This window comes from Trichosurus vulpecula, chromosome 1, assembly GCF_011100635.1.
Source record: "Trichosurus vulpecula isolate mTriVul1 chromosome 1, mTriVul1.pri, whole genome shotgun sequence".
Taxonomy (NCBI): domain Eukaryota; kingdom Metazoa; phylum Chordata; class Mammalia; order Diprotodontia; family Phalangeridae; genus Trichosurus; species Trichosurus vulpecula.
In genome coordinates this window covers 57,541,374-57,668,411 of record NC_050573.1, presented here as the reverse complement: position 1 = coordinate 57,668,411, position 127,038 = coordinate 57,541,374, and the positions used below count along the sequence as shown (strand labels likewise).

The 127,038-nt window shown below is 43.5% G+C and overlaps 1 protein-coding gene across 5 annotated transcripts; it reads left to right on the top strand.

The window, feature by feature from the left end:
* The first annotated feature begins 20,177 nt into the window (after positions 1 to 20,177).
* Positions 20,178 to 117,741, top strand: REXO1 (RNA exonuclease 1 homolog). 5 transcript variants are annotated; one of them, XR_005010265.1, is made up of 17 exons: positions 20,178 to 20,569; positions 59,469 to 61,309; positions 71,969 to 72,070; positions 74,203 to 74,425; positions 85,283 to 85,443; positions 88,535 to 88,672; positions 90,295 to 90,418; positions 94,710 to 94,823; positions 95,875 to 96,012; positions 99,693 to 99,806; positions 101,287 to 101,360; positions 107,397 to 107,507; positions 108,639 to 108,754; positions 109,848 to 109,986; positions 112,751 to 112,871; positions 113,410 to 113,922; positions 114,079 to 117,741. XR_005010265.1 is itself a non-coding variant. In XM_036757862.1 (16 exons), the coding sequence occupies exons 1-16, from the start codon at positions 20,362 to 20,364 to the stop codon at positions 113,496 to 113,498; spliced, it is 3,813 nt and encodes a 1,270-aa protein (XP_036613757.1). In that variant the 5' UTR covers positions 20,178 to 20,361; the 3' UTR covers positions 113,499 to 117,741. The 5 variants fall into 5 exon arrangements, 2 of the variants coding, with proteins under 2 accessions (XP_036613757.1, XP_036613746.1); XR_005010264.1 differs by having other exon boundaries at positions 74,200 to 74,425; XR_005010266.1 differs by lacking the exon at positions 109,848 to 109,986 and having other exon boundaries at positions 74,200 to 74,425.
* Positions 117,742 to 127,038: the final 9,297 nt, after the last annotated feature.

The following is a 127,038-nucleotide window of genomic DNA, read 5'->3' as shown; positions in this document are numbered from 1 at the left end:
GGGTGCCAGAGAGGCCATTGCTGCTTGTGAAGCCATCCACATACCCCGACTCCTTGTTCTTGGAGGAGAGCCCTTGCCAGCCTCTGACTTTTATCCTGCTGGTATGGATCATAGGATTCAGTGCTGGAAAGGGGTCTTAATACCCTCCTTTGACATCTGGGGAACTAAGGCTTGGGGAGGCAGGGGAGTGACTTGCCCAAGGTCAAACAACTCCCTTGAATGGCCTGGGACGGTTCCCCCTGCCCGCATTCCCCAAAGCTAGCTTGGTGCAGGCCCCTTGATGCGAGCTAGCTCATTGATGGTGCCAAGAACAGCCATCAGGCCTGTAGGTGATAAAGCTGGTAAAATGACTTGGGGGGGTGGGGGCTGGGCCTCTAGGCAGCATCTGTTGCCAGATTCTTCCTCCACCTCGTTACACTGGGGTTGGCTGGGGTAGGTCAAATCCCCAAGGGAAGCCATTGGAGATGTTCAGGGAAATGGGGGTTTGGGAGCGGGGGGAGGGCAGCCCCCCCACCCCTAGGCAATCTCAGGTGTCTGTAGGTTTTGTTTATGTGCAGCAGCTCTTGCCTCCTCCCCCACAAGGGGGCTGATGGCTTTATTTCTGAAGCTGTCTGCATCTCTTGGGGGGGGGGGGCGGGTATAAAGTGGATGTGGACTCGGGGTAAGACTTTGGCTTCTTCCAAAGAACTAACAATTCAAAGTCAGGCCTGGGTCTGAGGACTCTAATTAAATGGGAACCCATGCCCTTTGCCAAAGGCACTTCCCCAGGGTTGGCCAAGGGAGAGACAACTGGGTTTTTTCTTCCTTTTTCTACCTGTCTCAGGCAGTGTACTGGTAGGGCATGAGCCTAAGGCTGCCCCCTTGTCTTCAGAGTCTTTCCAGGCTCCTCCCAGTTCTTGGTGTGCATGGGGGTAGGGGTTAACCATGATGGGGGGTGGGGATCATGCCCTGACTTCCTCCCTGCCCCTTCCTGAAGGTTACTTTAGCCCTCCTTCCTACTCATGGTCTTGCGACAGCCAATCATGTCTGGAAGCTGCACCTTTGCTTCAAAGCCAGTTTCTCTCTCTCTCTCTCTCTCTCTCTCTCTCTCTCTCTCTCTCCTCCCTCCCCCTCCCCCTCCCCTCTCCCTCCCCCCTCTCCCCCTCTCCCCCTGTCTCCTCCTCCACTCCCTCCCCCTGTCCCCTTCCTTCTCCCTCTCTTCCTCTCTCTCCCCACCTTCCTCTCTCTTCCTCCTCCCTCTTTCTTCTGCCCTCTCTCCTCCCTCCCTCTCTCCCCTGCCCTCTCTCCCCCCCTCCCTCTTTCCCTCTTCCTCTCTCCCCCTCCCTCCCTCTCTCTTTCTTCCCCTTCCCCCCTCCTTCTCCCCTCTCCTTCCCGTAGCTTGCCCAGGTCACTCCTTTCCCTTCCCTAGATGATAAATTCCGCTCCCACCAATTTGGGGGAGGCTGGGATCTCCTTGTTAGCTATATTAAAGTTTTAAGGTATAGTCCAATAAAAATCCCCACAGTGATGGGGAAAGATGGCTGGGTCAAGGAGCATCATACTGCATCCCTAGGATCAGATCCAGACCTGAAAGTCACCAATTTCATCTGGGCCTCTGAGAATCTTGAGACTTCAGAGCTAGAAAGGGACCTTGGGAAGAAGTATCGAGCCCATCCTCTCTTCTTGCAGAGGAAAAAGGCCCAGAGAGGTTAGGTGACTTGTCTGAGGTCACAGAGGTGGATTTGAGTCTGAGCCTCTGAACTCCAAATCCAGTGTTCTTTCCACTAGGTAGGACTGTCTACAATTAAAGAATGCCCCCAATACAAGTGGACCCTAGAGACTACTGAGCCCCAGTGCCTTCATTTTGTAGATTGGGGGGGACTGAGGTCCTGAGAGGTGAAGGGACTTGGCTTGGCCATGGTCACATGGTCAGTCTCCTGACTCCAAGGCAGGTCTTCTCCCCCCAACCCCACCCCACCCACCCCCTGTCCTTCTTAGCTGCTCTAGGACACCCCCACATAATCCCCTGCCTTTCCTCTTCTCTTCCACCCAGTTCCCCACCGTCTGCTTCCAAGCTGCTCGGCTTTGTGGCTTTCTTTCAGACAGTGTGGCTGCTGGGCTTGGCGAAAAGGCCTTTATCTCATAGAGTTTAGTTGCCAGAGTTTGAGGCAGGACAACACTGACTTTTTCAATATTCCATAAGAGCCTGGGGGTTTTGGACAGAATAGATTATTTTGTAAAAGTGGACTCTCTCTTTTTTTTGACCCCCCCCCAATCCCCTCTCTCCCCAAGTCCTTGGGCCAGCTGGTGCCCTGGTGTCTATTGGGGGAGAGTAAGTGTTGGGGAAGGTGTGTGTGTCTGTGTGTGTGTGTGCTTTATAACTGTGGTTCTGTCGGGTAACTTATTGTTTTCTGTCCCCCTACCCACCCACTTTCTCTTGGAATTTGACATAAACTTTGGGAAGAGTGGACTGTGCCAGGCCCTAAGATCCCAAGATTTGTGAGCATCCCAGGGCAGAGCGCAATGGCACGGCATGGCACGGCAGGGCAGGGCAGCAGTGTTTGAAGGCAAGGGCAGAACCTTGCTTAGTAGTGGGAAAGGGCTTATTTAGCCTTCCCGGGTGACCCATCTTAAGGGCGTGATACTGGAGTTGTCAAAAGACAGGATATTCCACACTTCCTTCCCCACTCTGGCCCCCCATCTTTTCTCTCTGCCTTCCCTAGTGAATCTCTGTCTTCCACAAAGTGGGGGTTGGAGAGAGTGAGTGAGTGAATGTGTGTGTCTGTGTGTGTATGTATGTGTATGTGTGTAGGAGGGGGAACTGAAGCCTTCCTTCCACCCCCCAACTTAAGCCATGGCCAGGGATGAGTCGGAGTGTCTAGCACCCTTTAATATTGTAACTCCCCCCACCCCCTATGATAGGGTAAGGTCTTTGCTGTTCACCGCCCCCCTGCAACTCCCAGTTGAGCATTTCAAACCCTGCCTCCCCAAATGATAACAGATAATTGAGAGTCCCTTGTATTCGAAGAGGTCAGGAGACATACCCGGCTTCCCACACGGAGAGTTAGCAGCAGAAGCTGGATTCTAAGCCAGATCTTCCAACTTCCAGTTTTAATGTCTTTTCTACTATATACCATGCTGCCTGCCCACTTCAGGGCAAAGAGAGGGCAACAGTGAATGCTCTCTCCATGTCCTGCCCGCCCCCCCCCCCCCCCCATCAGTCAGTCCCCATACGGCTTAGCTCAGCCAGAATTCTTTACTGTCCCTCATGGGGATTGAGGTGGGGTCAGGAGTGGCCCCTTTGGGTTTATGAATTGAATTCTCTTTCAGTCACTGGGAATTTACTAGTTTCTGAGAGGCCCATAGATTGAGAATTGGTAGTGTTCTTAGAAGTCACTGTCTAACCTCATTTTTTGGAAACTGAGGTCAAATGACTTACCCGTGGTTGCAACTAGTAAATGTCTGAGGCAGGATTCGAACCCTGGTATTCCCGAGTACAAGTCTAGCCATTGTCTACACCACTACTAATCAAGTCTTTATAGTGAGATAAGTGAGGGATGATGGGGGGTCATTTTTTAGTGTCCCTGAATTTCTGCTTGCTTGGAATCAACTTCGCTTTGGGGCTATAAAGCCAGGGGTGGGCTATCGGCTCTTTCCTCCACCCCACCCAGCTGCAGCTAGTCCTAAAGCCCCCTGTCCTCCAGTGCTTTTAGAATAGCCTTAGGGGGTGAATTGCAAGACTCAGGGTAAGATTCCAGAGAAGGGCCTTCTCTAGGACCAGGCTAGTAGGTGGGGGTGGGGAGGATTGAGGGGAACAGGGGAGAAGCCTGGTTTGAGGCTGTGGTCTGGAAAGAGGAACTGGAAAGAAACTTGGAGGGAGGCCACAGGCGCCTGAGCAGTGGCTGGTTGGGGTGAGGTGGGGATGCTACCCAGCGCTGCAACCAGATTGGGCCTTAAGAATGAGAGCATGTCACTGGGAATGGACCTTCTAGATTCCTCCCCGCCCCGCCCCCCCATTTTATGGAGGAGGAAGCTAAGGCTCAGGGGTAAGGGGCCTGCCCAAGACTGGGACCCAGTACTGAATGAGTCTTGGCTCCCTCAGTCCAGTTGCAGAGGGCCCAGTCTGGTCACAGGGATCCCTAGGGAGTGGGGCTGAAGCCTTGCCCCAGCAAACAGGCCTCCTTTTTTAGCAAGAGTCACCCGGGAACAGAATTTTCTTTTTCCTTTGCAACAGTGGGTGGGTGTGCTTGTGTGGGTGTCTTTGAGTGTGTGTAAATCGCTCATCCTTCAGGGCCGCCCTGTTGGAAGAGAGGGGTGGGGTGGGTGGGAGGGACAGACTGAAGGGGGGGTGGGAGGGGAGCATGGTATCATTGATGTATTTAAATAAACGTTTTTTTAAATCCCATATCTGACTGGTCTGGAGTTTGTGAGTGCCTGCCTGCCTTATCTGCGCTCGCTGTTACCCACACATCAAAATGTCAGCTCGAAGGGACCTTACTTAACCTTTGGTTTCCTTTGAAATACAATGTATTTTATGCATTTGAAAACATACTGAGAAGAGGATCATGACATAAAAAAGATGAGAAGCCCCCGATTTTGTCCAGTCCTCTTGTTTCGCAGACTGATGAAAAGGTTTGGCTGGGGTCCCACAGCTCATGGTGGCAGGGAATCCAGAATCTCCTGGCCTGGAAAGCCCCGGCTTAAAGGGAGGCCACTAAGGCCTGAGGTTTCATACCTTCGTTGCTTCCTGTGCTTAGTGGGGTGGGAAGAGATGGATAAGGCTCCTGCTCTCGGGGGAGCCAGCCCCCCACTCTGGTTATGAGGGGATATGAGCTGCTTGCTTCTCCCTGCTGCTACCTCCTGGTGAACGAGCGGGAAGAACGCCAACCGAGGGCGTTTGGTGGCCAGGGGAAGTAGAGAGCCCTCTTGTTTGTGAGATGAGGCCGTTAGGCAAGCTAGCTGCCAGGTCCCTTGCCAGCTCAAAATCTTGGGAAGGGGTAAGTTTTTTTCCCAAAGAGGTAGCCATGAAGTTGGCCATTTAAAAATAAGGAGGATTAAGATGAGCAGTCAATTGGTGGGGGCTGGGGGAGCCTCATTGTGAGTAGATGGCACCTTGATACATTTCCTCAGTTGGTCCCCATTACTCTAGGGGGCAGGTAGGGTGGTCAATGGACCCTTCATCTAGTTAAACTTCCTTCCTTCTTTTAGCAATGGGGAGATGGAGTCCCAAAGGGCAGAAGGGACTTGGCCAAGGTTGAAGTAAAGCAGCAGGGTGGGGCCTCCAGCCCGGCCCCTTTGCCCCCTGGTCCTTTGTTATCTGCCCTGCTGCGTCCTGGCCGGGCAGTGCCAGGGGCTGTGTGAGGAGGCCCAGCTGTGGCCAGGAAGGGGGAGGGGGGCTGCCTGGAGGAAGCTGTTCTCAGCTGGCTTCCTCTAAGTGTCACCCACGCCTCTAGTCAGAGCCTTTCCCCAGCTCCCCCCCTTCCCCTCCCATCGGGGGCTTCCCTCCACGTTGCCTGGCAACGTCTGGGGCTGCTGACTCCCGCCCAGCTTGCTCCTCTCCAGCTGTTTCTCCCAGAAGGGAGGGGGCAGGGCCATGGCTCTTGGTCAGAATCCTAGACCCACAACCTGGCCTCTCCCATCTGCGGAATGGGCCGAGCTGGGCTATCACTCACTTCTAACCACAGCCCAAAGGGTTCCCCCTCCCTGAAGTGGGTGCCCTGGTCTTGGCCCCTGGAATTAAGCCCACACCGTTTGTAGGCAGGAGAAGCTGGGTAGTGTTATAAACAGAAAACCCTGGATTGGGAAGTAAGAGGACCTCGGACAAGGCACCCCATCTCTTCTCCCCCAAGTCTCACTTTCTCCATCAGTAAAGTGATTGGGTTGAACTAAGAGTTCTATCATAAGGCACCTTCCACTATACAGTCAATCTCTGCAGCCCCTGCTAGAAGGAGCCCCAGGCCATCTAGATCAACCCATATCTAAAGGATCCCGTCCAAGGCATAACAAACAAGTTGCCTGTACCAACTATGTGCCAACCACTGGGCTAAGCCTGAGCAAGTTTACTCCCAGGGCAGAAATCCGCCCCCCCACTCAACAGATACTCTTAACGTGTCTCTTGGGGACCCAGGGTAACCCCAAAGTGCTGATGGAGGAAGAAAGAAGGAAGAATTCAAGAAAGTCATGGCAGGCCAAGAGAAAGGGCCCAGTTGATAGTGGCCAGTAGGTTGTCTGCTTTGGCTGGAACAGTGCCCCTCTTCAGATCGCCTTGTATTTTATTCGACCATGTACATGTCCTATCTCCTCAAGTAAGCTCCCTGAGGGCAAGGACCCTTTGGTTTTGGGTTGGTTTTTTATCCAGGGCTTAAGAAATGTTTGTTGAATTAAATTTAATAAGACTTGAAATGATCTCAAATGGAATGATATATGCAAGGTGCATATCTGAAAGTATCACATAAATGTTAGCTATTACTTGAGTGGGCCAAAGAAAGATCAGACAAAATGTTCTAGGAACATATGAGGAAAAAGAACACTTGGGGGTGGCGGGGGGGGGGGGGCAGGTGGAGGGCAGGGGGAAACCCGGGGAAGGCTATTCAGAGCAGGTGTCACCTGGAAGGAGGAAGAGGAATCCCAAAGACAGGGATGAGGAGAGAGGACACTCCAGGCAGAGGGGAACCATATTTTAAGGAAATTATTTTTATTATCAGCTCAATAATAGATCTCAATGAACAGCAGCCATCAAGCAAACAGAATGAAGAATGCAATCCCAACTAAAGTAAATAAATTCCAAACTATAAATTGTTCCCCCTCCCCCAAATAACAAGCATTTATTTTATCTCCCTTCTACTTTCCCATCCCAACGGAAAGGAAAAAAAACAAAAAAGCCACAACCCTTGCAACAGTCAAGCAAAACAAATTCTCACATTGGCCACGTACAAATGTACATCTCACTCTGTACCTTGAATCCATCACCTCTCTGTCTCAGGAGGTGAACACCATGTTTCATGTTCAGTCCTCTGGAATGGTGGTTGGTCATTGCATTAATGAGACATCTTGAGGCTTTCAGAGTTTTATTGGTTGTTTGGTTTGTTTTTTTTTTTTTTTAACAATGGTGTTACAACTACAGAATTGTTCTCTAGGTTCTGCTCACTTTTACTCTGTATCAGTTCAGACAAAACTTCTTGAGTTTCTCTGAAACCATCCCTTTCATCATTTCCTGTGGCACATTGTATTCTATCACATTTGTCAAACTAGAGACATTTTGACTTGAAGCAAATAATCCTGCCTCAGATACTAGTTGTGTGACCCTTGGTAAGTCATTTAATTGGTCTATGCCTCAGTTTCCTCATCTGCAAAAATGGGATGTGGATTGGATGTTCTCTAAAGTCCCTTTTAGTTCCAGATTTATGAACCAGTGATCTCACCTCCATCTCTCAGAATCCCTAGTTTTCTTTTAAAAATTTATTGACATTACTGAAAGCTAGGTCAGCTTCTGACCAACACTATCCAGCAGGAAAGGCTTGGAACAACATATTATGTGTCTGTTATCCAGTGACTGACCAAGCTAAGGATAGAGAAGGGGGTTACTTAACAAGGGGATGGATTTTGGGGGGAGACAATAGCTACCCAGGGCTAAGGGGTACTTCTTTTTAAATACTTTATGCTGTTCAGTTGTTTGAGTCACGTCCAACGCTCTGTGACCCCATTTGGGGTTTTCTTGGCAAAGATACTGGAGTGGTTTGCCATTTCCTTCCTCTTTTGACAGATGAGGAAACTGAGGCAAACTGGTTGAAGTGACTTGTTCAGGGTCACTTGGCTAGGAAGTGTCTGAGGCCACATTCAAACTCAGGAAGATGAGTCTTCCTAACTCCAGGCCCAGTGCTCTATCCACTGCACCACCTGGCTGCCCTTAAATCCCTTAATTTTCTTTTTATTTTCATAATTTTATTTGTAGTGCTTAGCACGTGCCTAATGAATGCTTGCTGTTTGATGGGTTGCTGAGCTGTATCAGTGAAGGAAATTCTTTAATACCAAATAAGAAGAAGGTGTCAACCAAACTAAACCAAAACAAACCAACAAAAAACCCAACCAAATGGTAACAGTAACTATTTGGTCTGGATCCCTTATAGTCTCCTTTTGTTCTTGTTTCAAAGTTTTGTTGCTGTCATTTTATATCATTGTTGACAAAGCACGTGCCACATTTACCAATTTGCATCATTTTATTTGACTTTTCATGTCTTCCTTCAGACTGTGGCTAGAAGAGACCTCAGAAATCCTGTGGTTCAGCTCCTTCATGTTACAGAGGGGGAACCTGATGCCCAGAGAGGTTGGGGGAATTGCCCAAGGTCACACAGTGAGCAGTAAGGCCAGGGTGCCAAGGCTGTGATGCCAAGGTTGGGGTGGTAAGGTCAGGGTGCCAGAGTTGGGGTACCAAAGCTGGAGTGCCAAGGTTGGGGTGTCAAAGGTGGAGTGCCAAGGCTGGGGCACCAAGGCAGGGCTGTGTGAAAGCATCTAAAGGAGTGGAATGGAAAGGGGGACAGGCTGAAGAGAAGGATCTAGATTTGTTCTTTCTGTCCTGGAGAGGGAAACTAGCACTTATTGGTAGGAGTTGAAAAAAAGGACAAATTTAGTGTTGATGGCAGGAAAAACTTCCTAACAATTAGAGCCATCAAGAGATGGGATGGGCTGTGTTGGAACCTACCCCTATTCTGCCTGTGCAGGTTTTCAAGGAGGCTGGATGACCACTGTCCTGGCTCGATGTAATGGAACAGTGGAGAGAGGGGAATAGGGGTCGAAGTGAATAGAGCATTGGACCTAGAATCAGGAAGAATGGAGTTCAACTACAGCCATACACAATTACTAGCTTTGTGACCCTGGGCAAGTCATTTAACCTCTGGCTGCCTCAAGTTTCCTCAACTGTAAAATGGGGATAATTATGAGCATCTATTTCCCAGCGTTGTTGTCAGGATCAAATAAGATAATATTTGGCAAGTGCTTTGTAAACCTCAAAGCACTATATAAATACTAGTTATTATTTGTGGGGATTTTTGTTTAAGTTCTTTTGGATTCTTAAATTCTGTGATTCTAGTGTATTCAGATAAAGTGCTGGACTTGAAGCTAGATTCAAATCCCACTTTAGACTTTTGCTAACTATGTAACCCCAGGCAAGTCAGTTTCCTCCTCTGTAAAATGGGGGTGATACAGGGTATCTCAAAAGTCTTAGTGGTTTTAATAGCTTAAAAGCACACTAAGACTTTGGGGACACCCTATAATAACTCCTCACCGGGTGTTTATAAGGATCAAATAGGATAAGGTGAGTCTTAAAACAATCAATCAACCAGCATTTACGTGCACACAGTGGTTTAAAGTAAACCTTAAGACGCTATATAAATGTCAACTTTTATTAATTGTTTCAGGGTTTGGTTTTGTTTCATTTTACAGCTCACTGGTGTTCCATTTCTCTGTTGAAACACTGCTCCCATGCCTCGCCCTAGTGTCCTAAGTTTAGAGCTGGAAGGGACATTATCTGACCCCAAACCTTTTTGTGGAAGAGAAAACTGAAGTCCAGAGGATGATTTGCCCAAAGTGACACAGGTGATAAGTAGCAGAGGAAGGGTTGTGGTTGTGGTTGTTTTTATACCCAGGTCCTCGAACTCCAAACCCACAGCTCCATCTACCACACCACACTGCCTTCCACCAATTCATGGCAGTGGCTAACAGTGGGCCACTGAAGGGCTTCTGACAAGCCCAACCAGACAGGAAAGGCTTGGAACGACAGATTGTGTGTCTGTCATCCCAAGGACTAGCCAAGCTAAGGTGGCGGGGGTGGGTGGGGGGGGTGGGGTCATCAGCAACCAGGTTGCCTAACAGGGGATGGATTTGGGCGGGGGGCGGGGAGCGATAAGGGTAGGGATTGGGTCCTTAAGGCTTTTTAACTATTGTCTAAATTTTATATTTACTTGTCTGTCTACACATTGCTTCCCCCCAAATAGAATTATTCATCTTCATTCTTGAAGAATGCCAGTGACATCAGTGAGAGTGACGTCTTGAGTTGCCAAGTCAGCTGGATTTAAATGAGGCAAAGCTGCACAAAGTTGTTAACCTCACTCTCTCCCTCAGAGTCAACAGAGTCCGGTGGTAGGACAAATGTCAGTATGACTGGCGATGGTCTGGGATACAGTGGATGACCTTGGCCTTTCTCATAAGGTCTTTCCCAGGTCTCAATTTGTCTACAGCAACACCCATTCAGTGATTAAGGGCTGAGAGCTCCTTGAAGGTAGGAACAAAGGTTGCAGCTAGGTGGCACAGTATATAGAGTGCCAGGCCTGGAGTTCAAATGTGACCTCAGATACTTCTTAGCTGTGTGACCCTGGGCAAGTCACTTAACCCTGTTTGCCTCAGTTTCCTCATCTGTAAAATGAGTTGGAGAAGGAATTGGCAAACCACTCCAGTATCTTTGCCAAGAAGACCCCAAATATGGTCGCAAAGCATTGGACACAACAGAAAATGATTAAACAACAATCCTTAGCACCCTTGCATGGCGTATTCTCTCTTTGTCTGCTCTCCCACAATCTCAGAGCTGGAGGAGTCGATCTCAGAGGGCTTCTCTCCAGGCAGCCCTTATGTGACCAATTATTCCCTCTACAATGTATCCGACAAATTCCCCTTTAACCCAACAATTTCACTACTAGGCCCATATCCTCAAAAGATCAAAGAAAGTGGAAAAAGACCCACATGTACAAAAATATAGCTGCTTTTTTGTGATGGGAGAGAACTAGAAACTAAGGGGGAGTAGCTGAACAAATTTTAGCATATAAATATAATGGGATATCATTATGTAGTAAGAGATAATGAAGGGGACAATTTCAGAGAAACCTTGGAAGATTTGTATGAACTGATACAGAGTGAAGTAAAAAGGATGGGAACAGTATCGTCAACATTGTGGAGACAAACAACTTGGAAAGGCTTAAGAACTCTGAGGAAAATGATAACTAGCCACACTTTTGGAGAACCAGTGATGAAGCATGATGCCCACCTCCTGAGAGAGAGGTGATGGGCTTACAGTGCAAAATGAGAACTTTTTGGACATCTCTTTTAGAATTTTGCCTGGAGCCAAAGTCAAACTCACTGACCTAAGTTCCTTTGTTATCTCTTTCTGGTCTCCAAGATCTTTCTAATATCACCAACAGAGTGGCTTGGCTACCATATCTAACATTTCTTTAGGCATCTTGGAATGGAGTTAATCTGGGCCTCTAGGTAAAGGAAAGGGAGAGAGAGGCTTCTAATCAATTGCTTCCATTTAGATTTGTGGTGAGGTTGCTGTCATCACAGAGTACTGCTGTGTGATAACTTGGCCACTTGCACCTCTCATTCTAGACCAGATGGCACTTGTTTGTGAGCCGTTTCTATTTCTTCTCCATTTTCCCTTCCCCCACTCCAAGTATGACCATGTCACTCCCTTGCTCAAGATTCTTCTGTGATTCCCCATTGCCCTCAGGATGAAAGGTAATCTCCTTTGCTTTTTTATACTTTTTTTGTATCCCAGGTATTTAGCAAAGTGCCTGGCACATTTCGTTATTGTTTAGTGGTGTCTCTCCTTAGACCCTGTGGGTGGACCATGCTATCTACGGCGTTTTCTTGGAAAAGATACTGGAGTGGTTTGCCAATTCCTTCTCCAGTTCATTTTACAGATGAGGAAACTGAGGCAAACAGGGTTAAGTGACTTGCCCAGGGTCACATAGCTAGTAAGTATCTGAGGCTGGATTTGAGCTTAGTTCTTGAACTTTTGAATTCTATCCACTGAGCCCCCTAGCTGTCTCCTCAGTAGACAGTGCCTGGCACATAGCAGGCATTTTAATAATAAATGCTTATTGGCTTGACTTGACAATCTGGTCCCAGTTTATCTTCCCTCGATGATTACACATTATCCTCCCTCACATCTGTAGAGCTCACCTACTTGTTGTCCCACTACACAACATCCAGTGGCAGGTAGGTGGCGCTATAGTGCATAGAGTGCCCAGCCTGGAGTCAGATAGACTGACTCATCTTCCTGAGTTCAAATCTAACCTCATATACTTCCTTGCTGTGTGACCCCGGGTAAGTCACTTCACTCTGCCTCACTTTCCTTATCTGTAAAATGAACTGGAAAAGAAAAAAAAAAAGGCAAACCACTCTAGTATCTTTGCCAAGAAAACCCCAAATGAGGTCGCAAAGACAACAACAACTCAAGGAGCTTACCATCAGGGAAACATCTTACACACCTAAATATGTACAAATTAAGTTAAGGGTATGCTGGGAGATGTGACACACTTTAAAATGTCATCTGCATTATCGACATAGTCTCCACCACTTTCTTAAGTCTGAACAATCAACGTAACAAGAAATCAAACCCTGATTTGTGGTTTGCCGACTTTCAAGATATAAATGTTCGTGCTGAAAATTTAACAATCAGCACCCCCTTGAATTAGGTACAAGTTAGGAGGGGGCAACAACAATGCTTGGAAGCCCTGAAACCCCCTTCAAGGCTCTGCTCAAGTACCATCTCCTTCCAGAGGTCTCTCCCAGTCCTCCATTTTTTATGATGCCCTTTCCACCATTGCTGTGTATTTATTTGCTAATCTGTGAAGACTGGATTATAGATCAGCAGCTGGAAGGGGACTGGGAGCCCATGTAGTCTAACCTCTCATTTTACAGATGACAAAACTAAGGACCGGGGGTGTTGTTTTTTGTCCTTGGTTTTTGAAGAGGACCAATGATGTCATGGGCTGAGGGTTTGACTTGCATGAGAATTGGGTTTGAGACAAAAGCTTAGAAAAGTCATTTGCCTCGCTCTCTCTCTTCCAGAGTCCTGTGGCAAGACAAAAGTCAGGACAACTGGCGATGGCCTGGGATCCATTGGATCACCTTGGTGTCTTCGATGTCTGACCAAGCTCTAAGTGCTCCAGCCCCTGCTTCAACAGTTAACGCCCAGTATATAACGTCTATCTATGTGCGCATGCAAAATGATACCATGTTTAAATAAGGGGTTTATTTAATTACATACACATCTTGCATGGCATTCAATTATATGAGGTTTTTTTCCCTTGAGAACGAAGGACAAACAGCAACCTGGGAGTAGTAGTAGCTGCCCTCCTGGAGACCCAACTGGCAAGTTCCAGTTGGGCAGTGCTGCTATCTCCTCCCTCCTCCTCCTTCTCTTCCCTTTCCTCTTTCTCCTCCTCCTTCATCCTTCTCTTCCTTCTCTGTCAAAGCAGGAATTGTATCCTTACATGTGGTTTTGATCACTTATACTTTGCAAGATATCTTGGGATTTGGGGGGCTAGATCTTTTTTTCTTCTGTATTTATTCTATCTTATATAGCTCTGCTAAAACAGGCTTTGATAAATCCATTGGGCCCTAATTGGCTCAAAGTGAATGTAAGTAGCAATTGTTTCTCTTTTGGGCAGAAACCCTGAAGATCTTCCCCTCCCAGAATGATTTTTTTTCTTTTTTGGACTTTTTTTTTTTCTTTTTTGGACTAGGTAATAGAGGCCATTCTCTGCCTCATTTCTTACCTAGCCTTAATCACTGAATGGGTGTTGTAGGTAAACTGAGACCTGGGAAAGATCTTAGCTTAAAAAGGCCAAGGTCTCCCACTGCATCCAGGGTCATCTCCAGTTGCCTTGATCTATATCTTACCACTGGACCCAGATGGCTCTGGAGGAGAAAATGAGGCGGGTGACTTTGCACAGCCCTCCCTCACTTAAATCCAATTAACTTGTATGTCATGGCACCACCTCCCTGATATCTTGGTCCTCTTTGAGAATGAAGGACAAATAAAAACAAAGCCCATTGGGATTCAAATGGAGTTACTTGACTATGCCTTTAAACCCAAATCACTCTGACTCTCACTGATTGGCCAATAACAGGCGCCAGTCCAAGCCTCACTCGCTCATCGTTTGGGTTTTGATGTCTCAGAGTGAGTGTAAATAGTAATTGTTTCTGTTCTGGCCAGAAACTCTGAGGGTCTTCCTTGGCCTGACTGATTCTTTTGGGAGGTCAAACTAAGCCAATCTTTTGCCACAGTTCTTACATAGCCTTTAATCATCGAATGGGTGTTGCCTCAGACAAATTGAGAACTGGGAAAGACCTTAGCTTAAAAAGGCCAGGGTCTTCCACTGCATCCAGGGCCATCTCTGTGATGTTGCACAGCCCTGCCTCGCCTATATCCAATTCACTGGCAAGTCAGGACATCACCCTCCTGATGTCATTGGTCCTCTGAGAATGATGGACAGCAACAAATCATATGAGATTAAATGAGATGACGTGTGAAATGCTTTGCAAACCTTGTAGTTCTACATAAATGCTAGTCATTGTTATAGTTTATAATTACTAATAATCTGTCTTTATAGCCATCCATGAAGTATAGGAGTCTAAAAAGATAAACATTCATGAATTGTCAGTTCTGAAGAAAATATCACAGGATCAGGGGGTACCGAAGTGGCAAGTGCCCAAGTGTGCATAGTGGAATTTGAACCCAGATCCTCTAACTCTAGGTAGAGCCAGTGCTCTTTCCACATGTTTCTCCTTACTAGAATGTAAATTCTTTGAAGTCAGGCACCATCTCACTTTTGCATTTGTGTCCAGGCCATCTAGCACAAGACCTGGCACGTTGCTGGCTTTCTAACTGAGCACAGCTCAGAACACTGGGCTCTGTGCACAATAGGCCCTCTGAGACCCACCCAGTGCCTTCATTTTTTCCTTTCTTTCCTAAGGCCCAGCCACAGAAAAGGCAGCATTGGCGACACCTTGTGGCCCTCCCTGGTATATACGCCCATGTTCTCTGTGTCTCTGGTCTTGGGGGACTGGCTACTAGGGAGGGAGGATCCCAGAGTCCTGGATTTAGAGCTGGGGGTAGTGGCGGCACCTTGTGGTCCTCCCGGGCATATGCCCACGTTCTCTGTGCCTCTGGTTTGAGGGGAGGATCATAGAAGCTTGGATTTAGAGATGGGGGTAGTGGCGACACCTTGTGGCCCTCCCTGGTATATATGTCCACGTTTTCTGTGCCTCCGGTCTAGGAGGAGGATCACAGAATGCTGGATTATTTAGAATGGGTGGTAGTGGTGACACCTTGTGGCTCTCCCTGGAATGTGACTGTCTAACCACAGGGTCATGGATTTAGAAATGAAAGGGGACCTTGGAGGTCTTCCAGTCCAATTTCTTAATTTTACAAATGAGAAAACAAAGGCCCAGTGAGATTAAGTGACTTCCTCAAAGTTGCACAAGAAATAAGAGACAGACTCAGGCATTAAACCCAGGTCCTCTGACTCCAAATGCTGCACTATTTATGCTAAAGCAAGGTACCTCTTAATAGCTCCTGAAACATTAAGGTGAACTAACCATCATCACCTTACCCACATTAAAGATTTTTTTTTAATCTCCACTTGTGGTTTCATCAGTATGGAGAACACCTCGTATGGAAATTCCATCCATTGAACTCATCTATGACTTACACTTTTAAAGAGAGTAGCTCTAGTAACACAGCTATTAAGTAGGAGAGACTTTAAAGCTGGTTCTCTAATCTCTCCTAGGCTTTGCTGACTCTCAAAGTTGATGGAAGATGGAAATAGTCAATGTAGGAGGGCTTACAGAAAGTCAGGCACATTCCTACGCTCTTGGTGGGGCTGTGGGTTTGTCTAAATTTTCTGAAAGGTGAAAGTCAGTAAACTTCATACCCTTTGTCCTCGAGATCCCATTAGGTTCATGGGAGAGAGAGAGAGTGGGGGGGGGAGGGAGTGAGAGAGAGAGAGAGACAGAGAGACAGAGAGATAGAGAGAGATTTATTAAGCACTTATGTGCTAGACCCTACACTAAGTGTTGGGTATAGAAATACAAGCAAAAGATAGTTCCTGTCCTCAGGAGCTTACATTCTAATGGGAGACAACATTAAAGAGCTGAAAACAGGGGAAGAGGGGAAAGGTGGAAAAGTCTGAAGCATCAGGTGTAGAGCTGGGGAAAAGTGAGAATGACAGATCCAGGTTCTACCTTAAATAGTGGTTCTGTTTCACCAATACATGGGTCTTTCTAGGGTGAGAAGGTTGATGGGGTGGAGGTAGAAAAGGATTAGAGCTGGAAGAGATTTTAGAAGTTACTGTGTCAGGTGTCAGGGTAGCCAGGTGTGGAAGCGGATAGAGCACTGGGCCTGGAGTCAGAAGGACCTGAGTTCAAATTTGGCCTCAGACACTTACTAGCCGTGTGACCCTGGGCAAGTCACTTAACCCTGACTGCCTCAAAAAAAAATTATTTTGTCCACAGCCCTCCTCCTCAGAGAGATGAAATGACTTACTTAAGATTGCACAGCTAGTAAGTACCAGAAGTAGGATTCGCACCCCAGGAATTCCTGATTCGTAACTTGATTTATCATCTAAGGAGGTCGATGCTGAAAAGAAAGGTCCCATATATACCAATATATTCCTAGCAACATTTTCTATGGTAGCAAAAAGCTGGAGACAAATGGGAGCATTGTTGTTTCTGTCCTTATGCATCCAGTGCTTAACACGGCATCTGGAACATAGTAGTTACTTAATAAACAAATGTTTGTTAAATTAAATTGAAAGTAGGCACCACTGTGGGAATGACTGAATGAACCGTCTCTAGAGGTAATGGGACATTACTGCCCTGTAAAGAGCCATGAGTGAAGAATTCAAAGGTACCTGGGAAGACTTGAGCTCAGCCAGCCCCCCAGCAGGTTGTTGTGATAGTCCAGATGCGAGGGGATGAAGGTCTGAACCAGAGGGTTGGCCGTGTCAGAGGAGGGAAGGGGGTGTATTCAAGAGATGTAACAAAAGGTGAAATTGACAGGCTTTGGCAACAGCTGGAATGTGGTGGGTGAGAGACACTGAGGAGTCCAGAATGACTCCTAGATTGGGAGCCCGAGGGACTGGGAGGTTGGTATTACCCTCAACAGTAATAAGGAAGTTAGGAAAAGGGGAGGGTTTGGTGGGAAAAGATAATAAGTTTATCACCACTACCCCCACTGGGAGCAAGCTTCTAAGATTTTCTTTTAATTATTATATGTAAATTATATCTATATCTAATTATTTGTTACATATAAATATATCTACATGTACATGTATCTCTCTCTTGCATTTACCTATACATTTATATTCTTTTTCCACCTCTTTCCCCCAGTGTAAGGTCCTTAAGGACAGTCAAGATCACATTTTGTATCCCCAGTGCTTAGCACAGGGTCTGGCACCCAGTAGGTGCTTAATAAATGCTTGTCGATTGGTGGATCGAAGGTTGTTGGCAGAGAACAGACTTTTAGGGTTCTAGATTTTGAATATGGGATGATCCCCAGAGAGGGCGAAGTCTAACAGGGGAAGATCAGAGTCAGCCCGAAGAGGACTGTTAAATTTTCAGTATGAGAGTTTTCACTTCAGAAATCGGGACAGACATTACAAATAAGGGCTTGATTTATCATTCTGTTGATAGTCTAGACTTCAGAAAGTGATGCAGAAAATGTTAATAATCCAGATTAAATGGAAATGGGTGTCATGCATACATTTTTCCCCATAGAACTGGTTGTGAAACACTTATGAGCACACCTCTGTAAGATGTTGGTGAATGGCTGAGGTAGAGTGGAGAAGGATGTCGGAAGTAAGGAGTTTGCTGAACTGAGAGATTGGGTTATTCGGGAGATTATCCCTGGTGATATTGAAGTCCCAGAGAGAAAGATAAGGAACTAAAGTCACTGAGAAATTTAAGAGAATGACCAAGCAGTCACAGGATGGCAATTAATCAACAAGCATTTATTAAGTGCTTACTGTCTACCAGGCGCTGGGGGTACAAAGAAAAAGAAAAAAAAAAAGATGATCCCTGCCCTCGAGGAGTTGATAACATATAGAAATTAGAACATGCGGGATGAATACAGAGTAGATGGAAGACAGCCTTAGAAAGAATGGTGCCAGCAACTGGGAGCGCCAGGGAAGAACTCTTAGTGGAGGCATCATTGGACCTGACTCTGAGAGGGAGCCTGAGGTTGGGAGGGAGAACATTCTAGACTTAGGGAGCAGCCAATTCAAAGGCATGGAGTTTAGGGATTGGAATATCATGGAGGGAGAGAAGCAATATTGTGGAGAGGAACAGAATGTAAATTAGAAAGGTAGGAAGAGAGAAGGTTGTGAAGAGACAACTGGAATAGTTGATCTTGGAGGTTCTAGAGTGTATTGAGTATGGGGGGAGAAGATGGGGTGGGAGTGACATAGTCACTGTGGCAGCTGAGTGAAGATGGATTAGATGGGGAGCGGCTTGAGGCCGGGCAACATTAGGAGGCCGTTGTAATAACCCGGGTGAAAGCTGGGCTAGGGCAGTTGCCCAGGGTATGGAGAGAAGGGGGTGTTGGGAGAGATGTTGTAGAGAAGAGCAGAGGATAAAAGCAGAATTTTGAACTTGGGTGACTTTGAAGTAACAAGGATGGGGAGAGGGCTGGATTGTTTGAACCTTGAAAGAGACAAAGTATAGTGATGGGGAAAGGTCTGGAAGGGAAGGAAGCAGGACTTTGCTCACTCTACCTTCTCAATGAAGCCAGCCTTCCCGGATCCACCCCACCCTAGCTGGGAAGGGCACCATGATATAGATGAGAAGGTCATTGAACTTGGATAGAAGGGCCTGGGGAGGATTAACTCTAATCCGAATAAGGACTGGTTGAATGAATGAATAAACAACATTTATTGAGGGCTTGCTCTGTGCAAAGCACACTGGTGATACTAATATAAAAAGAGAGAGAGGACCTCCCCTCAAGAGGCTTACATTCTAATAGGGGATGTCAGCACATATTGGGGAGTGGGGGTTGGGAAAGGGTGTTTAAGTTGGGGGGAGTCACTGGGGTGGTGAGCTGATGTCTAAGGCAGTCTAATGACACACTCCTGTTCCAGAGGTAATGGTACTTCGGAGTTAATTAAGGTCTCCTGAGCAAGAGGTGGACGAGAGGGGGCAGGCAGATAATAAGAAGGCCTGAGTGGATGGCTGGGTAGGAAGAGAAGGTAAAGCATGGTCCATTGTCTGGGGTCAGCTAGTGGATCTGGAGGCAGTGTGGAGGAGTGGATAGTGTTAGACTTGGACACAAGAACACTTGGGTTCAAAGCCTGCCTAAAATGCGTACTAACTACGCAACCCTGGGGAAGTTAGTCACTTAATGTCAATGTACTGTACCTCAGGGCAGGTAGGTGACACGGTGGATAGAGTACCAGGCCTGGAGTCAGGAAGACCTGAGTTTAAATCCAGCCTCAGACACTTATTAGCTCTGTAACCCTGGGCGAGTCACTTTACCCTGTTTGCCTCAGTTTCCACCCCTGTATCTTTGGCAAGAAAACCCCAAATGGAGTCATGGAGAGTCAGCTACGACTGAACAACACTGTACCCCAGTTTATCATCTGTAAAATAAGGGGGTGAGGCTCAGTGGCCTTCACCGTCCATTCTAGTTCTAACCCTATAATCCTATGAAATAGGGGGCCAGTTTGCACTGTCACCAGCCTAATAAATATCCACTGAATTGAACTGAATGGAGCCAGATCTCCAGCACAGAGCCAGTCCCTAGGCTCGGCATTGCAAGAAGACCTGGACCCTCTTCTTGGCTTTGCAAGGGGATTGCTGTGTGACTTCCCTTCTCTGGGCCTTAGTTTCTGTTCAGATAAGGTTATTGGTCTGGATCGCCTCTAAGGTTCCTTCTAGCTCTGAGTTTCTCATGGAAGGGGGAGGGGCAGGACTTTACTGTCCCCATTTTACGGAGAAGGCTACTGAGGACCATCTAGTGCTAGTACACAGGTGTCCTGGCTCCCAGCCCAGATATCTTTCTTCGGAATTTGCACCCTCTAGTGGCCCCTCTTCTACCACGAAGCAGTGTCCCCCTCTAATAGCACCCTGGGGCCTGGCGGTCTTATGTCTGGGGGCGGCGATCGCCACCCCGCCCCCGCAGCCTCTGAATTTCCCGGGCTCCATTACCGCCACGAGCCAGAGGGGGCGCTCGGGGAGACATTCAAATAAATGCTAATTAGGCAATAGTGCGAGAGGGATCCTGGGGAGAGGGCGCGCGGCGGGTTCGGCGGAAGAAACCCGGCCCCGCCCCCAGGAGCGGAGGGCGCCTGATTTTTTGCTCAGGCGCGCCTCAGGGCAGCCCCGCCGCGTCCGGAGTCCTCTAGGGGCCCTTCGCAGAGGGCGGGGACGGGGGGGGCGGGCCTCGCGCGGCAAGATGGCAGCCGCGGCTGAGGAGGCTGAGGCGGCGGCGCGGCCTGCGGGGCCCCGGAGCTCCAAGAGGGACCTGTAAGAGGGGCCTGTGGCTCCGGCAGCTCCGGGCCCCGGCCCGGGCTGCGAGGACGGCGGTGGCGGTTGCGGTGGAGCCCCGGGACAATGCTGCGCTCCACCGGCTTTTTCCGGGCCATCGACTGTCCCTACTGGGCCGGGGCCGGCGCGGGGGCGTCCTGCTGCCGGAGGCCCTACTGCCACTTCCGGCACCGCGGCTCTGAGCGCGGCCCTGCCCGGGGCGAGGCGTCCTCAGCAGCCGCTAACGGCCCCGGCCCCGGCCCCGGCGGCGGGGGTGCGGTCCGGAGTGCGGGAGGTAAGGCCCGGTCCGGTCCGACCCCTTCCCTCTTCTCTCTCCCGGTGTCCCTCTCCTCCCCCCATCTCTGTTACAGGTTCTCACCTCTCCATATTCCATCCCTGTGTCAGGTCCCCTCCCCCTTTGCCCTCCTTCAGTGCCTGTGACAGCCCCCGCCCCTTCCTTATCAGGTGCCCTCCCTCCATCCCTGTGACAGCTCCTCTCATCCCCGTATCAGGTCCTCTCCATGTGATAGCCCCCCTATCCCTGAACCAGGTCCCCTCCTTCCATCCCTGTGACAACCCCCCCCCATCCCCGTACAAGACTCCTCCCTCTGTCCCTGTGACAGCCCCCCCCCCCCATCCCTGTGACAGTCTCCCTTCCCTTCCCCCCAATCAGGCCTCTTCTCTCTATCCCCTCCCCCATTCCTGTGACAGCCCCCCCTTCCCTTCCCCCAATCAGGCCTCTTCTCTTCCCCCCTCCCCCCCATTCCTGTGACAGCTTCCCCCCCCCCCATCCCTGTATCAGGTCCTCTCCCCTTCTTCCCTGTGTCAGGCCCTTCCCCTTCTTCCCTCTCTTCGGTGATCCATATTTCAGGCCTCTTCCATCAATATACAAGATTTCTTTTTTCATTTTCCTGTTATCTCTTCTCCATCTGTTTGCAGGGATTCTTTTCCACTCCTCTGCTTCTCTCTAGTCAGGTGTCTTTTTCTTCACTGCCATCACTAGGAGAAGGCCCAGTGTCCTTAATGTATTTATTGGCAGTTACTTATTGTTGTACCCGACCCATTGCTAGGGGTATATGGGGCTTAGGAAAGGAGACCACATGGTCCTTGCTTTCAGGGAGCTTAGAGTTTGAAGAAGGGCAATTAACATCTGTTAATTAATTTAGCATTTTATTGTGTTCCACTAATGTAAGAAAGACTGCAGAGAAGGGGAGAGCCAGTGTACCTAAAGTAACCAGGGGAAGTTTAATAGAGGGTGTAGGATTTGAAATAGGTCTTGGGGTGGATTTGTTTTGCTGGGGGGAAGGGCTGAGGGGGTTGGAATATCTTGAGGAGGTTATGCGGGACCTCCCAGAATGGGAAAGATCATGACCTAAGTCCCAGATATGGTAGGATGGTAAAATCATAGATTCAGAGCCAGAAGAGACCTTAGAAGTCACTTATACCTAAGAACTTATTTATAGATGGGGAAAACAGACTTGGAGAGGCTAAATAACTTGGTCAGGGTCACACAGCTAAGTAAATAGCAGAGATAAGATTTGAACTTGGGTCCTTCCACTCTAAATCCAGCATGCCTTCCATTGTACCACAAAGGACAAACATTTCTTTTAAGGGACTGTTTCATCATCTCATGAGTGACAAATTCACCCTTGTCTCACCCCTCAGTAACAGCTGCATCCAATCATTCTAGGTCCTCATTTACAAGAGACCAGGTCCAGCCCTTTCACCTTTTCCCATTTTAGCCTCTTATTTATCTTTCCTCTTCATGAGCCCTCACATCTACAGAAAAGAAATATCTTCTGACCTATATTGAAAAGTGCATTCAGCTTCACTTTTATTTTTAAAGAATACATATTTCCCTTTCCTCCCCACCACACATTTCCATGACAGTTCTTAGTTCTCTGGTGAGATAACTCTTACTGCTTTGGTACCAGTTTCTTTTTTAACGCTTGGTCTTCCTCCTCACCATGACAAAGGACTGCCTTGCTTTGTTTCTAGTCCTCCAAAGGAATGAGTTGTTACCTCTCCACCAGAGGGCCTCCTGTCTTGTATGAGTCAAGGCCAACTACTCCCCGCCCAATTACCCTCTTTTCATCAGCTCCCTATTTTCCTATGCTTCTGGGAGTAAATAGTCATCATTCATGATTATGATTTCTTTTACAGCTCTGGAGTGAGTTGGAGATGGAAATGGAAAATGATCCCTCTTTTTATACATGCCTATTCTGTAACTTGTACAGTAGCACTTAAGAGCCAGCTCATTTACCTAAATCTGTTTTGGGAAACGTGGGGTCTTATACAGAGAGAGAATAGAACTTAATCTTTTTAGGTCCAGAGGACAGAACTAGGAGCAATGGATGGAAGTTAATAGGGAGGCAGATTTCAGCTCATCATAAGGAAACAGAACAGTTAGAGCCTTCTAGCAATGAAATGGGTTACCAGGGGTAGTAAATTTCTCCTTCCTGGAAGTCTTTGAGCTGAAGCTGGATGATCACTTATTAAGGATTATGTAGAAAGGATTCATATTTTAGGTAGGGGTTGGGCTAGATACTGTCAAGTCCCTTTCAGTGCTACAAATAAATCCTACAAGCATGTAATTTTAAACTATGCAGAATCTCCTGATAGCGAATACTGTGTTTAGGTGCCACTGTATGGTTTGCTATATGACTGTTTAACCCCCTGGCATGTAGTCAGTTAATCCTGCTGTTGACAAAGATAATTCAGTATCAGAGCAACTGGAAATAGATGTATTTGTACCAGTGAGTTCAATTTGAGCTCAATTTGATAGCAGTCACTTAGGAGGTAACATTCTGAGAAGTGGATTGTAGCTGTTCGTTAATGGCAGTGGTCAGGATAACTGTTGAAAGTGATATTCTTGTGGTTTTTTGCATCTTTTTTCCCCTAGGTGCATGCCATTGCACAGATAGGAGAAAACATGCTGTTTGATCAAACAGAACATGTGCTTAGTAGTCGCATTAGTAACATTTCAGGAATTAGTGTGAAGATTTGGTTGGCCATGCATATGCAACTAAGACTAGCACTGATTGAGATGAAGTAGTACTTTGTTCTTTTAGGTTATAGTTATTTCCCCTTTCTAGGCTCCCTAAGGGCAGACAACAAGTCTTAAATATATGTCCCATCACTGCCTGTTTGCCCCACCCCCCATACTAGGTACTTAATATATGTTCATTTAAATCAGCTGTCATTTTTGAAATTATCTCTGGTGTAGACCTCGTGCTGTGGACATGATTGATCCTGATTTCTGAAAGGCTTTGCCAGTAGAGCGCAACATCTGGCAGCTTTTTACTGAGCTGGAGGCTTAGAATATGGCCCAGTAATGGATGGTGTGTCTGTTGTCTATGTGTAGGGAAGGTCATCACCAAAATGGGACCCAGCCACCTGGGGTGGAGGGGAGGAGAGTTCGTGGTGGACCAAGTGCCTTTGATAGCCTATGCCACATGTCTAGGATGAATGCACGTTCAACTGTGAGGAGTGGTGTGTGACATGCCCAGTGTCGTAAGGATTCACACGCTTTCCTCACCACAGCCCTGTGAAGGCAGGACTACAAATTGTGTTCTCTTCATTTTTTAGAAGGAAAATAAGACTCAGGTAAATTGACCTGTTCAGGGTCACACATCAGATAAGTGTTTAATAAATGTTTGTACAAACCATCTCAAGACCTCACAAGAATCCAGGGGTACTAAATATCATTGCATGGGTTTGTGACATAAAATCTGACAGTAAATGTGGGTTATTTATTAAGAGTTCCAGGCACTGTGTTCAGCTTTGGGATTACTAAGACAAATGTGAAGCAGCCCCTGCTCTTGAGGAGCTTACAATCTAGCCACAGGATACATGTACATATATAGTTATATATACAAAATTTATACAAGGTAATTTTTTGGAGAAAAGTACTGAGTAGAGTCAGGAAGGCTTTCATGTAAAAAGGTAGTGCTTGAGTGAGCTAAGCCTTGAAAGAAGCTAGGGCTTCTCTGGTGAGGAGGGAGTACCTTCAAGGCATGAGGGACGCCTTGGGTAAAGGCATGGAGGTGGAAGACAGAAGATTGTGTATGGAGAAAGGCAAGAAGGCCAGGGTGTGTAAAGGGGAGTAACTTAGAATGTCTCTGGGAAAGGTTTTCAGTGCCAAATAGAGCAGTTTGTATTTGATCGAAGAATCAGTAGAGAGCCTTTGGAGTTTGTGGAGGGAAATGACACAATCATATCTGTGCTTTCAGGAAAATCACTTTGGAAGCTGTGTAGAGGGTGGCTTGGAGTGAGGAAAGGCTTGAGACAGCCTAGTATTATAAAGTCTGAAGCTGTATGTTCATGTTTCTTTGGAAATTAGATGCCTAATTTCAAGGCAGATGTTAGTGACCAAGGATTCTATGACATTTGGCCTGTATTTAAAATTATAAATTCTGAAAAATAGATGTATGTGTGCTGTTGGAAGCAGGCTGTTTATGAATAAACTACTTTTGTTGTAGATTAGAAGGATCTTAGAAGACAGATGTTTTTATTTAAATTTAAAAATTGAGCCTATGAAGAAGGGAATGAATGTCTTAGTCACAGCTATAAATATTTTTGTACTTCATGTAAGGCCCTTTACTCAGTGCTGTGAGGGGTCTGAATAAGTTCCAAATACAACTTGGGTTTGCTCTCAAGAACTTTATTCTCTAGTTGAGGAGATAGCGGGGAAGATTTTAGTTTAACAAGAGGAAGGACTTGGTAACAGCACTGTGCAGCAGTGGATTGAGATGCCTCCATGCAACTAGATGTGTTCAAGGTGTGAGACTCTGTAACTATTTGAGGGCTAATTGTTGAGGGTTGGGCTTCAGGTAAGGATTTGGCTAGACTCCCCTCTGGGTGTCAGGTACTTCCATTTAAAACAGTGGGGATTGGACTAGATGATTTTTAAGGTCTAGGGGTGACATTCTATAGAATTCATTGTCTTCTTTTTGGCATCACTACACTGCAATCCTTTTGTCCAGGAAAGTGAAGGAGGGTGAGTATCCAGTTGGTGGAAAATAGCTCTTTTCTCTTAAGAGACTTTTCTCAATTGCTTTGAGACCAGGGGCATGGGAAACAGAACCTTCAAGGTACTACATTTAGCAGAAAATAGCTGGCTGCCCCTCAGTGATGTGAATAGTTTAAGAACACATTGCTTTACTGAATTTCTGGCATATAGTTAAGGGGTTTTCACTGAGAATAGTATCATTTCTTCTTCAAATTGTATTATGATATTTTCAGAGACCAATAAAAACAGTTTTCTGAGATTTAATGCTTTCTAATTGAAGATGAATTGTGAGTCTTCTCAAAATGAGCAGACTAGTATCATTAAAGGGTAAAAACAAAGCCCAAAGGAAACATGCCAGAGTCTAGAACTTAGGACATTTGAGGATTTTGGAAATGGGTCACTGATCATACCTTGAGTAATGGTTTAAATTGGGAATCTTTATCTGATTTCTGGTGCTTCCTGTATTCTCTTCGCTCTCTTTCCTAATATGCTGGGGTGGGGGTGGGGTCCTGGAAGTCAGGAAGAGGTAAGAGAGAGCTACCTGGGACCAGGGTGTGGTGGCTTCTCGGAGCAGGAAGTGATTGAGGGGACTCTCTAGGAAATAGAGGAGCCTTTGCCATAGCTTGTAAATGCACTTCCCCCAAATCTGCAGAGCTAAGTAAGTCCTTTGTAGAAACTGACATATTATTTGTCCTTCTCTAGCACATGCAGGATGCCCTTGGCTGCTTCAACCATGCCATTCGGAAAGGCTTGGGAATTCTTACACTGAAGATCAGTAAAATAAAAAACAAATCAATTTCCCATGTAATGCTGCTGAGAGATGACCTTCAGGTGAACGGTTCTTCACTCTCTGATGTGTCTTCTGGTCACCACAGATTTGTTTGCTAATAGGAGTTGAAATTCTCAAGAGCCGAATCTCTAAGAGGCCCTGATTCTGCATCAGTAGGTACAACCATCATTCACCTTACAACTCACAGAAACAGTATCTCATTCAGTCAAATTGTCACACGTTTGAATTTTTCCAGGAAGTCTAGAAATACATATATTTTGGTTGAATTGGCTATTAATATGCCCTTCAGTTAGAGGCAGAGAATCCTGGACTACAAATCAGAAAACCTGGCTTCTGGTCCTGGCTTTGCCATATAACAGCTGTATGTCAGGGGACAAGTAGCTTTTCCTCCTCTGGGCTTCAGTTCTTGATCTGTCACATGGGAGTGAGGGCTAAATTATCTTCTAAGATATATTCCAGCTCTAATATTCTATGGTTTCAGATAGCCATTTATCTTGGGTGGTTTTAGTTTAGGCCATTATGGAGATAAGGAGCTGGACTTGAGATTTTTAAAAATAATGAGAGTTCTACAAGTGGAAGGGATAGCCTGGTTAAAAAACAAACAAACAATTTGGAGTCAGATGATCTGCGTTTGAATCACAGTTTTGTACAGGCTACCTGTATAATCTAGAGGAAGTTATTTCTCTTTAGGCTTCAATTTCCTCATCCCCAAAATGAGGGGGTTGGACTAGATGAATTCTAAGGTCCCTTCTAGATATGATGTTATAACTGTAGATGCAGTCTAATCCAGTCATTACTCAGAATAGGAATCATTTCTACAAAGACTCCCTGACAGGTGGCTGTCTTAACTTCGGTGTTAGCACCTCTCGGCCTACTCCACTGTTGGACAGCTCTGAGGGTTAGACATTTCCTAAATTGAACTGAAATCTGGCGTGCTATAATTGTACCCAGTGGTTTTAGTTACTGCCTCTGGAGGCAGGCAAAAGAAGTGCATTTAATCCCTTTTCTATGTGATAATGCTTCAGATTTTTGCATTGACTGTAGCAATCATGTTCCCATTAGCTCTTCTCTAATAGAAATTGTTTATATCTTTATAGTATTTCACATATTTCACAGTGCTTTTCCACATACTGAATTATTTGAAAATCATTAAATATTTGTAACTATAAACTGCTATGGTTAGTATATATTTCATGCAGTAAACATATACTAAGCAATACCTGTGTGCTAGGGAAGATTCTCACCCATAGGATGTCAGAGCTGGAAGGGACCTTAGAGATTATTCTGACCCCCTCATTTTTTTGAAAACTAACGTTCAGTCAGGGGAGTGATCTTGTCCCAGGTCATATGATGACTCGTGGCAGAGCCAGAACTGTGCCTAGGCTTCCAGACTACCACTCAAGCGTCCTTTCCTCTTACACTGCGCTGCCTTCTGACGCCGCCGTTCTAAGGAGAAGAGATTCTGTGAAGTCATATTGAGCTATTGTTTCCACTATTCACTCTTCCTCCTGGCAGGTGACATTTTACTTAGCTTATCAACATATTGAGCCCAAAACCTATTTCCTTAAGAAGCCTAATTTACTTGGTCCCAAGTACGCTCTTTGTTTAAATGTTCCTCTTTCCATAGATAGGCAGCTTTTAAAATCATAGACTCACAGAGCTGGAGGGTCCTTAGAAGTCATCTAGTCCAACCCCTTGCCTGATGGATGAATCCCCTCTACAGCGTCTCTGCTTCGCTTATGGTCATCCAGTTTCTACTTGAACACTTCCACCAGTGAGAGGCTTTTGTCACAGCACCCAGCACACAATGTTAAGTAATAAAAATCAATGATTTCGATCTTGGCTTCTGGGCTTTTTTTTAGGGGAGTGGGGAAGCATTAACAAACCAGAACCATGCATCTGAACATGGTGCTGCCTGTTCTTTTTAAACTATTGTCTCACTAGATTTAAGACAGGACCACCTAAGGTCCTGGGGAGGGGTAGAAAAGGGGGTGCCAAAGTTGAATGCAAAAAGATCTGGCCCTGAACTTGACTGAGTGATCCTGGGCAAGTGCTTCCCTTCTCTAAGGCTCAGTGTCTTATGTAAAAATGAGGATAACCCAGATGACTATGTAGTGCATTGAAAAGGACATTGAACTTGAAGTCAGGAGAGAGCTAGGTTGGAACCTCATACACAGCCCTGAGCAAGCCATTCATATCACCTTTCTGAGCCTCAGTTTCTTAATCTGTAAAATGGGGATGCTGCTGGCATTGTGTAGTAGCTGCCTCAAAGGGTTGTGAAGAAAGCACTTTGCAAACTTTGAAGTGCCTCATATTTAGGTAGAAGGATGTACACCCTGAGTGCAGCACAGAGCACTGGACTTTTCTTGGGTGTTCTGAGTTTCTGTGCCATTTTGGTACTGGGGGGAGGGGAGAGGCAGCTCATTTTATCTTTTGAGCCTTATCCTTTTCAGTAATATGGAGCTAGTAGTATTTGCCATGGGTGCCTCCCAGAGAAGGAAGAAAAGAGTTTTAAAAGGTGCTAGGCCTCCTGATCCAAATCATAGGCTCAGAAGAACTTTGTACACCTGTGAAAAAGACCTTTTTCCTGTGATTTCTCTGGAAAAGCTGCTTCTTCTGGTGTTTTGTAAATGTGAAGTCATAACCATGTAAGCACTGGTCACTAGAGAGAGAAAACAGACGCTTGTTACCAAGACGTTTACAGCATACTTAACTAAGTGGAAAAGTAGGAAAAGAGAATGCGTTTTTTACAGTGCTTTATAGTTTCTAAAGCCTTTTTACCTAGGGTGATTGGATCATATGATTTACAGCTGAAAGAGACCTTAGAAATTTCTAATCCAGTTCCCTGATTTTATACAGGGTTAACCCCAGGCTTTAAGTCTTTTTATCCCCAGAGGTCAAGTCACTTGCCAGTAGTCACATGGCGAATAAGTGGCAGAACAAGCCAAATCTAGTGTTCTTTTCACCTTCCCATAGTGCTTCATGAATTCTCATTTTAGCCTCCCAGCACCCCTGAAAGGGTCAGCCCAAGGCTCTTAATAATAGCAGCTAGTGTTTATAGAGTGCTTCAGATTTACAAAGTGTTTCACCAGTATCTCATTTGATCTTCACAACAACCTTGTGACGTAGGTGCTATTATTATCATCCCCATTTTACAGATGAAGGTCAAGTGACTTACCCAAGGTCATAGCTAGAAAGTGAAGTCCAGTCTTCTGACTCCAGGCACAGAGCTCTGTCTACTGCACAACCTTAGCTGCCTCTATATCACAGGACTTGCTGTTCTCTGTTTAAAGCAAAAACTAAAGTATTTTTCTCTTTTCCATCTTTTATCAGAAAAGATAAGAATAAGAGTTGAGAACTGGGCAGGTGACCCAAAAAACTGATTTTTACATTTGAAACCGCAAAGTTCCATTTACTCCTAAAACCTTGAATTCTCTTGAGCTTTTGAAGCCTTTGAACACTGTTGAACTTGTGTAGTTGTCTCCCTAGCTAGAGTGTAAGCTGGGGTGGGAGTGGGGGGTTGTCTGGGGAGGAGAGTGGTGATGGGTGGGCCCCACGCTTGATGCCCCTTCCTATCTTCCTAAGTAGTCCCAGTAGGGTCTTGCACATAGTGGGTTACTAAGTGTAGGTATTTGTCTATTATCCCTAAAACTTGTTAAATTTATCTCCCTGTGTGCCCCCTCCCCTCCTCCCCTTACAGTGCTGTGTTGATTAGTTGAAATGCCCCTGTGAAACTAGCAGAGCAGGGATGATTATCTCATGGGCCCACTGAGGAAACTGCCTAACTTACATTAACACAGTAAGTGGTGGTGATGATGGTGGTAGACCACAGCTTTTCTCTCTACAGCTTTAGTTATCTTCTCACTAAACCATTTCTTATGGGTGGTATCCTTGACTAGGAGCCTGTGGACATGGGTTCTAGCCCCACTAAATCCATGTGTTTTTGAACACAACCTCTCTGGCCCTCAGTTTCCTCATCTGTAAGATGGGGCTAATAATAGCCATTTCCATTGTAAAGGATGTTAAGGTGATAAAATATGATGGTAATTCTATAAATGGAATTCACTGTCATTTGGCATTGTCTTTGCTCAACAGGGTTAGCCATTTAATAGGTACTTACTAAATATTTGTTAAATCAGTAAATTGGTATTTAAAGATGCTAGAGGGTTGTTGTTGTTTTTTTAACTCTGGGGGTAACAATGTTACCTCTAAATAAAACTACAGAATGTTAGAACCTAGAACATTGACTGTCAGGCTAAAAAAGTCATTTGACAGATGAGGATACTTCCCAGAGAGGGAGAGGAGACCCAAAGTCACTTGGCTATTGGCAGATTTAGGATTAAGTCTTTTAACTCTCACAATACCAGTCACCCTTGTACTATAAACCACACTTCCTACTCTGTGACCAGTTCCTTATTACCAACAACACATTTAATAATACCTGAACACTGGTAAACATTATTAAACATGACACATGCATTTTGCTGCATACAACACAGATGAAGTCCTGAGAATTATTAACATTGGTCCGGTAGCACATCTGAAAATAGGCTTATGGAGCCTAAAAACCAGGTGCCAACCTGCCAACTTCCTCTTGCCTGGTATCTGCCTTGCCCCCTTTTGCTTATAAGTGGTTTTATTATTACCGGTGACTAACTTGTAGAGAACCAACATGTGTTCTGTGACTATTTTGGCATATGAATTATTTTTCTTTGTCACAGATTGCTAAAGTAGGACCATTGGGTAGAAGTTACATGAAACAGATTTCAGCTAGTTATAAGGAAAACTTTGACAATTAACATTAACAATGTAATTAGCTGTCACCAGAGACCTTTAAACAGGGGTCAGATGAACCTTTCTCAGAAATATTGTAGAATGAATTTGTGAGTTGGACAAGATGCCTTCCGAGGTCCCTTTCTAGCTCCAAGTTTCTTCATTTTGTACCAAGAAGGTAGTAAAGTAAGCACCTTCAAAATTGAGACTGATTTTCCTCTTTGTATCCCTCCATTAACAGTGCCTTTACAGACTAATAATGTTTGCTGAGTGGAATTCATACTACATTTTGAATTTAATGGGCTTTTGTGAGCTGACCTGACAACCTAACTGCCATTTACAAAACTTTCTTCTCTGGGAAAATATGTTCCATTATAAGACTGCTTGATGTAAAGCTGCAGTTACTATAGGGACATAGACTGTTGCTAAGCTGAGTAAGCCTGTAATAGTGATGGATTTACAGTGATGGCCAGTTTCCCTGGTGGCTAAAGCCTGGAGTCACAGGGCATTATCTGGGACTGATTTCTGGGAAGCAAAGCAGCTCACTTACCTCTAAGGTGCCATCTTAGTCTTCCTTTTGAGCCAGTTAGCCCAGGTATAAGTACTGTTTGGCACTAATCTATCTGTTAAAGATTGAGAAAGGGAAAAGTTGATTCTTTGTTCATAATCCTAGAGTGTCGGCTGGAAGGGATCTTAGTGATCATCTTTCATTTTACAGCCACTGGGTACTTGACTTCCTTAAGGTCACACAGTGGCAAACCCAGTTCTTCTGATTCCTTAACTTGACTCTTTTCCATTGTGCTGATTTAGAGAAGTATGAGGTACCTGCACAAAATACCATGATATTGGCTCAGGTGACCTCTGTCTGTGAAATTCTGATTCTGTCATAATACAAAATCAAATTATCCAATGATTGGTTTTGACATCTCTTAACAATAGTGAAAAGAGCTCTGGGCTTGAAGAAAGGAGACCTGGCTTTTGGGTTTGACACTTTCTAGTGGTGTGACCGTGGGCAAATTGGTTCATCTCTCTTAGTTGGAATTAACACATTTGTAACTAGGTAATTTTTAGGAAAGCATTTTGTAAACTTTAAAATGTGTTATTATTTGGAAGTGGCTGCTTTGGGTTAACAAACTAAGCAACGACTATGGTTAAGGTACTGGGGGTAACCACAAACAAGACCGTTCTTGTCCTCAGTGATATAAATTAATATTATAGAGCATTTTTATGTTTACAGTGTTTTAAATATCCTATCTGACTTCCTCATGGTCATAAAGCTAGTTAGTGTTGGAGACAGAATTCGAACCTAGGTCTTTCAAGTGTAAGTCTCGCCTTCTATCCACTGTGCCCCATTGCCTCTCCTGAAGGAGCTTTCATTCTGCTGCATATACAAGGTTGGAAGTGAAAGGAGGTGAAGAGCACTAATACATTGGAGGGTCACAGAAGACTCAGCGTCAGAGCTGAGCATTTAAGTACTGGCAAGGGGAAATTCAAGGTCAAGGAATGTATCGAGACAGGTGGGATGGCTCGTGTGCGTATCCAGAGATGTTCAGAGAACACCGAGCAAGTGGTCTGAATTCGCGGAATTGTAAAGCAGTATGAAATAAAGCTGGGAGGACCTTAGGTTTTAAGTTGAGGATTTTGCATTTTGCCATAAAAGTCACGGGAAACTTTATAAAGACGTGACATATATAGTTAGAACTGTGCTTTATAAAGATTATTTTCAGTGTTTTGAAAATTAGCCTGGAGAGGGAAGAAAATGGAAAGATAAACCAGGATGGGCTACATGGTGTTGGAATTCAGGAGAGAATAGGGATGGATATATAGTTTAGGCAGTCATCTGCTTAGAGGTGGTAACTGAACAACAACAAAAAAGCTGTAGGAAATCATTAAAATATGCTGATAGAGTCTACTACAAATTTATTAGTCATTTTCAATTGGGCCTTTCTTGGGCAAGGCAGTCCCTTCTGACACTGTTTCCTCCTTTACCCCTGTCTCACATGAAGAGGTGCCCCTTCTCCTTGCCAAGGCTTACATTTTTACGTGCACAAATGATCCCATTCTATTCTCTTTTCCCCAGCAGATTTCCCTGTCTGGGAAAAGGAGTGGTGCCTTCCACTCAATGATGAACAATCTCACACTTGGTTCTACACATCCCAGTGATTCTGAACCCCTGTAGGTCATTATCCAAACCCAATTTCCCCTACCACTTGATTCCTTATTTTCAACCCTCTCCACCCTCCTTCCCCCATAACCCACAAGTCCCAAGCAAACACCACCCTCTCCTTCCACTGTGCCCTTTGGAATACTTGTTCCATAGGTAACGAACTTCCCTTCATCCTAATTTTTTTCCTGTCCCTCTCCTTTCATCTCCTGGCTTCTACTGAAACCTGGCTCCACCCAATGACACAGGCTCTTTGGCCACCCTTTCTGGTACTGGCTGTACCTTCCCTCATTTCTCTCAGTTCACTAGTTGAGGCCAGAGAATTGGAATACTCCTTCCTCCCTTTTCTTTTTCAGCTTCTCTCTCTACCTCCATCACTCAGTAACCTCTCTTCCTTTGAGGTTCTTGCTGCTCATCTCTGTTACCCAATCAAAATCTTGGTAGCTGTGGTGGACAGACTTCCAGGTCATCCCCCTTCCTTCTTCAATGAGTTAGCTCACATTTTTTTTTTCTTTTCTTGCCAATTCTTGCCCATGTATTAGGGGCCTTCAACACACATTTACCCTCAGAAATTCTAATCATTCATTTCCTCAACCTCCTTTTCTATGACTTACTCTTCCACTCCACTTCAGCAATGCACAAAGATGATTATACCTTTGATCTTGCCATCAGCTACAAATGTACCACCTCTATGTTTAAGAATTCCAAAATCCCCTTATCAAACTATAATTTGTTGACTTTCCACACCAAATCTTGTTCTTTGTCCATACTATGACCTCTAATCCCTTGACATTTCAATTCTCTCCCAGGCCATCTCCCCTATACTTGTCACTCTTTCCTCACCTTGACCTCTTGGTGAACCAGTTCAACTCTACCCTGGCCTTTTCTCTTAAGTCCCTGGGCCCCAGATCATTTTATTGATTGTGCCCTGCTAAGTAAGCCTCAGTCTTGAATCTTGGGTCACTCCTACCATCTGGTTGCCTTTGCTTCTAGACACATACTACTGAACAGAGGGGGAGAAGAGCAACCGTTCTGACTCGTGTACTACAGATTTTTGTTCCACAGCTTCAACTGGGCTGTCATTGCTGCTGGACAATCCTACTGTGCCTCCTTCATCCAATCACTATCTCACTCTCCATAGTAGCTCTTCCAAACTTTTTCATCCCTCTTCAAACCTTTCATGGCTCCCTACCTTCTCATCTGAGAACCTTGCCTCATATTTCACAGAAAAAAAATGGAGGCCATTAGCCATGAATTTCTTTTCCCTTCTTGCTCATCTATCACTCAAATGCTTTGTCTCATATAAGGTGGCCTTACTCCTTTCTAAGGTTAATAACCTTTCTACCTGCTGAAGGGATCCCATTATGTCCTGTCTTCTTTAACAGACTGCCCTCATTACCGTCCTCACTTTATTCCTTTTTCAGTCTCTTCTTGTCTACTGGCTATTTCGCTGCTGTCTACAAACATGTCCATGTCTCTCTCACCCCAACATCTTCAAGAAACCCTCACTGAATCCTTCCATCCCTAATAACTGTCTTTCTTTATCTCTTTGTGGCTAAATTCCTTGAAAAGGCTGTCTACAGTAAGTACCTCCACTTTCTCTCCTCTCATTCTTCTTAACTCCTTATAACAGGGTTTCTGACCTCATGATTTCACCGAGCCCTCTCTTCAAAGGTACTAAGATCTCTTGTCAAATCCAGTGACCTTTTTTCAATTCTCATTCTCCTTGACCTCTCTGTAGCCTTTGATATTGTTGATGACCCTCTCCTCCTTGATATTCTTAGGACACCACTTTCTCCTGGTTCTCCTATCAGAATGCTCCTTCTCAGTCTCTTCTGTGGAATCCTAATCCAGCTCTTGCCACCCCCTAACTATAGGTTCTGTTATGAGCGCTCTTCTTTAAACTACTTGGTGATTTCTTCAGCCCCTGTGGATTTAATGACGAACTCTATGCCGATGATTCTCAAATCCACCTATCCTGCCCTAACCTTTCTGTTTACTGTCCAATCTTAATTCTCCAATTGCCTTTCAGATATCTCAAACTGGATGTTCAGTAGATGTCTTAAAACTCTACCCACTCTAATCATTCAGCCTCCAAAGTGATTTTCCTAAAGTGTAGGTCTGATCATGTCACCTTCCTTACACAGTAAGGATCGAGTACAGAATGGTCACATGTTCAAAGTTCTTCAGAACGTGGCTCCCTCTTACCTCTCCAGTCTTCTTGCACCTTGTGCTCATCCAGGTACTCTTTGATTTTGTGACGCTGGCCTCTATTATTCCATGAATAAAACACTCCATGATTCAGCTCTGGGCATTCTATTCTCTCTGTGTCTCTCATGCCTGGAGCACTTTCCCTTCTCCACTCTTTACTACTCACCTCCCTGGATTTCTTTAAGTCTCAACTAAAATCCCACCTTTTACAGGAAACCTTTCCCAACCCCACTTAATTCTAATGCCTTCCCTCTTATTTCTTTTATATTTATCCTGTATCTAGCTTCTTTGTATATATTTGTTTGCTTGTGTCCCCCACTAAATTGTGAACTCCTTGAGGGCAGCGACTGTCTTTCACCTGTTTTTGTATTGCCAGTGATTAACGCAGTACCTGGCATATAGTAGGAGCTTAATAAACGTTTGTTGGCTGCCTGCTCTCTGTTCAGAGTTCTCTTTTCTCTGTGTACTATTTTTCTTGGTGATCTCATCAGCTTCTGTGGATTCAGTTTTCCCTGTGCTGATGATTCTCAGATTTACTTACCCAGCCCTGATCTCCAGTCTCAAATTTCCGGTTGCCTATTGGAAATCTTGAACTGGATGTACTCTAGACAGCTTAAGCTTAGTGTGTCCAAAATTGAACTCATTATCTCCTTCCCTCACTTCCAAGACCTCCCTGATTCCTAATTTTCCTTTCACTGTCAAGAGTACTGCTTCATCCTGATTTACAAAGTGATTTCCTCATAAAAACCCTGAGAAGTCAGAGCATTATAGATGTAGATCTTCAAGGGACCCCAGAGGCCAGGTGGGAGGAAGTCCAGGGTCCTCATTTTATAGTTGAGGAAATTTGAGTCCCAGACAGACTGTGACTTGTCCACGGTAGTGGATACAATGTAGAAAGAGCTGATTTAGGAATTTCAGGTTTGCCAAGTGCTTTCTGTTCATTATCTCTAATGATCTTCATAATCAGAGGCCTGGATTGATTCTTTACTGACTGAAAGATCTTGGGCAGGTCACTTATTTTCTTGGACCTTAGTTTTAAAATGAGAGAGCTGGATTAGAGTATCTTTAGGACCCTTCTAGATCTTTACCCTGCTCTTTTTACAGATAAAGAAACAGACCCAGAAACTGCTGTTAAGCCTTGCTGCAAATCCAAGGTCCTCTGACTCCAAGAACAGTGTGCTCTTTTTTTTTCTTCACCCTACTCTTGCTCTTCTGTCCAGAGAATTAGTCCAATTAAACTTGTTTTCCTAAAGTGCTACCTGGTGAAAATCCCTAGATGAATCTCTTTACTTACCCCAGTAGCTTGTCCTCCCAACTACAGCAACTCTCAGATCGTTGGGAGAATCTCTTGATTTTTTAATTTTTAAAAGCTTAAAGTCTCCATTCGCTTAAAGCTCCCCAGTGTAGCAGGTGTATATCTGAAGGCCACTCCTTCCTAATTGGAACTGAGCTGTATGCAAAGCATTTCTTTTTCTGAAGAGCCTCCTTTCTTAATTCTGCCCTGCCCTTCCTAGGAGCCTGCAGACTGGCTGATACTTGCTCTCTAGGTACTGAATGTGTTTAAAGAGTTAATGACTGTGGGTGGAGGGGAGCCAGCGACTGACTCTGTACCCTCCTCTTCCTTGTAATTATCTTAACTGCTCTGGTACGGCTGAATGAATACTGGAGACCCATAGGTCAGCTGCTAGTGTGGTGTGTGGTTCTCTGGGGCGAGGCAGAACCCAAGTTACTAATCTGGAAGCCGTCCATGAACAAATACCTTCATCACTTGTTGACCGAAGAAGTGTCAGGTAATTCTTTAAATAAAGATGCAGGTCCCTGCTTTCAAACTGTAGGGTTAGCCCCAGGAACCCCAGCATCCTTGGTGAATTGACAGTTTTGTTTTAATATCCTCTGGCTTTATTCTTTGAGGCTCCAAGTCTCCCCCCTCCCCCCTTTTCCAGAGACCCAGCCCTAGACGCTATCCTAGTTGTGGGGCTGTTCCTTAGAAGCCTTGAGAGCTGCAAGACTGCTAATTACTATCCTCCCTTCACATCAGCTGTGGCTGGAAGTTGAAGTGTTGTGTTTTTTTTTTAATGTAGCTATTGCTTGACTGTACTAAATAAGCTCTATTTCCAGCTCCTTAACTTGTTTATTGCCTTCAATACATCATAGGATTTGAGAATGGAAGGACCTTAGAGATCACCTCTAACAATTCCCTTGCTTTACCATGAGCCGAAGCTACTTGCCCCAGAGGTAGTTCCTGTAGTTGTTACAGAGCTGGATCTCAAATCCAACTCTTCAGATGAAATCTCTCCAGAGATTTCCTTCCTTGGAGGCACCCCAGTGTATTCTACATTACACTGAACTTGGCACTGGAAAATCTGGCTCTGAATGCTGGCTGCAGCTCCTGCTACCTGTGACCAGAGAGGTCACTTAACTTCTCCAAGCTTCATTTTCCTCTTTTAATATGAGGATGAGGATGATAATTTCTGCACTTTACACCTTCTGGCCTAAAAATATTTTTTGAGTTAGAAATGTGAATATTTGCCTCCTCTCTGCAAAACTGCCCAGGATTCCTGGTACTTTAGGCAAACTTCTTTCATTTTAGGCACATTTTCCAATTGCTGTAGTTGGTGTTTAGGTGAGAATGACTCTTGGGTATTTGTGTTTCAAAAGAGTTGCTAGGTACTTCTGTACTTTATTTTTGGCTGGCAGGCTTAAACCCACCTGGCTATTTGCACTTCAAAAGAGATGCACTTGAATTTATTTTAATTTTTCTGTGTTTTTGAGGCCAATTCAGTTGCAGATAATTTCTGTGACTGTATTTTCTGTACTAAGAGTTGGGATAAAGGATCTATCAGTTGTGAAACCTCATTAGAGGACAATTTTTTTTTTGAGATGGGATTGCTCAGGAAAATACTTCATCTTCTTTGGTAAACTTGATTCTAGAGGGTTAAATAATAACTCATGTTTACATAGGCCTCTTGAAGTTTGCAAAATGCTTTCTTTTGAAAAGAAAACTAGTGACTCTTGGAATTTTTCTATTTGCTTAGGACTCCCCTAACCTTAAGAGGCTCTGGTCACACCCTCTCTTTGGGCATTTCCGCATCTGTAAAGTGAAGGGTTTGGGTTGGATGATCTCCTAAGATTTCTCTTGGCTCTTCATGTTCTTTTTTTTAATAATTCAATTTTTATTTTCAATTCAAAATTTTTTCCCTCACTCCACCCCCTCCCCCAACCATTGAGAAGGCAAGACCCATTATATCTATACAGCCATTCAAAACATTGGTTAGCCATTTTCTATGTTCTAAGGTCCCCCAGCTCTGATATCTGTGACTATTCTTTGAGCCAATTCTGAGTTGCTTCTAGGCGAGACCAGATAACTGGGAGGACCACTCTGAAGGAAAAGTGTTATCCACTCTTTTTCAATGATAGGAACTTTAAACTGCACTTCACTCCCTTCCCTTCTAGTGGATGGTTAATAGGCAGGTGCTGGTAGGAAGGGGAGTCTTTGGTTAGTCGGTGCTGAAGAACTGAAACTTTCTTGATGTTATTAAAAGTACTCTGCATCAGAATGAAATAGACTTTCAGGAAACTTGGAGTTGTGGGCTGAGAAAGATCTAGATAAGTTGGTTTCATTCATATGCTTTGTCTTTACTGGCTGCTAATTTCTTTTTAAACAAAATCTGAACTCTTAATACCTGGTTTTAAAAACTTTGGCTTGGTATATACTCAAGTTACCAACTATTTTCTGAGCATCTGCTAAATTTCTTCAGTAGATTGCCTACTCTATCTTTCCCCTCTCACTAATCTCTCTTTGACTAGTGGCAGCTTACTTGCCTGTGGACTTGCTCATGTCTCCCCCAATCCTCAAGGAACCCTCACTTGATCCAGCCTTCCCCATTAGCTGTCTTCCCATATGTTTTCCCTTTTTTGGGCTGCACTCAAGGGGAAGGCTGTCTATAATTGGTGTCTCCACTTCTCTCTTCTTACTCTCTTAACTTTCATCATTTCATTAAAACTGCTCTCTCCAAAGATTGCAGTGACCTAGTAATTGCCTACGGCCTTCTCTCTGTCCTCTTCCTTCTAGGGCCGTCTGTAGCTTTTGATATGTTGATCACTCTCTTCTTGATATTCTTTTCCCTCTTAGTATTTATGGCACTGCTCTTCCCTGGTTCTTATTCTACCAGTTTGACTACTCCTCTGGATCTTCCCCAAGATTCTGCTCTCTTTGGGAGACTCTCTTCTTTTTTCCCTCTGCTATTTTTCTTGGTGATCTCATCAGCTTCTGTGAATTACATTTTCATTATACCGATTCCAGCCCCAGACCTTTTTCCTGACCTCTGGTCTTTAATTTCCACCTGCCTATTGGAGATCTTAAACTCGTTGTTTCCTAGACGTCTTAAACTCAGTGTATCAAAACAGAACTCCTCCTCCCCCAAACCCTCCCCTTTTTCCTTTTACTGTCAAAGGTATGACTTTCTTTCCAATCAACCTGTGTGTCATCCTTTCTCCTCATTTTCACTGTTCCCCCCTCCCCATCCGATCTGTTGCCAAGTCTTGTAGCCCTCATCCCCTCTTACCTGAACTATTGCATTAGTCTTCTGGTTGGTCTTCCTGCTGCAAGTGCCTCTATACTTCAGTCCATTTTCCACTCAGCTGTCAAATTGACCTTCCCAAAGCATGTCTGACCATTTTGCTCTTTCCCCTTTCACCATCCATTCAGTAAATTCCAGTGGCTCCCTACTCCATGACCAAATATAAAACCTTTTGTTTTTAAAACCCTTCATAGTCTGACCCTTCTTACCTTTCCGGTCTTCTTACCCTTTACTTCCCCTCCTTGTAGTGAAGCTAGCCTCCTTGCTCTTCCTCCAATCTTCCAATTCCGGGCATTTTGTCTGCCTGCCCCCCATGCTGGAATTCTCTCTCCCTCCTTATCTCTGAGTCCTGGTTACTCTGGCTTTCTTCTGCAAAAGGCCCTTCCTGATGTTCCATAATTTTTTTTTTTATGTTCCATAATTCTTGTGCCTTTTGTTGGTTATGTCTAATTTGTCTTGTATTAATCTCATGTTATAGTTGTATGTTGTCTTCCCCATTAGACTATGAGTTCCTGGAGAGCAGCAGCAGTTTTTTTGCATTTCTTTGTATTCACAGCCCTTATCACAGTGTGGTACATACTAAGTGCTTATTAAATGATTGTTGACCCACCTGAGTGGGTCAAAAGTTAGTAGGCCTTGAATGTAACCAAGATACCTGGGTTCAAATCCAGGCTACAGGGCCTGCAAGGCCTTTCCCTTGCCTGTTTCTTTATCTGCAAAAATAGCATGACCATTCTTGCTTACCTCCCTGGGCACATTTGAAGAAAGGACTATAGAAACATGAATTGCCAGCTTCCTGGGAAAATAAGGGATGCTAAGTTTTTCTGACCAGAATACCCTTAGGGAGCTTAGAGGTTGCACTCTGATTCAGGTATGAGGTGGCACTAGGTTACTTTTCCCCTCTGGTTCCAGGTCCCTGATTCTTTTTTTTTTTTTTTTTGCAAGTGGAAAGGCAGGGCAGTTGGGGTTAAGTGACTTGCCCAAGGTCACACAGCTAATAAGTGTGTGAAGTGTCTGAGGTCAGATTTGAATTCAGGGCCTCCTGACTCCAGGGCTGGTGCTCTACTCACTGCACCACCTAGCTGCATTCTTTAAGAAACAAAATCCCTGTGGGAAATAGGGAGGGTCTTATGGGGATGGGAAGAGGAAGAGAGGTTTACAAAACAATTAGAAACAAAGGAAGACTATAATGACTGCTAATTTTCTCTCTACTAGATTGTAAGTTTTGGGGGGAAAGATGGTCCAGTCAGAATTTAGAGCTGAAATGAGCTCCTATTTTTATAATATTCTCTGTTAAGATGAGGAAACAGGCTCTGAGAGGTTGGTTTACATGCCCACTCTATTCTTGCTACCTTGTGAGCTTGGACAAATAATTTTGTCTCTTTGGACTTTGGTTTCCTCTTCTGTAAAATGAAGGGGTGAACTAGATGCTCTAAGGCTCTGTCCAGCCTGAAATTTATGGTTTTATGATTCTAAATGTTAGAGCCAGGATTTGAACTTGGACTGGCTTACTCCATCCAAATCTATCACTTTTGCTACTGCACCACACCTTTTCTTGCGACCTTATTTTATAAATGATATTATGCCCAAGAGTTGTTAACTCTCCTCCAGTTTCACCCTCTCCCTCAACCCATTTTTGTTGTTTTCCAGAAGGGATTTACTATAAAACTAGTGAATGGTGGGTTGAAATGTGTGAAATGGTGTGGGACAAATTAATTCATTGAGCTGCAGAATTCTGGGAAGTTTCCCTGAGGACGTACAACTTGGGCTGAACTTTGAAGAACTTGGGCAAAGTAAAACTTTTTGAGAAGGAAAGAGGGATGAGCATTCTGCTCTCCAGGAACGAGATGGACTATGAGGAAGGCTAGGCTGGAATGTTTTTTAAGTATTAGGGAACAGGGACAGATTTGGATATTGTTGGAGAGATAGTAAGATGAGCCAGATTGTGGAGGGCCTTTGAAACCAATATAGCCTGGTCATGTCATGTTTTAGTACTGTAGGATATTTAGAAGTGGGAACAATCTTAAAGATTATTGTGTCCAACCCATTTATGCTACAAATGGAGTAATCCAGATTGAAAGGAGAGAGTAAGTAACTAGCCTCAGACCTTTTAAAAATTTTTATTTATTTTTAGTTTTCAACATTTCACTTCCATAAGATTTTGAGTTCCAAATTTTCTCCCCATCTCTCCCCTCCCCCCTACCCCAAGATGGCATGTAATTTGATATAGGCTCTGTCTATATATTCATATTAAAATTATTTTCAGATTAGTCATGTTGTAAAGAAGAATTAGAACCAATGGGAGAAACAAGAAAGAAGAAACAAATGGACAGAAAACAAAAAAAAGAGCAAATAATATGCTTTCAGACTCATAGTTGTTTTTCTGGATGTGGTTAGCATTTTCCATCATGAGTCTTTTGGAGCTGTCTTAGATCCTTGTATTACTTGTTCAGCCATACCCCAACTGACGGGCATCCCCTTAATTTCCAGTTCTTTGCCACCACAAAAAGAGCTGCTATAAATGTTTTTATTCATGTAGGTCCTTTTCCCATTTGTATGATCTCTTTAGGATACAAACCTAAAAGTGGTATTTTGCTGGATCAAAGAGTATGCACAGTTTGGTTGCACTTTGGGCATAGTTCCAAATTGCTCTCCAAAATGGTTGGATCAGTTCACTATTCCACCAACAATGCATCAGTGTTCCAATTTTCCCACATCTTCTCCAGCATTTATCATTTTTCTGTTTTGTCATGTTAGCCAATGTGCTAGGTGTGATGTGGTACCTTAGAGTTGTTTTGATTTGCATTTCTCTAATCAATAGTGACTATATATATGACTATAGATAGCTTTAATTTCTTTATCTGAAAACTGCCTGTTCATATCCTTTGACTGTTAATCAATTGGGGAATGACTTGTATTCTTATAAATTTAACTCAGTTCTCTATATATTTTATAAATGAGGCCTTTATCAGAGATACTAGTTGTAAAAATTCTTTCCCAGTTTTCTGCTTCTAATCTTGGTTGCATTGGCTTTGTTTGTACAAAACCTTTTCAATTTGATGCAATCAAAATTATCCGTTTTGCATTTCATAATGTTCTCTCTTGTTTGGTCATAAATTCTTCCATTCTCCATAAATCTGACAGTTAAGTTATTCTTTGCTCTCCCAATTTGCTTATAGTTTCAGCCTTTATATCTAAATCGTGTACTCATTTTGACTTTATTTTGGTATACAGCATAAGACGTTGATCTGTGCCTAGTTTCTGCCATACTATTTTCCACTTTTCCCAGGAGTTTTTGTCATATAGTGAGTTCTTATCCCAGAAGTTGGAGTCTTTGGTTTTATCAAACAGTAGATTACTATAGTCATTGGCTACTGTGTCTTGTGTACCTAACCTATTTCACTGATCCACCACTCTATTTCTTAGCCAGTACCAAGTAGTTTTGATGATTGCTGCTTTGTAATACATTTGAAGAGCTGGTATGGCTAACCGCAGATCTTAATTGCTAGTTAGTGGCAAAAGGCAGAGATTCCTTTTCCAGTTGCAGGGTCACTAAATGGGGAATGGAATAAAGTCTTAGTGCTGGACTAGGGGTTATTACCCCTTTTTGTGTCCTGGACCCCTTTGATAGTGAGCAAATCAAATTGATATTGTCTTCTTTTGTAATTGATTCTATTCTGTATCACTACCAATGTTTTGTAGATCGCCTGGGTCACATTTTTCTTGGTCTTTGAGTTAAGTTCAGAAGTTCAGCTTTCTTCTCTGAGTTAATTCAGTTTAGAAGTTCGGTTTTCCTGGTAGTTGTTCTATTGCTGTTCTATTCTTGTGTCAAGGAAATCTACTGTCCTTGAAGGATGCAAAGTGGATGACACTGAATTTGGTCTGTTATCCCAGTAACACTGACAATCCTTCAAGAAAGTCTGGTGTGTTATCCCTGTGGCACTAACCAGCTGTGCAGGTGGATGCCACAATTGAGCTTTCCATAGTTACAAGATGGAAGGAGAGGTTGTTGCTAGCCCACATTCCTGATTTCCAGCCAATTACATTGTCCCCCCACGCCTGTGATGCTTCAGACTTTGTAACCAATAGTATTGTTCTCTCCATCAATGATGCTGCCTTCTAGTTTTTGGATGTTCCTTTTGTCTGTAAAAATGATTTATCTGCCCTCATTTGGGGTTTTTTTTTTTTTGCTTGCTGAGGAGCTGAGAGACTTTCTTTTTATTGGTAATGGTTAGTTTTACCAATAAATTGAACTGCTCAGAACTTTGTACCTCAGGTTCCCCTGATTTGGATTATAACAGTGGTCTAGTGACCCTTTGCAGAATAATGTTTTTAAATTCATAAAATAATGTGTAGGATTACAAAGGAAAGTGATTATATTGAAATAAAGTTACCAAAAAAAATTTTTTTAATTCACAAACTCCAAAAACCCTGGAGCTATACAAGAATATAGGCCTCCTAACCTAATAATAATAACTAACTCATTTAAGGTTTAGGAAACACTTTCTTCTCAGTAATTCTGTAGGTTAGGTGGTGCAAATGCAGTTATTTTCACTTTACAGAAGAGCAAACTGAGGATCATTTGGCAGTAAGTACTGGAACTAGTACTCAAAAAAATTCAATTTTTTTTTCTTTCCATTATTACTAAAGAAAGTCTAGTTAGTTGAAAAGAAAAATGAGAGAGAAAGATTTTGAAAGGGCCTCTGACTCCACTTTTGCTCATTTCTTAATCCCTTGAAATCTCTGGCTTCTGATCCTACCACTTGGCTGCAGTTGCTGTCACCCAGGTGACTGATAAATCACTTAACTTCTAGAATCAATGGCTTTTTCTCAGTTCTCATCTTATTTGACTTCTTGAAAGCTTGTAACATTGCTAATCATCTGCTCCTGCTGAGTACTTCTCTCTTCCTTTAGCTTCTGGGACAGCGGTTCTTAGGTGTAGCCTCTGTCCTCAGGTATTAAAGACCTTGAAGTGAAATATATGAATCATGAATTAACAGGTATTTCTTGATTCTAGTGTTTTGGGGGAGAGGAGGATGAAATTTACAAAGGAATAGTAAAGTTGAATTTTGAATTTGTATTTCAAAGGGTATAGAACTGGAAATCAGGAGACCTGGGTTCTAGGCCTTGTTAGGCCATTGTGTGATCTTAGATAAATTACTGTCCCACTTTGAGCCTTGGTTTTCCCTCTGAAATGTGGGGATGGACTAGATGATCTCCAAAGGTCTTTTGAGGTCTAATATTCCATGGTGCTTTCACAAGGCCATCAGATAAATCTCCTTTTAGTTGCATAATTCCTTTCTCACACAGTCTGTTATATGTCTAGAAGATGGTAAAAAGACTCATCCTGATGGATGAAGAAAGACTGAAAGAATGAGGGAGGTTGATCTTGAAGAAGATGTTTATGGGGGTCATAGTCACTGCCTTCAAACATCTGAAGGACTGTTATCAGGAAAAGGGAGCACATTTGTTCTGTATGGTTCCAGAGACTATATGCAGTGGTATAGTAGAAAGACTGCTGTTCTGAGATTAAGAATGCCGTTGTTCAGTTGTTTAGTCCTGTCTGACTCTGCATGACCTCATATACCATAGCATGTCAGTACTGTCCCTGGGGTTTTCTTGGCAAGGAGCACTGGAGTGGTTTGCTATTTCCTTCTTCAGAGGCAAACAGAGGTTAAGTGACTTGGTCAGGGTCTCAAAGCTTGTAAGTGTCTGGGGCCACATTTAAACTCAGGTCTTCCTGACTCTGGGCCCAATGCTCTAGCTGCCTCAAGGTTAGGAATACTTTTCCACTTCTGACACTTATTAGTGAGGCAACCTTGGGCAATTTCTGTAACCTCTCTGAGCCCCAGTTATGGGAGCAGTTATCCCTGTAGAACTTGCCTGATAGGCTTGTCTTGAGGCTCAAAGAAGATAACTTAGGTATAGCTCTTTCCAAACCTTAAGGCTCACTGTGAACATCATTTATCATTATCGTTGTCATTATTATTGGTATTGTTATCTGCTTCCTTAGAACTTTCCCCTCTTGTTCTTATTTATGATAATTAAGTTCTGAGAATGCAAGCAGGAGTGACCTTCAGTTCAGCATACACTTATTAAGCACTTACTATGTGTATGATTGTATAACACTTAGCACAGTGTGTTTGGGACATATAAATGTTGGGGGGTATTATTAACATTATCACAAGGCACTGTGCTGGGTAGTAGGGATAGGAAGACAACAAAATTGTCTCTCCTACTTAACTTTTGTTGGGAAGCTATAACTTGCGTAGGTAAGTATATACAAAGCAACTTTTAGGAGCATGAGAGAACACTGATAACTGCTGGAGTCAAGAAGAGTTAGAGGTCCTGTAAAGAGGCATCCTGAGAGCCAAGCGCTAAAGATAGCGAAGAATTCCAAGAATGGGCGGTGGAGGTGGAGGGGAAGAGCATCCCAGGCGTGGAGGCAGGGCTTGCATGTAGAACTTGTGAGGCAGCAGGTAGCATTAAGAGTTGATGCATACTCTATAAATGAAGGTATTCAAGCAGATGCTACAATTGAAATTAAGGTGAACCGAGACAACAAAGTTCTGAGCACATTCATTTTACATATTGCATTACAATATTGCATATTACCAATAAAAGGAATCTATAGCTCCTCAGCAAGCCAAAAGACCTCAAGGTGGGGTTTACAAGTCCTTCTTATAGTTCAGGGAAAGTGGATAAAAATAGAACAGCACATAGGCAGGATGTAGGATTTTCATCTGATTTCTGTTGGTGGAAGGGAAGAGATTTTCTTCCTTGTTGCTAGGAAAAGCTGATTGGTTGTGTCCACCTGTATCCTTGTAGGGCCAGCTAGTGGCACAGAGGTAACAGGTCTCCTTGACATAAAGATAGAACAGTGATTTACAGGAAGACTAAACTTCTGAACTTAGAGACAAAGGAACACAACTTAAGCAGTCATACAGAATGTCAGTGATTAGTACAGAATAGAATCAATTACAAAGTGGAATCAGTTTGATTTTGTCAATTCCCCACTTTGATCTATGGGAGACATGTCTCCTTTGGATCACTTATCTTTAAACTAATTCTGTAAGATTTTTAATATAGTAAATGTCAGTAGCATACGTTACTGTAAGCTTTTCTGGGGTTAGTCTAGAACAGGCTTTAACACAGCTATTAAGTCAGAGCCTTAAAAAAAGAAGACAGAGGGCAGTAAGAGCCCATTTACCAAGGATGGCTAACAGGACACTTCCCTGCAGGCAAGTGAACCAAGAAGGATTTCACCACAGGTCATCTGGGGGAGGTAGTTGTGTTTCTGCTGTAATGCATTGGATCTTGTGTAGGCTTGTCACAGTTTCCCTTGACTGGTTAATTTAAGAACAACAAGACTGATTAATCATAACACAAACCTTTCCCTGCGTTGCTGTAAGAATATCTAAAAACCATGTGATTTTGTAAAGCCATTTGGGCTACAGAACCAACTTTAATCTAGAAGGAGGAGGTGGACTCACTTTTGGCCTGAGCCAACTTCTCACTTTCACATGAGAGATTCAAACTGCTTGGAGGACTCACAAAGGACAAATTTGAGAGAGGAGATTTGTATGTCACCAGGGTAACCAAGAAAACTCAGCAAACATAAACACCATGAAATAAAAAGCCAAAGCAATACAACAGTGATCATTGATATTAACTAACATCAAGGCTCCTAATATCCTGGTAACCCATTCCCAACGTCCATTTAGCACATTTCATCTTGGATTCCAGATGTCCTGTGTAGTCATCTGGTTCCTGGAAATTTCTTTTCTTGGACATTCTGCAATATGCCTTGTTCCCAGCGTAGCTCTAAAGGGGGCTTCTTCTGAATAGATATGCTTTTCTTGTTCCAAGTTATTTGCAGAGAACCCTAGGTAATTTTGCTAAACTCTGCTAGTAATAGGACTCAACACAATTTAGTACAACCTCCTAAATTTGCTTTTCCAATAACTAGTTCATGTGGTGAAAACCAGTTCAAGCCTTATGGTTTTCATCTTATTAACAATAGAACTATAAGAAGAACATCAAATTAAGAACCCATAATTCAGAGAATTTCAGTTGTTACATGTCATTTACCATTTCTGTCTTTACTTAAACCCCATACCTGATAAGGAAACTGCTATTGACAAGCTAAAGGAAGAATTTTTAAAAAGAATTTATGAGTTCCTGACTTGTAAGATGGGCCCTTCTGTCCTCTTATTTTTTAAGAAAATTTAATTATCAAACAGATACTTCAAATAGGAAAACAGTTTCACCCTCTTTATAATTGTCAATGCAATTTTGCATGTAGAATCCTTAATTCAATTTTTAAAATGGATTATCCCATCAGAAACATTTGGAAGCCAATTATATACATTTATGTATTCTAGTTCTTAGAGAAAGCAGTCTGATCCTGTTTTCTCAAGTTTACTACTCCATTTAAATAAAAAACTGTTACATCTTTGTCTGATTAGAAAATTTTTGCATCTTTGTCTTAGGAGAATGTTATCCCTATATCGTAACTACTAGCGAGGGGGTAGCAAACCCAAGAACTCATTCACTTAGTTGTTTAGGATCTGAAATTGTTTACCAATTTAGATTGAAAACAGTAAGATCTTTCATACTTGTATCCTACTATGGTAGTGCGGAAGTGCTAGAATATTTCAGCAACAAGATTCGTTATATTTTAAAAAATTACAACTAAGATTTTTCTGAGTCATTATCATCTTAATGCCAAATAGTGAACTTTTTCTCTAAGGGAGACTCCTGGTTCAGGCTGAAGAGTGATGGTTAGAGAGATTTGCTATGAAAGGAAGAAGTAGGGACATGGTTAAACAACATTAAGGTTGGCCTATCAGACAAGCTTTAGGGCACAGAATTTATAATTGTATAAAACATCTTTAGTTCTGTTTGATTTTAGGTACAAGCCATAGTTATTGTTTGGAACAGCCAGTTGTACAGCAAAGTTCTACTTTGTTCACAGGGTTTCATAGCCAGGCTCAGGATTAACCAGGAAACAGTCCTGTTCAAATAGGAAATAACACAATAGGGAAACTGAGCCAAGAGGATCCTACCTTCAGCTATGCCAAGGTCTTTAACTTAACTTTTTCCAGACACAGACATCCACCTATAGCATTTCCTGGATCTCGGTCCCTTTGAGCAGCTTGTATTAGTTCCCTTGAATGGTGGAATTTTGACTTAATGATCATTCAGACATTCGCACCTGAATTCAGAACTCAGAACGTTATCAAATTACAGTCCTAATAGATAATTACCTCAGATAGCAAGTTTCACTAATCACAGGTCCAAACAGAGTTATATTATTTCTGTCATATTTTTGCAATAACAGCAAAAAGTTTATCAGGCCTTTAAAAAAAATCACTCAACATCCCTTTCTTCTTCTTGAAACTCAAGGTAGTGTAAAAATAAATCATTATTAAGAAAATGATTACATTCTAGAATTCTACATAAATGGTGAATATATGATAGGTCATGCAAAAAATCCCCAGAAAAACACTAGCTCATTACTATAAATCTCCAGATTAACAGATATCCCATCTCTTAAGGGATTGTTTATTAACCCCTTTAGGCAAAAACAAATATTTAAGACTGGAGTCTGTTTAGACTTAAGTTGGTTCAAGATGTAACTTCAGTATGTAATGTAGCTCATAATTTTCATAATCACAAATATCACTTCTATACTATAAACAAACTTACAAGTCTCTCCCCTCCTTATACAAATGGTCTTTGCAATGGAAGAGGGGATCCAGTTTTTTCCAGCAAACCAATTCACTATTTTAGAATTTCACAACATTTAGCAAATTCTTTCATAGGACTGATAAGATTTTATGACCTTCCCCAAGCAGATGGTCCCAAGAACCTGGCAAGTTTACAAATCAGGACATTTTACAAGGTCCTCTTCTTTTCCCCTGCCTTTTCCCAAAAAGTAAGTATTATTTTTCTCTTTTAAAATATATAAAATTAAATACTTCATATGTTTTACCATTATAACAATAGCCTCTAATAATTTCACAGCATCCATGTCAGAAGGAGCTAATTTTCCAGTGGTACAATTGCATCATTCTTTTAATAACATCTCTCATATAATGGTTTCCCAAAATTCACAATACAAGAAAATTTAGAAACACAATAATAAGAGACATAATATCATTTGTTTGTTTTTGGCAGGGCAATTGGGGTTAAGTGACTTGCCCAAGGTCACACAGCTAGTACGTGTCAAGTGCTGTACTCACTGCGCCACCTAGCATGAAACAACACTTATTGCCAGTCAGATGATGACAGTTCAGTTGAATGCCTTGCCAAATTATTTTACATAAAAAGTCATTTTATCTCCCTTAGCATTTTATGATCACCACATTTAAAATCCAATATAGAGTTACCCAGTATGGAATTCAATTAAAGAAGCAGTAATAGTAATAATAACAAAAACTAACATTTCCATAGTGCTTACAGCATGCCATGCACGGTGTTGAGCATTTCACAATAGTTGTATCATTTTGATCCTTACACTAACCCCGAGAGATGGGTTATCATTGCCCTTACAAATCAAGGAGCTGAGGTAAACAGAGGAAAGGTAACTTGCTTAAGATCATACAGCTAACACATTTCTCAAACTGGACTAAGGTTTAAAAACTAAAGTTTTTAACCTTCTGACCAAGGCTTTTCTGAGCCATGATCATCTCAATGCCAGATAATGAATTTTTTTCTCCAAGGGCTTAGGCTGAGGAGCAATCAAAAGACACACATCAGTGGTGTCCCTTTAGGGAAGTCACTTGCCAAATAGTTGCCAGAAATGGAATCAGAACACTAAAACAAGCAAAGTTTTAACTTCCCCAGCAGTGTAGGGGCCTTATTGTGGCTGGGATGGATTTGAGATCAAGAAGGAGTACAACCTCGGGGCAGCATCTCATAAAGGTGAAAATACCACCAGAGAGCTTTCAGAGATTTCCTCAGAGAACACCCACAGGGTTCATGACCCCTCTCAACACCTGACTGGATTGAAATTAAGATAAATTGAGACAACAAAGTTCTGAGTAGATTCAGTTTATTGGTAAGGCTAGCACTTACCAATAAAAGGGGTCTTTAGCTCCTCAGCAACCCAAAAGACCTTGGGGTGGGGTTTACAGTATTTATAGTTTAGGGAAAGTGGATAAAAATAGAACAGACATAGGCAGGATGTAGGATTTTCATCTGATTTCTGTTGGTGGAAGGGAAGAGGTTTTCTTCCTTGTTGCTAGGGAAAGCTGATTGGTTGTGTCCACCTGTATCCTTGTAAGGGCAGCTAGTGGTACAGAGATAAGAGGTCTCCTTGACATAGATAGAACAGTGATTTACAGGAAGACTAAACTTCTGAACTTGTGGACTTTTGAACCTAATTCAGAGACACAGAAATATGACTTAAGCAGTTACACAAAATGTCAGTGGCTAGTACAAAATTAAAGCAATTGCAAAATGGGATCAATCTGATTTTCTCACAGGAATTGGTTAATTAACTGTCAGGACATGGCAGAGATGATTCTTGCGTTGAGTAGGAGGTTGGATTACATTAATAATAATAAAAGTTTTCATTTCTAAAATGCTTTAAAATTTATAAAAGTGCTTTCCTCATACCCTATCAGGCAGATAATGCAAGTTATTACATTTCATTTTGCAGGTAAGGAAACTGAGATTCAGAAAGATAAATTCACTTGCCCAAGATTCCATAGATCTTATGTAGTGCCCAGCCCATAGAATATCAAGTTGGAAGGGACATGAAAATATTTAGTTCACTACTTCCCTAAAATAAGAATCCCTTTTTAAAGCTCTCCAACATGTTTTTTCCCCCCAGCTATCTCATGCTATTTTTGTGGTCTTCCTTGAAGAGCTTCAGTGATAAGAAACTCAGGACTAACCATTGCATCCTATTCTACCAAATTCTACCTGGATTACAGACCCTCCAAAATCTGGCCCCACTCTACATACCCAAACTTATTTCCCTGTGCTCCCCAACATGCATCTTCTACTCTGGTCCAGCCAGAATCTCAGATCTGGAGGACAACATATCTGACGAATAGTCCAGCCTTTGTTTCAAACGAACAGTCAGCATCCTTCCTTTAGGAAGGCATACATTCCAAGCAGGACAGGAGATGGAATATCATTTATGAAGAATAGCAAGTGGTCCAGTTTGGTTGGACCCTCGTTATCCTCATTTTATAGAAGAAGAAAATGAAGTAGATGAAGGTGAAGTTACTTGCCCAGGTTCACAAAGCTTACAGGTTTCTGAGGCTGGCTTTGAACTCAGGTCTTACTCTAGGTCCAGTTCTACTAGGTTCTGTCTACTTTGGCTACTAGATAAATGCTAGCTATTTATAACCCAAGTATATATTGAAACCTCGCCAGCACAACTGAGTGACTTCTTCAGCATTGTAAAGTAACACATGAGTAGGAGTAGAAAAGGCTCTTGGTGTGAATATCCTGCATTGGAGTTTGGCATGGTACTGATAGGACAAGGGCTGAGGAAATCAAGAATTGAAGAGTCAGCAACTTTGGGTCAGCATTGGGAAAGAGGGAAAAGTGAGAGAAAACCCATTAATTCCTGAGCTGGTCTTTTATATTATTGGATAGCACAAATTGTCAGGAAAATTTCCCTTATTTAAAACCTTGAATTGGTTTTTTTTTCCCCAATTTTTTCTTCTTTCCCCTAGTTGTGCTGTATGGGATCAGACAGGACAAACCTGAAATCTAAGTATTTTGGATAACAAACCCTTATTAGTGAAATTCCATGTAAAGATTTTTTCCCCACTTGATAGCTTCCCTTCTTATTCTGATTGCATTAATTTTGTTCATGTAAAAGCCTTTCAGTGCCATGTAATCAGGTTATCAGTGTTATCTTTTGCAAGTACATCTATACCTTGTTTGGTTAAGAATCCACTCCCTACCCACACTATGCAAGTTGCATGGATTTGTTTCTTTCCTAATTTTTATGGTATAAGCTTTAATAGTTTGATTATGTATCCATTTTGAATTCATTTTGGAATGTGGTATAAGGGGTAGTTTTAAACCTAATTTCTTTCATACTGCTTTCTAGTTTTCCCTGCAATTCTTACTCTAAAAGCAAGTCTGACTGTGTCATTCTCCTGCTCAAGAAACTTCAGTGACTCCTTATTTCCTCTGGGGGTAAATATAAATTCTTCCATTTGGTATTAAAGCCTTTGTGTTTCTAGTACTTCTTGACCTCTCTGTAGTATTTAACACTTGATCAGCTTCTTCTGGATAGTCTCTCTTCTCTAGGTTTTCATGATACTGTTTTCTCATTGTTCTCTTTATAATAATAATAGCATACCCATAATTGTGGGTGTGCCCCAGAGGCTCTGTCCTGAGCCCTCTTCTCTTCTCTCTCTATGCACTTTAACTTGGTGATCTCATCAGCTCCCATCGAGTCAGTTGTTCTCTCTTCGTTGATGTTTCTCAAATCTATTTATTCAACTCTAACTTCTAAGCTGACCTCCAGCCCACAGCCTATTGGGCATCTTGAACTGGATGTCCCCTAGACCAGGGCTTCTTAAACTTTTTCCACTGTCAACCCCTTCAGTGCTTCTTAAATTCAACATATCCAAAACGGAACTCATTATCTTTCCCTCCAAACCCTCCCCTCTTTGGAACTTCCCTATTGCTATTGAGAATCCCACCATCCTTCCCAGTATTCACACTTATAACTTAGATGTCATCTTCAACTCCTCACTCTTTCTTACCCCCATATCTAATCTGTTGTCAAGGACTGTCAGTTTTGCCTTCAAAACATCTCTGGTGCATACCCCCTTCTTTCCACTTAACCTTGCCAACACCTTGATGTAGGCCCTCATCACCTCACATCTGAACTATTGCTGCAGCCTGCTGGTTGTTCTGCCTAGGACAAATCTCCCACTGTGGTACATTCTCCAAAGGGATCTTCCTAAAGTGCAGGTGTGACCTTGTAACTGTCCTACTCAGTAAACTCTAGTGGCTCCCAGTCACCTTCAGTATTAAATATAAACTCCTTTCTTTGATATTCAAAGCCTTTCATAACTTGCCCCACCTCCCACCTTTCCAATCTTTTAATAACTGACTCCACTCTCTGCCCCCAACAACTCTGAGATCCAGTGACACTGACCTTACTGTTCCTTGTACAAGACATTCTATTTCCCAACCCTGGTATTTTCTCTGGCTGTCCCCTATGTCTACAGTGCTCTCCCTCCTCATCACTGCCTCCTGCCTTCAAGTCCCCGCTGAAATCCCCCCTTCTCTAAGAAGCCTTTCTCAATCCCCCTTAATGCTGGAAGTGCCTTCCCTCTACTGAGTATCTCCAATTTATCCTGCTTTTTCTTGTTTGTACATAACTGTTTGCATGTTGCTTCCCCATTAGACTATGAGCTCTTTGGGAGCAGGGATTGTCTCTTTCCTTTCTTTGTGTCCCCAGTGCTTGGTATGGTGCCTGGCGCATAGTAAGCACTAGTAAATGTTTGGTGACTTTTGACTGTCTTTCTGGACTGATAACACATTGCTCTCACTCATATGCTGTAGGCTCTAGTTAATTTAGCATTCTTAGTATTTCCTATACATGACAGTCTATCTCTGTGCCTTTGCACAATCTGTACCCCATGTATTGAATGGTTCTCCTTTCCTTCTTTGACGTCTTGGACCTTCCAAGCTCCCAGGCTCAACTCAAATGCTACCTTGTACCTTCTCGTCCACCTTGTTAGTTCTCTCTTCCCCCACCCAAATTACTTTGTATTTATTCTTATTTTCGTAACTGTGTACATATTTCCCCCTAGTAGACTATAAATTTCTTGAGGGCAGAGACTGATCTTTGTTTCCTCAGTGCTTAGCACAGTGCCCGGTGTATATATTTTTTTTAATTTTATATCCAGAATTGAATATAGTAGTCCAGTTGTGGTCTTCCCCCATCAGAGTGTATCAGGACTCTCACCTCCTTTATTCTGGACACTAAGCTTCTATAGTCTGAGATTATGAGAGTTTTTTAGGTTGCCATGACATTCTGTTGATTCGTTGAACTTAGAGTCCACTAAAACCTCTAGTTTTGCTTTTTCAAATGAATTGCTGTCTTAACCATGTCTTCCTCATCTTGTATTTGGGAAGTTGACTTTTTGAACCCAAATGTAAGAATTTCCATCTTCAAAGAATCTCAGAGTTAGATCTCTTCCCAACTGTCCCTCACTTCACCAGAATACTTAAATAAGAAAATAAACTCATACAACAAACTCGCATAGTTCAGCAAAGTAAATTACCGTATTGCCATGTCCAAAAAATGCAAGACTCATTCTGGATTTTAAGTCCTGTTACCTTTCTAGCAGAAGGTGGACGGCATGCTTCATCCATTGTCCTTTGGAGTTGTGGGTTTATCAGGGTGTTAATCAAAAAGCTATCTAGGCCAATGTGTACTTGAACAAAAAGAATTCATTTCATACCCAACAAGTGGTTATCTAGGCCTTGCTTGAAGACTTACAGGGAGGGGAGTTGTTCATGGTATAAGAACCTTGTCTAGGTCTTTAGAGTCTCTTCCTCTCATTCTGTGCTCTGCTTTTATCTCTCCCCTCTCCCATGACCCCTCGCTGCTCCACCTGCACCTCCACACACATACTCAGCTTCAGGGAGAGGCACCCCTGAAGAGCACTGGACTTAAGTGGATCTAGCCTCAAATTTCTCTTGTGCCAGTTACTACCTGGGTGACCTTAGACAAATCATTTAATGGCTCTGGTCTTCAGGCACCTTATCTTAAAATGAGAGGGTTGGAATAATTGATCTCTGATGTCTACTCTAATATTACTAGATTTGTCTCAATATTCTAGCCTGTTAGGATTTCTTTGGATTTTGATTTTGTCATTTATGTGTTAGCTGTTCCTCCTAGCTTTGTGTCATCTTCAGATTTAATAAGCATTCCATCTTTAAGTCATTGATAAAAAATGCCCAATAGCATAGAGCCTAGCACAGACCCATTAGAGACTTTTTCTAAGTTGACATTGAACTATTAATGATTATTCTTTGTATCTGGCTTTTCAGATAGTTATGATTCTACCTATGGTCTCTAGCCCATTATCTCCATCTTTTCTGCAAAAAAAGTATGAGGTGCTTTGTTAAATGTTTTGCTAAAATCTGGGTCAACTCTATCTAGAGAGTACTCCCCTGAACCAGCCTAGTAATCCTGTTCAAAAAAGCAAATGAGGTTAGTCTGACATAATCTGTTCTTGATGAATCTACGCTGATTAGCCCTTTGTGGTCACTACTGCTTTTTCTAGATGTTTATGAACCATCCCTTTAATAACAAGAGCTGAAATTTTGCCAGTAGTTGAAGTCAAATTTAATGGTCTCTAGTTTGCATATTCTTTTCACTTTTTTGAAAATTGGAACAGTATTTGCCCTTCTCCAGACGTAAGGTCCTTCCCCAGTTCTCCATGATCTTGCAGAGATCCCTGACAGTGGCTCAGTAACCATATCTACCAGTTCTTTTTCACATCTTTTAATATAGTTAATATGGGCTTGGTATCTTGAACTCAGCAGCAACAGCGAGGTACTCTCAGTGCCTTCCTTTTCTTGTTTCCCTGTTAGCTCTTTTTGTTCTGTCCTTTCCAGCCCAATATCCTTTCCTTTGTGGAGAAAATGTGAAAAGCAAGAGGTGAACAGTTCTGCCTTTTCTTATCACTGCCTCAGTCATCCTGAGCAATAATTCTCTGGCTTATTTGATCCTCCACTTTTTCTCAATTTAGCTGAAAATACAGAGAGGCAAACACAGCCTATGGTCTAGAGAATTTAAAAAGTACTCAATAGGAAATATTAGACATCCTGTTTTAGTACCAGCAAGATTTAAGAGAGTCAAGTTGGTGTAATCGATAAAGAGCTGGCCTTGCAGTCAGGTTCAAAACTGCCTTTGATACACTCTGGCTTTGTCACCCTGAACAAATCACTTAGCATCTCTGTTGCCAAGAAAATGCCGAAGTACGTTGGTAGGGAAAGTTCCTCACCAGACTCCCTACACAGATGAAATCACAGCCCCAGTCAAAACAACACCAAAAAATTTCAAAATTTCAGCCCCTTTAGTAGACGTAGCTGGGTTGTTCTTGTTCAACAGATGCATAGTTTTTTAGTGAGCCTGTATGCAAAGCCTTTCTGGATTCTTAGGACGGATCAGTGCTTACAGTGATGTGGCATAGCCTTTGAAAACCCAAGGTCCCCTCCATGCCACAGTAAGGAACTGAGTTGGACTTTAGTGAAAGATTACATGAAACATCTCCTCCTCTATCCAGAAAATATCCTGTGCTTCCTTGATTGCTTTATCTTAAATGGCACCAAAAGAGGATTCAAACACAGACCAAAAACCAGTGAATGGAAATTGTTTATTACGTTTTGAAGTTATTGCTCCTTTACTGTTTTGCTGTTTCTTTTCTCTTTTCCCGTGTGAACTCAGCTTCATAGAAGAGCAAGTGTCTTTTTATCTTTTTTCCCCCCTCTGGAATGCTTATAATGCAGATTCTAGAATCAGAACATGAGTCTTGACCAAGAGGCTTCTAGCCCAGGCTGTGTGTCCTCGTGCCCTCTTCTTGTACTGATTGCTAATAGCAAACATTCTTTGTATTCCAGGCAGTTAAGTGGAATGAAGTAGGCAAGGAAGATGCACCCAGTTCCCTGCACTGAGCAAACTTTGATTTGGATCCCAGTTGTAATTTGAATCTCTGTGGGGCACTTCAGTTATCAGACAGCCTCAGCAAAGGCAATGCTCTGCTGAAGTGAAGATTTCAGACAACCAAAGCTGACTGGCCTGCTTCGGTGCTTTCTCATAGGAAAGACATAAATGTGATGTAACTTTGGCAGCTTTGTGGAGTCATGGAAAGAGCAGTGGATTTGAGTCAGAGGACCTGGGTGTATATCCCAATTCTGCCACCTCCATCTTGGCCTCGTCTCCAAAATAGCGGGGTTGTACTAGATGGACTTGAGGACCTTTCTAGGTCAGAATCTGTGAACCTATGAGTCTTTTGTTAGGAATTCTGAGTTGTCCTTTTGATATCCTGTTAATGTGCTGGGCTTTAGTACCGTCCTGTTAGTAGCACTTGAAGACATGTTTGGGGGCTATTTACCCCTGCATTCAAGGACACTAGACTGTTAAGCTGTTGAATTCAGGTGTTTTACTTATCGTCATCTGTCAGTTCTTTTTGTTAGTTTATTAGCCTCTCTAGCACTGTATCATAGCTTCCATACCTCTCCCCGATTTGAAGTAAAGTACTTATTTTCTGTAGACTGAAAGAAGAGATTACCAAGCATGTTTAAGTTGTGTAGAAAATGAGTCACTAGGCCCTGAGTGAGGGCATGTCTATTAATAAGCTTTGTGGATTTTATAAAATCCTTTTTTGTTCCTCAGAGGCCTTTGTTCGTTCTATCAAATCGACTACTGGATAGAGGAGATGTTACTTCTTTGAACACATTTGGTAACATCTGAAGGTCATTTGCTTTATTGAACTACAATCTGTTAGATTGGAATTTTTAAATAAGAAGTATGTTTTAGGGGCAGCTAGGTGGTGCAGTGAATAGCTCATTTGCCCTGGAGTCAGGAGGACCTGAGTTCAAATCCAGCCTCAGACACTTGACACACTTACTAGCTGTGTGACCTTGGGCAAGTCACTTAACCCCAATTGCCCTGCCTTCCCTGTCCAAAAAAAAAACAAAACCAGCAACAACAACAAAAAGAAGTATGTTTTAGCTTATTGGTAGTATTTTATTCTCAACTTGATACCCATCAATAAATCATTCAAATACACAGGGTAAAAAGAAAATCCTGTAAAGAAATTATAAAGTGCAAATTACTTACAATTTCTTAAATGTGTATGTTAACCTGAACAAAAGAGTAGCAAAACCCTCCTGTTTAGTTTCTGCCTGGTTTTTTCTTGTAACTTTTGTATTCCTTGTATTTTTTATTTTGAAATTGTTTTTATTTTAGTCATATATGATCTTACTTTTATTTCTTCTGTTATTTCATGTCTTTTCCATATTTGTATTCTTCATGTTTGCCATTTCTTATGGCACATTATTGCATTGTATTGATATATTACAATTTAATCTCTTTATTTGCTATTGCAAGTAAAACTGCTACGAATACCTTTGTACAGTTAGGTCTTTTGTTCCTTAGCATTTTTCAAAAAAAAATTTTAAATTATTCTCTCTTCACTGCTCCCCCCCCCCCCCCCAATTAAAAATAAAACTCATAACAAGCTTGGCCCAATACAGCAAAATGAATTCCCATATTGCCAAGTCCAAAAATCCACGTATCATTCTGACACTTTAAGTCTATCACCTCTCTGGCAGGAGGTGGGCAGTATGTTTCGTCTTCATTCCTCTGGACTGGTAGGTGATCATTGCATTAATCAAAGTTCTAAAGTCTTTCAAATTTGTTCTTTTCTGTGGCATTGTTGTCATTGTTCTAATTCTGTTCACTTCACTTTGTATCAGTTCATAGAGTTCTTCTAAGTTTCTTTTAAAACTATCCATGCTGTCATCTCTTGAGGTTTTCTTCCTCTTAGTAGTACTTACAATTTTAATAGTAATAACAATGGGATCAGAAGTGTACATTTTTTAATAGTCTATGAAGATGTGGGTATTTATTGTTTCCCCCTCCCCCTTTCATTTCAGAGCTTGGCTATGACCCATATAACCCTGACCTTCCGAAGCCTTCAGTTGGGACTGAACATGGCTCCCTGGGGGATGTCCCGGAACCCAGCTCTGGCATCTTGGAGCTGGAGTTAGTCAACCAGGCCATTGAGGCTGTCCGGAATGAAGTGGAACGAGAGGAAAAGAAATACAAGGAGCTACTAGAGACCACCAAGGAGTATGGCGCCACAGAGACCTCACTTGTTTCACAAAGCCCCACTGGAGCTGGGATGCCCAACCCAGACTCCTTTGCCACATCCTTAGAATATAATCCAGGTAGCTACAATCTATTAAATAATAATGCAGACTATAACCCTACCCCCTTGGCTGCTGCTAATAAATGTAACAAGTATACTTTGGATTCTTTGGAAAAATCCAAGGCTAAAGGTAACTCTCTGGAATATGTTCCAAAGTCTGTGATCCAGCCCAAAAAATATGGCCGTGCTGTTCCCAATAGCAAATATGTGATTGACAATTCTAAGCCATCCACAGATTTGGAATATGACCCCCTTTCAAATTACTCAGCTAGGCTTTTAAATAAGGGCAGTCCAAAGGATCAGAAAGGGGTCAAAAGGAGAAGGGACTCAAACCAAGATGAGTCCTATACTCCTTCGCTCAAGAAGCATTGTGATGTTTTTAGCAATTATGAAACAGATGCCAGATTTTCTGACTCAGAAGATGAAGACCCCAGCTCAGAGAACCAGCCAAGTCCTGCCAGCCCCACAAAAGCCAGAACCAATTCAGAGAGTCAGTCCAGCAGTGGGTCCTCCCCTGCCAAGGGAAAGCCTCTGGAACCTGAGGAAAGTAGTTCAAGGGAGACGAAAGAGATCGCTGTGCAATATGACATGGGGGATATCCAGAAGCGGCAGAGTCCCCTTGCAAAACCCCCACCAGAGAAGAGTGGAAAAGGAAGCAAACACTCTTCAGAAGGGAAAGAGAAAGTGGCAGGAGGGGACCTAAAGTGTAAAGGCAGCCTGAAGGACCACAGAGTCCAGAAGAGAAAATCACATGACCAAAAGAACTCAGGCCATCAGGAGATGGAGAGTCAGAGAGAAAAAAGCAAATCGTCTGAGAAGGACAAAGGGAAGAGTAAGGACAAAGCAAAAGGGAAATTAGGGGAAAAAAATCATAGAGAGAAGAAACTCACTAAGGTCAAAAGTGATGGACATATAAGTAAGATGGAGAAATCCAAGTTGGAAAAGCAAGAGGTGGCCAGGAAAGAGAAGTTATCATCTGCCGTGTTAGTGGCCAGCTCAGGGAAAAGGAAGAACGATGGCCTTAGTAAGAAACCTAGCACAGGGAAGCTGGGGAACCATAAGAAGGAGTCCAAGCTGAAGCCAGCAGATCCTCCTAATGGGAAAAACATGTCCAGTAGCAATAAGCTAAAAGACAAGAAAGGAAGCAAAACCTTCTCCTCAGGTAGGCTGAAAGACAAGAAATCCCTTTCTTTAGATGAAGGCAGTTCCCAGGGGTCTCCAAAGCCTAAAAAGAGGACATTGAGCCATATTGACCTCTTTGGAGATGAGAGTGGGGATGAAGGGGAAGGGACATCCCCAGTTCTTCCTGCAACCCTTCCAAGTCTAAGCTCAGACTCAGACTCAGATGATGGAAGCCTCCTGAATGACAGCAAGGGACCAAAGTGTCTCCGGGGTGCCCAGATTGCTACCTCTTCTTCCTCATCTTCTGAGGCCTCCGATGACATCGACTATTCTGTCCTGGAGAAGGAATTAGATTATGATTCAGACCCCATGGAAGAATGTCTTCGGATTTTTAATGAGTCTACAGATGTGAAGACTGAAGACAAGGGGAGGCTCAACAAACAGGTAGTGATCATTTTGCTTTTAGCTCTAGGAACTGCATTTTAGACTCAGTCATTTGTTCCTTGGCAGATAGTTTATGAAAGCAAATGTTTGAAATCGGCGGGCAGGCTATCCAGATGCATCAGAGTCATTACTTTGCTCTGTGAGGTCATAGAAAATCTCTTTTTCCAAGTGGGGAAACTGAGGCCCAAAGAGGGGGAAGGACTTGCTAGAGGCCACACAAGGAGTCAGTGGTATCTGGGATTATTGGTTTAGGGCTTCTGATTGCCATCCCACTGCTCTTTCTAGTATGACTAACTGATGGGAGGAGTTGGTTTTTGTTTTTTTTTTGTGGAGAGTGTCCTGCCCCCTGACCCAGCTGTCCTTTTGGTCTTTATCCTCATCCCCAGACTCACTCTCAGTTCCTCCCACTGGAGCCTGGTAGAAGGGAGTCTGCTGCATTGTCCATTCATTTACATGATATATAGTGGAAAGAGTCCTGGACCTTGGAGTCAGGAGACCTGTATTCAGAGTCTGACTTCAGCATTTACTGTGCAAATCACTTATCCTTTTTGAGCTCTGTTTCTACTTCTGTAAAATAGGATACCAATGTCACAGAGAAGGAGAAAGTGCTTTTATCAGCCTTTAAAGCATTTTAAAAATTTAAGCTGCTATTAGAATGTTATTGTAAGAAGCATTTACTGCTTTCCTTCTGTGTGAAAAGTGCTGTACTGGGGTATTGAGGAAGGGATTATGGAGGTTAAGAAGACATAGTCTCTACCCTCTAGGAGTATACTTCTGTTTGGGGAAATAACATGCAGGAAACAGGTAACTGCTAGGGAAAATGCAGTTAAGTATCAGAGTAGATTAGGTATGGGCTTTTGGAGTACAGAAACAAGTAAGATCAGTGGTGCCTCCAAAGGTCAGGGAATGCTGCTGGGAGGAGGTAAGAGAAACTTGAGTTTGCTTCCTAAAGGATGATCAGGATTGAGGGAGAGAGGAGGGAAAAGGTATTCAAGTTGGGGAAAGCAGGGGGGAGGGGAGAGGTGGGCTACTGGATCAGAGCATTTAGTCAATAAGCATATATTAAATTACTGCACTGAGCTAGGCTGGCCAGCATGGGGTATGCAAAAAAGTTGAAGACATGGTCCTTTCCCTCATGGAGTGAACTGGGGAGAAAGAAGACGTACATGGATTTTAAAAGGATCACTAATATTAGGCAGCTTCTGAGAGATTCTAAAATGTCAGATGTTCTTTAAGTATTCTAATCCTTAAACCTTCAGAAGTCACAGCAGCAAATGGGAGAAATTAGTCTCAATTAATTTCAACAAACTTTTAGCAGCCTGGTAGAGTAGAATCCTGCCTCACTTACTTAGTCATTTGTATTCATGGTCAAATCATTTCAATCTTTCTGTGCTTTATTTCCTTATCTAATAAAATAAGGATACTTATATCTTCCTGAACTACCTTGCTGGATAATTGTGAGGAAAGGACTTCATAAACCTTAAATCTATGTGACATAGACCTATTTTATAGGTGTATATACATCTATAAACCTTAAATATGTATAAATATAAATGTTACTTTATTAGGCACTCTGGTAGACCACAGGGGCCAGCACCAGAGTAGTATTAACTTGAAGGTAGATGAAACCAAGCTGAGGGCCAGGAGCTCCCTTCTCTGGTGCCAGATTATCCTTATGGGACACACATAATTCCCACTGATTCAGGCCCAGTCTCTGAGCCAGCCTTTCATTGGCTGAGAAGATGTGCCAGGGCCAATGATTGCTCTCTCTGGGGTCTGATGTTGTTAGGGCTGGGGGCAGGGAAGGGATGGAGGGGAGTAATTGTGGAGCTGGGGAGCTGCAGCTCCTAAAATGGGAGGAGGAAAAAAAATACTTCCCTAAGGTTACCCCTAGGTCCAGGAAGTATCCACAGACACTCACCAGAAAATGCACCCCCCCCACCCCATTAGAGGTGCAGATACTGGGGGTCGGTAGCCCAGATCTTCACTCTTATAGCAAATAGCTCTTGCCTGAAGAAACCACATGGCGTAATGGAAAAAGCTTTGGATTCAGAGTCTCAGAGCTGGAAGGAACTGCTCAGGTTGTTGAGCTCAGGCCCCTCTTTTTGTAGAGGAGACCCAGTGACTTACCCAGAGTCATTCATAGCAGGGCAAGGATCTGATCCCATCCCTCTGACTCTACATACATACAGCATTCTGAGCTGTACCATGTTAGAAGACCTGGGTTAGTATCCTCTACTGTATTGCTTAAACTTGGTATGATCTTAGGAAACTCTTTTCATCCTTGTGACCTTATAAAATGAAAGACTCCTTATGGATGGGTCTTCAACTTTTGTGGAGTACTGTTTAGGAATATCCCAGGAAGGTAAGTGACCCCATTTGATGGATGAGAAAATTGAGGCTCTGAGAGGGAGTGTGACTTACTCAGGGTCACTCAGGGAGGATACTGGTGATGGGCTGAGACTTAACCCCAGCTCTTCCAAGGGCAAGTTTCATGTTCTTTTTTCCATACTCTGCTGCTTCTCTTTAGCTAGCCTGTATTGACTCAATACCTTTATCTTGTATTCTCATTATCTCTCTGCCCAATTTCCGACCAATGAAATATTTATTAAGTTAACACTTAGTATGTGCCTGGCACTTTGCTGGGTGCTGAGAATACGAAGACAAAAATGAAACAGTTTCTCTTGCCCTTAAAGAGCTAACTTTCTAATGGAGGAAACAGCATGTATGTGTATAGGAATAAAACACATGTAGGTACATACAAAGCACACATAAAGTTGATTCAAGATAACCTTAGATACACTAGCACCTCGGAGGACCAGAAAAGGCCTAATGCTGGAAGCTGACTCTTAAAGGAAATCAGGGATTCGAAAAGTGGAGGTGGGGAGGGGGAGTGCATTGCAGGAATGGGGCACAGCCAGTGCAAAGGCATGGGGACTGGAGATGGAGTGTCACATGTAAGAACATGTAGACCAATATGACTGAACTATGGAGTTTGTGAAGGGGAGTAATATGGAAGAAGATTAGAAAGGGAAGGAAGGGACAAGGTTGTGAAGAGCCTCACGTGCCAAATAGAAATTTATAGTTGATCCTGGAGGTAAGAAGGATATTGATGTTTATTTTTTAAAAATACTTGTTTAATATTTTATTTTTTCCCCAATTACATGTAAAAACAACTTTTTTGGGGGGGGGCAGGGCAATTGGGGTTAAGTGACTTGCCCAAGGTCACACAGCTAGTAAATGTGTCAAGCGTCTGAGGCTGGATTTGAACTCCGGTCCTCCTGACTCCAGGGCTGGTGCTCTACTCTCTGCGCCATCAAGCTGCCCCCAAAACAACTTTTAACCTTCAGTTTTTTAAAATTTGAGTTCCAAATTCCCCTCCCTCGCTGATAAGGCAAGCAATTTAATATGTTATAAATGTGCAGTCATACAAAACATTTCCATGTTAGTCTTGTTGTGAAAGAAACCCCACCTTCCACCCCCCCCCCCCAAAAAAAAACCCACAAGAAAAATAAAGTAGAAAAAGATGCTTCAGTCTGCATTCAGATTCCATCAATTCCTTCCCCGGAGGTGGATAGCATTTTTCATAAGGCCTTCAGAACTGTCTTGGATCTTTGTATTGCTGAGAATAGCAAAGTCATTCACAGATGGTCATATTACAATGTTGCTGCTACTGTGTACAGTGTTCTGGTTCTGCTCATTTCACTTTTCATCAGTTAATGTAAGTCTTCAGGTCTTTCTGAGCTGCTTATAGTACAATAGTATTCCATCACAATCATACACCACAACTTGTTCAGCCATTTCCTAATTGATGAGTGTCCCCTCAATTTCCCATTCTTTGCCACCTCTAAAAGAGCTGCTTTAAGTATTTGTGTCATGTGGGTCCTTTTCTTTTTTCTTTTTTATCTCTTTGGCATACTGACCTAGTAATGATGTTTCTGGGGTCAAAAGAGATGCATGAGTTTTATAGCTCTTTGGACAAAATTCAAATGGCTCTCCAGAATGATTGTATCAGTTCACAGCTCCACTGACTATGCATTAGTGTCTCAATTTTCCCACACTCCCTTCAACACTTGTCATTTTCCTTTTCTGTCATATCAGCCAATGATATTAGAGTTTATTAATGGGGTTGAGGGAGTGGTTAAAGTGGACAGACCTTTGCTTGCATTGAAGTGGAAAGAGGCTTTTGAAGCAGGGGATCCAATTAGGAGGTTATATGGTTAAATGGTTCAGGTGAGAGGTGATAAGAGTCTGCATTAGGATTGTACCTGTGTAAGTCGGGAGGAGGGGAGGGGGGCAAGGTGGGAGATTTATTGTGGGAATAGAAACAAGATTTGATAACTGATTGGAGTAAGGGTGAGTAGTAGAGGAAGACACTGAAATTGCAGACCTGATAACTGGAAGCATGGTGGTACCCTTGACAGTAAAGGAAAGTTTGAAAGAGGAGTCAATCTTGGGGGAAAAGAGTTTGGTTGGGACGCAATTGAATTTGAGGCACGTATCAAACATCCGGTTTGAAGATGCCCAACAGGCAATTTGTGGTGTGAAACTGGAGCTCAGGAGAGAGCTGAGGATTGGCTATTTAGATCTGGGAATCATCTGCATAGAAGAGGTGGGATATAGAAATGATAATTAAACCCATAATGGGAAGGGGAAAGAAACAAGCACTTATCAAATGCCTGCTGTGTGCTAGACACTGTGCTAAGCACTTTACAAATATCTCATTTGATCCTCACAACGACCCTGGGAGGTAGGTACTATTATTACCTCATTTTACAGTTGGGGAAACTGAGACAGACAGGGCTTAAGTGACACAGCTAGTAAGTGTCTGAGGTTGGATTGGAACTCAGGTCTTCCTGCCACTAGGCCTGGAATTCTATCTGCTGTACCACAGCTGCCTCATATGTCAGTAGCCCTATTCTTTGAAACAGCTTGAGGAGTTGGTCTCCGTTTTTAGAATAAGAATACTGAAGTTCAGAGAAGAAAAAGTGTCTTTGCCTTAGTTTTGATACTTGTAAGTGGAAGGGCCTTATGTGTCCATCTCATCTTGCTGTATTCCAAGGTCTTGGACATAGAATCACAGAATATGGGAGGGGGGATTCTAGAATTCATCTAGTTCACTTATTTCAGTTTATAGAGAGGGAAATAGATGTTCCCAGGGTCATTCACCTAGTAAGTATCAGAGCTAGTTTTGATTGGCAGGCTCTGGGCTTTTTTTTTTTTTAATTCCATCGGCAAACTTAGCATCAGGAAAGACTTAGGTTTGAAGTCTTGATACTTAAGAACCATGTGACTATGAGCAAGTGGCTTCCATTCTCTGGGCCTGTTTCCTCATTTATAAAATGCGAATAACACTTTCATTATCCATTTCACAAGGCAGTTGTGGAGAAAGTCATAGATGTAGATCCATCCAACCTGTGCCCTCCCCAGATATCCTCAGGAGCCCCCTGACTTCTCTATTTCATTATCACTCCTGATCATTTTAACATAATTCCTCCAGTTTAGTGAGAGTGGTGCTGGTGGAGAAAGCCCCTCAAGTCCAGGGACAGCACCGCCCCTGTAGGGTATTGCAGGCTAGAGGTACACAGGTGTCCTTTGCTTTGTGTCACAGATGCCTACTGAACAACTGTGCCTATCATATTTGTGTCCCTGGGGAATACCATTGAAGGAGTATTGGCCCTGAGAGGGAATGGAAATCACGCTGAAGAAGTTAATGGGCTTTTTTTTTTTTAAGGTTTAGGTGTTTTATTTTTTTCCCCACTTAATAGTATTTTATTTTTTCCCCCAATTCCATGTAAAGATAGTTTTCAACATTCACTTTTATAAGATTGTGATTTCCAAATTGTTCACCCTCTCTCCCTCCCCCCTCCCCAAGACAGCATGCAGTCTGATATAGGTTGTACATGTACAATCATATTAAATATATTTCCACGTTAGTCATGTTGTGAAAGAAGAATCAGAACAGAAGGGAAAAACAAGGAGAAAGAAAAAAAAAGAGAAAATAGTATGCTTTGATCTGCATTCAGACTCTAGTTCTTAGCATTTTTCATCATGTTTCTTTTGGAATAGTTAATGAGCCCTTAAAAAATAGATGCTTTTAAAAGAAAAAGAATCAGGTTTGTTTTTTGCCAACAGAAATCCTAATATTACATCCTTCTCATTCTTAGTTTATTCACATTAGGAAATTTCGGCAGCTGTGTCATTCACAATTAAATAAAGCAAGAGGCAGGGTATTGCCAAAGCCCTCTAAGTGGAATTGAAAAGTTGAGAACTAGACTAGAATTAATCCTAACTTGGACATGCTATATATTTTTTCCCTACATCGACAAAATCTGATATTATGTATAATGTTTCACACTTATAGATCTCTCCTCACCTCCTCCACCTGTGCAGAATTATAGGAAGTGGCTTCTTTGAGATTCCTTTCGGCTCTGACGTTCTGTGTGCCTGCTTTTCTTCTCTGTACCACATTTTCCCAATTTCCTGACACTTTTTAAATTCTAAGGGCTCCCCCACCTCTGACCTGTGTTCTAAAGGCCCTCCAACTCTAACATCCTACTTTATGTCCTAAGGGCCCTCCCAGCCCTGACATTCTGTGGTAGCATAGCAGATAAGAATATTGGACTTGTTCACATATGGCTTAGACACTTCCTAGCTGTGTGACATATTAACCTCAATTTCTTTATAAAAATGAGGTTAATAACACCTGTCTCACAGGGTTGTTGTGTTAGAGACAGACCCTGGGCCTGTGATTTTATTGGTATAGGGAACTTATGGATGAGGAAACCACTAGTGCAGTTTCTCACCTTCTGTGCAACTTACAGTTTTAGAGATTTACCTAGAGCACTGAGAGGCTATCTGACTTGCTTGAGGTTCCATGGACAGTGTGAGAGGCAGTGTGAAATGACAGGGCTTCTTGGCTTCAACACCAGCACTTTATCCAATATGAATGATAGTCTACCTCTCTGTCTCTCCCTCTGTCTCTTTCTGCCCCCTCTCTCTCTCTTTCTCTCTGTTCTCTCTCTCTGCTTCTCTCTCTTTATTATGTTAGCATTTATAAAGTATATGTATTAGAATTATATATATCTTAATAGCATATACAAATGCCATTTCGTTTATAGCTACATAGAGGTACAAAAATTATATTGTTGTTGTTGTTGAAGTTATTTTCAGTCCTTTTCAATTCTTCATGACCCCATTTGAGGTTTTCTTGGCAGAGATACTGGAGTGGTTTGCCATTTCTTTCCTCCATTCATTTTACAGATGAGGAAACTGAGGTAAATACAATTAAGTAACTTGCCCAGGATTACACAGCTAGTAAATGTCTAAGGCCAGATTTAAATTCAGAAAGATAAGTCTTCTTGACTCTAGGCTCAGCACTCTATCCACTGTGCCACCTAGCTCCCCATTATATTATTACTATTTTATATCTGAGATAACTATGTCTATATCTCTCTATATACATCATATCTGAGATATATAATATATATAAAATATATATTTATATTACATAATAAAAAGAAAGGCTCTCTCAGCTCTGGTGTTCCATTTTTTTTCTTTTAATTTAGCTTAAAGTTTTCAATTAACAAAAATATTTCATCTCCCTTTCCCCATGGGAAAAAAAAAACAAAATGGAAAATAAATTTTGTAACAAATAATGGATTGTTAAGCAAAATCAGTTCCTGCATTGTCTGTGTCCAAAAAAATGTCTTATTCCGTACCTTGTCAGAAGGAGTGATTATAGCATATTTCATTGGTTCTCTGGAATCAGGCTTAGTTATTGCATTGATCAGAATTAAAATTTGTTAAATTTTTTTCAGTTTTCAAGGATAATTTATTACCGATTGATTCTTAATAAGTAGACAGTCACTTCCAACTTGTTATTTGTTTTATTTACTTTTTAGTACTTTGTCTTGCTTTGCCTTCTTTTTTTTCCTTGAGTTCTTCTAGCAATGTTTTCCTATAATTTTCTTCCTTCAGCCTGAAATTTCAGCTCAGATTGGTGTCCTTTATCTTTTCCTTATATTCTCCCAGATTTTTCCTCCCCAAATTCTCTCTGGCTTCTCCCCCTCCCCCAAGCCCTTCATAGTTTCTTTCTTGTGCAGCTTGTTTCTTCTCCTTTTTCTACAGCTTCTTCCCAAAGAATCTGGCAGTGGGGAAAGGAAAGGGAGAGAATAGAATACGCAGTATGCCAGGCTCTGTACTATGTTCTTTACAAATGTGACCTCTTGAGGCCTATTTTACAGTTCGGGAAACAGAGGCAGGGAGTGGTAAAGTGACTTGCCCAGACTCACAGTCAATATCTGAAGCCACATTTGACCTCAGGCCCTCCTGATCCCTCTGTGTCCCCAGTGTCGGATAGGACTAAAGAGCAGGGTCCTTAGCCCTTAATTGTTTTTGCTAGCAGTTTCTCTGGCTAACTCCCCTGGAGAACTTGGGTCTGGTTAGCATCTTCTTTCTTGAGCTTTCCCACCTGCTCAGCTCCTTTCATATTTTAGCATCTTTTCTCTTGTACTTTGAAAGGTAGCTAACTTTCTCTTCTACTTTGAAACTTGAGTTCTTTCCCTTCTGCACAACTTCTTGGTTGCCTAGTCTTTTTTATTTTTTGCTAATTTGGTCAGTCATTCAATCAAAAAAGGATTTATTAAGTGCTGGCTAAGTGCTAAGCCCTATACTAGGGGCTTGGGATACAAAGAAAGGCAAAAACACTGTTTCTGACCTAAGGAGCTCACTTTCCAGTTGGGGAAGACAGTATGAAAACAATGATGCACTAGGGGATTACTTCTCGTCTGCTCTGTATTTCCCTACCCAGTGTCAATGGGCTTACCTTCCCTTCTCTTTCTGTGTGTATGTACATATATGTGTATGTACACATACACATACACACACCTTGTTTGTAGCTGGTTATTTACATGTTGTCTTCCCCATTATAGTGTATGCTTCTTGAGGGCAGAGGCAGCATGTTTTTGCTCTTCTTTGTCTCCCCAGCTCTTAGCACTGTTCTTGGCACTGATGAATCGATTAATAAATGCTCGTATTGACTGACTGTTAGAAAGGCATGAGTATCTCAATGGAGGGAGAACAGGAAAAGCTCTCTGTGAAAGGTGGGATTTAAGCTGAGACTTAAGGAAAGCTAGTGCAGGGATGGAGAAAGCTGGTAGTGTCTTCTGGGAGCAATACCAAGTAAGCCAGTGTTCAAGTCTTTCTGCCCAGTCTTCCTTTTCCTCCTCTTTCACTTTTCTCCTTGCCTACTCTCAAATTTTCCCTATCTCAAGCATGTCCTCTTCTCTCATCCTTCTGTATTATTTCATCCTTGGCTCTCTTCTCTTCTTCCACAGAATTATTTCCACCTTGGAGATCTTAATCAGCATCTATGGATTCACTTATCTCTATGTAAATGATTCTCAGATCTGTTTTGTTTGTATGTTTTCCTTTTTTGGATCCTCCATGCTTGGCTTAGTACCTGGCACACAACAGGTGCTTGATAAATTCCTGTCGAAGTCACTTGAGCCCTCACTTGATCTCTAATCTTCTCTAGTGCTTTCATTTTAGCTTGTGTCTTACTCCTGCCCCTCCTAATCTGTTTTCTCCTATGGAATCCTTAAGTGGCTGTTCTGACCATTGATCCTGTAAAAGAGGGATTAGCCTTGTCCTGTGTGGTGGTCACAGAAGACAGAGCTGGGGACACTGAGTACAAGTGGGAGAGAGATAGATTCTGAGTTAATTTAAGGAATAGGGAACACTTCCTAATACTATTTAAGAGTTGCCTAAAAGTGGAATGGATTGCCTCAGGCAATAGCGTGTCTTCAGTCACAGAATCACAGCTATCTGAGCTAGAAGGCATTTCAGAAGCCACCTTGAGTTCATCGCTGGGGAGAACAGGATTCCCCTCTTGAGGTCTCCCTAACAACAGTTGCCCCTTAGCCTTTGCCTTTAAGGTATCTTCAAGTGACACAAAACACACCACATTCTAAGGCATGTTGGTTGACTGCCCTATATACATACCTCTGTTCCTTGGCTGTGGCTCCCCTGTATTTGTTGTCTCCACCTATTAAAATGTAAGCTCCTTGAGGTCAGGAACTGTCTCTTTTTGCATTTGTGTCCCCAGCTTTAGCTTGGCACACAATTTAGTGTTTTTATTTTCTGCTTATTAAATGTTTTTCATTTTAAAAATGTGTCCTAGAGCATTCTTTGAAAGAGGGATTTGGAAAGAAGGAGGGGAGGGGGAAGATATGCAGTAACATTGGATAGCAAATGGATGAACATTTCTCCCTGTTTCAATTTAATATCCCACAAAAGAAAGGGGTGGTAATGTACGTTGTAAGGGAGTAAAAGCACTGGACTACGTCTCAGAAGGCCTGAGTTCTAATTGCAGCTCTCCAATGACTCCCCACTCTTAGGCTCTCAATTTCCTCCTCCCCTACTATAAAAGTGAGGGTGTTAGATTCAGTGATCTCTCTCTAAGACTCATTCCAGCTCTGACTTTCTGTATTCTGAGGGCCCTCCTAGCTCTGTCCTTCTGTTTTTTAAAGTCACTTCCAGTGCTGACAGTCTGTGTTCTATGTTGCATGGCCCTTTCTAGCTCTGATATACTCTATTCTAAGGTCTTTTCCAGGCCTATCCTGTGATACTAAGATTGGGACTCTTTTTGTGTTCCAGCCATCAAAGGAAGAGAAGATTGAGGGAAAGTCAGAGGACAGTTTGACTACGTTGTTTCCAGGTCAGAAGAGGAGGATTTCCCATCTCTCCAAGCAAGGAAATGTAAGGATCCTTTGCCCCAAATTAGGCATGTCAGCACTGTGGGTCAGGGGAAGGAAGGGAGGTAAGTGCACAGCTGCTTAGGGGTGTAGAAAGACCACTCTGTAAACAGCATGACAGTCAGTTTCCCAGGGAAAAGGCGGCACAAGACTGTTACTGGGCATGTCAGTTAAATCATTTGTTCACTTTCTTCATTTATACAGTGGTGGATAAGTAATACTTGTGCTGCCTGTGCCTCAGAATCTCGAGGTCAAAGGCTTCTCTGTCCAGTCTGTGTCTGTATATATGGAGAAGGGGTCTTACACAGCTAGTTTGGCTCGGCTTTTTGCAGATTAATCGACAAGCATGTATTTAGTGCTACTGTGTGCCGGGCACTAGGTTAAGCACTGAAGAAAAGGAAACTGAAGTTCTGAGATATCCCAGGACTTGCTAAGGGTCATATGTGGTATAGCTCAGCAGAGCTTGGGATTCAAAGCCGGGTCTTTAGGCTTTAAATCCAGGGCATTTTCCTCTCTACTCCTAGGCCATTGTCATTACTTCTATTAGGAGGAGAGTGTATTTCAAGAGTACTATATTCTTTTTCTTCCTTCCTTGCCCATCTCTTGTTTTCTTTACATCACTCTCAAATTTAATCAATCACTCAGTCACTCAAGCCAGCAAGTATCTAGTGAGTGCCTACTAACTATTAATGAACAGTTCCTGCCCTCGAGGACTTACAGTCATGAATGGCAACATGATGAAATAGAACGAATTTTGCATGTGGCCTAAGGAAAATCTCCACTCTGCTCCCTTACCAGAGTAAGGCAGATCTCTTCTCTGTGCTTCAGTTTCCTCAGCTGTGGGAATAAAAAAAGACGGCTGGATTTGGAGTCAGAGAACTTGGATTCAAATCCTGGACCTGTTACTACTATATGATCTTTAGCAAATCACTTTCCATTTCTGGGCCTCAGTTTCCTCATCTGTAAAAGGAGGAAGTTGGTCTAGATGGACTCTTTAACCTCCCTTTCAGCTCTGTAGCCTAAGGGAAAACATCACCTACCTCAGGATTCTTATTAGGATCAAGTGGAGATAATATATTTAAAGGGTTCTGGCTTTCATTGAATGGCCAATAACAGGCCCATCCGAAACCTGTGAAGCCCATTTAGATTTTGATGGCTTAGAATGAGCGTAAATAGCAATTGTTTTCTGTTCTGGCCAAAAACTCTGAGGATCTTCCCTCCAAGATTGATTATCTTTGGGGTGGCAAATTGGGCCATTTTTTGTCTCAATTCTCATTTAGTCGTTGAATGGGCATGGCCTCAGAGAGAGAACTGGGAAAGACTTTAATTTAGAAAGGTCAAGGTCACCCAGCTTGTCCTGGGCCATCACCAGTTGCCTTGACCTTTGTCTTATAACCAGGAGAGCAGAGCTAATGACTTTGTGCAGCTCCGCCTCATTCAGATCCAATTCTTGGGCAAGTCGAGACATCACACTTGTGATCGTCATTGGTTCTCTTCAAGAATGAAGGAGGAATAACAGCTTAAGGGTAAATCTCAACTCCCTCAGGATTCTTGGTAGGATCAAATGGAGATGATGTATTTAAAGTTCTTCAAGCCTAAAGCATTATTAGTAGCTCTAAAGTAGGTTTGTTAGTGCTTTTGACTGATGAACTCAAGCCTCTGTTTTAAAGATGAGAACCTGCTTCTTGGGCCTTGCCTATAAATAAGCTACCTTGTAGTTGGAGTTTATTTTCTCCTGGGATTTCTGACTTGCTTGGCACTTTTTCTCTGTTCTGTTTTTAACTGTTTTTCATCTGAGCCCCCTAAAATTTGCCCAAAGCCAGTATCTAATTTTTTTTTTGAACTTGGATCAAGAAGAAAAAGTCTAAAGTAACTTGGAATGTAGCTGCTTTCTCTTTTTTTTCCTCACAAACTTGAACCATACTCCAGCTTGTTTTTGTTTGGTAGGCCCAGATTTCTCATTTCCTGGGAATGGGGTATTTCCCTTACCTCCCCCATGCTTTTAGCTACCCTTATTTGGTCACCGGGTTTCTAGACTGCTATAGCTTCCCTTTCATGGGTTCGGTGCACTTGGACAAGACACTGCCATACTCTGGGACAATAGAATTCTCCACTGAATGTTGTGTGATCCAGCAGGCTGAAGTCCCAAGCAAGCCAGTCATTCGGCCCTATCGCCCACCCACGGCTCAGGAGACCTGCTACCGACGAACCCAGCTTGCCCAGAGACAGGCCTCAGATATTCTGGCAGCGAGACTGGCAGCCCAGAAGCATTCTCTATCTCTGCCTGAGGAGAAGAGGAGAATTGCCCATGTGCCTAATCCCCGAATGGCCACTGCACTGGCGGCAGCAGCCAATTCAGGTAAGTCACTATTGAGTTCTATTTATCTTTGTTTCCCTAGCTTGTGGGAAGGAACTTTGGAGAGAGGTACTGATATAGTTTAGGACCAGTCCAGGGTCCTAGTTTCTAGTGCCATCTCTGTACCTAATTCACTGTAATTTAGTACACTGTAAATCAGTAGACAACATTTTAGTCATTTAGCAAATTGTGAGTCAAACGTTAAGTGCCTGCTGAATGACAGGCACTGTGCGAAGTGCTGGAGGTTCAAATAAAGTCAAGAGATAGTCTTTGATAGTCTTTGTTCTCACGGAGCTCACAGTCTACTTGGAGAGACAACATGTAAACAGCTGTGTATAAACAAGCTATGCATGGGTTAAATTGGAGGTAATCAATAGAGGGAAGGCATTAGTATTAAGAGTGATCAGGAAAGGCTTCTCATAGAAGGTGGGATTTTGGCTGGGACTTAAAGGAAGCCAGGAAAGTCAGTTGGTAGGAATGAGGAAGGAGAATATTCCAGACATGGGAGACAAGACACGGAAAATGCCCAGAGTGAGGATATGGAAGGTCTTGTTTGAGGAAAAGTCAAGAGGCCAGGGCCGCTGAATCCTAGGTTAAGTGTGGAGTGTGAAATTTAAAGGATATTGGGGGGAGAGGGGGCAGGTTATAAAGGACTTTTATTGTTGTTGTTTTTCCTTTTCCCTTTTTCTCCATCCATATTTTTTAACTTGGATTTTTTGAAAATATATTTTTAGTTCCAAATATTCTCCCTCTTTTTATCCCCCCCCCATTGAGAAGGCAAGAAATACTATACCTATTATACATATGAAATCATACAAAGCATATGTCATCCATGTTGGAGGTTGGGGAAAGCAAGAAAAACAGTGAAAAAACAAATAGAATTAAGACATCTTAGTGCAGCAGAAGCTTCAAGGTATTTCACATATTTATCTTTGTTTTCCATTCCTTTTTTGTTGTTGAAATGGGTAATAAGTGATTGATTGCTTGCTGTAGAATATCCTTTCTTTCACTAGGAGCCAGACTACTAAAGAAATATTGTGGTGCCAACTACATAAATCTGTTGGAAAAAAGAATAAAATATAGATATTTAAAGGAAAGTTGAAACTCAGATTGTTTATTCAAACTCTGAGGTTCTTTTTAAGTGATAAATACCAAACCTAGAGCACTTAATAGGTCTGAAGTTGGAGCATTTGCTTGTAGATTTGAGTCCTGAATCAATTTATATGCTGAGTTGCATGCTTGAAGTGCTGGAAGAGTTGGAGGGGAAGTTGGTGTGCTCCATAATAAACGTTATGGGATCTTTTCCTAAAGGCTCTTTGGCAGGAATAAATTGACATTTCTTGTTGATATATTGTGAGAAAAGATACAACTCGGCTTATTTTTGTAGATTGCTTTGGGATCTATTAGTTCTGGATAATGGATGATGCTCTCGTGTTTTCCCAGTCACCAATGGAGTGAAGCAGAGCTATGTGCTTGCTCTCATGCTTTTTAGCGTAATGTTTTCAGTGATGTTGTCAGACACCTTGAAAAAGGATGAAAATAGCATCAAAGTCAACTACTGCACTGATAGTAAATTATTTAACTTAAAAAGCCTATAAGCCAAGACTAAAGTTGAGGGAGAGTTGATGCATGACTTTTCGTTTGCAGATGATTGTACATTCAGTGCAACAATCTTTGAGGTTAAGATGCAACAGAGTGTAGGTGGATTTTCTGCTGCTTGTGCTAATTTTGGCCTGACAACATCAAGAAAAAAGGTTTTCCACCAGCCAACACCAAACCCTCCATACGCGGGACCATGAGTTATAGCAAAGGAGAAATTTTGAACGCTATGGATTAGTTCATTTACCTTGGCACTATACTTTCCAGGGATGTACACATAGATGATGAAGTTGACACATGAATCACCAGAGCTAGCTCAATGTTTGGGAGGCTTGGAAGGAAAGCATGGGAGAGAAGAGGAATTATTTTGCCTACCAAAATGAAGGTCTACAGAGCCATTGTGCTGACTTCCTTGTTGTATGCCTGTAAAATCTGGATAGTCTACCAGGTCCATGCCAGGAAGCTGAATTGCTTCCATTTGAATTGTCTTAGGAAGATTTTGAAGATCACCTGGCAAGATAAGGTACTAACACTGAGGTTTTTTCTTGAGCTAAACTGCCAGGCATTCAAACTACTGCAGGGAGTGCAACTCCGATGGTCTGGCCACAATATGCTAATGCCAAACGCATGTTTGCCTAAAAGGCTATTTTATGGAGAACTCACAGAAGGCAAGCACCAACACAGAGATTAGAAGAAGCAATCCCGGAATACTCTGAAGGTCTCTCTGAAGAACTTTCAAAGTGATTATGAGATGTGGGAGACACTGGCACTGGACTGCCTAGCATGGCTTGCCCTCATCAAAGAAGACGCTGTGCTCTATGAGCAAGGAAGAATTATAGTACCTCAAAAGAAACATGAGATGTACAAATTTAGAGACATCTCTACTCCAAATGTTCATATGGACTATTTGTGCCCAATGTGTGTTAGAGCCATCCGAGCTCTTATTAGTCTGATCAGCCACAGTTGTACATACTGTACCTGGACATAGTGAAGTCATTTTGGTCCTCTTTGAGCACAAAGAACAACCACCACCATCTTTTTGTAGTATAGTTTCAGATCTGGTACTGCTAGGCCACCGTCCCTCGCTTTTTCATCAATTCTCTTGTTATTAAGTCTTAACCTTTTATTCTTCCTGATGAATTTTATTTTTACTAGCTCTATAAAATAATTCTTTGGTGGTTTGATTGGTATGGTATTGAATAAGTAAATTAATTTAGATAGTATTGTCATTTTTATTATTGGCTTAGCCTACCTGTAAACATTTAATATTTCTTCATTTGTTTAGATCTGTCTTTATTTGTGTGAAAATTGTTTTGTAATTATGTTCATACATTTCCTGTGTGTCTCTTGGCAGGTAGACTCCCAAGTATTTTTTACTGTCTGCAGATGTCAGATTTCTCTTTCTATCTCTTCCTGCTGGGTTTTATTGGTAATAATGATGATAAAGTTCTTTGGAGTTACGTGTATCATCTTCCCATTTGGGAATGGAAACAGTTTAACCTTTATGATTTCTCACTCATGTTTACCTTTTTATGCTTCTCTTGAGTCTTGTGTTTTAATGTCAGATTTTCTCTTCAGCTCTAGTCTTTTCATCAGGAATGCTTGGTAGTTCTCCATTTCATTAAATGTTTGTTTTTTACTCCAGTAAGGTTATAATCAGTTTTGTGGGGTAGATTATTCTTAGTTGTAATTCTAGCTCCTTTTCCTTCTGGAATATCATATTCCAAGTTCTCTACTCCTTTACAACGGTGGCTATTAAATCTTGTGTGATCTTTACTGACTCCATGGTATTTGAATAGGATTTGGGGGGAGGGGGAAGAGGAGAATGCTTTTAGTATTTTTCCTTTGACCTGGGATCTCTGAAATTTGGCTGTTTTGGCCCAATTTGACTAATTTTCCTGGGAGTTTTCATTATAGGATGACTTTCTGGAGGTCATTAATAGACTGTTTCAATTTCTATTTTGCCCTGTGCTTCTAAAATATCTGGACAATTCTTCTTTATAATTTCTTGAAATAGATGTCTGTTCTTTTTTTGATCATGGCTTTCAGGTAGTCCAATGATTCTTAAATGATCTCTGCTCAAATCTGTTTTCCAGGTGAGCTGTTTTTCCTGTATTTTACATTTTTTTCTTTTCTTTATTTTGACTTTGTTTTGTTATTTCTTGATATCTCATGGAGTCGTTAGACTCTACTCGACGAATTCTAATTTTTAAGGAATTGTTTTCTTCATTGAGGTTTTGTATCTCTTACCATTTAGCAATGAGCTATTTTCTTCAGTATTTTTTTGCTCCTCTTTTACCAACTTGCTGATTCTCTTTTCATAAATTTCTTGCATTAGCTCTCATTTCTTTTCCAATTTTTCCTTTACTACTCTTACTTCTAGTAGGGATGGTATGAGTGTCCTGAGCTTTAGGCTTTTATGTCCCATTTTTATAGCTAGGTCTGGGAATCTATAAGTTTTTTGGTGCTTTTAAGGTGGTATGATTCAGGAAGAGGTCTGGTCACCACCTTCCTGGTCTGTACTTTAGTCCTTATCCAGGTAGGGCCCCTACTCCTATCTCTAGGTTCTGAGTTCTCCTGGTACTGCTGCCATTGCTGCCTCCAAGACCCACAACTTCTATTGCTTTCTCCACACCATGCTCCTGACTAGCCCCAAACCCAGTGTCTGCAGACCTTGCCTTCTGTCCTCCTAAGCTGTTCCGGGCTGGGAAAAATGACTCACTGTGACTTTCTGTTGGTTATGCTTCTTAGAGATGTTTAGTTGTTGGGAGAATTCAGCAAAAGTGCTCCTTTTATTCTGCTATCTTACTTTTTGAAGGGCTTTGAAAGCCAGAGGATTATATTTGATTCTGGAGGTGAAAAGGAGTCACTGGAGTTAAGTTAAAATTCACAAATCTTGCCAATAGATTGGATCTGGGTGTTTAAGAGAGTATGAAGAGTAATGCATGACATGTAGATTTTGAGTCTGAATGACTTGAGAGAATGATGGTGCCTTCAAAAATGAGAGAGAAGTTCTGAAAAGGGGAGGATATGAGGAAGAAGATAGTGAGTTAATTTTTTGACTGTTGAGTTTAAGATGTCTGTGAGATGTCCAGTCTAGATATCTGAAAGGCAGTTGGAAATGTGAGACTGGAGTTCTGAAGAGGTTAGGACTGGGTAAGTAGATTTGAGGATCATCAGAATAGCAATGATAATTGGATCTCTGGGAGCTGATGATATTAAGTAATATAATATAGGAGGAGAAGAGAAGAGAGCCTAGGACAAGCCCTGTGGGACACCCAAAGTGAGATGGATGTGACCTGGATGAAGATCCAGCAAAGGAGACTTGAGAAGGAGCAGTCAGACAGGTCAGAGAACCAGGAGACAGCAGTGTGCCTTTGGAGAGAGCAGTTTTGGTGGAATGGTGAGGTCAGAAGCTGGATTGTAGAGAGTTAAGAAGAGTCAGTCAGACGTTTACATGCCTACTATATGAGCTGTGCTAAGCACTGGGGATACAAAGACAAATGTCCTCAAGGAGCTCACAATCTATTTGGGGAGACAACATGCAAACAACTGTACACAGTGATTTATACAGGATTAATTGGAGATTATCAACAGAGAAAAGGAAGTACAATTAAGAAAGGAAAACAAGTGAAGACGTTGATTATAGAAGGCCTCTTCAAGAATTTTAGTTGCAAAAAAGGAGAAGAAATATGGGATGATAGTTAGTGGGGATGGAAGAATCAAGTGAAGGGAGAAGCAACCAATAGTAAGGGAGAGACTGATAGAGAGGGACTGATAGAAGGGACAGTCTATTAGAGAAAACAAGATGGACTGGTGAGAATAATACCAATCCTAATCTTCCACACACAGTTGTTGATGAGAATCAGGCAAAATCCTAAGTGAAAGACCTGTGAAGGAGAAATATATGGCTCAGAAAAAAGAGGGCTAGATTTGCAGTCCAAGGACTTGGAAGTGAGTTCTTGCTATGCTACTCATGACCTGAACAACCTTGGATAGATCAAATACCGCCCCCACTCCCGCCCCCCACCCCCACCTACAGGAGGTGCTTTGGTTATATGATCTCTAAGGTCCCTTCCAGCTTTAAGACTGTCCCAGTTGGAGCATCCCTCAACACCAGCTAGTCCCTGTATAACGGAAGAATAACTTGGGTGTTATTCCTTTGGGTGTAACATCTACACCAGAAATTATTGTGTGCAGAGGTAGTGTGATGGAAAGATTGCTAGATTTGGCCTTAGAAGACTTGGGCCATGTTCAGACTCTGATATGTGTTAGCTTTGTGACCTTGGGCAAATTGCTTAACCTTCATGAACCTTTTGCCTTCCCTCTAAAGTGGAGATCATGATACTTCTCCTAGACCCATAGGATTGTTGTGGGGAAGCTCGCTCCAATCTTAAAGGGCTACAGAAATAAGAGCTTTTATAGTAGTGATAATTGCTGTGGACTGAGGAACCTCCCACCCACAGATTGCTGCAGCAAGAGATGACATAATTGTCTCTAACATTTTTTTGGTGCTCTTTCTTGCTGTTTTACAGTTTTATAGACATTTTCATTTCACAGTTGGGAAACTGGGACTCAGAAATGAAGTGACTTAATGTCAGGTGGCCATAGGTAGTAGAGCTGGATTTGATTGTTCAGTGGTGGCTGATAGTAGCTCAGCAGTCCCCCTGCCAGTTCTGTCAGCACTTCGAATGAAGTCTGTCTGGACCAGGTGATAACCTGGTCATGGGCAGCTAGGTGCTTTCTTTACTCTCACCTTATTTCTGTTGGGTACCACCTCATTGTTAGCCATTTTTTCCTGCCCTTTCTAGTCCAAAGATAATTTTTCTTGGCAGAGAGAACAAAATAAAAGCTGAACACTTCTGCCTTCTCAAGGTTAATGGTTCTTGCCTTCCTCCAGCGCCAATCCTATCCCTCTGGGAGCACTTCTAGGGCTGAAATTCTATGAATTACAAATGGAATTTTCCTGTTTATAAACAATAGGTTGGTTTATAGCATTAAGAAATAACACTTTGAACACAAATTCTCAAAATGGCCTATCCCCCAAATTATTGTACATTTGATTCATTTTAGAAAGTAAATAGAACATGAAGCTCTCTTAGAGCAATTGGTAGTGGTGGTGGTGGTCTCAAAGAATTCAGTAAGACCACCTCCAATCCAGGTATAGGCATTTATTGAGATTGACGTCGCTCATGAAGAGAGCTAAGTTCTGAGAGGGACCAGCAAGATGGATTTTTATAGGGTAAGGATGCAATTATGTAACAGAAATTGAGTATTAAAAAGGCAGGAGGGGTTTGTTAAGGGATTAGGTAACAGGAGGGGTCCCAGGCACAGTGGAACTGTGCATGTAATTACCCACAATGCATACCAAAAAACCCATTGGAGGGGTATGTATGTATAATAATGATATTATAATAAGCCTCTCTACATCACAAGTTCACCTAAAGGGCAGCTTTTCCTTTTACTGTGCAGGTGCCTGTAGCAGCAATTTGGCTAGTAGCTGTTGTGGGATGTGTAAAACCAACAACAAGCAGCACAGAGAACTGCCAGCACAGGTTCTTTCATCTGCTTTACTAAGGAAAGTAACTTTAAAGGGTTGACAACCTCACTTTAATCACACATACAAATATAGCTCACTTAGTTCAGAAGGAAAAGCCAGAAACCTGAACTTAAGAGCAAATATAAACAAATTGCAAATAGAGACAATATAAACAGACCAAATCACAGTTCCCAAAGAACCAATGGGTCTGGGTTAGCAAAGCTGGGGGGCAGTTACAAAGGCTTGCCCAGAGTCCCATGCTACTCTTCCAGTAACTGAGAGCCCCCAAACCAAACATCTTCTTCAAAGGAGAAGGAGCGTGGCTTGGGTACCCAGCCAATGAGTGAGAGCCCCAGACAGAATGCTAACCTTTTGAGTTTTAATACCCAGTTCAGGGCCCCAAGAATTCACACCTAATCAGCAAAAAGGGTGTGAGCCTGGGGCCTAGTACCTAGTTAGCAAAAGGGTGTGGGCCTGGGGCTTTACACCTCCTAAGGCTTAATCAAAGGACTTTGATCACTTTAGCATTTCCAAGAGAGAAAACAATAAAAAAAAAAAGTCCCACCTTAATTACCAATACAGTGCCTACTTAGATAAGGTCCTTTCTGTTTTGGGGTCTACTTCCTGCTCAGGCATCCTGGTGATGCTTTCTGATTGGCTGAGTATTGTGGTTCTGTCTGAGACTAGATTGATGTGGTTGTGGTTGAATGCATGGACATACTGGGTCTGGGGGCAGTGACTAGCTAGAGGCAGTGGCTGGGATCCCATCACATGGAAATGCCTGCTTTTTTTTGTGAGAAATACACGTTCATGGACACACCTGTTGTTTTATTAAGCAGTGAAGCATATGTGAAGAAATTAATATTGAGTTGGAGGTGGGGGTGTCTAGGTAGGGGCAGTGGGTCTGCTGTTCAGTAGGCCCTATAAGGAAGTTAAAATATTGGGGCCAGGGGCAGCTTTATTAGGATTCCATTAATGGGGTTGGAAGGAAGAATTGAAGAATGTGTTTTGAATGAGATCTATGGCTAGTGTGGGCACATGGACTCACGAAGACTCCTTTGAGCAAGTTGTTTTACCCAAGTATCTAAGCCAGAGGCAATGGGCAGAACTGTGACAAGTGGAGAGGCAGATCAGCCCAGGATAAGGAAGGGCTTCTTAGAGACTGGCCAGAAGTAGGTCAGAGGTATTCAAGCAGGGTCTGTTTGGTCTCTTTCCTGTCAGGGCCTTTAGAGAGAAAGGGAGTAGCACTGCATGGAAGGCTTGTCTAAGAAACCTCTCAAGTCCCTTCCAACTAGAGTTAACATCTCTCTCCCAGCATTTTGGTGGTTAGAAAGCAGGCAGAGAGAATTTGTGCTTGAGGGAGTAGAAAATTCAACATTAAAGGAAGGAAATATGAGGTCATCGATTTCAATATGTAAGTGACTGGATTTTACTAAAATAGAATTAAACATGTCATTTAAAAGCCGCTATGCTCATCTCTGTTCTTCAGGCACTGTTAATTGGCCTCATATGAAGATAGGCCAAAAAACCCTTAGCTTTCAAGAGGTCTTTTCTTTTTCAAATGAATAAATCCCAATGCATTTTCTATAACCGTTTGTCACATTTCCTATACAGACTTGAGTCATTGTTGTGACATTGAGGATACTTGATTCAATCCACTCATAGGTATTGAACACTTGCTTTGTGTATGATCCTGTGCTTCCTAGTCTATTGCCTGCTCTTGCTCTTTCTTTTAACCTTTTTTCCTGTCACTCCGCTTTGGGGTCCATAGAAGACCAGTTTTCAGTGACCTGCAGGTCAGTGTTGATGGGGAAAAGGGCCCCCTGAGCAATGTATATGAAAGGGAAAAAACTACCTTCCTGATAGAGATGGGGAGAAATGGGATTTATGAGCCTAGAAGGCATTCAGGAAACTTTGTCAGCCACCTGTTAGTGAGGTCTTTCCTGTCTCTCACCCATTTTTATCTTCTGCTGTGGGAATGTTTTTCTCCCCCTCAAAGAGTCTGTGCCATGTGTTCTTTACTTCTCTAGGGTGCTGGACCTTGTGAGCATGCCATGTCTTTTCCTGTAGACTAAAGCCTAGATTTTTGTAGGGCTTTTTGATCTCTTCCAACACCCTCATTTTATTGGCGGATACACTAAGGCCCAGAGAGGGAAAGAGACTTGCCCAAAGTAACACAACCAATGAGTGGCAGAGGCAGAATTAGAACCCAAGCCTACTGGGCTGTTGAGTTCAGGGCTCTTTTAGATGGTCCTGCTGTGCTGTCTCCCCTGTACCATGGTATTTGAAACCTGCCTCTGTGACTACCCCTTTAACTTTGAACAAGTAATTTCCTCTTTGTTTCTTGAGCCTCAGTTTCTTCATTTGTAAAATGAAGTAGTTGTGCTAGAAAGTCTCTGAAGATCCTTTCCACCTCAATTCTGTGTGATAGATTGGAAAAGCTCTTTTTAAAGCAGCTTCTTATCAACTTCCTGGTAATGTCTCAGGTACTGTGTGGCTAGGTGTGGTGAGGGTAGGGAGGAGCTACAGAGACAGATAAGACAAAGTCCTTGCCTTCCAGTTTACAATTTGTTTGTGGGAGACAAAAAAAATTAATAAATGAAAAGAGCATCTCCTGCCTTACATTCTGAGAGGTTAAATGAGTGCAATAGTGAGTGCTATAGACCTTGAAAGAAGGGAGAGATGATTGTAGGCCAGCGAGATAGAGTGAGTTGGGCCTTGGACAATGGAGAGTTAGGTGGGAAATAGTGAGTATTAAAGGAGGGAGTGAGCAAAGGTATGGAGGTGGGAATGTTTGGTTCTGGGGACAGTGAAAGCCATCGTTTTGTCCAGGGATGAGGTCTGTGTAGGGGAGTGGTGGAACATGTGGTTCAGAACAGTAGCTGGGGCTGGAGCACTGGGTTGTGTGGTTTAGGCTGACTGTACTAGCAGTAGGAATGGGAAGTAACAATATGAAAGGGATGTGGGAAGAGGGGTCACATTAGATTCAGCAAAAGAGAATCCTGGTGGTAGGGGAATGGGGAGGCCTTGAGGGGAGGCTTCACCTTTCCAGGCTCCCCCCCCCCCCCAATCCACCCTGATTCCTGGTCAGGCTGATTATCCTCTTAGTACATATATATCTTGTTCTTTCAAGCTGACCACATCATTTTTCTGTTCCAGTAACCATAAATGTTTTTGTTCTGGCGCAATAGAGATTGCTAGCCATTTGGTCTATTTTCCCACCTTTGAAAACAAACCCGCACAAAGTAGTCCCTTGTCTAGGCTGCAAGGGACTATTTTATTTGTGACCTCATCAAAGGGAGTGGAAGAACATAGAGCTGGGAGCAAGTAGTCTTGTCACAATGACCAGGAGAGCAATGGCATAACCCCTGGGTCCTTTGCTAAGGAATCAAGGCCTTTTCTAACTCAGATCTAAATGCTTCAAACTGAAGGACCTGACCATGTGGCAGAGGCTAGCAGAAACCTATACCTTTCATTGGACCTACAAATTGGTGACATTGCCTGATCTGACCACTGAGTGTTGACTTTTTTTCTCCATGGCCTTGCCACAGAACAGATCTTAATGTCGTCATTCCAAAATCCTAGTTCAAAATCCAGACCTTTCCCTCTGTGCACCCAGATGCACATTTTGATAACATTAAATGACCGGAATTACTTGGTTCTCCGGAGCTCGGTGATGGGAATTTTGTCTTCCTACAATCATGTGCCCTGTACCCTGTCAGCCCCCACAGGTGCCAAGAAAAGTAATTCTTTGAACACCGTTCAAGTCGCAAATGGCTCTGAGCCAAACATCTCCTTGAAGTCTCGAACGCTGTCTGGAATGGCTTCTAAAACGAGCACGACATCCGTGCAGAAGAGGATAGCACATATGCCCTCCCTACAGGTAATGCACGTTTTCCCATGTTCAGTTCAATAAACATTTATTAACTGCCTGTTGCGTGCAAGGCACTGGGAATATAAATACAAAACCATGACCTCTGCCTTCCAGAGGCTGAGAGGAAATGATAAAAGGAAAGACATAATAGTTACAGAATAATCATTATAGGGTGGTGGCAGTGGGGTGGGGGTGGGAGGGGGCTGGGGCAGCTCTTTGCAGGAGATGGTATTTTATCTGAGGCTTGAAGGGACTTAGGATTCTAGGATGGAGGTGAAGTTCCTTCCCCCCAAGTCTAGCTTGCTGGACTTCACATTTCCAGGACTGCATTGAACCAACAGGTTAGGAGCAAATAAATCTCACTGGGGAGGAGCTTTGGGATGTGCTGAAAGTTTCATCAAAAGATAATTTTAAAAAATAAGAGCTTTTCTAATCTGTCCTCCAGTCTTGCATTTGCCATTTCCATCCAAACAACAAAGTACTGTTTTATCTCCCTGGCCTTGTGATAATCTTGTCCTTGGCTTGTGAAGAACAGGTATTCAAAAATTTTGAACTGCAGATGGGCCCTCACTTGGCCTTTACTTTCACTCCAGGAGTTCTTGAAGGCTCAAGCACTAGGAAAGAAGTCAGCAGATTGTTTTGGAGGAGACTAGGAAGACTTGGAAGTTGTAACTTAGTGTGTTTGGCAATTCAGAAAGGCCTAGAAAAGGGGAGAATTACTTCTGGGAGAAACAAAAGGCAGACTCTCCTTGTGTCAGTTTCCCTTCTTCACATCTAGCCTACTTTCTCCTGATCCCTGGGGCTGTGGAAGCTGGGTAGGAGTGGGACTCTCAAAGTAGCTCTCACATAAACTTTGGTTGACCCTGACTGACCCCTTGCCTAGCAGAATACTTTGAGACCTGATTACAAGTTCTCCCTTTTTAGGAGCAAAGCCTGTGCTCCACCTCTAATCATCTTTGACTTCTTAGAGACTAGCGGCAGCCCCCTCTGGCTCCTTTGTCACACGTTCTTGTGTGGCTTCTGTCATATTTTGCCTGGTGATGTGGTTATTTGTGCCCATGTTTTACCCTTCATACTAAGCTTTCCCTTCTTCTGCCTTTTTGCTACCTGTCTTCCTTCTCCCCCTCCTCTTCTCCTTCTTATCCTCCCTTTCCCCTTCCCTTTTCTTCCTTCCTGTCTTCCTCCTTTCTCCTTTTCCCCGTTTTCCCTTTGTCTCCTGTTTTTTCCTCCCTTTACCCCAAATCCTTCCTTCCTTTTCCCTATTGCAGGGAAAAAGAAACAATTCAGATGATATTATCCCTGGCCTTGAGGAGCTCGTGGTCTAGTAGGAAGTAAAGATACAAACACAAATGAATGATACACATTACACTACAGACATAGCTAGAGGTCTTGAACTAAGTGCTCTGAGTTTTGAGGGGAAAGATTTTTAACTGAGAGGGCAGGAAGAAGCATTTGAGTTGAGCTTTACAGGATATATTATAAAGTCGTGAAACTGTTGATATGACAGGTAATCTTAGAGACGTTGAATTGAAAAATTCTGCTGCTAATAGTAAGCATTTGTTAAGTTCTTACTGTGTGCCAGGTACTGTGCTAAGTGCTGGGGATACAGAGAAAGGCAAAAAGAGGCCCTGCCCTCAAGGTGTGCTCAGTCTAAAGAGGGAGAAAGCATTTTGTACAAACAAGCTATATGCTGGATAAAGAGGAAGTAATTAACTAAGAGAAAGCCCTGGAGTTAACAGGGGTTGGGGAAGGCTTTGGGTAGAACTCACAGGAATCTTTCTTTTGTCTTCCTAGAGAGTAAACTTAAATAGACCAGTCATTCCAGTTGAGTTTGGGGCCAGGATTCCCACCAACATCCAACAACACTATCGTGAATGGAGATAACATAACACCTCCCTTTCAGGGCTGTTGAGGACCAAAGTGCTATGAGTTTGAAGGGGAAGGTTGTTACTGAGAGGGCAGGAAATGGCATCTGAGTTGAGCTTCAGATTATAGATTTAGAAGTCAGTAGTGGGGGAAGGGAGCTGGTGGGACATGTTTCAGGCCTAGGGCACAGTGTGAACAAAGGCATGGAAGCAGGATGGCTTAGGCTACATTCGTCTGTACACACAGTTCTTGAATTAACAAAATTTTCTTAATTTTAAATTTAATTTTAAAATCCTAAAACAAATTAGCAACAAGAATTATAAATCCATGGATGATAAAGAAAGATAGTACACCCTCCCATTTCCTAACAGTAATGGTACGAACTGGTTAGAAAATAAGTTTCAGCTCAGAAAATGATAATGGTCTGTTAGTTGCTCCCTGCCCCCATCTGTTTAGCAAAAAATAAGCCCAACCTCTTCAAACTCTGTAACACACTTCTGCTGCTAGTAACAGTCTGAGAACCCTCCCCTCACCTCATGCGCCTTGGCCTGATGAGGGCTGAGAAGAGGCAAGCACGGACTCTTGGGGTTGGGCTAGTGGATCCAACCTCTGGGCAGCTTCCTATGAAGCTGGGAAGGCTTCAAGCAGGGCCCAGCAGTGATCTCTCTGTCCATCTGTCTCTGTGGGATGTGAGCTAACCAGGGCCGACCTCAGCAAGACTCCTTCCTGGGAGAACATGAGTCTTGAAAAAGCCACAGCAACTCGTAAAACAGCTTCTTGAGCTGTTGGAGGAGGCTGTGTTGTGTGTCGCTGGAGGGACATCTCATGCTGACAGAATCAGAACAGTGGACAACAGAGGTTTTGGAACTGAAATGAATCACATCATGGTGTCAGAGTTCCAACAGGTCTTAAAAAGGAAGTCATGAAACTGTTGTCAAGGAATCTTAAAGATGTCGTTTGTAGAATTAGAAAATTCTGCTGCTGATAGTCAGGAAGCATTTATGAAGTGTACCTGGTACTGTGTACCAGGCCCTGTGCTAAGTGCTAGGGATACAGAGAGGAGAAAGAAAAAGACAGTCCCTTGACCTCAAGGAGCTCACAGTCTGATGGCGGAGACAACAACTGTGTACAAACAAGCTGGATAAATAGGAAATAACCGAGGGAGGGCACTGGGATTAAGGGCTGGGGAAGGCTTCCTGTGAAATACTCACCACTCTTTCTTTTGTCTTTCTAGAGTGTAAGCTTAAATAGGCCAGTCATTCCAACTGAGTTTGGGGCCAAGGTTCCTACCAACATCCGCCAACGTTATCTTAATCTTTTTATTGATGAGTGCCTGAAGTTTTGTCCGTCACCCCAAGAAGCTTATGACAAGGTCTGTATCCATGATATTAATTATTTGGTATGCTGTGAAGTTGTGGGGCTGACAGTGGGCAGTGGGTTAGTTTGCCATGGTCTGACCAGGGTACAACCAGTGTGTCTTGGCTAATAGTTGGACCCTCCCCCATCCCCTTCTTTGTTCTCCTCAGAAGGGATTAGGAACTACCCACTAATCTTGAAGTTTTGCTTGGTAGATCTCCAAGCTGGTTTCTGCTGCCTTGCACCTCATCTTTTGTTCATCTCCCTCTCTCAGTGATTGGCCAGGCTTCCCGGGAGGGAGGTGGTAGAAGCAAGAGCCCAGGCTATTTGTCCTGAACTTTGAGTTAGTCAAATAGAAGAAGATCTGTAGAGCTTGAAGGACCCTTAGAGCTCATCATAATGATCTCTAGGAGGGCAATATGCAGAATCCTGTGCTCAGGGCAAGTCCTCTGGACTTGGCTTTTTAGCACTTGGATCCTGGACTGATCACTCCCCACTGAGCCTCATGGACTCTCTTTAAGTGAGGGGGTTTCACTGGATGACCTTCCAGGTCTAATATCCTATGATCTGATCAGTCCTGAATCAGTAAGAGACAAGCTAGGGAGGAAGGACCAGGTCAGTTTGTGGAGAGGCAAAATTGGATTGTTGGTTCAGTGTTTGACCCTGCAGAAGAACATTAATGAAGTGAGTTTATACACATCCATGTTTCTTTGAGGCAGTGTGGTTCAGGGGACAGAGATTGGATTAGAGTCAGGAGGACCTGGGTTCAGATTTTGTCTTTTGTCATGTGACCCAGGGCAGGTCTGCCTTGTGTGTAAAATAGAGATAATAGCAACACTTCCCTCCCAGGGTGGTTGTGAAGGACCAAATGACGTAATATAGGTAAAGAGCTTGGTAAACCTTAAGATCCTCTGTAAATTTCAGTTATTATAATTGTGAATATTTCTATCATTGCAGACCATCTCAAGTTACATCTGAGAAATCTGAAGCTCAGGTTAAGAGAATTGCCCAAGAGCATTAGGACAAGTTTAGGCTCTTGATTATGTATTCAAAAGGGCTGCCGGCTGCAGTTATAGAAGCCATTTGAAGATTTCTGATCTAGTAGTGCTGCCCCTTATTCTACAGCATAGAAAACATGTCTGTTGAGCTGAGGTCACATGCCCAAGGTCACCTAGATAGTTGCCGCTGGCACCACCTCCTCTTTCCCTCCCTGCCCCCAGTGATCTCAAGGCTTCATGTCCTTGTTTTCTCCCCTTAGTCTGAGCTCCCTTGGCTTGCCCTAACTAGGATTTTAGGGGAATTCAGGGTTTCTGCTGTTTCTTCATTCTGTAGGACCGCCATCACAGGAAGCCCACAGGTCTGTAGAATAACTGAGAGTCGTGCCATAGGAGAAGAATGGTGGTCTGCTAACCCAAGTGTTCAAATATATATTTCTGCTCTTACTGCTCTAGAAAATGAGGAAATTCCTGTCCCTCAAATAACGTTCTGATGTGAGAATACCAGTCCTAATTTAGTCCTTGATGTCAAATTTATTTGATCTAATTGCATTGTGTTCTTTTATCTTGGCTACAACCCTCCCCTCCACCTAACCCTATGAAAGTTGAGGTTAAATTTCAGCAACACACGTTTTCTTCCCAGGCTTTATCTGAGGAGAAGGTGGCCTATGAACGGAGTTCAAGCAAGAATATCTACTTGAATGTGGCTGTTAATACCCTAAAGAAGCTAAGGAGTTTAGGACCTGGTTCTGTACAATGTGTAAACAGTAAGTATGGCTACAGTGGCAGATCCTTTTCTTCTCTGATTTTGAAATTGGTGCTCTTCCCTAGATGGCCGTAGTTCTAACAACGTTAGCCATGGAAGCCATCTGAAAACTCCGAAAGAAAACGCAGTAGTTCTTTGAGCAGCCTTCCATACCCCAAGTCTTACACTTTTCCCAGGAGTGCCTCTTAGGTCCTTTCTCAGAGCCCATTGACACTTTTCTTTGAACACAATTCTAACAAAGATCTTTATTGTTCAAGCCCACATTAGAGAAGAAAGGCATGGAAGGGCATTGCTAGAGAAAGCAACAAGAAATGACTGGATAACAGAAAAAAAAAACCCTAACAAAAACAGCTTAGGCCTTTCCCTAGGGCGTCTAGCATCCTTTAGGCCCAGGATCATGGGTCTTAGAAGGAACTTTGGAGACTAGCCAGTCTATCCTCTTCTTTTTCTAGAGGAGGATACAGTAGCTTGGAGAGGTTGTAGCTTTTCCAATGGCATGCAGGTAGTAAGTATCATAGCTGGGGTTTAGAATCCAAATCCAATACTTTTTCCTGACACCTCATTCAGTGTTGTAGCAGATAGTGTGTCCCCTCCCCCTCCCCCGGCTTCACCATAACTATAGTCCAGGGAGTATAGCTGTAGGTGTTCATAGGATGATCAGCTGGAATCCCCCCCAAAATTATTTTTCCTCGTAATTATAAAAAGTAAGGAAATGGATAATCTGTTTCAGAAGGATTTCTGTCTAAAATGATTATAAAAATTAACGTATCAGGTTTGGCATTTAGAGAGGACACACTTCAGTTATGTGGAGACTGTCCTCGATGGGACCCCTGGTATGCCAACAGAATGCTAAACAGATGAGATGTTAGCACTAGGTGAGCTGAGTGGGTGGGAGAGAGGTCAGGACCTCAGGGGAGATGCAGCAGCTGCTCTGCTGACTGTCACTCGTGCTTAGCACTGAAAGGTCTAGGGGCACCAGTTATCATTGTACTTTGAAATAAAAGTTTTCATTCTACTGTACCTTTTTTTCTTTGCCTTTGGGATAAAAAAATGCACTGTATCAATGGAGGCAGCTTGGTCTTTTGAAGTAGTCTTAAATCTGGTCCTGTCTATGCTTTATTGAAGCAGGGTGGGGTGGTGGAAAGAGAGCTGCATTTGGAATCAGAGGGTCTGGGTTTGAATCCTGGCTCTGCTGCATAGGACCTTGTAATCCTAACATTCAGCACTAGGTGCAGTGGAACTTGTGTTGTCATCCCTAGGGAAGATGACACATGAAAAAATAGAGAACAAGACTATCTCTGATAACTAAGTGATAGGGTAACAGCGATGGGATGAGGAAGACAGTAACAGGTGACATTTCTCATTACCTCACTATTTATTTTACTGTTTACAAATCGCTTTACATTCTTTATCTCATCTACCTTGTAAGGGAGGTAGTACATGTGTTATTTCCAGATCAGAGAGAAGATATTACTTAAGCCCTGGTAACTCATCCAGTAAGAGTTGGAGTTGGTATCTGAACTCTTCTGACTGCGTACCATAGATGCCTCTCAGTCACAGAACAAATTAGCATCTCATGGGCTGATTATAGGGTTCAGATAGTAAATGCTGAGAGAGGGTGATGGTGGAAGAAGACAAATGGGCTGCCTGAGGCCTGATGTATCAGTGTCTATCACCAAGATAATTAAGTTTGTGATGTTCTTGGAACATCCAGTTACATAGATTCATATTGTTACAGATGGGAGGTCTTTTGGAGTACATTCAGAGTTGAGAAGGATCTCATGTGGAATGTCAGAGCTAGGAGGGCCCTTGGAACACAGAAGGTCAGGGTTCTTAGAACAAGAAGTCAGAGCTGGGAGGGCCGTTAGGACACAAAATGTCAGGGATGAGAGGGCCCTTAGAAGAGAGAATATCAAGACTGGGAGGGCCCTTAGAACACAGACTATCAGGGATGAGAGGGCACTTGCAAACATACAATTTAATCCATCCTGTTTATTTTATAACTAGAGAGACTAAGGCCCAGAGAGGGGAAGGAACAGTGCCAAGGTCACCCGACTCGGCCTGCTGAATTACCTTCCAGTATTCATTTTACTTTTACATTGCTCCCTAGCTAATTGGGGATGAGAATATCTGAAACCTGAACATGGAGCTGACAGGTCCAGATACCATTTGTGCCTCCTTTCCCTCTCCTCCAGTAATTATGGCCTTTCAACTAAACATCAATCCTTTGTTTACTACTGTCATATTATCTTTGGGGAAGGGAGTGGGGAGCCATGGTAGAAATATAAACTAAGTAGTTTCTTCTTTGACAACATTGTATTGGCCATTTTAGGGAGAGGATATGGAGGTGGAAAGACCAGGGTACTTTAGTGGCCCTCACCCTATCTAAAATGGAAATAGGCTTCATTCCCCAAAGCGTGATGCTTTTTCCTTCATTCCCTCTTATTCCTTTTCAAAGCTCCTGTTTTTAAAAGGTAAAGGGCCACTAATGGAGTAACTTTTGAATGTCTTCAAAGCGCTAGACTGGCCTTTAAGGCATATTTCTGTTTCACACATTAAGCCTCAGAGAAGAAAAAAGAGAAGAGGGTTAAGACATTTCATTATTGGCTCTCGAGAGGGTACATTAAGCAATCAATTTGTGCTGTTCTCCTGATTTTCTTGATCTCATCTTCCTCACCCCCTCCATCTCCATTATCTTTGCAACCATTACTTGGAGAGAACTTGGGAAGGTTAGCTTTAGAATGGCTGCCAGCTAATGATTGCTACAAAGTACCTGTAAACCATTAGATAATGTGTTAAATCTATTCCCCAGTGAGGGCCTTCATGGTCTTTACTTTCTAGTCCTTCCCTTCAGTGTGAAAACCTGGCCTGCAGGGATCTTTTAGGGGTGAAGAGAATGAAGTGGGCTCTGAAGAGGCACCATCTGGAACCTCTGGCTAATGGAGCTTACAACTGCCACAGAGCCCCAGAAGGGCTTGGTCTGCCTGTCACCTTAGGCATGTGTGTGCGTGCGCGCGCACACACACCCCTTTTTGCATCTCTGTCTCCTTGTGGGGCTTTTTTGTTTATTCAGGGAGCTCAGTTTCCTTTCAGCCCTCCTTAATTAATTTTCCCTTTTTGGACTCCCAAGTGAGGGCACTAAAAATCAGTAGAGCTGCCTGAAGGAGGGGGATGATGGGTCAAAAGGGTCCTTTGTCTTTTCACTGATCATATTTTGAATAGAAAAAAGAGATACCTAAAGAAGGTACACATGGTGAGTTGGGGTGGGACTGCATCTAAATTCTCATGGCCAGTCCAGATCTTTCACAATCCACACAGGTGAGAATGAATGGCAAGGGGTTGATTCTAGCGCAGAGGTCAGCAACAGCTCATTACATGAGCTCTTCTAGGGGAAGAAGAAGCAAAGAAGTTGGGGGCAGGGGAAGAGAATTAGGAAGGGAGGAGAAAGAAAGAAGGAAAGGGCTGCGTTTGGATCCAAGTGGTGGAGACAACCTTCAGTCATTATCTGCCGCCCACCCCCAATTCAGCAAGGGTTTGGAGCTATTACGGTGTGCTAGGCACTGAAGTGAATGGATGGGTGGGTGGAAGGCGCCACAAAAATATGAGAGAATTCCTCCCTGCCAAGTCTTCAGTCTAATTAGGTGAAACAGGCTACACACACACACACACACACACACACACACACACATGCACACATACTCACACACACACACACACACACACATATAAGATCATATGATTAAATGCTCAACAGTGCATAAGACTGCTATAGGAAATCAGAGAAGGGGAGATTACAGTGAGTTGGAATCATTGGAAACCTTCACAGAGACAGTATGTCTCTATTATTTTAGATATTGTGGCAGAGATAAATTTGACAACCTCCCTGCCATCAAGGAACTTATGATGTAGTTAGGGAGATAAGGTGAATGTACATGAAAAGATAAAATATGCCGCTTGATTGTTGTGTTAAGTTCAGAGTGAGTGACTGAGACCTTTAAGTTCTAGATCAGGTCAGAGGGGGAAGACCTCCCTATGGACTTTGCTTCATAAAGGCATCCTGGGGGAAGTGGGGTGAGCTGGACCTCAAACCGCAGGGAACATTGTGGAGAGCAGGAGGAAACAGGATGGGACAAGGAGGATGTTCCAGGAGTGATGGGGACCCAGATGTGCCAAAGCTTACCATTTTCTTTTCTTGGTCCTTCCTTCCCATTTGGGTTCAGTCCTGCCCACTGGGCATGACTCTTCCAGTTGTGAGAGTAATAGATCAGGTTGTTCTTCCTGCCCCCCTGCAGAGAACAGCAATCGGAAGGTGGTGTCTCATGAAGCTGTGCTGGGGGGGAAACTGGCCACAAAAACAAGCTTTACACTGAATCGATCAGGAAGCCTCAGAGCAGAAGATTTGACAGGTAAGAACCTTGTTTCTATATGTTCATGCCTTTAAAATGTCTAGGCTTGCATATGGCAGAGAGGAAAGGGTAGGAGAGTTAGAATGGGTGGCACCCTGCAAGTTCACCATTCATACTAGAATACTAGAATATCAGTGGTGGAAGTGACTCTGGGATCATCTAGTCCAGCTGCCTTATTGTACATGTGAGGAAACGAAGGTCTAGAAGGGGAAAGTCTTGCAGTAAGTCAGTGGTAAAGAGGCAGCCAGAACCTTTTTCTCTTGATTTCTAAGCCTAGCATTTTTTTTCCTGCTGCATCCTTTGCTACCTCCCTTCATTTGTAACAGGCCAGGTCTGCCAAAGATACTTCCTCATAGGAACCCAAGGAAGACAGATTCTTACTTTGGAGGCCCTCCTACTTGCCCTAGTCTGTCACCCTGGCCCACTCCCAGCTTCCAATTCTATGATCCTATTGTCATGCCCCCTAGGCCCTCTCCCCTGCCTGCTATGCTTCCAAGAGAGATTTGAAAATAGGTCGCTCAGGCATTGTCTCTCTAGTCATCCCTTTCTTTTCAAGACTCAACTCTGGCTGGTTATTATGAGCCCACATCATAGTCGTTACAGGCCCATTTAGTTCAGGTGGCCCTTTTACTGACCTTGGTCACAAAGGACATCCCTCTCCCTGGTTCCCCTTTTGTAGAGATGCTTTCATTGGTCATGAGCTGGTGGGTAGAGAGCTGGTGTCAAAGATGGCTTAGTGTGTAACCCATCCCCATTACAGGAGAGACAGCTCTAAACTTACTCTTTAGTGCAGCAGTTCTTAAACTTGCTGGTCTCAGGACCCCTTTACACTGTCACAAATTATCGAGGACTCTCCAGAAAGCTTGTTTGTGAGTCTATCTTGATATTTACCATATTGGAAATTAAAAGGTCTTGGTAGACCCCCTGAAAGGAGCTCAGAGACCCCTGACCACACTTTGAAAAGCACTATTCTAGTGGATTGGGGATACCCTCTTTAAGCAGGAAAAGACCTAGGTCAGGTGAGTGTCATTGTGACCTTCGTTGTCCCTAGGAGCTGCCTTGTACCGAAGATTGAAGGACTACATTCTAACAGAGGACCAACTGAAAGAGAACGGCTACCCTCTGCCCCACCCTGACAAACCTGGCCGAGCTGTGGTCTTCACCACTGAAGAGAAGAAAACCACAGACTGTGAGTTGTTCCCTTCTCTAGTGCTCTGGGGTAGATCAGGTGCTTTCTTCCACAGTCCAGTGAGGAGGGCATGGCACAAATACTGTTTTCCCCATTTAATAGATGGGGTTCTTAATTTGACCAAGATCAAGTTAGTAAGGGTCAGATCTGAGACTTGAACCCAGTCCCCTGACTCCTGGGCCCCAGTGCTCTCTTGACTACTCTACTCTGCTGTCTTAACACCTTTAGTCCCTGTCTTACCGGTTTCATCCAGTGTTCAGCTGACATCTGGGCCTCTGAGCCTATAGATCTGTCTCCAGGTGCATTGTGGGTGTATAATGGAATTCAGCAGAATTCTGCATCCTCTACTGCCTCACAGCTCACAAAGGGGCGAGCTTTTTGTACTTACCAATCACATTAGTAATGATTAATCCACCCCATATAACTTTGGCTAATCCACATTCCCAATGGGCAGGCCAGATTTAAATTCCCCCTCTTCATGGTGCTCTTTATTGAAAAGAGATACCGACTATCCCATCCTAGCTGAGCACTGTGCCCAAGGTCACAGAGAGCTGAGGCTTGGAGGAGAAGGCAGAAGCAGTTGCAATGCTGCCCTGAGCCCTTTGTGCAAGGGTATATTGCACCCAGGATGCCAGATGTCCAGCAGTAGTGGCGCAGTGGAGCCAGATGGATCGATGCACAGCAGGCAGCTGTTGCCTCATTGACTTTCCATGTAGAATAGTTAGCTCTCTGATTCTCCCACTTGGCAGTACAACCCTGCTAGGTAGCTTTATTCCAGTACCCCCTTTCAGCTCTCCTCTAAAGGAAGCAAAAAGTTTGATGCTATAGCCTCAGTGATATATATTCCCTGCCCATGGCTTTGGGAAGGTTTAGATAATGTGCTGCTCGCTGGAGCTGCTCCAAACATTTAGAGGTAGAGAAGTACTTGGGTGCTATGTACTTCAGGAGAGGCTTTCTGGCCTGAGTCTTAAATTGGACTTTGAAAGGAATTTTGGGTTTGGCTTGGCAAAGGGAAGCAGGACAGGCATTCTAGGTGGGTAAAGCAATGGAGGAAAAGGTGGAGAGGAGTGGATGACAGAGACAAGTCTACTTGGAGTCATTTGGGCCATCATTGAAAGTAGTGTGAGGAAAAGCTGAATAAGAGAGGAACTAGTTGATGGAGGACCTTGAATACCTTAATCCGTATGCTAAAATGTAAGAAACCCTGAGATGTTGGGAGAAGGGAGATAGCAAGAGTCACTGGGTATCTTTCCCTGCTAGTGGAGTCCATGGCTATGGCCCCCACCATGTCAACACTCATGGTCATCTTGATGATGCCCTGGATCCATTGCTGTTATTTTGTAAATACTTTGCCTTGGCCTAGTGGGTGACATCTTGAACGAGGCTAGGCTTGGCCCTGGAAATGCAAGTTATCTTTAGTGCTTGGTCGTTAGTAGATTGCTTGGTGGCTACTAGAGCAACCCAGGGTAGAGGCACAAAGGATGAGGGTTAAAAAGGGCAGTTTCCACTAAGATCTGAGGCATTTTTTCCCCAGGCGATCAAGCTGCCACTTCTATTTGTCAGCCCTATTTCCACTGAGCCTTTGCAGTCCAAAACTCTACCATAAACCCTATTGCTTTTGTCACATGTTTGGGAAAGGTAGATTGCTTCCAATACGTCCATAACTTCCTAAGTGAGCCAGAATGTGCTGGGAAGAATTCGAAGCGCTCTTTGGTTACATTGAAATCACTAGCTCAATGAAGAATATTGATGGTCTTCAGACCTTGTTGCCAGAGAGTGCCGTCTCCATTCTTCATGTTAACTTGTAACATGGAGTGTGGAAGTGGTGTTCCGTTCCTTGCAAAGATGAGTGAGATCTCTGGTATTTGGCTATAGCTGGGAGTGGGTGACATCTTTTGAGTTCATTCATTTTGTTTAGTGTCTTTCCACGTCTCTAACACATCCTTTATGACCCTGGACCTAATTGTCTCAAGCAAACCTGGGAAACAACAGCTAGCTGTTCTTGTCTCTCCTGCCTCCTCTCCCTCTACCCACCAAGTTCCTTGCAATCTCCAGATCTTGCAGAAGCTACCAGATTAATCTTCCAGGGTGGTGTAGCAGAAGGAGCCTGGACTTGGAGACCTGAGCTTAAAGACTGACCTTAACACTTGCTTGTAGTGTTAATACTTACAGCCTTGTATCCTTGGGCAGGTTGCTTTGTGGCTTTGAGCGTCAGGGTCCTCACTTGTAAAATGAGACTAATGGTACTTGCACGCTACTTCATGAGGTTATTATGAAGAAAGCCCTTTGTAACTCTTTAAAGGGCCCAGTAAATGTGAATTAGGATCATCACTTATTTCTCAAACCCAGCTTTCATCATGTCTTAGTACCAGCCATGACTGCTAAGGAATACTCCTCAGCTGGGAGTTCAGGCTTATCCCACTCGCTCTTGCCAGCTGACTTTTTCTCTGCTTTCCAGTAGCTCCGTGTTCCCTCCCTCCTCTGGTCTTTTGCTCCTCCTGTTCTTCTCTGCCTGTGGAAGCCTTTTTCTACCTCCCCCATGAGTGCTGCAGACTTTGGTTCATATTTCTGAGTCAGGGTTTTAGGCTAGATTTACAGAGCCTCGAAAGTGGTTTAAAAAATAATCTCCCATTCTATTTCTGGTACCATGTATTAATGTACCAGGCAATAGAAGTATGATATTTCTTGTAGGACCCTGTTTCAATTTGCCTTTAAAGTCGTACCTACTCAGTGGCCTTGTTTCTTTCAGGGCCATGGGTCCCCTCCTAATTATTGTGGCTATTTAACTCTTCTGAGGCTTACAGTCCCCTGTGTGATCTGTGTAAAGGGTCCTCATTAGGATGATTAAGTGGTGAGTTTAGTGATCCTCTAAGCCTGATAAATGCAGTACTCATAGGTGACCTGCTGTCTCATTCCATTACAAGCTCACTGTAGGAAAGGGTCCCCAGTGCCTTCAGGGTTGCACTAGCTCTTGGTGCCTGGGATTTGCACCCTTCAAATGGAACAAGTAGGTGCAGCCTGGTAACACTTTTGCTGTATTTGCTTGGTGGGGGGGAGGGAGGGGACAGGACGGGGGGACGGGACCTGTTTTGACAAGATAAACTTATAATCCAGGAGACAAGCAACAGGTCGGAGAAGGGTTGTGGAGGGAGAGGTCAGTTTTCTTAGATATTCTGAACCAACTTTGGGAGTACAGTGGTATTGCTTTAGAATGTAACCACTACATACTCATCCGTTCAAGTGCTCTGGGTGTTGGGGCACATGTTGGAATCTCCAACATTCCCAGACCTCATCCCCAACAACCAATGTCAGATTGGTACAGAGAGAGCGTGACATGAATATGCCTTTCTTTGACCATTTCTTGTCCCTTTCCCTTTTAGCTTTTAACATCTCTAGTTCTTACTTGTGCTCTTCATTAAATAAGTCTCTGTAGTTTCATCCTATTCAAAATATATCCCTTTTGGTCTTTTGTAACTTCATTTCTTTTTTCTTTGTGTCTTTAGTGTCCCCCATCCCCTGTCCCTAGAAATTCCTTTAGCCCACTTTGGAAAGGATCCTTTGGGACTCTGTGGCCCTCTCTTCCTTATGCCATGGTGGGGAAGTGGTGCAATTGGTATGAGGACTTGCCCCAGGGACCTCTTTCTTTTTCACCCATCCCATCTCTCTTTCTCTCTTTGCAGCATCCTGCCGAATTTGCTGTCGCTGTGGCACTGAGTACCTAGTCTCACCCACCGGCAATTGTATCCGGAAGGAGGAGTGTTGCCATCACTGGGGGAGGCTGCGTCGACAGAGAGGTTAGTTCCTGGTTCCTGATGCTGGATTGGTTAAGGGAATGGGTCAGAGAGCATAACCACAGTTTTAAGATTTTCCTTCCTTTATAACCAGACACTTCTGCCGCCCCCCAAGAAAAAATAGGCTTCCTTGCACAAAAGAGCGTATAATAGGACTTCCTTTTACAGGGGACATGGGTATGGAGCCGCAAATCTACAAAGCATCCACAAGGTGGTGCCACATCACCTCAAACCACAGAGAAACAACTGGGCTCCGAGGCTGTAGGATGGCAGAGCCCTTAAAGTGGTGTCAGACACATAGGCCGAGAGGCTCCTAAGTTTGGCCTGAACCAGATTAAAGTGTTAATGGGCAATACAATGTATAGCTAACATTTCATTTTAAAACCAAGTCAACATGTGGCCCACAGGCATCCTTATGTGTAGTTTAGGGGTCCCTGTTTCTATTTTAATTTAACACCACTGATCTAGTATAACTCCCTCATTTTATGGAGGAGCAAACCGAGGCCTAGAGAGGCTCTTTCCTGAGGAACAGAATTGCAGCTGGTCTGGGATGTTGCTGAGTCAGGGCAGTGAGTGCCTTGAAACTGGAGCCACTCCTTAGGCAAATGGTTTGGAGGAGCTATTTGTTTTTAAAGGCCACAGATGGGTGTGTGCTGATGCCCATAGAGGTGCTTAGAGCAAGGCAAGATGCCCCCAAAGTTATCTACTTCTGCCAGTGAAAGGTGCCAGGCCGAGTCAAGTGTGACCATCTTTTTGATAAGGGTTGGCAGAAACAGTACTGTTGACTCAACTGTCATGTGCATCTTCTGCTGAGCCTCTTAAATGTAACAGAAATCACATTGAACTAGAAGTCATGGGGCTGGTGTACCACTTAAACATGAAGTGTAACTTTGAGTAAGTCCTTTCTCCTTTCTGAGCTTCAGTATCTTCACCAAGAGGATGAAGAGGTTGGGCTGCTTCTAGGGTCCCTATAATGGTTCCAGAATACCATGATCCTCCCAGGGTAGGCTTGTCTCCTGCTGGATTTAAGAATGGCAACGATAGGCTATGAGGAACTGTCCTCAAGTCCTGCTCCTTGTCTTCTGAATCTCAACTTGATTCATAGTGTGTAACGGCAGTGATGATCACCCAACAGATGAAAACATTAATCTGCGAAGACATCACCCTTGGCTCTGGTTTAATTAAATCAGTCCTTCTAATTGGCTCTAAACCCTGGCAGCCCATCAATTTAGTGAGGTTCCCTTGACCCACAGTGCCTTGCTGTGAGCCAAGGGGACATCTCCCTACAGCACCACAGTGGGTGTGATTAGCAGCCTTCTCTGCTAAAGCTGCCTGCCATACAGTAGGACTCTAGAGTGTCACAGCATCTCTGAGGCCTGGGCTTCGTCCTTGTCATACCTGCCCCTGACTGCGGATAGCTTTCTTGAGAAAGCCTTCTTGTCTGACCGTGTTTCCTTGCTCTCTTTCCACTTTACTGTTTTAGTGGCTGGTGGATGGGAAACCCAGTATAGTTGCTGTTCAGGAGCGGTTGGTTCTGTTGGGTGTCAGGTTGCTAAGGTAAGTGCTAAACAGGGCTGCGTCTCCTGGGTTTGGGGTTCTTCCCTTCCTTATCAGGTATTACCAGCCCTCATTGTCTAGAAGATGATAGATCTTAGGATTTTAGAACTAAGGGGAAGCTCAGAACACAAAATGCTGTCCCAAGGCAGAAGGAGCTGCTGTGGTGGGCAGCTTTCTTTCTTTCCTTTGAAAATTGTCAAGGGGAACTCTGTTTTAGGTACTGGTAGGGCGAGATTCTGTCGGTGGCTCCTTCCAGCTCCAAGACAGTTTTTTCTGTCCCTGTCATTTTCTAGAGAAGAACATTTTACAGAGTAGTTAAGCCAGTGAGCTTGACTTTAATTCCTGGGAAAACTCAGAATGTTGAGTTTAAAATAATAATGTCTCAATTATTATTAATATCTCAATGAGCTTATAGTGTCTTCCTTGAGGGGTTGGGAACCTACAAAACTCTTAACTCATTATCTTAGCTTTATAAGAAGAAAAAAAATCCGTACTGGAAGTCAGGAGACCTGGGTTCTAGACCTGGCTCTTCTACTAGCTTGTTGCATGACAGTACTCAAGTTGTTCTCTAGTGCTGAGCTTTAGTTTTCCCCCTTTAAAAACAGGAATAAAATCAGTGTGCTATGAGACTAGTCTGGGATGTGAGAGTGTATGGATAAGGTAAAAATGTCCTTGGAACTCATGTGTATTGGGGTCTCGTGGAAGTCATTGGAGGATGCTGCTTCTAAATCCTTACAGTATCCTGTCAGCCGTTTAGGAAAAGCCTGGTAGCCAGCCAATGTCTGTTAGCAATGAGGACATCAATTTGAGAAATTCCAGTGTCTATTTTTATAGAAATCCTCATAGAACCTTTTCGAGGGAGGAGAGAGAGCACCGGGGCCTTGGGCATTTGAACCTCCTTAACAGTAGACTACTCCCTTGCTCCAAAAGTGTAATTTCTTTGGAATCATCAACTTTTAGAGAAAACACAGGATGTCAGAGCTGGAAGATCATTTAGAAGAGATCCAGTCTGATCCCTTCATTCTCTCGTTAGGGAGTGTATGAAAGCTTGTCTCCATTCATGCAGAAATAGCAACCAAGCCTCTTTTAGATGCCCAGTTGTCCTCCCTCACTCCCACCCTTCCACTGTACCAATCTTAGTGGTATTTGTAGAAGTTTGTCAGGCTGTCCCACCTGTGGGCAGCAGAGGGCAGAGAGGAGCCAGACCAGCTGCAGAGCCCTGTGCTGGTGTAGCTCTTCAGGAGCACTCCTGTGGTCCCTGGAAGAGCCCACATCTAGGTGCTAGAAGAATCCGTCATGGCTGGAATGGGACTGGGGACAGCTGGGGAGAAGCTGATTTTTGGTGACTTGAGCTAAACTGATCCTAGCTCTAAGAGCCATTTATCCTTCAGTGCATATCAGTTTTTTATTTCGTCCTCATAAGACCCGTTAATTGCCTAGAGGCCAGGACCAGAGAGCAGTGATGATAGAATTCTAGAATCTCCAAACTACAGGGCCCTTAGAGAACATCTCATTTAACTACTCACATTTTAGGCCCAAAGAGCAGAGGTGATTTGTCCAGGTCACAGATGAGAGAGCGGTGGAGACAGATTTCTAGTCCAAGTCTCCTGCCCCATCAGTTATGATCCTTAGGAAGGGTTTCTGAAATGGCCTTTTGATGGAGGTCTTTGGTAGGAAGTGAACAGAGAGGGGTGTTTTACTCACCCCAATGTGGATGAAATTTGCTTCACCTTTCCTCTTCAGACTAAAGCACCCTCAGGGCAGAATGCAAGGGGTTTAAGTTTGCTGCCACTTGTTTTTGTGTGGTTTCTCAATTGTCAGAACAGATTATGGGTTTCCTCCTTGTTTTGTGCTGGTTCATATACCAGCTAGTTCACTGACAGGATAATTATCGTTATATAATTATATCATTAATTAATTAATAATATTATAAATTTGTTGTTATATAATTAAAGGGTGATTATTGCTAATAATAATTATTGCTCAATGCCTTAGCTGCTCTGGGAGCCAGACTTTTTTACAGCATAAGACTCCAGTGATCCATGTGTGGTATTCACCCTCCACTTTTGTCCATTGACAAGGTCATGTAGTTTTGCAAGATATTTCACAGTGGTGCTTGAACTCAGAACCAGGGAGTTATACCTACCATAGAGCCAGGGTTTGTCAGAGTTGGGGGCAGAGTGGTGTCATGGCTGGCCAGTCAGCCCTTGTGTTGGGGTCCAGATTATTGGTGGACCCTGGCACTTTGGGGGGTTTCTTTGCTAATGGACAAATGAAATCCACAGGATTTGCTTCAAAGAAATAAAGCAATACAACTGAATTAGGACTTGGGAGATCTCTTAATCCGAAACTAGCCATCTTAAAAGAGAAGGAAACAGGGTCTAAGAAAAGAAAAGATTTACTTAAGATAGATAGTAAGCAGCAGAGTGAGGTTAAAACTCAGGCCACTTGACTCTGAATGCTTTACATGGGAGATGGCTGTGGGAAGGAGTAAAGAGTAACATCAGTAGGCAGCAGTGATGAGAGTGGCACCGAGGAGTCAGGGACCTGGGTTCTAGCTCTGCCAAGCACTCATGTGACCAAGGCACAAACCATATCCCCTTTCAGGCCCTTCATTTGCTTTTTGTGGAATGAGCGGGGTGGGCCCACCACCAATCTAGCTTGGGGGGTGGGGTGGACATGAATGTCATATGTTGTTATATGAGATGCACCAGGGCCCAGTACTGACAGATGATGAGAGAATGAACACTAACAAGGGGCGAACTGCATGCTGCAGAGAAGAAAGGCTGCAGGAACAGTGGGATGACCCCAAGGAGACCAGGAAATCCCAAGAGGACATAGGACCTGAGATGTTCCTTAAAGGATGGGTAGGATATGGAGAGATGCAGTGATTCTCAAACTTTTTTTTTGTATTATTCTTTTCTGTGAAGAATCAGGGCACAAGAGGGAGAGCCAAGAGACTTGTGTGTTTCTTATAAGTTCCTTGTAATTGGTGGCACACCTTTTTAAAGGAAAAAGGTTGGAGTTGGGGGAAGAACAGAAGCCAGAGCAGCCTCTAGACAAGCATTTCCCTGCTCTTCTAAACAAGGTGTGAAGATTTCCTTCCACCAGGCATTACTAGGCACCAAAGGCTGGAACTCACTCTGTTTCACAGAGGCTTTTCCGAGTCTCAGGCCATCCTGCTATATAGAGACTATACAAGTGGTCCCCCACCTTTGTGTTGGCCTTCATGGAGGGGGGATTCCCTGCCTCTAGAACAGATGAACAACAGCTGCAGATCCCTGTCCTGGTGTAGCTAGCTTTTCAGGAGGACTCCTTCAGTGGTCTCTGGACAACTTCAGATCTAGGTGGTTGAAGAATCCATCATGGCTGGAAGAGGGATGGGAGACAGCTGGAGAGGAGCCAGCTGATTGTAGTGACTTGAGCTGAACTGGGCATGGCATTCTTTCCAGGCTTTGAGGATAGGCCTCCATTTGTCCTTCAGTGCATATAGATTTTTCATTTCATGGTTTTGGTGGGTTTAGTCCTCATAAGACCCATTTGCCACCACTTTGCTTCCCACTGCAGCGCCCTATGGTCAGTCTCCAGGCTATTCGTCTTCCTCCTGTCCAAGTCTAGAGAACACTGGGCTGAGAGACAGCCTGTTCCATTTCGGGGCAGCTCCAATTGTTCATTTTCAAGGCTTCCTCTCCATCTCCCGGATTGCTTCAGCTCATCTTCAGTTTTGGTATTACCTCCGGCCCCCTCCCCATCCTGGTCATGTACCCCTGGATATTCCCAGTTTGTTCATTTCTATCTAAAATATATTTTCAGAACAGAATATTCCAGATGGGATCTGACCAGGGCAGAGAGCAGAATTACTGTCTTCCTGGATAATATCACAAAATAGACCTCTGTGTTCTGCAGAGACTGGAATTTTTGGTATTAAAAGTATTCATATTTCATAAAAAAAAAAATCTCCCTTTTAAAAATGTCCCATACTATGTGCTCAGCAACTGCCTAACTTGCCTGTTTCTAGTCCCAGCCCCTGCATGACGATTCGTGGGATCTAGAGGAAAGCATTGGCTGTGCTCCCCTGAATATGCCCAATACGATCTGATCTCGGAAGCAGAGTGGCTTCCGGTCTGTACTTGGATGGAAGATTGCCTGAGAATACCCATGGCTGCAAGCTTAGCTAGGTGGCCCTAGTATTGGACTTGGAGTCAGGAAGAACTGAATTCAAATCCAGCTTTTATCTACTTATCTGTATGACCCTGACCAAGTCACTTAACCCCTCTGGGCATTTCCTCATCTATAAAGTGAAAGGCTTTGACTAGATGGTGTCTGAGCCCCCTTCCAGCTCTGCTGTGATTATAGCTGAAACTTTGGGGAGGGGATGAGGGGCTTTACAAAAGATACGCCCTTCCCCTACCTCATCCAAGCATCTCTAAGGTGTCCACAGATAGCATTGTTTTTGGTTGGGAAGTAAGAGCTCACATAGATCATGTAGTTGTTGGTCACCTGCGAGCATTCCCATGTTCGGGCACCTTTTGGAAAGCACTGTAGGTAAGAAAGCCACTGAGTCCTGCCAGCACGGGTTCCTCATGGTACCCGCATTCTTTGGGCCAGCCTCGGGTTTCAGCATCTGCCTGACGAGCCAGCCAGGCTGTTGAGCTGCTTCACTTCCTGAACCATGTCCAGCTTGGGGGGGCGGGGTCCTTCAGTGTACTAAAATGATCGTCTTTAGGTGTTGTGGTGGCATGTGAATCACTCAGTCCACGTGCCTTTATGAAGGGCCTGTCATATTCCGGGAGCAGAGAGTTATACAGACAAAAGTACATTTACGCCCTGTCCTCACTGAGCTTGCTGTCCATCTATATAGGGATTGAGCCTGCTCCAGGGATTTTCATTGGTGGAGGGAACTCCTAGTGAGGAACTTGCTCTACTAAAGCAAGTCTGCAGCTTAGAGTCCCGAGAGAGCTGCCTCAGGCCCTGACCTCTGAAGAGGCTGTGTCAGGGGCAGGACCCTGAGCCTTAAGGCCTTTGCCATGCTGCCTGCCTATAGAATACATACCAGGTACAGAGTCATTTAGGGAGGGAGGAAAGGTGTGAAGAGTAGGGGCTTTATATAGAAGGTGCTTCTTGAGCTGGGGCTCAGAGGAGCTGAGGAATTCTAAGAGGTGTGAAGGAGAAATATTCCAGGCATGGGTAAAGGTGAGAGAGAGAGAGAGAGAGAGAGAGAGAGAGAGTGAGAGTGAGAGTGAGAGTGAGAGTGAGAGTGAGAGTGTGTGTGTGTGTGTGTGTGTGTGTGTGTGTATCTACACAAGTTCACATACGTACTGTATACCAGACACTGTGCTAGTTTCTCTCTGAACACCCATAATGCATTGTACAAGTACCAGAGTTGGGAGGGCCCTTAGAGCCTAAGCTTGCAGAGCTTGAATTCTGTGCATCAGATTTAGGATTAGGAGATAAGGGGGCTCTAATCTGACCAGAAGTGTGATTCTAGACGTGTTAACCTTCCTGAGCTTCTTTTTCCCAGTTTGTAAAATTGGGAGGTAATATCACTTGCACGATCTACCTCACAGGGTTTGGGTGAGAAAGGCTTTGTTAAACCTTAAATCACTTAGAAATGTGAGGTCCAGCCTTTACTTGGAGGTACCTTAGAGCAGAGGTGTCAAATGTGAAGCCCACGATACTCCCTAAACCAGATTAAAATGTCCCTGGGAAATACTTAACAAAACAAATAAAGCTACAGTAAAACACAGGTAATGTTACTTTGTGGTTTTCTAAGTCAGTATGTAGCCTCAGGGCTCCTTACAGAGTTGGTGGCCTCATTTCTACTTGAGTTTGGCCTGGATGCTTTAGAATACAGAACTCTGTCAGAGTTGGGAGGGCCCTGAGAGACCATTCATCTGCTCCAGCTTCCTCACGGTGCCCTGGGACGCCCCAGCTGATGTCAGACTGTTTTACTTATGTGCAGACCATTGATTTGTAACAGCCTTTTCCAGAAGAAAGGTCTTCACCTTAGTTCCTCTCTCTCTGTCTCCCTTATAGCAACATGTGCAAGATGGCCGCAAAGAAAACCTTGAAGGATTCGTCAAAACCTTTGAAAAACTTCCCTCTGCAGATGGGTATCCAGGAATATATGCCCTCGACTGTGAGATGGTAAGGCCTTGGGTGTGTGGCTGGTGTTTCCCTATCCCACAGCTGTTGACACTGTGCTTTGCCCGTGTCTCCTTGGTGAAGCCAGTGTCACCTGGCCTAGTTTATCTTGTCCTGTCCTGTTCTTCCCCTGCTATACCAAGGACCAGCAGTGTCCTTCAAACAGTGCTCTGTGGTCTCTGGACCTCAGTGACCCTGGAGTAATATGAGGAGGATTGGTTACTGCCTGGGGTTCAGAGTTTAATTTTCTCTGTAGTAAGTTGCCATGAAGCCCCTGAACGTTTCAGGATAAAGAAAAGCCAAGGAACAATGAGCGATAATTAATCAGTGTTGAAAATTAGAATGGTTTTGGGTGATACAATGCAGCCCCAAATTTATTACTGTTGACTTCAGAACTTTTGGAGTCTTTCAGGCTTTTTCTGTTTCTTTCTTATTCTACTTCTCTCTCTTGCCTCCTCTTTCACTCTTTTTCCTCTGCATTTCGTTCCTTACTGTATCTGCCTTATTCCTTTCTCTGGCCACCCCTACATCCTATTCTTCCTTAACTTTGGCATTAAAGTACATTTTAAAAAATTGATTGTTTCTATTAAACAAAAGGTTATGTTCCTTAATCTCTACTGACAGTGATCAGAATTCATAATACCAATATTCTCCCTTCAGGGTTTACTGGCTCCTTGTGAAGGATAAGTTTGGCTGTTTGAGTCTGAGATTCCTCTACCTCTGGGGTCAAGGCCCTGACTTGTTGCCTTTAAATTGCGTGTAATGCTCACTTCATTCCAGTTTTGGGTCATGATGGCTCTCCGTAGAAACAAGGTTCTCCCACCTCTGCTGTAAACTTTGGCTGGCACAATCCATCACTGAAAAATTGTGCCCATTTCCACTTTATCTTTAAATATAAGTGGTTCAGGACGCATCCTGGGAATCCTACACTGATTCCCTTTCCTTTGATTAAGGAAAAGTCTTTCTTGGGAGCAAAGACCTAACCAGGACCCCTGTTCTGTCTCTAAGCTGAAGAGTCTCTTGTTATAAAATCTGGTGAGAACCTGGATCATAACAATTTGTTTATACACCTGACTTGTCTCAAAAGGAATTCTCACATTCGAACCCCTCTCTGTGTGTTTGCTTCCCTTTTAGTGTTATACCAAACAAGGCCTGGAGCTGACGAGAATAACTGTAATCAACTCTGATCTGAAAGTTGTCTATGACACATTTGTGAAACCAGACAACAAAGTTGTGGATTACAACACCAGGTAAGTGAGGATTTTTGCCTGCTGTTTCAGCGGTGATCTGTGCAGACAGAATCAACTCAGTTTCTTCTTGCTCCATTGGTGTTTTAGTCTTTTTGAATTATCTGCCAGTTTTGCTGATGGAGAGGTAGGGGTCTCTTTGGGGCAGTACAGGCTTTTTCCTTGCCAGTCTCATCTGTTTCACATTTATCTTCTCCCTTTAGAAAGATAGTGGCTCCCTGTTTGTTGTCTGGGACATTAATTCTGTATCTTCTGAGACCCACTGCCATCTGACAGTAGGCGCCCTGTTTAAACTTCTTTCTGGTCCAGATGAATTCATTTTTGCCAACACATACATCTTGCTCATTCCCCCCTCCCCCCACCCCATCCCATCATTGTGAACCCTTCACTTGGAATGCTTTTTATTGTCCTTTTGACATCTCAGAAGCCAAGATCCTCAAAGGTTCAACTCTAGTCCTTTCCTCTCTGTGAAACCTTACTTTGCCTTGCTAGCCCTTCTCCTCTCTCTCCATCTTCACTGAATTCTCATTGACTCTCCTGGGACTCTTAATTCCTGTTGGGACTGTGCATAGAGGTTAGGATGTAAGCCTCTGCAAGGCTGTGCCTAGGGCCATGATTTGGTTCAGCAAGCTTGCTGCATGTAAAGCTGAGTGCCAGGGTTACTGAGAGAGTGCAGGACATGGCCCAGTCCTCAAGGAGCTTACCTTTTTCTGGGGGCAAGAGGGAAAGGAATAGTGAGGCATGTAGACAAGTATGCTTACGTAGAGTGGGATGTGATAAAGGCAAAGGAAAAGTCTGGGCATGGTGGTGTGGCAAGTCAGAAGAAGACCTCACTCTCATCCACAAGATGTTATCTGAACTGGACCAAGAAGGCGGCAGGTTCTGCAAGGCCTGGCATAGGCTTGGCAGAGGCCTAGAAATGGGAGCTGCCAAACAAGAGAGGCCAAGGAGCTGCCCACTTGGGCTGGACCATAGGCTGGGGAGAGGCATCTCGGTGCCCTCTTGGAATCCCCTCCAGCTCTGCTTCATGGGAAGTTTGCTGAGATCCGCTCCTTTCAAGGATTGATGACCTCTGTGCCTCTACCTCTCCATGCAGGTTTTCCGGGGTGACAGAAGAAGACTTGCAGAATGCGTGTATAACCCTTCGGGATGTCCAGGCAGTATTGTTGAACATGTTCAGTTCAGACACCATCTTGATAGGACACAGCTTAGAAAGTGACTTATTTGCTCTCAAGGTAGGAGTCTGCCCCTCTCCTCTTCATCCCACCCTACCCCTTACACCCCACCCTCAGCAGCTACCTGGATTGGTTTCTAAAAGGAAAGACCTGTGACTGAGCCCAGGTTGCTGCCTTCCTTCATGTGGAGGCTCTTTGGAGAGAAGATTAGGCATTTCTCTTTTAGGGTGGGGGATGATATTTCACCTGGAGAACAGAAAAAGACTCAGGGGGCAGTCACTGTCTTCAACTATATCTGAAGGGCCATCACAGGTAGAGGGAGCAGACTTGTTCTGTGTAGCTTCCCAGGCTAGAGCCAAGACCCAGGGAAAGGGGACAGCAGATTAGCATGTGGGTTTTTAGATGGCTAACTACAACTCAGCCTAAGAAGGAAATTCCTTTTGCTGTTTGATTCCCCAGTGGATGGCTTAGGCTGTCCTGGGAGGTATCCTCCCATCAGGAGTGTTCAGTCAGGGACTGGATGCCCACCTATCAGAAACACTTGCTTTAGGCAAGTCAGCCCCCAGGTCTTTTCACAAACTAGAAAGTCTCTAGTTTGGGGAGACAAAGCTAGAAACCAGGCCTGGAGAATCCCAGGGAAGTTGAGGCTTCCTTTCATTCTAGGTTCCCCAGGGAGTTGTCCTTTTGGAACTCTACCACCAGGTTGGTAAAGTTACCATAAAGTTACCAGTTGTAAAGTTATCATGGCCAGACTGCAAAGCAGCTAGGAAATTGATTTCCATTTTCTCGAATCAGGAACAAAAGCCCTATCCTGTTATTAAGGAATCCAGCCATTTGTCTTGTTGTCCTCCTGAAGCTAGCTTTGGGCCCAGGTAGGCCTGGAGGCGAGGAGATAACTTGGAGTTGTGAAGCAGGAGAGAGAGATAAAGAAATATAGACTTAGACACAGACAGCAGTCTCCCTGGCTCTCATATCCCTGTCTCCTTGCATGTATGTGTACCTACATATGTGCATATACACATGTGTGTAAGTCTGGAAAGGGAGATTGGGACCAGGTTGTGAAAGGACTCAAATTCAAACAGAGGAATTTCTCTTTAATCCTGGAGATAGTAGAGAATTGTTGGAGTTTGTTGAGCAGTGCCATGACAGAGTGAGAAGTGAGCTTTAGGAAGACCAGCTGTGTGGCAGAAGGATTGGAGAGGTCAGGAGACCAGTAAGGCTGCTAGAGTAGTCCAGGCCAGAAGTGATGAGGCCCTGGCCTGAGGTGGGGGAGCAGGTCAGGTAAGGGATGTTGCTCGGGGAGAGACAAGCAAGTGTGGCGACTGGCTGTGGGTAGTGAGGGGGACCTGGGTGACTGGAAGGATAAGGGAACCCTGGGCAAAACTAGGCAAGCTTGGAAGACAAGTGTGCTTAGAGGGAAAACAGAATTCTGTTTTTGGATCTGAGAGTGGCTGTGGGGCTTCCACCTTGAAATGGCTCATAGTCAGCAGGAGACTGGGACTGTCTGGTGACCTACCGTAAACAAAGGAGGCAGCTAATTGGGAAGGTGGGCCAGGCACAGCATTAATCAGCATCTGCAAAAGTGTTTTTGAAACTTGTAAGGAGGACTTAATAGGAGACTGTAGTAACTGATCAGTCCTGCTGCAGCCATCTCAACTCTGACCTTAGGCAAGTGAGGCTCAGGTCTGAAACTCCATTTCTTCTGTAAAATGAGGATAATGTGCTACTCCACTCATGATTTAGTGAGGACAGCCCTGAATAGTTGACAGAGGGAAGTGCTGGATTCAAAATCTGGTCCTGCTACTTCTTCCCAGTGTAACCTTTGTTACTTAATATCCCTGGGCCTCAGTTTCCTTATTAGTACATTGTGGCGATTGGACTAGATGATCTCTAAGGCTCCTTCTAAGCTCTGAATCCTTTAGTCTCCTCATAGGACCTCTCAGCGGTATTGTGAGTCCCCTAAAGCACTTTAGAAATGGGCATTTGGTTCTTTCTGCTTAAAGGTGAGGCTTCAGGCTTCTTTCTCCCCTGAGAATATGAGAAGTTGAATTTTTCCTTTAATCTTTTCCACCTGACCCCACTAGAGTTCATTCTCTGCTCCCTTGGAATGATGCTCTCCTCCCTCCTCCCCCACCCATGGCTTCATGGTTTCCCATGTCGAATCTGTAGGCTGTTAGCCCAAAGCTCTGATCAGCCACCTGGGCAGAGTGATGCTTTGGGATTAAGACATGAAGGTCTCACTTGGTGTAAACAAACAGAAAAAGACAAACTGCTTTGCCTTCTAAAGAAACTAACTTCAGGAAGCTAACAGTTTGTCCCGAGTTAGCTCTCTGGTTGGCACCTGGTCTAGTTTATCTTGGTTTAATGTGTCCCACCCTTCAGGAAAAAGAACAGTGAAATGCCTGTGTGTGTGTGTGTGTGTGTGTGGTGCTGTTTTTCAAAGTTCTTTCAGCTCTTACTAAAGAATTCACCCCCTGCTGCAGTTGGAGGCTATTTGGGCTCTCCGTGGAGTGTGGGCATCATTAAGGAGGGAGGGTTTCTGAGGAGAGGTGGTAGTTGACAAAGAATAGGCCTCTGCAGGTGGCTGGGGCCTGTGTACTTGGGCTCCTCACGTTGGCTCCTTCAGGAACTGGTTTGGTGGGAGCTTTTGTCTGGTGTGTTATTTCAGAAGGGCCTATGGGACTGGGCTGACCCAGGTGAATGGGACTAAACCCCTAAGGCAGGAATAGAGCCTGAACCCTGACTAGACACTGGAATACTTATACACGTGGGTATGTGCACAGTCACAAGAACTTTATTCCTTTTCCCTCCCTCTTTCCTTTAGCTTATTCACACCACAGTAGTGGATACATCAGTGGTCTTCCCTCACCGCCTCGGGCTCCCCTATAAGAGGGCACTGCGGACGCTGATGGCCGACTACCTCAAGCGTATCATCCAGGACAATGGTGAGTTGTTCCACTGTATCATCCTTCTCCTCTGCCTCTGGAAGCAGCAGAGCAGTATGGCCTAGTCATTGGATGGCTTCTCAGTAGTACCTTATTGGGAGTCATAGGACTGGAGATCACATCTTGATTCTGTGACCTGTGACGTAGAACAAATCACTTAACCTTCCTGGGTAGGACCTAATTTTCCCATCTGCAAAATCACTGGATCTCAGAAGCCCCTTTCTTCTGCCTCTAAATCACATCATCTCTTTTTTTCTGTAAATAGTTGAAAGCTTTTGGTCCTGGCTAGTGCAGACTAGTTGGGATGTCCAGGGGCCATGGTGAAATGGTGCAAAGTGGTTTGGATTGGGCAGGGCACTTTAGGTTCTGCTGTTGACAGTTGCGTGGCCCTGGCTAGGGCCCTCCCCTCTCTGGGCTTCAGTTGGGATTAGACTAGGTTGTCTCCAATGTCCTTTCTAGCTCTGATGCTCCATCCATCTGTGTTTGATTTTGTGGGCTCTAGTATTCACTGACCTCCCTCTCCCCTCTCTCCCCATAGTGGAAGGCCATGATTCAAGTGAAGACGCCAGTTCTTGCATGGAACTGATGATTTGGAAAATCAAAGAAGACTCAAAAGTCAAGCGATGACTCCTCTCTCCTCCCCTTCCTTTCCCTTCCTCCTTAACCCTCCATCACCACCCCAGTCCCCTCACTTCCTCCAAAGCAGTGCAATAAATCCTCAGAGTTAACACTGTTCACCTTGCAAACAAGAGCCTCCCCTGCCCACCCCCTACCAGAGCCCCTCCCTCCTTCCCTCCCTGCCCCTGCTCCCCCCTTAGCCCCAGCCCAGCAGCATGCTTTACCCTGGCGTGTCTGTGCAGTTTGGGGTGCTCGTGGAAATCTAGAGACTTGTGCCAGCTCAGCACAAGGGGCTGGGCTCCCTGGCTCCTGTACCTCTTGTCTCCATCAGATGAGCATTTCTGATTCTTGCCTTTCCGGTCCCACAAGGTCATGTTGAGCTGCACACCCAGAACTAGGTCCTAATTCTCTGCCCCAGAGGCAGTTTGATCAGGTCTGCAAAGTACTGTTTCTTTTTACATGATGTTAAGGGGAGGGTGGGTTGGGCGGGCAGGGGAGGGTATGTACAGTTATTGGGTTTATTTAGGAGGGGGGAATAGGGTTATTATTTTTTATTATTATTTTTATCATTTTTAATTTAAACCTGAAGAATTGCACAGCATCTGTCTGCCTGCCTGCCGCTGCAAGGATCTGGTGCTGCGCCACCCTTGGGGCTGGTGGATGGTTGGAAGAGAATCTGACAGGGCCCTGTCCAGCTCCTGAGGGAAAGAGCAGGATACCAGCAGGATGACGTTTCCTAGAGGGCACAGGTCACATTCCCTTGAAGCCAACATCGAGTGAGGCAGCTCTCCATGATGCTACCCCCTAGTCATTGTCCTTTGGGGAAAGAAGCCACTGGTGTCTTAAACACGTTCGTCCCCTCCTGGGACAGGCTGCACTGCTGGAATCCCAAGGAAGGCCTAAGCCCCTGGCTGGTATGGAACTCTGAGCATGCCACACCCCCTCTTCCCCAGTAACCCCAATTTCCGGTCACATGCATAGGGACCTCAGCCTTGTTCTGGGTTTTGTATCTTGTCCCCTTCCCCTGGTTTGTTCCTCTTGGAGAGAAAGCGTCACCTCCCATGGAGGGGGATTGAACAGCATGTCTTTTGGCGCATTCTGGTATTTTGGCCCCTGCGCTGGGGCCTTTTCCCCTTCTGTGTCTTCATGGAGATGAACCAACCGTGATCTAGGCATTCCCACCCTGTGCTCTGGGAGCAACCCAGGAGTCCTAGACACAGCTTCAGTTTGCTCAGCCAATGATAGCGGCCTGGGGTAGCATCCTTGGCCCTTTCCCTGAACATCAGCGTCTGGTCTGGCGCTGGCATCAGTGACATGAAACCATCGATCGGCCTGTTCTTTTCTAACTTTTTTTTCTTATTTCCACTGAATTTGTGGGGTTTGTTTTTACTAAGGGAAATTTCCGGAAGGCTGCATAGGTACTGTTCTCCACTGCCTAGTTTTCTTCCCCTTCCCTGTCAGCTGAAACAAAATAAATGTTTGTATAGATTTCAGCTTTTGTATAGATGTCATTGGTGACTGAATGAGCAGGTTAGAATCATGTGGAGTCAACTTTCTAATGGCTTCCATGGCTAGAGACCCTTTGCCATGGGAGACAGTCCTGGAGTTCAGCACTGAGATAAGAACCCTCTTTTGCCTTAATGTTAATAACCAAGTTCCTCAGCCTGGTTTATTCATGGGAACAGTGCAGGGATCTTGGGGTTTTGTGCGTGGTTTTTTGTTTTTTGGTTTTTTTAAGGGAGAAAACCAAATAGGATCCACATGTTCCAGGAGATTGGCCACGGCCCATCTCTCAGTGTGGCACCACTTGGTGGGGGCATGGAGGACCTGACGAAGCCCTGTGGGGACTGGCTAGCCTGAGGGGCTCACTTTCCTCTTTCTCCTTAAGGCCCTGCCTGGCAAGGTCATTGGTCCAGCGTCATCAGTGTTGTTCTTGACAAAAGCCGCTACATTCTGGACCAAAGCTGTCCATGCACTTCCTTCTAGCATGGCGCATATGATTCTAGAGGCTTTTATTTTATTGATCCTTTATTCATTTGCTTCCTCTCCCCAGGAGGAGAGGCGGGTGCAGATATCGTTCTGTGCCATACGTGAAAATGACTGTTTGCCCTCTAAGCAAAACCCTGTAAATCTGCTCCAGTTTTCCCGTTGACTTGAATTATCTGGGGGGGGGTGTGTTCCCAGGTCGGCTGTTTAACGCGTGGGTGAGGGGATGGAGTCTCTTCATTTAGGAGAGTGGTATCTCAAATCGATTTCACTTTTTTAAGTGAAAATCAGACACCCTCCTCCTTCAGCTCCCGCCATGCCACATCCTCTGCCCTGAATCTCTTTTCCCCAGTGACTGTTCTGTATCTCTGATACCAATTTAAAAAAAAAAAGTAGGGGGGGAGTAGTAGCTGCCAACCTCCTGCTGTGAGCACATGCCCTGGTGGCCTTTTGGGGGGGTGGGGCTTGCCCTAAAAATGTCACGACTTTGAATCTTCAGGTTATATCCAATGAGATCTGCTGCCTACTTTGAATTACAGCCTGGTGGAATTTTATATGTTGGGTTTTTGGACAACACAGGAGGTCTATCCCTCTGTATTTCTAAGCCTCTCCAGTGGCCAAGACCACTGTAAGGGGCCACACTGTCTGAGAAGAATAGGGGAGGGAATTGTTTTTTTTTTAATGTAGCCCCCTGAATTTTCTTGTTTCAGGGGCTTTTGATTTCTTCTTAAGTATGAGTGCTGCCTCCACACTTCAGTGGATGTTAGATGGTCTTCCTTGCTGACCGTGGCCAAAAAACCCACCATTACCTGGTGGCCAAACTTTTAGCCTCCCTTTAAAGGAAACAAGGGGGTCGAAGCAAGAAAGAACGTCAACAATAAAATCCTTGTAATCTCTGTGGAGCTACTGAGTCCCTCTTTCCACGGCTTTTAGGAACCAAATTGATACTTGGAGCTGTTGGACCCTCGGGGAAGTGGTGGCCCATAGGGGCTGGCCTCCTGGAAGCATTAAAGAACCAGCTCTTCTCTGGCTTTCTTCTTTCCCAGGAGGCTTAAGTAGACTTTTCTTGATTCACTGTCAGCCCAGGTCTCCAGATGGTCACTTAGGACCTCAGTGTTCTGCAGGTTACTCTCTCTGTCAGAGGCATCCAGGGCACACAGTGAAGAACCGTATCTCCTTGCTTTAAAGGTTGGTTTGGGTGGCATGGGCCTGCAAAAGCCACTTGAGTCCATTCAAGTAAGGAAAGGAAGATGATGAGTAGTTTGTGCCCTCCTCCCCCGCGTTCAAATAGGCTCTAAGCTCAATGCCTTCTGGAGGAGTGTTGAATTGGCCATTGGCTTAAGCCTGTGACTCCCCTGGGGGGAAGGACACCTTCTTCCCCATAAAGCTTGGCCCCCTGGGAGAAATCATTAGCTGGCTCTGTGGAGGAGCAGGCCCTCAGTTATTTCAGCTGGGAGAGCAGGGGCAACCAGCTGAGACGGTGCTGGACAGTGAGCCCCCTACCCTGCCTTCCTTCTTCAGAGGCAAAAGCAGCTGGATCAAAGGGGAGAGGGTCATTAGCAGATGATGCTTAGCTCCTGGATTTCAGCCAGTGGCTGATTGAGAAATTTAGCAGGTCCTTTTCTTCTCAGAGAAGAAACCTTAGCCCCAAAGGGATCTGCCAGTTTGGGGTCGGGGCCATTGCTGCTAGTGGACTGCTAATGGAGAAAGAAAATAGTCTTTCTCTTCCTTTTTCAAGTGCCCCACTTTCTCAAGAGCCTTCCTGGCTGGATATTTCTCCTTTGTGAATGGGCCCAGTACAGCTGGCCCCTTCTCCTTTGAGAATTCTTTGAAGCATTTACCTTTCAAAGTTTTTCCAGGCTTTTCTCCTCCCCTCCAAACACACCCCCACACACTTGTGCCCTCCCCATCTTTAATCTCCCTGGGCCTCAGTTTCCCAATTTGTGAAACGAGGGATTTGAACTAGATGCTCTCCTAGCTCTCCTTTCTAGCTCTAAATCTTATCCTTCCTCTCTCCCAGTTGGATATTAAATTGGGATAGATTGGAGGCCTCGGTGTGCCAGGATGCCCAGAGACCACTGGAGTCGGAATGGGTAGTCACCAAGGAGGGGCCCTCCCAAGCACAGCTTTGGTGCCCTAGCCTCTGTGATGCATCAGGCACCCACAGGAGAGAGTCCTGAAGCGCTGGTAGCGTTGGGGACTGTACATAGAGATATTGTAACTGTTCATTTCTTTTTTGTAACTATTATTATTTTTTAATAAAAGGTGCTGAGCTTATTCACAAAACCCCTTGTTTGCTGTGCTTGCTTGATTGGGATGGGCAGGTAAGGGTTGGTGCAGTAACCTGTCAGCTTGCCAGGAGTGGAGCACCATGGCAGAAAGGGGAAAGTCACAAACCAAAAAAAAAAAAAAATGCTTGCATTTCTGGGGCACTTTAAGGACTAAACAGCACGGTCCTCCCCGAAGCCTTGTGAGCTGGGCTAGTGAAGGATCCTTGCCCTCATTTATTACATTCAACTTAGGAAGGAAAGAAAAAAGCATCTATTAAGTACCTCTACAAATACTTTATTTGAGTCTCACAGCAACCCTGGGAAGGAGGTACTCTGATTATCCCCGTCTTACAGATGAGAAAACTGGCAGAGAGATTAAGTGACTTGTCCAGAGTCACACAGCTAGTAAGTGTCTAAGGCCAAATTTGAACTTGGGTCTTCCTGACTCCAGGCGGAGCTCTATCCTTTGTGCCATGTAGCTGTCAGGCACTGAGAAAGGTCTTGGGCTGGGGTAGGGAGGAGGATATTAAGTTTCTGTTCTTAAAAAGATTACATTCTACTGGTAGAAATCTGTCCACAGAGAAGCAGATACAAACATCTACACAAAGTAATTTGGGATGAGGGAGGATCAGGAAAGGCCTTCACTAGGATGTGGCACCTGAGGAGAAGGGAGCTGGGGATTCCAAAAAGCAGAGGAGAGGGCATTCTGGGCCTAGGGAACAGCGTCTGAAGCTTGGAGGCCAAAGATGAAATATCTTGTACAGAGAGTCAGCCGGTTAAAGCTAGGCTGGAGTCAGACTACAAAGGGCTCTAAATGCCACATCAGCAGAACTTGGTTTTTGTTCCAGAGACGACAGGAACCACTGAAGCTTCTTGGGCAAGGAGGTCCAGTGTGATGATGACTTGTGCTTTAGAAATATCAGTTTTGCAGTAGTCTGGAAGATGGTTTCGAGGCGAGAAGCTGGACTGAAGTCACGTTAAAAATACTCATTATTTCTAGGGTCACCCAGCTAGTAGGTGTTGGAGATGGGCTTCAAACCCGGCCTTTCACTCTCAGCACTAGTTCTCTGTTACATATTTTGTTGTGGTTTTTGGTTCAGTTGTTTAGTCATATCTACCCTTTGTGACCCCATTTGGGGTTTTCTTGGCAGAGATACTGGAGCGGTTTTCCATTTCCTTCTCCAGCTCATTTTACAGATGAGGAAACTGACGCAAGCAGGGTTAAGTGACCTGCCCAGAGTTATGTGGCTAGTAGGTATCTGAGGCTGGGTTTGAACTTGGGTCTTCCTGACCCCAGGCCTGGCCTGGCATTCTATCCATTGCTTCACCACCTAGCTGCCCTAGCATACACACTTCCTCTCATACTGCAGGGTACAGTGCCAGCCAGGTTCACAAGTCATCTAGACCAATATGGTCCCCAGCCCCTTTTGGTATGAGGAGTAGATGAGCCACTTTTATGGACCCCGATGTGATGATAGTACTTAAGAAGCCAGTGATGTTTTTACATAACTTTGTAGATGATTAGTTTCTGCATTAGATCTGTTTAGCCACTCAGACAAAATTTTTCTGTTGGGCACAATTGAAGCGTGAACAAAATAAAACTCTTGGTATTAGAATTGTTTGCTGGAGTTTAGTGGAAATTAAAATGGCAGTGTTTGGTGCTGCAGTGACTTTGGGGTCCACATACTGTATCAGAAAGAGGATTGGACTTGGAAGACCTGGGTTTAAATCCTGCCTCAGACATTTACTAGCCATATGGTCTCTGGCAAGTTACTTACTGAGTCTTGGCACTCCCTTTCTTTATCTGAAAATGGACACAGTTGCGCATATATTACCTATATAAAAATGCTTACCATTTTAGGGAGGGGAGGAAGGGAGGGAGAAAAATTTGGAATTCAAAATTTTCAAAAATGCTAAAAATTGTCTTTACATGTAATTAGAAAAAATAAAATACTATTTTTAAAAAAGTATCTATAAAGTGGAGGTAATAACATCTACCTGGTAGGGTTGTTGTGGGAATCAGATTAAGTAATATAGGCAAAGGCTGAATAAATGAGAGCTATAAAACCAGCCCTATGACCTGAACAGCGAGGGGGAGTCTGACTGGAACATTTTCTGGTGCCGTAACTCTTAAAGCAGGCCAAGGGAGAGATCCTTGGCAAGAATTTAGAACACCTGCGTCCAAGACCTCGCTCTGCCACAGACTTGCATTGATTTCGGGCAAGTCACTTTCCATCCTCCGTTTTCTCCTTCAAAAAATGGGGATAATGAGGTCTTCAGGAGGATTGGTGACAATAAACACATGAGTAAGATAGGGTGCTATAAAGAATATTCAACACAAGTGCTAGAATCTTGTTAACGTTGGTGCCAACTCAATTCCCACCCATGATACATAGTGTGAGCCTGTGTAGTCAGCTTGTAAATGACTGGGATATAGAATACAGGAAATCTTAAGCCTATATGGTGAGGCAGTTCTGGGTCAGTGTCCAAGTCCAGATTCAACTTTCACATCTCAAATCTATCCCCTTCCAATCCGCCCAGTTCTGCTCTGGTTCAGGTCCTCATCACCTCTCACCTGAACTATTATAATATGCTTTCCCTGCCTCAACTCACCCCTTTCACTCATCCTCCACCCAGCCTCAAGTATGGATCCAGCCTTGTCACTCCTCATGTTAAGTAAATTCTAATGGCTCCATATTGCCTCTAGGTTCAAATACAAACTCTTGTTTGATATTTAGATCCATTCATAATTTGGCCCTAACCTTCTTCTCCGGGCTTACTTCATATTCCTCCCCCTCACATCTCTTTATGCACCAAACCCAAACTGGTCTTGCTGTTCTCCACATCTGAAATGTACTCCCTCACCTCTGCCTCTTAAGTCGTTTTATTGCTTTTTGTTCAGTCATTCAGCCATGTCCAGCTCTTCGTGAACTCATAGACCATAGCATGCCAGGCTGTAATATCCTCCACTGTCTCTGAAGTCTGTCCAACCTCATGTTCATTGCTTCTGTGATACTATCTATCCATCTCATCCTCCACCTTCCCCTTTTCCTTTTGGCTTCAATCTTTTCCAACATCAGGTTCTTTTTTTTTTTTTTCCTTTCCAATGAGTCCTGTCTTCTCATTATGTGGCCAAAGTATTGAAGCTTCAGCTTCAATATTTGACCTTCCAGTGAATAGTTTGAATTAATTTCTTGATTGCTTTAATCTTCTTGCTGTCCAAGGGACTCTCAAAAGTCTTCTCCAGCACAATTTGAAAGTGCTGATTCCGAGGCACTCAGCTCTCACAGCCGTATGTTGCTACTGAAAAAACCATAGCTCTGACTATACAGACCTCTGCCAGCAAGGTGATACTCTGCTTTTTAGTATGCTGTATAGATTTGCCATAGCTTTCCTTCCAAGAAGCAAGTGTCTTAATTTCAGGGCTACCATTTCTGTGTGCAGGGATCTTTGAGCCCAAGAATGTAAAATCGGATACTGCTTCCATTTCTTCTCCCTCTCTTTGCCTGAAAGTGATGGGACCAGTTACCATGACTTAGTTTTTTTTTTTCTTTTCATGTTAAGTTTCAAGTTAGGTTTCACACTCTCCTCTTTCACCCTCATCAAGAGATTTCTTAATTCATCTTCTCTTTCTGCCATCAGAATGGTATCATCTGCATCGATGAGATTAATTCCAGCGTTTGATTCATCCAGCCTCAAATTTCATGGGATCTACTCTACAAATAAATTAAATAAATAAGGTCACAATAATCCGCCTTGTCATACTCCTTTCCCAGTCTTAAACCAATCAGTAGCTCCATGTTGGGTCTGTTGCTTCTTGACCCACGTACAGATTCCTCAGGAGATAAGTAAGATGATCTGGTACTCCCATCCCTTTGAGCACTTGCCGCATTTTGTTGTGATCCACAAAATCAAAGACTCTAGTGTAGCCAATGAAACAGAAGTAGATGTTTTTTTTAGAACTCCCTTACTTTATCCATAATCCAGCAAATGGTGGCAATTTGGTTTCTAGTTCCTCTGCTTCATTGACAACCAGCTTGCACTTCTGATATTTTTTAGTTCAAATGTTTCTGAAGCTAAGCATAACCCTTGCTGGTGTGTGAAATGAACGCAGTTGTTCAGTAATTTGAACATTCTTTGGCACTGCCCTTTAGGACTGGGATATAAACTGAGCTTTTCCAATCCAAAGACCACTGTGGAGTTTTCCAAATTTTCTGGCCTATTGAGTGAGGCACTTAACAACATCATCTTTTAGGTTTTTAAATAGCTCAGCTGGAATTCCAACACTTCCATTAGCCTTATTATTAGCAGTGCTTCCTAAGGCTCACTTGACTTCATTCTGCAGTATCTCTGGCTCCAGATCAGTAATCACACCATCATGGTTATCAATGATGTCAAGATCCTATATAATTCTTTTGTGTGTTCTTGTCACCTCTTCTTAATCTCTTGAGTCCCTCTACCATTTTTGTCTTTTATCATACACATATCATTCTACTTTACAGCATGACTAATGTGAAAATATGTTTAATATGAATATATACATAGAAGTTATATCAGACTGCATGCCATTTTGGGGAAGGAGGAGGAGAAAATTTAGAACTCAAAATCTTATGGAAGTAAATGTTGAAAACTAAAAATAAATAAATAAGTTAATTAAATTTTTTTTAAAAAAGTGTTTGCTATGACCAATGAGTTATCTTGACAAAATTCCGTGAGTTTCTGCCCTGCTTCATTTTGTACTTCAAGGCCAAACTTGCCTGTTATTCCAATGATCTTTTGACTTCCTACTTTTGCATTGCATTTCCATATGATGAATGTGACATCTTTTTTTGGGTGCTATTTTTAGATGATGTTATAGGTCTCCATAGAATTGAGCAACTTTGCCCTCTTCAGCCAAAGTTGGGTCATAGACTTGTATGATGCTAAACAGTTTGCCTTGGATTCAAACAAATATCATTCGGTCATTTTGGAGATTATACCCAAGTCCTGTTCTTCTCACTCTTCTATTGACTATGAGGGCTACTCCGTTTCCTTTAAGGGGTTCTTGCCCACAGTACTATATATAGTGATCACCTTGTGAGAAACGTGGTTTTGGGGATCACTGGACTTCCCCAAATTGTGAGAACATGCAGCTTTGGGGATCATTGGACTTCCTAGGCAGGGCCAAAGTCCTGAGGAAGAACCCTGTGATAATCCCTAGGGAAGGCTGTACAGACCACAGGACTCCCAGAGGAAGACCAAGTGGTAGCCACCCCTTAATCTGTGGGGATCACAGGGCCTCCTAGAGGTCAGACCCTAAGGAAGACCCCTAGGGCAGCAGTAAGTTTACAAGGCTCCCAAAACAATCCTAAGTGATGTCCCCTTGAGAATGCTGTGCAGACCACAGGATTCCCCAAGGGAATCCAGAGTGGTAGCCCTCTTAACACCACAGTGGGGAATCACAGAACACCCCAAGGCAAGATCCAGGAGCAAGCCCGGCAAGCTTCTGCTACCTATTGCTTCCCTTCACTTGACCTTATGAAAATCCATGTGACTTGCCCTTTCTCACCCAAAGAACTCAGTACCAGAGTGAGCAGAGGAAAGCATTTTATTATGCTCCTTGAGAGAGCAGAACCACACACACTGATGTAGCTGCAGGAGCAGGGGTAACCATTCCCTCCACTCCTGCTAGAGTTATGGTTAGTTTATAGTCTTTGTTTTTTACATAGTTTTCCTAGTTTATACAGGTAGGATAATAAGGATACAGAAGCAAAAGTAAAGTTAATTAGATTTTCCTTGTCTTAGTTTAGGATTAAACTATATTCCTTTACTTCCCCTATTTTCCCTCTTTAACATATGCAAATTATGCAAATCAGTAGGCCTGGATTCTTGACCAAGACTAGACCAGAGATAAGCTTGAACTGGTTCAAGTGGGTTTGGCCTCTCTAATTCCCCAGACTGCCTTCTCAAAAAGCAAGTGCATGTGTACAAGCCTCTGACCTCTCACCTGACCGACCTTGAGGCCTGGTCTCTGCTAAAGCTGGGGTGGGGGAGGACGGGGAAGCACACCTTTAAGTTCTGTGGAAACAAAACTCCTCCTCCCATTTCTTACAACCTGAATTAAATTCACCCATTCCCATCCAATTAAATTCTCCCATTCCCATGACACCTCAGATGTCGATGTTTAAAACTTTCCATCTCCTGTCTGACCATATCCAGCTTACCCTGAAGGCTTACAGATCTTACATTCCAGGTTCCTGTGCAATATTCATCTTTACAGCATCAGACTTTCCTTTCACCACCAGATGCATCTGCAGCTGAACTTCCTTTCAGCTTTGGCCCAGGTGCTTCATTCCTTCTGAAGCTACTTGTAGTTCTCTGTTCTTACCCCGTAATGTGTTGGACAGCTTTGGACCTGAGCAGCTCATCTTCCAGTCATCTCTTTTATCATTTTAGCACTGTTCATGGGGTTGTTTTTTTTTTTGGCAAAGATACTGAAGTGGTTTGTCATTTCCTTCTCCATTTCCTTCTTTTGTCAGAACTCTCTACTATGACTGAGGCCCAGAGAAGGAAAGGGAGGTGGCCCATGTTGTACAAGTCAGTGGCCTCCACTCCTTCGTCTTGGCCTTTTTGTCCCTGATCCACAGGGGCTCTTTCACATGAGTCCCTTTGAACAAGCATTTATATAGTACCTACTGTGTGCTAGGCACTGTGGTAAGTGCCTTACAAATAGTCTCTCATTTGATCCCTCACAACAACCCCAAGAGGTAGACACTATTATTATCATCCCCATTTTACAGTTGAGGAAACTGAGGCAAACAGGTTAAATGACTTGCCTAGAGTCACATAGCCAGTAAGTGTCTTAGGCTGGCTTTGAACTTAGATCTTTGTAAACACCAGGCTCAATGCTCTATTTGCTGTACCACCCAACTGGCCTGATGGGGAGGTTACAGGACAAAGAACTAAGGTGAGCCTTGTCATTCTCCTTCGCCCTACTTAGTCCATTCATGAAAGCTTCAGTCCTTGGACTTTATATCATTCCCATCTTTGGATGGCCAGCTTGGAGAATCAGTGCTTTTAGGTACAGTTCTGCTGAGTAATGGGATTGGGGGGTGGGTCATACTTTCATTCAGCAGTCACTTGTTAGGCTTGAACCAAATGGAATAGCCCCAAGGATAGATCCTTAGGGCTACTCTACGACAGCCCTGCCTCCAGGGTGACATTCTTTTAATGATGACTTTTTTCCATTAGGTCACTGAGTCAGTTTTAAACCTATCCAACTGTATTATACAGCTAGCCTATCAAATATTGAATGCTTTGCTGAAACTCAAATACGCTATGTTGATGCCATTCCTATGATCGCCTAGTCTAATGATCCCATTGTAAAAGGAAAAGAGATCAGATTGGCAGAGGAAATAGTAAAATTATAATTAGTGGGATTTTTCAGTGTTCAGATCTAGACAAATCTAACCAAAAGATAAGTAAGAAAGAAGTTAGGGGATGTTTCTGGGTCATGTGTCCAACAAGATGGAAGATTAGGCGTTTTATCTTATCCTCATGACCTCTCAGACATCTCCAAGATAAGAATTATGTTCAAGAGGTAAAGCTATTTCAGTTTTCTCCATGAACTAAGACACCAAGAATCAAGCTAACAACTTGATGAACTAACAGCAAAGGCTGATCCCTAATGTACTCACTTAGCACCTCTTCCCCACCAACCCCCATACTCTGGCATGAACCAACAGCTTGTATTAGAACTCACTAGGATCCTCTCTTTTCCCCCTCCTCCCATGGTACAATACAGCAGAGGTAGAAATATAGGAAAGAAGAAAGCTTGCTCTGCCTAGGGGAGCAGTATTCCTGCTATGCTATAGTAGTTCTCAACCAGAGAACTGAGAAACAGAGGGAACTTGATCAGGGTGACAGCATGTCTTTATGGGATTCCACAATGCCTAAGGGAAAGGGCAATGACATTCAGCTGAGGCCAGCTCTTACCCCCCACAAGTGATGGAGTACAGACTGAGGTGATAAAAAAAATTACTTATCCAGTGTGGTAGAGGCTGAGAAAGCTTTGAGGTCCCACCCTTGGGAAAACTACTATCAAAGGAGGAGTCAGAAAATGATTAATAGTGGAATGTAAGGACCAAAACCCCCTGAAATTACCAAAGATCTCAGGAGGAAGAAAATTTAGTTAAAAACCTTGAGCACAAACAAATGAACCAACAGGGAAGATATAACAAAAGGGAATATGGGCTCTAGTTCATCTAAACAATTTCAAACATTTCTGAATTAGCAAGACAAAAGCAAATGAATCAACACCTCATGAGGCAAGGATCCTATGGATTCTCAAGAAAGCATGGACCTACAGTTCAATGTTCCCAAGTGGCTCAAGAGAAAAATAAGAATTGTGAGAACAGAATTTATAGGCTTCACAATTATATCAGTAAGGCAATAATAACAATGTAGATAATAATTGTCAAAATGCCTATGTAGTTCTGTATTGCAAAGTATGTGAGACTCTCCACATAGAAGGTAGAAGTAAACCATTTATTCAGACACCAGAGAACATATCCCACAAGCCATTTATCCAATCAGTCCATTTCATCATAACAGCAAGGAACCCAAAACATTTAATATACAATATAACAACCTGGAGCCTCACCATCCCAAAATCTCTCCAACTCCCTGCTGGGGTCTTCCCCAAAACAAACTCACAGTACAGCTAAGTCAGCCTGTTCAGTTCTAACAAGCAGGAGGGCGGCCATCAGCAGCCATAACATCTCTCTCTCTCTCTCTCCCCACTTCTCTCCCCCTCTTCTCTCTCTGTCTCTCTCTCTCTCTCTCTTTCTCTCTTTCTATTGTTACTTAGGCTTCCTGTGATGCAAGCAGGTCACATGGCCTATTAATGGGTGGGAAAGATTTTCAAATCTAATTGCTACTGCAACAATAGAAATAATTGGCAGAATAGAAAAACTTGAATCCATGGTGACAAATATCTACGAAGAAACAAGAGAGAACAACTGACTGGAAATGCAAACACACAGAAATGAAAAAACAATCTGGAAGAAGGGAAGCAAAAAAGCAACAATATTAAAAGAAAACATGATCTCCATACAAACAAAATATGATCTTGAAGACAGGTTACACAGAGAAAAGTTAAGGATTACAGGCCTTCCAAAAGAATATAACAAATCAAAATACCTGTACACTTAATGCAAGAAATAATACAAGAAAACTACTCAGAACTTCTGAACACACACAAAAAAGCTGCTAGTTGAAAGAATCTTCAGATTGCCTCTAGAAGAAAAAGAAAA

Excerpts from the sequence above, each read along its gene's own strand:
- REXO1 (XM_036757851.1), top strand. The coding sequence starts at position 20,362 with ATGCTGCGCTCCACCGGCTTTTTCCGGGCCATCGACTGTCCCTACTGG. Across the intron at positions 72,071-74,199 it reads ATCTCTCCAAGCAAGGAAAT|CAGGCTGAAGTCCCAAGCAA; the intron begins GTAAGGATCCTT and ends TGTGTGATCCAG. Across the intron at positions 85,444-88,534 it reads CACATATGCCCTCCCTACAG|AGTGTAAGCTTAAATAGGCC; the intron begins GTAATGCACGTT and ends TTGTCTTTCTAG.